Source organism: Anolis sagrei, chromosome 2 (assembly GCF_037176765.1).
Source record: "Anolis sagrei isolate rAnoSag1 chromosome 2, rAnoSag1.mat, whole genome shotgun sequence".
In the NCBI taxonomy this organism is placed as follows: Eukaryota; Metazoa; Chordata; class Lepidosauria; order Squamata; family Dactyloidae; genus Anolis; species Anolis sagrei.
The window spans coordinates 273,373,310-273,517,488 of NC_090022.1; the positions used below are offsets into that span (position 1 = coordinate 273,373,310).

Consider the following 144,179-nt stretch of genomic DNA (forward strand, 5'->3'; position numbering starts at 1 on the left):
CCAGATGAATTAATGAGCTTCAGCCAAACAAGTTCCTATCAGGAAATTAAAAGGAAAAAGCTAGAGTGAGTCCAAATTTAGACTTTCATCACCCCATACAGATAAAAGATGGGATTAATGTAACACTTTGCAATACCACTTATTGGATGGATTTGTTTAAAATTGTCCCATCAATACAACATGATGTAGTAACACTGTCATGGAACTGGAACCATGCCCTAAACCTTTGGCAGATTTTAAAGTTCATTTCAAAATACAAAATGTTTTGAACATAAGAAACAGCCTCTCTGCATCTTGTCCTTCTAACTTTCTACGTCACGTACTGCAACATAGCATAGATGAGATCCTATATGTACATGGAGCTTACATGCAAAGTTTTGCATCTTCTTACTGCCTGGCAGTTGCCAAGCAATGGAGAAGTCCTGCTGATATTGCTTAATCTTAGAGATGGGGGAGAATAAGTAAGTGATGAAGACCATGGAACAACAACTAATTTTAGCTTGGTGATGGGATGAGGGACGTCAATGAATGAACCTACCCTTTTCTTCCCCAAGCAGCTCAGAACAACTGTATCTACATACTTTGAGCTGCCTCTACCCTTCCTTCCTTCTCCAATAGTGGCCTAGTCCCTCCTTAATCTTGAAAGCAATTGGGTAGTGGGAGGCTTTTGGCCAGAGCACAAGGACATGTGAATAGCAATTTGCACTCCACCCAGAAAGGGACTTATCTGCAGGTAAGTCCTTAATAACACACTGGCCTGGATCTCCTGTCTCATGGGAGGGTGCTGTCTTCTTCCCTCCTCCCAAGCAGCCTCACTGTTATTCTGCTGCTAAACAGTGAATAACTAGAACATTATTGATACCTGCTTTGCAGCCTGGGATGAGTTAAATGAATGACTCTCACCTACAGTTAGAAAGTTTGTGATCTTTCAAACATAATAACCATTGTAGCCCCCAGTGGCTCCGTGAGTTAAACCCTTGTGCCAGCAAGACTGAAGACCGACAGGTTGCAGGTTCAAATCGGAAATAGCGTAGATGAGTTCCCTCTGTCAGCTCCAGCTCCCCATGCAGGGACATGAGAGAAGCCTCCCACAAGGATGTAAAACATCAAAACATCCGGGCATTGCCTATGCAGATGGCCAATTCTCTCACACCATAAGCGACTTGGTTTCTCAAGTCGCTCCTGACACAGAAAAACAAATAAACAAACCATTGTATCAATGCTAGAATTGAAGTTTGCATTGTCAACCCTTGGATTAAGAGATTATCTTTCAGAGTTATACTTTGTTGAGGAACAATTTTAATTTTTGTGCTGATGGGAGGCACTGAGTTCTTCTTGCTATTCAGCATGCTGGCTATGTACTAATCTTCCATATTTTAGCACCATTAAGACACTTTTTGAATGCTTCTTCCTCTAGAAAGAACATGTTAGTAAAATTATATTTGTACCTGCCCTGGGAGACGGAAATAGCTTACTCGTGCTTCAGTGTCTCAGTGAAGTTATTTAAAATAATGCACATACCATGGCAGTACACTAGGTGGTGTATGGATGGAAGAATGGCAATCACTGGTACCTGCTCTAAAATACAGAAAACATCAAAATTGGTCACACATTGTGTTTTCTCCCAGAAGGCTGAGACAGAGTAGTGGGATAAACCACTGTCTTGTCAGATGCCAAGATAATCTCTCTGTCATTTTTGCTTGCTCCAATATCTCCTCCCTATTACTTGGGGTACATAGCTAGGATTCTGCCCAGCAAAATGCTGCCTTACTGCAATCCAGGAGGAAAGGAGAGCAAACGGCTTAGTCAGATCTCCAGCAGCTGCCTGTTCTTATGGGGTATGCATCAAGGGCAAGCAATGCCAGGGCTTCTGCTGTGGAATTTAAGCATTACTGAAAGGGTACCTTCAAGTGCCAAAAAATTAAGGTCCTTCGATCTTTGCTCAGACAGAATGCGACTGACCTTCATTTGAAGATGCTTGGAGAAAATACATTTTATGGGACAGGTCAAAACAACAAGAATAAATTGACTTTGCAATCTTAGATTAAGTAACTTCTATACAATAATGGGATTTTTTTTTAGAGAAATATCTATTAACACCCTTTCAATGTGAAAGGGTGGGTATTTATTGAACTATAAAATTACTCAAAAGCCAAGGCTTGGTCTTTAAAGTTGTAGCTCATTTCAGACATTCCTTTTAATGAATTCCACATATAGCAATTTCCTAGAGGTATGAACACCCCAAATCTCCTCTCTAAATATAGGGAAGTTTGTAACAGGTTCAATTGGAGACATCAAAAACATTTTAAATAGACACCACAAGATGCATGAGTAGTTTAAAGGTCAAATTTATTAGGAGATTAAGAGATGTATTATACATGGACTATAAATACAGCACAGCTGACTTTATTCACAGTCAGATGCAGAGACAGCCAATGCCAACCTATTTTGTGGACACCCTTGTCCTTTTGTTCCAAGAAAAGTTTGCGCCATAAGACTTGGATTTAGGTTTTGGAATCCTCCGCTCTTGAACATCATAGCTCCAGCCTAGGAAAAAACATGTAGAGAATTCTAAACAACACACATACAGCCGATAAGACGGAGCAAGTGCAACACAAACAAATGTAACTTCAAGCTTTTAAGAGCTAACAAAAAAGAAATAACCCACATATTTGATATACAATATGTAATTACTAGCTTATTCTTTTGTAAAAGGCAGTGAACAATAATCCTTTAAGACAGATATGCCTTAAATGTGACTTACACCTGTTCTCAGGTTTGTCAGATCTCAGGCACTGCATGTTCCAACTTTCACCGCTCTTGCTGATGGACCAGCACCGACAGTTGACGCATGAAATCCTGTAATTTTATGCATCTACACCTCTCTATCTGATGTCGGGCCAAGTTTTGAAAATATGCATGGTAGCAGAGTACCACAATGCCACAAGGAAAGCAAGAAGGACAAAGAGGTGAGCTTAGGAGAATATATTAAGTGGCCTTCAAATCGGAATCAGCTGCTCTGTAGACCAGGAACATTGCCAACACTTCCATGGCCTCAAATAAAAATCAGATGGAATCAAAAGGCACTAATCTCTTGAATGAGGTTTTCCCCCTTTGCTCTAGCAGAAGCCTTCTTTCAGATTGAGCAGCTGGAGAAGTATGATAATGATGGCACAGAGGAGGAAGTGATGATGATAGAAGATAAAGGGGAATCTCAGACTAACAGATGCAGTTCAGAGAGGATAAAACATCTTGATTGTGGAGTTATTAAACTACTAGCAAAAACACAATAAATACAATTTCTGTGTTTGGGTCCTGAGGGCTATCAGGATGTAGGAGAAAGGGAAAAAGTCTTCTTTCATTCTCTTCTTATACACAAATAGTTCCATACACTCAAGTAGCGCCTCAACATGTTTCTAGAACATCAGCCAGCCCTATCACCATTCTTCACCACACACCTTTTTGACGGTTGGTGAAGGTGGTATTTCACAACCAGTTTGTAATGAGAAATGACATTGGTTTTCTGTTCAAAGAACAAAAGGCACAAATTCTAATGATGGACATCTATGGCAGTTTCTCAAAGTTCAGTATTACTCTTCTGTGAAGGACATACTGGGTCTTGAATACGTGAGGGCTTTAAGTGGGCATAAAGGTGGTGCTGTGACTCTGGCACTACCTCTCTCTATTCAATGTTGTCATGTTCAGCAGGAAGGACTAAAAAGATGCACTGCTGACATTTACTATTAAGAACCCTAGTTGATTGGAATCCTTGATTTGGGAAACATTCTACTTGTGTATAAATGTACAAGAACGAAGTCTGTCCTTCAAATCTGCTTAAGCTAGACTGACCTGTTAACTGGCTAGTATCATGTTCATGATTGTGGCATTATTGTCACAATCAGAAATGCCCAGCACAACCCTACCTTAACAGTCAACAGCTGCACTGAGCCACACAGGTCTGTTCAGCTAGTGATCAGGGTGCAACAGTTTGATGTTTCCGGTCCCCTCCCACCAGTGATTTGCAGGGCAACAGTCAGAAGCAGGGCTACTACTACAATTTCTTGTCCTACTACAGATGCTGCAGGGTGGGGAATGGAAATGTCATTCTGCTGTGCTCCAACTGCCAGCAGAACAGGCCTCCATTACTTGGTACGGTTGCCGACTCTTGAGATAGGTTTGGGGAGTCAGAAAGGACATGAAATGTAATTTAATTTCTTTACTATGGCTGTGATATAGGATGTGGCCTAGTTATTAGACCCACTACTAGAAAAGAATGTATGTGAAGTCTGTGGATCCACTCTTATTTTGTGAAGCAGACCATAGTCTTCATTAATCTGTCAAATGGCTCCCTGGCAGAAAAAGATTAAGAATCTTTGGGCTACAGTATGGACAAGTTTGTAACTTGAGCATGTTATTCTTTCTGGTCTGTCAGTTATCAAAATACAGTATATTAACCCCAAACTACCATGCTGAAGATGGCATGGAAGAGATAACAGGAAATTTTATAAAGAGGGTACCTTGGACAGTAATGGGTAGGAGAGTTGCAGTGGGAAACTCCAGGCCCTTAATGAGTTTATGTTTCTATTATTTCACCCAGCACACTCCTTCAGAACAGATTAATGATTTTATTCATAGAGGAGCATGAATAAGTTATATAAAATGGGGAAACAATCATGAATGAGTCCTGCATCATCAGACATAAATACAAGGACACCTCTTTAATTTGGCACCGAAGCCAGAGGGTTTCCAAGACGCTGTAGTTTGGCGCATTGGGAAATAACATTTGCAGTGTGGTCTGGGTTGCAGTGTGTTGAGGACAGGCAGCTGGAGAGATCCTCAGGGAATCTTCCTGTTGTTGCTTGTCTCAAGGGGCCCTGCAACTGGAAGAGGGCCGCAGAAATAATTTCTCAGCACCTCAGAAACCCTTTGACTGGGGCACTGCTAGGCAGAAAATGTAAGGTTTTAGGAGTCACGTTCAGTAGTTAATGACCTCGAACATCAACCCCCATCTGCTATTATTTCATTTAACTAATCAACAGGATGTCAGCAATTATGTTCTCCCAACACAGGTCCATCCAGATGTTTCAAACTGCAGGTCTCAACAGCCCAGTCTGAAAGACCAACTGAAGAAGTGTGATGATCACAGGGTAAAACACCTGGAGCGGCCCAGGGTACATTTTTGTTGTTTTTAAAGAACTATGTTCTGTAATTAGGGTATTCTATATAACATTTTCTATCGCCCTTGAGAATCCAAACCTTACATGCTTACTATATTAGTAGACGTCTGTGCATTAGGCCAATGGCAGTTGCTTATTATATTCTGAATCAGAATTAAATGGAGTAGTAAACAACACATTCCCATGTTAAAAAAGAGCCCCCAGTGGCGCAGTGGGTTAAACCCCTGTGCCAGCAAGACTGAAGACCGACAGGTCGCAGGTTCGAATCCGGGGAGAGCTGGATGAGCTCCCTCTATCAGCTCCAGCTCCTCATGCGGGGACATGAGAGAAGCCTCCCACAAGGCATCAAATCATCCGGGCGTCCCCTGGGCAATGTCCTTGCAGACGGCCAATTCTCTCACACCAGAAGCAACTTGCAGTTTCTCAAGTCGCTCCTGACATAACAAAAAAAAATGTTAAAAAAATCCTGATCTTTGGAACGTTACATTTGGGATTACATCTTCCAGAATGTAAATTTTTAAGATTATAGGAATTTGGGGAAGGTACTGTCCCTTTACAAAAAAACTCTCTTTACAATCTGAGTAGTGACTGTCACACCACCAGCCTAAATCTGTCTTCTTGTTCCCAAACAGGCAGTAGTCTGCTTCCATTTGCTCTCAGAGGCTAGTAAGAGAAAGCCAAGATTAGCCAAAACTTTCTTTGGATAAACTGTATGAGCAGAAAAGAGTGGTTTAAGTTCTAGTATAAGAAGACAGACACACAAGAAAATCTCCAGCATAATTCATTACTAGGAGTAATTTAAGAAAAGTTTATCCTGCAGCAAATGTATACTAAGCAGGAAGATATTAGACAGGCCTGGGTTCTACACACTAGTCTTCATCCCCCTAGAGACAAGTTCAACTTTTGACTCTAGAGTTCATGAGTGAAAATGAGTTTAATGGCCCCATGTTTTTGAGTGTTATAAACTAGCACATAAACTACCACATAATTTGGCACCACTGGATGTGCCTGGCAATCTCAGTGCTCAGGGGGCCTTGTCATGGGATTAGTGAGGCTTGTAGTAGGCCAAGATAAAGGTGCCCTGGCACAGGCATATGGGAAAACTTGTGTATCACCCACATTATACTGGGCTTTAGGCCAACACTCTTGGTTCCTCACTTCAGTGAGTACTAAGTTTCTTGTCAAATATTTCTAGGAAATGAGATAAAGAAAAGGGCAGATTTTTTTTATGCCAACACTTAAACGGCTGTCAACAATTATAAGAACTCCTCAAAATCTTCATAGTAAAATGCTAAGGAAGAGTGACACATTCAAGCAATATTTTAGCTCAGCTACTAATACTCCAAACTGAAGATGTTTAGTCCTGCAGAAAAGGACTCCAATAATTCTAACAATCCACTGAATACAGCTGGAGTGTAGTATTTGAGCATCTCAGTAAGTGTACTGTATACTATTTATGACAAATGCTTACTGTGCATAAGTGTTATTAGAGGTGAGTCTCTTTCAAAGCAGCTCCTTAGCGCTAAACCTATTTCTCTGAAGTAATCTCCACTGGTTTATTTTGAGTAATTGTGTTTAGTATCAGGGAGCATCAGTAACTGACAAAACAATCCAGATGTCTAAATACAACATATTGTTCTGCTGACTTTGAGCCATAACAAACTGTTGTGCTGAAGTCAATTGACTTGAGTCGGGCAGTTCCGAAAAATGTGCCTTTTAACAGGTTTTTACAAATACAATTTCTTAGAGTTCAGCAAAAATAATTAAATCTTTGGTAAATCAGATATGTTTATTCACTTCTGACAATAGTGTATGTATGTGTAAAATTTGCAAAGCTGCATAGTAGCATGACAGTTATTGGGCAGTTATGTCACTGGGAAAGAGAGTTTGGGAAAAGCAAAAGCCATAAAACAAGGCAGCAGCCTTTTAAATTAGACCATGCACAAAGGAGAAATATGTCTGGGATGCTTGGCATCCAACACAACAGATAACAGTGAATTGGGGGAACAAGCGGGACCCTACCATACTGTCTTGGTAATAAGATGGAGAATGACAGAAGGGGTGTGAGGAAGTTAAGAATGAAGAGAGACAGTGGAGAATGTGAAGGGCAGTTTTCAGGACCAGCTAAATCAAGGGTAAAGCCAGACTCTCCATTCAGATCGTGTGCAGGGAGGACCGATCTGTGAAGCCCCCCATTTTGGCATTATGCAAGAACAGGGTTGCTGAGTTAGTAGCAGTTCTGGGCATGGGTTGACAATGTTATTGGCCACAACAGGCACTGCCACCTACTCAACAGCCACATTCTTGTAATGCTGAAGAAGCAGCCACATGCCACCACTTCACCATGCATCCAGAGAACAGCAATGGATTGCCCTCTCCAGAATGTGGCAGTTTGCCAGTAGATTGCTGTCTGCGTCCAGGTCACTGTCCGACATACCGTTTTTTTCAGCAAAGGCAATAGCTGTTTCTTTTGTAGAGAAGGACAGAAGCATATTGGATAGAGGATCGGCTCTGTAAGAAATGAGTAATCCTGTTATGCATTTTGTATCATTTCAGACCAGGGTATAACATTTAAAGAAAAACCCACATGCACAGACAATAAGAAGGAAACAGGTAAAAACTTTACAACCAACTAAGATTTGCATAATTCAATCAGTAAAATCTATTAAGATGCCAAGGGAGATAAAACAACTTTTTCATTACACCTACATACATGGTAAGATTATTTGTGCCAAGCTAATAAAGCACACACATTCCATCTCTCTTTTGCAGATGATATTTCTAGTTCTTACTGAAACAGAGGGCATGAAGAAGAGTCTCAACAGGTTGTGCAAAAGAATGGGCATGTTGATATGGGCAGTTATTTGGCTTTTGAGCCATTGAGGGACAGTCAACAATTTAATCAGGTAAAGAGGCAACCAAAGATATTCTGTTACCATTGGTGTGATCTGAACTACACCTGTCAACCTTGATGTAGTTGCAGTCTATAATAATTAAAACATCAAAACTAATTTGCAAATGTAACATATTGTGCAAAGTAAGTCAACTGAGAAGTGACCACACAATGCAAAAATATAGTAAAAAAAAAACACCTCTTGCTATAGTGCTATGTATAGAACAAAAACTAGAAAATATTCCGATGCTCTAAATAATGTTATCAGATTTAGCACAGTTGGTTTAAATATTATATTCAAACACTTTCAAACTTTTATGTGGAAATTATTCTACTGGAATATTTGTAACAATGGAAAGAGAACTGAATATGAAATTGCTAAACCTGAAAGAACACTGTTTTTAAGGCCACATCTAAAGAAATGTGTACTTGATATACCCACAGTTTAACTTTCATTTGTTAAGGTGCAACTATAACAACTTCAGTTTTTTTCACTAATTCTACTACTTATGAGGTCCAAGTCAAGTTAAACAAATATTGATTCAATGCAGTGAGTTGAACATTTTATGTCACTAAGGGATGGATGTGAGTCTGTGGAGACAAACAGATCGTCATATTTAGTCTTGACTACACCATGTACATGTGACTGCTTGCAAAGCAAGAGATTTTATGAGATATAAACAGGTTTAACAGTGCATTCGTTTTTAGTCTGTTCTGCAGAGCACTAGGGTTTGTCAATGCATGCCTCCTTAGAAGAATAACTAGAACTTCATATTCCAAATTTAATCCATCTAACAGGACTAATTGCAGTACAGCATTGAAATGCTGCATCTCTTATACAGCAGAGTCTCACTTATTCAAAATAAACGGGCTGGCAGAACTTTGGATAAGCAAAAATGTTGGATAATAAGGAGGGATTAAGGAAAAGCCTATTAAATGTCAAATTATGTTATGATTTTACAAATTAAGCACCAAAACTTCATGTTTTACAACAAATCGACAGAAAAAAACAGTTCAAAGTACAAGGTAATGTTATGTAGTAATTACTGTATATATGAATTTAGCACCAAAACATCGCAATGTATTGAAACAACTGTGGATCTGGGCAGGAGGCAGACTGGTTGGATAATATAGAATGTTGGATGAGTGAAGGTTGGATAAGTATGCCTCTACTGTATATGCAATTTTTCCATAGAAAGATACAACTGTGGAAAATTTCCTATCCTGCATCACTGCTCCTAAGCTAGCGATGGACAAAGTGGACCTTCCGGATACAACTGAACTACATCTTGCAGGGTTCTTTACCATTGGCTATGCTGGTTAGATATGGTTACAGTTGTGATCCAAAAACAGTTGTAATCACCTACCCCTGGTAAAAACAGTTCTTATAATACTATAATACTGTTCAGAACAGATTCAACATCACATCTGTAAAGATGAGACTCATCAGCTCACAGGATCTGCATCTCATCAAGACTAAACTTCAGTTAATTGCTTCCCACTGAGTTCATTATTGAAACCAAGCATTGATTTGGCAGTTCTACTGTCTCGGATGGTTTTGCAGAAACAGAACTAATTGTCATCAATATACGGGTGGCACTAAACTCCCAAATGATGGCATTATGTAGCATTATACAGATGTACGGTGTTCCACTTTAGTCAACCTGGGAACCAGTTTCATAACTTGGGACCCAGCACAGTGCTGAAATTTGGTGGAAAATCACATTGCTGAATTCTGGCAAAAAAAGTGGGAAAAGTCATAAAAACAAGCTGGAAATACTTACTTTAATGGTATTTTCTTGGTTTGCTATTGAGTGTTGGTGACAACTCATTAAAACCTATTTAAAGCATGCTGGTTTTAATGGCCTTTAGTGGTCTGCCACTGGAATTCAATGGTATTTGAGGGTAACTAGAGGTCCCATAAAAACAGCCTGGGGGAGCAGGATATGGCCTACAGACCATATGTTGCTCATTCTAATACAGACATTAGAAAGCATGAGGCTTAGACTTCACAGCATAATTGACCACAAGTAAAGCAAAAGTTTTGCGGACTGGTTAATTCTAAAAATGGCTAACAATAAATCAAACAATTGGATAGACATTCCAACCAAATATGTATATTCTGTTTGAGGTGTGATACACATTTTCTGTACCAAATGCTAGTCTGCAGCTTCCCACACCTGGGACAGGAAATGCATTTGGTGATGTCAGAAAAAGAGAATTCGGCAGCAGAAAAAGATAATTTACATTTTCTGCTTGCTTGCTGACTTTTTTATTTCTAAACTGGAGAAGGGTGAATCACAATAGGTCCAGGAATTCTCAGCCTTCAACTTTTAGTGTGAGTCAAACATCCAGCCCACAGTCCAGCCCAAACGTTAAATATGTGCAGTGCTTACTTTTTCAGAATATCTTTTTCATGAATAACACCACCACAGTCACTAAAATAGAACTTTCAGTGGTACCAAGGGAAGCCAGATGAATTCTCAGAATTTATGAGAATACATACCTATTACTGTGTGTCTGAAATAATTTAAAACCTCATCCCAAGGTCACAAAAGGGAAACTAAAGATACTGGACACAGTTGCCTCTCTGCTAAAACGTTATTTTGATATGCAATAAAAAAAGATCTTTACAAAATCTTCAGTAACTTTCTTAGAAAGATACCGAATTTAAAACTTAACATTTAGAAAGCAAGGATGTATCCATCCATATGTACAGTCTGGTTTTGAGCTGGATAGATTATTTTATTGTGCAGTTAACATAGACTTTAACCAGTGATTATAACATCATGGAGATGCTGCCACAAGAGGCTGTGCAACAAACAAATGCCAACATTCATTTTGGAGGTCACACAATATTACATTAGGAAGAGAAGGAAATCGAAGGTATTTTCCAGCCTCTTGTTGCCTGCCTTGGGCGACAGCAATCTAAATATGTTACTAAACATATTTAGGGCAGCAGAATGAACATTGACTCTATCAGCTCAACATCTCACATATTGTTGTGATCACTGCAAAAACATTTATTATAAAGTGTTACCAACATGTAGCTTTCATTGAATCACTGAAAGTCCTCTTAAATGTACAGGAAATGTCTGCCATCGGAACAGTACTATGTATTTAAATAACACTATGTAAATGTTTTGGGAACTTTACATAAATTAGTAATTATCTCAGCATTATTATTTTCACATTGCAGATAAATGACGGAGGTTCAGAGTTAACACCTATACAGTATGATCCCATAGTCACAGAACTATTATCCATAGTTTCATTTATCCATGTCTGGCAAAATATGTTCTCTTTAGGCATTTTCTAGGTCTTCCAGCATGACTGAATGGCATTCTTCAGCCAGTAATCCTTTATTTCAATAGGGTTCGTTATTAGCTGTGGTTTGTGTGTCCATCCAAAATCAGGGAATGCATCCCCCACAGGTACAGGAATCGTATTGCATACGAAAGGTAGATATGGATTTCTGCCTGCTTTGCTTCAAATGCTGTAAATGAATTCAAACTCTAAACTGTGTCCTATTCAGATAAAAAGAAAGGGCAAGGATAGTCCTGCCTGATAAGATAAACTGAGCATGGTTTTTGAATTACACTGCTAACATACTAAATTTTGTAGGCCTCAGATAACTTGGCTGTAAGCAGTCTAACCCTCTCTGAGATTTTCAAGCATCTATATGTCAGATCAGGTAATCAGATGGCTTGAGCAGAGATACAGAGACACACAGGAAAGATGTGGAGGAGACATCTTGCAAGAGTTCAGTTATCTGAACATGATACTTACGTAGATGCCCAGCCCATCAAAGGGTTTTCCCAGCGCTCCCTTGTATCAAATTCCATCTTCCATTTTTTGGTATTGTTAACACCAGCTTGCATGGCGTTACGTGCTTGAACAAAAATGTGCACTTTCCTGGTTTTAATATGTTCCTCTGGTACACCAGTTAATGGTGTAATGTCCTAAAAGAATAAGAAATGACAAATTACTTAGAATACATGGTATATATGACTAAAAAGCAAGACATTTTCATTGAGGAAATGGAATACATAATCCAGAACCTATATCTAATATTCCTGAGCTACAGAACTATCCCTAATCATATTTACAGGAGATTGGCTAAAATCAGTCAAAATAAAAACAGACAGGACTAAGTTGTGTCTTAGTGATTTCAACAGATTTACGCTAACAATGAGAAAGATGCAGCCCCAAGGTTCAAAACGAATTTTAAGAAAACCATATCCTTGAGTCTCTTTTGCTCTGTCAAATCTTTGAATTCCAACATGACTCAGATGTCATGGTTGCCAAGAGGTGAGTTTTAACTGAAAATTTTAAATATTTTATCTGTGGCTATAATACTGAACAACTTCTTTTGGACTAATTTCAGTAGGTCCTCTACATTTGCTGGGATTAGCTGTGCAAGACCTCTGTGGAAGTGGAAAAAAGAATAGTTGCTTACCTACTTGTTTCTTCGAGCAGTCATCTGTGAAATTTGCACATATGGTGTCTTGAAGATTTCTAGAAGATTCCAAACTGACTGCGCAGGTGAAGGAAATACCATATGTGTGATTTCACAGAGACTACGAAGAGGAACTATGATTAAAAAACCACTATTTTGTTATCTGAGGGAACACCTCTCCAGCAATTTCTGGTGCAATGCTATGGTCAATTACCACCAGAAAGTGATGAAAAATAGCAATGGAAGGCATACATATATCTAGAAAAGCTTTTATCACTAGGAATCTATAAGTTCTCTAGTGTGACTCTATAATCAACTTTCGGCAAAAGTTGGCCTTAGAGTCTTGCTGAAGGACCTAAAAATTCCCAGAGAGAACATTATTCAAATCCACAAAAGTGAAACCCATAATGTGAAGTGTCTGCATATTGACTTCAGAGCTATTTCTCTGTACAAGTATTCAGAGCATGGACTCAGTAGGATAGGCTTTCAATCTATGTCTGTTACTCTGGATCCATTTAAAGCAAGTATATGGTTGCTCAAAACTTTGGATAAAACAGTTTGACAACAACTAGAAGATTTCTGTACTTTTGAAGAGGCAAGCATTGACAATAAAGCTATATATACAAGGAATAACATAGTCTGGTTGAAATCTAAAGATGTCCCTATGTGTGATCAAGTCCTTTCACATATATGTGCACGGTCACTATTCTTTTTCAAATGTAGTTCCCTGTGGAGTAACAGAGATTCCTTTACAGGATTTTCTTTCTGGAGAAGGCATGGAGGAAAAAGTAGAAACGATGACCATTAAACACTTCAATGTACTTTTGAATCTTGGATTACTGAAAGAGGGCAATCAAATTCATATACTGTCTGTCCGGATGCTGGTATGAAGCATGCAAGTTAAAGAAAGTAACAGGATCCTTTTGAAAAGTCATGCACACAATACAACAACCACCTCAAGTCATTCAGATCGGGCAACATACAGAAGTAAACATGGGTATTCTTTACAATCTGAATTGTAACCTGGTCTTTCTGACATTTGGATTATCAAATACTTCCTCAGAAATCATCACGTTAAGCTAACAAAATTGCCGCCTACTTAGATTCTTGCATGTACGATGGCAACGGGTGAGGCTTGGCCTTTCTTCTGTTGCCTCTCTCCAGGAACAAAAGACTGATCTGGTGCAGGTCCAACTACAGCCAGACAGAACTAATCCAAACTAGTGATGACATGACTTAAATTTGAGGAGGCAAACAAGTTTAAATAGCACACTGAGATTTTAAAAATAAGCCTCAAGCTACCAACTTCATAGTCTCTTCTGTCACAGAATTTAAAAACTCTTCGTACTCTCAATCAGACCATCCTCAGAAAAAAGGAGGTGGCATGTCTTCCACTCCCCCCTCCTCTTTTTGTTTCACTTTATAAAACAAGCCCAGAGAGATCAGTCACAACTGGCAAGTGTGAAATGTTTGTCTTGCATTCAGAACTAAGAGAGAAAAAAAGCCACAGGAACTTACAACAACGCATAAAAGCTGAGCTCAGACTACCTAGAGCAAACTGTCAAAATATTTTAACAATTTAATCATAAATGTTTTCTTTGAGTCCAAGTAGTGTTTATGTTGAATTCCAGTCTAGTCAAAATATGAAGACACACCAATTATTAGTCAAAATGTTGCAACACACCGAACTGCATTCTCTCCTGACAGATTGGCATTTGATTGCTAAAAAAGAAATATCTGAAAGGTTGTTTGATTGGGCAACCAACTGTCATGCTTCACACAACAAGTTTCACTTCCAGTAAAAAAAAAGTTGAGCCTTGATCGTTCATCAAAATCAGCTAGCAATATATCTGCTTTCCCACAAACACACCTTTGAGGCTGAGGCATGAAAAGAGGGGATGGAAACTTCTCCGTATCACTAAGAAAAATACTAAGATAAAAAAAAAAATCAGTTCTCACTGTCTTTCACAAAGTAGATCACAAATATATGTCATTATCCTCTACACAGGGTGAAATCAAATCAAAACAAAAGAGGCAAAATGAAAATGAAAAATTCATCTTGGTAGACAAATGGCATTATATCTATTAAAACTGTGGGCAAAATTCAATGTGGGGTTGCACAGCAGAGTTATGTGCTGGCTGTGCTGCACAACCCATGTATTAAATGGCAACGTTGCATAACTGAATGTGCAAACAAAAGAATACTATTCCCACTTTCTGCAGGGACAGGCAGATACACATTGGTCAAGCTTAGGCATGGTACTGCATGTGTAACTCTGCCTCTTTAAGTGAATGAATATGCCTCAATGCTTCTGTAGGGGAATGGACACGTGTACGATACCAACAGGATTCAAGATCATTTCATCCATGGTAAATTGTCACAATTTCTGTATTTCCCCAACTTTTAATCCCACCTTTGAGTTTTCTTCATACTGCATATACATATCTTTTGCTTACCATGATCACATTATTTCTAATATCTTTTCCCATAGTCCTCTTAACCCACTTTACTGGATGTCCACTCTACAACTATCTTAAAGCAACAGGAACCACAAAATAACAATATCAGAATAAGCTCTAAAGACACACAGTGCACCACAGGCTTTCTAAAACTGCTATAGTAGTGCCTGGTCAATTTCCAAAACTCTGGTGGAATTTTCCCCCCTGAATATTTTTAAACAGAGGCTGCATGGATGTCTGTCACGTTTTTTTTTTTTTGAATTCTGTGTTCCTGCATGGCAAAATGGGATTGGACTAGATGGCCCTTGGGGTCTCTTCCAATTCCATGATTTAGCTGTATCACTGTTCCTACAACAACGAGGGCTGTCAATTTTTTGATGAGACACATGGATGAATGCATATTACAACAGGAACATCTAAGGGAGCAAAATCATAAGCTGTCTAGCTCACTGGGACAATGGCGATCCAGGACGAAAAGAAAGGGATGTGCTTATGTGGTTTCCATAAAGAAAAACTATCTGTTTAGAGCAGGGGTCCTCAAACTAATGCCCAGGGGCCGGAAACGGACCTCCAAGGTCATTTACCTGGCCCTTGCTCAGGGTCAACCTAAGTTTGAAATGACTTGAAAGCACACAACAACAATAATCCTATCACATTGCCAAAAGCAGGTCCATGCTTACCATTGAAATACTAATAAGTTTTATTTGTTAACATTGTATTCATTTTAATTATTGTATTGTTTTAAAGTGGTTTTGCACTACAAATAAGATATGTGCAATGTGCATAGGAATTCATTTATTATTATTTTTCAAATTATAATCTCGGCCTCCAACAGTTTGAGGGACTGTGACCTGGCTCTCTGTTTAAAAAGTCTGAAGACTGTTGGTTTAGAGTGTTCTGATGACAATACATTTGGGTGGGAAAGAGATATGGGCTAGGAACATAATCTAGACCTTCCACTTGAGAGAACTATCAGGATGATCTTGCAGAGCACCAAAATGGTCTCATTAGAGCTACAGCACAGTAGGAAGGGTGTGTGTATGCAGTATAGTGTAATTAAGTGCTAATTTCTATACTTTCTGATTCTCTTTCTCCATCTAAATAAGCTCATATTCACAAGGCAGGAAATGTGAATATATCACATTAGCCTGAAGACTTGGGAACTGCCTCTTTTTGTCCTAATTTTCCATTGACCATTGTTCTTCAGTTTCTTGGGGGAGATTAAGATGTTTATAACCTATGCTAGCCCTAGCATATGCTAGGAGCTCACCAGAATTTGGAAGCTTTGGCCACTCTACTGCAATTTAGATATTTACATTGTCCAACGTTATTTCTATTTCTACTTGTGTGCATGTGCAGCTGAGATGACTTGCTGGCCATGTATCTCAGAATAGCCCTGAAGAAGAGAGCTATGAACTAGACAGAACTGATGAGTAGTTTTTTGGGGTCATACTGTCTTAATGTTGAGTCCTCCCCCTTAATTCTCTTTGGTTGTTGCTGTAGGAAGTGAAACTGAGTTTTATAGAATCTGGAAAATGTGATCCATGACCATTCATTTTCAATTTATCTGGACTTTTTAAGATTTGTAGATCTGCACGAAGTACTTGCTGGCTCCAGTTCTCTACACCTTGTGATGTTGACTAATGCTATGGCTGATAGATGTTGGCCATGAAGTCCTAAACAGTCCTGAACTAGAGCATCTCCCCTATATCAATTGTTATGAGTTCACAGATATTCACTATAAAGCGCAGGGAACATACAACCCACCTGTTGCGCCAACTCCACTGGCTACCGATCTGCTACCAGGCTCAATTCAAAGTGCTGGCGTTGGCCTTTAAAGCCCTAAACGGTTCCGGCCCAAGCTACCTATCCGACCGCATCTCTGCCTATGAACCCACCAGAACTTTGAGATCTTCCGGGGAGGCCCTGCTCTCGATCCTGCCTGCTTCTCAAGCACGGCTGGCGGGGACGAGAGATAGGGCTTTCTCGGTGGTGGCTCCTCGGCTGTGGAACGCCCTTCCTACGGACATTAGACTAGCACCATCTCTAATGGTATTCTGCAAAAAAGTGAAGACCTGGCTGTTTGAGCAGGCGTTCGAATAATTAGTGCAATGATTGGTTAATGAACACTGGAATGGAACAATGGATGACGAATCTGGAACATGTTTTTGATGATGAGACGACAGTAAATGGGTACTGCAGTAACTGTTTATTAATTGTGTGATGTGTTAGGTTGTTAACTGTTTTTATACTGTAGCACTAAATTTTTGCTGTTCGTATTTGTTGTGAACCGCTGTGAGTCGCCTTCGGGCTGAGAACAGCGGTATATAAGTAAGGTAAATAAATAATAAAGATAAAATAAGCCTGTGCCCAAGACACATTCTTTTCTGCTGTGATGCTCAAGATCATAAACAACCATCTTAATTAACCTCCAGGCTCCTTTGCTACTTGCATTCAGACAGACAGTGAAAACTGTTTTAAGAAATTCTGTAATGCTGCTACTGTCTTTATATTCTTATTAAGAACTTGCCTGTATTTTTCTTGTTTTTATTATTGGATATGGATATTGTTATAATCTAATGTTAAAACACCAAGTCTATTGGTTAAAAAAAAACCTAAGGATAAAGTCTGAAAAATAAAGTAAAACATTCCTAGTTGAGGATTTGTGCCCATTGGTGGCATGCCATGATTCTCCGCAAAGAGAGTCAAAATCTCATTTCCCACTGTGGCTGGAGTGGCCTGCGTATCTCTACCGAATTAAAAAAATACTACTTGCCCCATTTTTACCAATGATAGAGGCCTGGGATACCCTTACAGAAGAATTATTAAAGTGGAATAGGGCACCTCAGACTGAAGCATGCTTATTTTATAGTGCACAATCTACTTATCCAATTTCTTCCATCTCCATAAACACCAACATTAAGTATTTACAGTTTCTAATAGTCTACTGCTCTATTCCAAATGCAATTGGTGCCCAAGTTCCTGTTCCAGTGTAATTCTTATGTGGGATTTAGAATTTTATTTGGAACATTTTTGAAGAAATACCCAAATTTATCAGATTTCTTTGTATATTTATAAATTTGATGGAAAGAACTTGAAATAATAACAACTAAAGAACAGGGATGAAAGCAAAACTGGCAGATTTACCAATCTAAACAAAGTACCAGGAGTGCTTATTTCTTAAAGGTGTGTAGTAACAAACTAACAATACATCAGTTGAAATTCAGAAGGTGAGTTGATACATGTTTCATTTCTTACACTGGATACATCTATGCTATGGTGATCTGTCTTATAAGTCACTGCTAGGTTGTCTTTCTTCATTAGTTCAAAATAGACATGCAGCCTTGTGTAAGAAAAGTCTACCTTAGCTGGCTTGGCTCCCCAAGTTTAAGAAGCTGTGCTCTGGACCAAACGTCTTATACTGTGAGTCACAACTCCATCTGAAGTCCCCAAACTGAATATGGGGTCATGGAAAATTTGTGTACCTCGCCAACCTAGTGGTTGTTTTAGACATGTACATGAATCTGTTAGAACTGGTATGTAGTAAATGCTTTACATCATAAAAGGAATATCTATTAATGCAGTGGGTTAAACCACTGCTGAACTTGTTGACCGAAAGGTTGCCAGTTCGAATCGGGGGAGTGGGATAAGCTCCCACAGTTAGCCCCAGCTTCTGCCAATCTAGTAGTTCAAAAACAGACAAATGTGAGTAGATAAATAGGTACCGCTCCAGCGGGAAGGTAACGGCGCTCCATGCAGTCATGCTGGCCACATGACCTTGGAGGTGTCTACAGCTCTTTGGCCTAGAAATGGAGATGAGCACCAATCCCCAGAGTCGGACACGACTAGACTTAATGTCATGGGAAAACCTTTACATTTACCTATTTTATATACCCGGGTCACAAAAAATGTATTGGGCAAAAAGGAGTCGAGAGTGGAAAAAAATTAAGAAGCTCCGCTCTACACACAAATTCAGAGACAAAGTGTTATTCACTACTCACTACAGGAATTTCGAAATATTTGCATTTTGTGACACAGTAATTCAGTTTTATTAGCAAATGGAGTCAAATCAACCCCTTATGAGATATACGGAAGCATACATAAATAAATAACAAAATGTATGAGGACACAACATATATCATGAAAACCTTTCATTTACACATTTTAAAATATGTCATTTATTGCTAATTTTACATATTGATTCAGAGGTTTCTCGTTACATTTGCATGACACACCTACACACTGCAACCAACATACAATTGTGTCGCAAAACTGTTTGGAAAATTCTGAACTACAAGAAAGTAAACACCAGGGAAACATAGAGTATGCTTTAAATGGGCAGCTTCAAGTCTCTTTTTTTCATTTCCCATCATTTCAGCTCATTCATTAAAGAACTAATACATACCATCCCTGTTTTAAATAAGTGCATAATTTTACAATAGGACTGAGCTGCTCTTGGAAGATGTGTGATTTTTTTGTAAATGATATCTAAGAAAAAGATACTGTAAAAGAACAGGCCATGGAGAGCATGTATTTGATTGGTTTCAAAGAAACAAGAACTAGAACACATGAAACATATCTCCTGAAAAACTTTTTCCCCATCCACGCATTTTGCTTAGCAAGAAAAATCAGGACTTGCTTTAATAATTTAAAATAGCTGAATGATGCTACTAGCTTGCTGTACTTCTGATTCATTACAGAGAAAAGTTTCCATGTCCTCTGGGGATACAGCAATTGTTTATTGATATCTCTTCCCCTCACTTCTCTCCACTCCCCAACATATACACATCCCCTCCCTTTTGAAGCCGGCAATTGAACAAACAGTTGTTTAGGACAATGAGTTTCTGGATTGCGAAGGCTTGTGAAGCCTCGGCTGTCTTGACAGAGAATTGCTGTTTTTGCTTGCCGAAGACATGTAAGGTACTGTAGCATTGCTGAGTTGTTGCCAAAGATATGGAATAAAGGCTTGGCATCTCTCACATACTTGACACTTAAAGAGCATAGAAGCTCTAAAATTCCTATTCCCTGTAGGCGCACTCTCAGTCTAGACAAACTGATTTCTCACACTTTGAAAATGCATTACAACACTCTATTGTGATCATTTCATCCACACAGCTTCAACGACTGACAGAAGAACCTGTCCTTTTAGCGACATTTCAATGGGCTAAAGCTCCCGTTTCAAGACACCATTAAAAACAATATAATACTTGAAAAGAACTAAGTCCAAATCTCTACTGCGTCTCCAGCTGCTTTGTTCCCTGTTCAAGTTCTCAGTGAAACTACCTGTGAACCAACTTTTTGAAACAAAGATGTCGGGAGAGGGTTGTTTTGCTTTATGCTTTTAATTTTTGAAATGATGCCTTTTGGGATCTTTAGAAATATTTTGCTGAATCTTTTTTGTGTTTGCTCACTCTCAACTGAAAACAAGTCGGTACCTGTGGACTTTCTTTGGTCTTTTTAAAAAATCATATACATTTTCAAGCTATTTACATTTTCAATCTGAACACATCTGGTTAAATTTTATACATAACACACACAATTATTTCCAATTCAAGGTATACTCTCAAACAGAATGATACAAGTGAAGGATTTAAACAACACAAAGAGGATTTAAAAAATACATATAATATAATAGGAAAATTTAGAAAATGCGTAGAATTTAGAAAATGCAAGATCCCAGCCTTTAATTATTATTGCACTCAAAAAAAAAAAAACAGAAGAAAGAGGACACTTAATGAAATCCTGAAACTATGATTAATGGAGATTTTCAAAATAAGTCCCCCACTTTGTTTCAGAATGTAATCGTGTAACTTTAGCCATCTTGTTATAGGAGATGCTGCCAATGTAAGCCTTTAGACAACAAGATGTCCACCAAATATTTGAGGTTTTAAAACCAAGAAAAAAGAAAAGAAAAGGCGTGGGGGGGGGGGGGTTAATCCAGATTTCTTCCTCGACTAATTCACACAAACACTTGACTGTCATCAATTTTGTGTTCCACGAATCAAGAATATACTACATTTTACATCTCCACTATGACATATCACATAATTTACCCACAAGAGATTGTACAGAACCCCTAAAGGCAAATATCTATCTATTGCTTAACATTTTCCTCTTCTCTAAATAAAGGAAGCAGTGAACAAGCAATGGGAAGTTGATGTCAAAATGCAGAAAACCTCCCAGCAAGCTCTCAGCAACCACCCAAGATTCAGAGCCTTGCTGGCTGCCCTCTTTTCAATGCCAGAATTTCACACATTTCAATGACCATTATGACTTCAAAGAATCAAATTTTCATCATTGTCCATCATCTGCCGGTTGATTTGTATAAAAGGATTCTTCTGCATGCACTCCAGACAAAAGGCTCCTAACTTCCATGGCTATATATCAAGTTTAAAAGTTCTGTTTGTGACAGTTGTGTCTGTGGTAAATTAGGGTAACACTGAAGGAGTGCAGCTGCTCTGCAGGAGCCTCTTTTTTGGCACCATTTCACTTCAATAAAAACTGAATAATTAGCTCCTGCCTTTATGAAAACACAAAAATGCCACTGGCCTTGGTAATTACTTCCGGTTGCCCACCCTACTTAACCTCCACAGTTTATACTTTTACATAAGAAGACATCAAACAGAAGATTATAGATACATTTGCTGCTAATGCCCCATATTTTTGATAGAAGAAAGGCAGGGTATAAATATGTTTAAGAAAATATTTTGGATTTACCACTAAGACTCTTTATTGATTTTGTTACAGCCAATCCTGCTAGTATAAATGGAATCGAGACACATTCTTTTCCAAACTATAGTTTCCACATTCAGTCATCATTTCAGAAAATTTCTTATATGATCAAATGAACTCAAACTGTTTTACTCTCTGGTGTTCTGTATATCTTAATACAGCTTCTCTAACCCAGATACCATCCAGACATGTAGGACAACAACTTCTATATACCTGACTAGCATTAAATTGCTATATTTAACCATATGTTATGTTGGCTAGGGTGATGGCTGCATTGTCCTCTACATCTGGAGGACACTACACTGAGAAAAATTGTTAATGTTTTCAAAGAAAGGATTTAATTAGAAGAATTCTAATTTCTGAGGATGTATTTAACTGAAGAGGAAAAGGCAGATGCCCCACAGAAATTCTTACTGCATCCCACACTGTCCTTCTGCAGTACCGGCATGCATGTAATAATTTGATTCCTACATGAAAATCTAGGTACAGTTTCCTCCATTTTATCCCACCTGATCCTCTCTGTATAGGGTATTTTGGCAAAATGTCAACTTGCTGTATGATAGGAAGGCTGAAGTGGGAGGTCAAGTCAAAAATACATGAAAGGCCAATGGTACACTAATGCTGTCAGAAGTCATTTCCACAAATACTATGGCTGAAAAAAAACCCCACTTTGTACATGTTAAATAGCAGTCTATTTCCCTATGCACATCTAGTGAGTCCAGGGTTTACAGCTGAGAAAACAGGCTAGGAAAAAATGCTAGAACAACATAGAGCCAATTTTTTATTTATTTCATGTCAAAAGCATTGCATAAATTAACAAATATAAACTGATAAAATAGAGGGAACACAACTGGCTAAATAATTTTAGACCAAAAATGGGCAACAGCAACCACATTGTAGCTTTAAGCAGTTCTTCCTCTGTGCATGAGGCAGGGCATTGTGGGCAAGCATACAGATGCTGACTTGTTTGTTCTGCTCTGCAGTCGCACATCGTGGAGGATTCTTTTAGGTAGTGCAATTTTGCCAGGTTGTCTTTTGATCTCCCAACACCACTTCTGAGTTTGTTCAGGAACTTTCAAACCATTCTTGGTTTGCCCTGGGAGGACCATCCATTTGGGATTTCCTGGTTTAGCTGCCCAGAGGAACACTCTTGCAGGAGGAACATTTAGAGGAGTGGCGGTTCTCATGAAACTTTTCCTTGATTTGAGTCTATGGGGAGGAGGCTGATAGTCATGCAGTAGATGGCTTTCACAGTGTTCAAGCTTATTTCTCTCACAGTTGTCAGCAACTTTCCGTCGCACATGGGGGGGGGGGGGGAGGAATGCCAGCTACCTTATATCAACAAGTGTAGGTTTGAGACATCCTATGATTATCCTGCATGTTTCATTCAGTGCTGTAGTCCCCTGCTTTGTGTGGACGGACTCAGCAGTTGAATAAGACAAAGCCAGGGCTGATGTTCTTATTAATTTTGGGTCTGTTTCGAATGCACTACTAGTAAGTTTCCACAGGATGTTACTGTGTGCAGCTACTTTGAGCTTGGTGTTCACACAGTAGAGCAGGGAGAGCAGCGGGGGCCGCGGGGACAGCCCAGTGGGCAATCACCCCTGACCAGTCTCCATGGCAATACGGTCTGCGGCTCCTCCTCCCCGTGCCCTCCCTCCGCCCTCCTCCTCCCTCCCTCCCTCCCTCCCTCCTAAGGTAGTTGGATTTAATTTTTTTCTTTTAATTATTATTATTTTGATTTTATACCCGGCATACTAGACGACCTCCAACTTTTTCCAGGCCTAAAAAGTCGTCTCGTACGCCAGAAAATACGGTATTTTTTATTCTAAAATCTTCCAAATTTCTGTAAAAATGAGAGCCATTGGAAATTTAAATTCCTTCACCAGTACCTATTTTTACCACTGGTATGGAAAACAAAGATGAAAATTTGCAAAATAAACATTTATTTGCAAAATAAACATAAATTCTTTATACAACAAGGTATGAGCAAAAAATGTGAAAAGCAAATAAATAAGCAGGTCTATTCTATGCTGGGTAGAATACTTAGTAAAAGCTGTGCACGTCTGGTCAAAGGTTTAGGGCTCTGTTATGTATAGCAAATGCCCTCTGTTTTATTTGCACAGGGTGCTTCCAACATGCTGTAAATTTCAGATTGTTTACCTCCAGATGTGGTCTACGTTGTTGAAATTATGTTGCTCGACACAGGGAGTATGTAATATTCCTGCAAAAAGTGGTCACATTTATTTAGGTCATTATAGTGTCAGGAGGATATAGTTGGTATATTAGCTCCTGATCTTTTACAGCATCCTGGCTAGGAATGAAAATGGGGAAAACATATAGTAGATTTTCCTTTCCAGCTAAATTGGAAACCATTTTCCTCTGATCCTGTTTCCTGCCTCCTCCCATGCTAAAAATAAAGTGATGTGTATTGAGATGTGGAGCGAACATGCTGGATGTGAAGATCACCACTGATGAATAGTCAGGTGCAGTGTTGATTTATGAGTATCTCCACAAGAACTGCAGATGTGGTTGGCAATTTTGTTCTCCCAGAGTGTCGGGTATATGGCAATTAAAAGAATATGATACCAATTGTACCAATTCCATATGCCACACCACAGTATGGCACCTGTATTGATAGCATGAAAGTTTATATGCTCTTAACAGGGCAAGTAATTCCAGAACATTGATAAGTAGGCCCCTTTCTATGTTGAGCCAGGTTTCCAATACTCTGACAATTACCTCCACTTTAGAGTGGATGTCTTGAAACTCTGGCAGATCTCACACTGATATAATCTTTTCACATTTGGTTATGAGGATCCGTCCAAATACCTGACCAATCCCACCCTCTCCTCACTAGGCACAGAATGGGCAAGCAGGGGGCTTCAGTGGCTGTTCACCAAATCCAAGAGGCTAGCATGACTCACCTTAGCATAGGTCTGTACAAATAACTACTATGCCATGCTGAGCCATATAAGATTATGCCCAAAATCTAGTAATATAAAGCACATCAATAAATGCATGTAACTTCACACTTTCTAAGTGATAGAAAGTGTTGTTTCCCATGTGTGATCAATTGAAATAACATGAGATCATTTTTTAAAGCAGATGTCAAAAGAAATTAACTCATCCAAGATTTGTGAAATCTATTTCATGTAATCATGCAGACTAATTTTAGACATATCATTTGCTGTAAACTATCACAGAGCAGAGAAATAAAAACAGACTCTTGGCTTGGTTTCACTTTTAATTTATCCATAAATGCGACATTACATTTTCTTTGAAAGATAATATCAGGCCATTTGGAAGACTCACTCATTTCCTGCCCACAGCGAAAGCTCTCATATAACTGAATATGTAAAAAGGGCAGTGTTCATTTCAGTATCCCTGCCTCAGAAGTGAAACAAAACCAAAGAAAATGTCTAAGCCAGACATCTTCCAAAACATTTGAAGGCAACTTTGTATTCAGACAAACTGCTCCTTTAAAAGTTCAGTACTGTTGTATTTGTCCACAGGTGAATTAAACATTTGGTAACAGGTGTATCAGTCTACATTAATTCCATTCATATGCGTCCAGCAAAAGAAAGCTATCTATTTCCAAAGAGCGAGGAGAGGGGGAGGAGGCAAATAGGTTATTCTGTAGGCAAACACTCATGTTTTTATATTACAAATCTCCTAGTACAGGTTGAAGGGTGTATGTATTTCTTGCTGTCCCTCAACATTTCTCAGATCATATAAAAAGACTAGAAATCAGTCAGAGCAGATAAAAAAGTGAGTTGCAATCAAAACAAAAAAGACAAAAGTTCTGATTTTGTCTTAGTCCTGGAAAGTGAAATATTGCCACAGAAAGCTGACAGAAGCCACAAGCAAAGAAGAAGAAGAAGAAGAAGAAGAAGAAGAATTCCATCACTGTATCACAATGAATATTATTTGTTGATATAAAAAGGGAAAGAATGGCTATACAGATGTAAAAGATTTATTTGACTCCAATGGGTAGCAAACAATTTTCATTGCTCAAACCCCTGATTTTTATTGGCCAGCAATGTTTCCCTATTTTATACAATACTAGCTTGGGGACCTGGCAGTGCAATGTCAGCTGGGTTCAGTGGGTGTGAGTGAACTACAACTCACATATGGAAGTCCCATTGTGCATGGTCCATCCTCCTCCAAACCACACCAGGATGTAGAGTGGGTCATGGCGGCTCTGTGTGCCAAGTTTGGTCTTGATTTGTCATTGGTGTGGGTTGCAGTGATCTCAGGAAGTGAAAGTATTACAAATCTCATCATCCCTGGTCCATCCTCCCCCAAACTGCACCAGGACGTAAAGTGGGTCATGGGGATTTGTGTGCCAAGTTTGGTCCAGGTCCATCATTCATGCAGGTCGTAGTGGCCTGTGGAAGTGGGAGCCAATCAGAAAGCTGTCACATACCCCACATACATACCCACATGCATACATACAAACATTGACTTTTATTTTATACTAGCTTGGGACCCGGTGGTGCCTGGGTTATTTGAGAAAGACATTGTGTGCCAAGGTTGGTCTTTAACAGTTATTTATGTGGCTCACAGTGTTCTCAGGAAATTAGTGAAAGTACTGTGAATCCCATCATTCATGGCCTGCCCTTCTCCAAACTGCAGTAGGATGTAGAGTGGGTCATGGTGGCTCTGTGTGCCAAGTGTGGTCTTTATCTGTCTTTGTCGAGGGGCCGCAGTGGTCTGTGGGAACTGAAGAGTTTGAAAGTACTACAAATCCCATCATCCATTGCCCCCCCCCCCCCAATAAAAAAATCTCACCAGGATGTAAAGGCGGTCATGGGGGTTATGTGTCCCAAGTTTGGTTTTGATCAGTCATTGAATGAGGGTCGCAGCGGTCTCGGGAAGTGAGTGGAGGTACTTCAAGTCCCATCATCCATGGTCTGCCCTCCTCCAAACTGCAGTATGATGTAGAGTGGGTCATGGGGGCTCTGTGTGCCAAGTCTGGTTTTTATTGGTATTTTTTGGAGGCTACAGTGGTATGTGGGAACCAAAGCATTTCAAAGTACTACAAATCCCATAATCCGTGGTCCACCTCCCCCAAACTCCACCAGGACATAAAGGGGGTAATGCAGGTTATGTGTGCCAACCTTGGTCCAGATCCATCATTTGTGGGGGTCACAGTGGCCTGTGAAAGTGGCAGCCAATCAGAAAGCTGCCACATACACACATACAAACATTCTCTCTCTCTCTCTCTCTCTCTCTCTCTATATATATATATATATAGGTAGATACACAGCTCTTGAACGGAAAGCATGAGTTATGAATGTTCAGACATTATCTGGGCTGATAAAATGTATAAAAGATTTTGCATTGCAATGGTGGAACAACTTTACAGCTGTCTAATAAAAATTAACACATGGCTACAAGTCCAGACATTATATATAGACCCTTATTCCCTGTTGCATCAGCACTGTCAAAGATGATAGCTGCTTTCCAGCCTTCTCTTGATGAAACACAAGGGTATTGCTTGATCTGGGGGTTCGTGGGAATTATATTTTTAAACAATCCATATCAGCCTGGATTTGAAACAAAACTCCTTTAGTCATCTTGTGAGATGAGCTTCATAGAATAAAGAATAGGGGAGTATAACTGTTAATTCAGAACAGTCCATGATACCAATAACCGTGCACTCTTTCAGTCAGAGACTGGAGGCACTGCTTTGTAGTGTTTCTGTTCCTACCAGGAGTCTGATTCCAGAAAGTGATATGGGACAAGAAGGGTTCTGTATTATTCCAAATATTATTTAACTTCAAAATGAAACAGCTGGCCATGGTCATCTGAACTGGTGTTAGTATCTGGATCAGGCCAGTTCTCCCCTTCTTCATTCTCCTATCAAATTCAGGACAGCCAGCGAGTGTTCTCAGTGCTTGGACACACAGTAATGGACTGGGACGCTGCCAGTAAACAGACTCAATGCAGATGTGAATGCGGTGCTCCTAGATGCCTCATCTGCTCACCCACCTCTGGGCATATACCTGTATCCATAGATGCGGAATTGTCAGTGAAGGCCCTGGTGGCCTCCGTGGCTTAGAGTGTCTTTCATTAGATTTGGCTGGCAAACCAGCTGTGACCTTACCTAGACAGAGACAGGTTGGCTATTCCTGTTCAAGTAACCTCCCATTTTGACTACAATTATGTGTTACAGAAGCTTAGGAATAGTCCCAAACAGAGTTAGTTTGGAAGTTCTGAATATATACCAGTGCACTCTTGGGTTTTTCTTTTTGTTGCTTTTATTTCAATTCTTGCCCTAATTTAAAATGTGGGTTTAAACCTTTAAAACATGGATGGACCCTTTAGGACAGTGGTTCTCAATGTTTGGTCCTCCAGTTGTTTTGGATTACAACTCCCAGAAATCCCAGTGAGTTTAGCAGCTGTTAAGAATTATGGGAGTGGAAGCACTGCTTTAGGGGATTGCACATACTGTCAAAAACAAAACACCCTAAATGACTAGGCATTAATTTCTGGTTTTGAAGAACACGTTTTCCTTTTTTTCTGTGAATCAGTGCAGTGGAACTCTTTCACCTATTCTATTTCTAGGGAAATTCCAAGGGAAGCAATTTACTCCTTTGGTGGAATTAAGAGGCATACAAGCAGTTTCAGGGCTGCATGCAAGCCCACGGTCACACTAACAACTATACACACCCAAAATTTCATAAAGGATGGGTGGCTCCTTATACCTATCTTGAATTGGAGGCCAGTCAAAAGCCCTTTTCCAAAAGTAACTCTATGGAATATGATCCAACAGGTAGCTTTATTCTCTGATAGAACTCAGTTGTAAATGTTCTCCCCTTCTTTGGGCACATTTTTTGTTCTGCTCAGTGCCAGGTACCGACATTTTTGGAATAATTCACCAGGTTTTCAAAGTTCCCGCTGTATAATGGATGTTGAGGTTTTTAAAGCTTTGAGACCTGTCTACATTTAATGTAGTGCTCAGCATTTGTAGTGGTGTCTTTTATGTGGCAACTGTATCTCTATTGTTAATTTTGTATTTAACCATTTTTATTAATCACTCCACATCTGGAGCCATGGTAATTATTACCATTAAATAAATGTAATACAAAGTACAAACCAACATACTAGTATACAAGCATTAATATGTCAAATGTCCATACAAATAGATAAAATGAAACCCACGTATTGTACATTTGAAAAGATCTGCACTAAGTTACCACTATAATAAGGCCTGAAAAGCTACTGTTCTTTGATGTAAAGTGAAATACTCCTTCATGAATAAAAAAGGCCTCCTGTCAGCCCTTCAAAGAGACATATTCTTTGACCTGGTGCCCCAGACTACAGCCTTGAAATATCTGCGCAACACTCTATGAACAAAATCCAGACAAAACAGACACTTGAAATGATAGGAAAATTGTATAAACCTAATTTCAGACAGTTCTATAACCCTGGAGAGATGGCACTGCCATGCACTAAAATGAAAGCAAATGCCTAAATGAAAGCCTGATCGTCTGTTCCCTCACTTTGAAAACTAAATACAGCCACCAACATAAATATGTGATTGTAAGGTTGGTAATTCCAAATTATCTGTTTGCAGAATTTCTTGAAAATTGACAAATATTATCTCTTTCCATGACAGGAAGTTGGCTCCTCTCACAGCACTACCTTTTCAAATGAATTTTCTCTTTCAGAAGATCGTAAAATCCTTTGCAAACAAGGGTAATATATTGATTTTGTTGCTCAATCTACTACAGATAGAGTCTGTCGACTGGCGGAGCACTTGTTGCCTGCAGACATTTTACAAAAAGCTCTGTATCACTAGTCAGCCAGCTGAGCTTGCTAACACTGCCACATGCCTAATCAAACAGTAATTACTAAGAAAAGCAAGTGGCAGCAAGCACTGGAGGCTTAATTGAGATACGTTATTCTAATTAAAGAGGGAATTAATTGGCAGGCAATGAATTGCAATGAATTAGCAATCTCTTAAAAAGCGAATATACTTACCTAAACATAAATATGTATTCACTGTTTAAGAAGACACCTTTAATATAATGCCACCTTTCAATTTTTAAGTCTTTATTTGTTTAAAATGTTGTTGTGTAGTATTTACTCTAATATGCACATGCTATTGAAACCTACATTTTCTCAGGGTTACATTTTGATGACAAATTGACTTCACTTGTCTCAATAGGAATCTGAAGAGTATTCATCCAGAGTTTTCTAGATAAAACATTGTGGAATGATAAACTGTGCTGCTGCCAAAAAATATTCTGAACAATATATCTAAACAACTTAAGTTAATAAACAATAGCCATAGTAGGCTCTCGAGAAGAGAAGAAAAGAGAAGAGAAGGGAAAAGAAGAGGGCACATTTGTTTTTGCATGCTTGCAGAAATCAATCCATTTAGAAATTGTTTCTATTTTCTGCTTCCTAGTTTCACATGTAGAAATCTACCACCATTAATTGTTGCTTTGATTATCACTTTCAACATGGCAGACGTCAAGGTGATAATCAAGAGCACAATTAGTGATAGATGAACATGGCAGAAACCCAAGGTTAGGCACTCTGGAAACAATGCAGATCTGTGAAAAACATTAATGTGATCTAAACAGAGTGAAGACACTAAATTGCCTGCATATTTCAGTTGTCTTTAATCTAATACCAGTCTCCAGTTAATCTAGAATTTTCCCCAATATAGTTAGCATAGACCACTAACAGAATTCTAAAGACATCAAAGTTCCAGTGGCAATAAATGTGACAGATAGTTGCTATTCTGGATTACCTAAAGCTATAGTCCTGCTATAGGTATATATCAGTGGTTGTCAACCTTTTTTTGACCAGGGACTACTTGACAAAGAACCACTTTGACCAGGGACCACTCTCGAACATTAGTACCAAAAGGGTTATGAAACAGTTTTTGGTCAACTTTAGATTCAGTTTGGGGTGGTGATTCAGAAAACCGCATTGGATAGACCACATCAGCTCTAGTTTCTGATACAGAATATATGCCATGGGCGGCAACAGGGAGGGAGTGGCATGAAACAAGCATAAAGGGAGTGGAAATAAAATAAAATAAAATAAAATAAATAAAGAGAAAGGAGTCTCGCAGACCAGATTTTTGTCATCACGGCCCACTGGTGGTCCATGGCCCACAGGTTAAGAACAACTGGTATATACGAACCAACATGAAATGATTTTTTCTGATTAATATTGTGAGTAGTTCTACCAAAGACCAAGTCTGATTCCCATTTTACTGTACTAAAAACCAAAGGTGTTATCAGATTTTATAACTCTTTTCCAAGGACACTAGATTCCACCCTTCTCTCCCCCTGGTTGTCTTTCTTGCTGTTGTGCATCTTCAGGTCATTTCTGACTTATGGAGATTTTCATGGCAGGATTTATTCAGAGAGGTCTGCCTTCCTTTGTGGATGAGAGTTTGTGATTTGCCCAACACAGACCACTGGGTTTCACAACTGAGCAAAGATTCAGACCCTGGTCTGCAGAGCTATAGTCCAATGCTACACAATATTGGCTCTCTACTTGCAGGGAAAGATTTTCCAGTGCAGGCAGATTTTTGGCAAGTTACTGGATGATGAGGGAAAGGAACTTTCAATGAGGCATCTCTCATCTGCTTCTGGGTGCATTTAAAGTGTTTTAAACTCTGTTGTCTCTTAAACATGATAATACATCTACTTATGCTTTAATAGTATGACATAATGGTGCTTGCTAATTTTTAATCATGCTGTGTGACACTATGAGAGCCAGTTTTAGCACTGAATATAGCAAGGAAGACTGTTGTTTTCTGATTAGCTCCATCTTTCATATACATCTCCATCAAGTTTCTAGAAACTTTGAAAGCAAAGTGCATGAATACCCCTGAGACTGAAAACTATATGATTTATTAAGCATCATTTTAAAGATTTTATAAGCATTAATTCCTTACATTCACTCCAAGGAGTAGTGACCTTTGTGTTCTAAGAAGTATGATACTGGAGCTACATGCCAAGTTTTTTAGGTATGTCTTGGATTTGCTTCTGAGGCCCCTTAATTACTCTTGGAAAAATTCAGGGCAGGATAAATCAGAAGTCCAAAATAGAAAAAAAATGTTGCAGTAAACAAAAAGTTTGGATTCTTCAGGCTAAAGAACAATCAGCAAGTATATTAAAAAAAGCCACAATGTTTCATTTCTGTACATCTTCATATGCTTTTATAAGGGTGAGTAGTAGTGTGTGAAGATTTTAGGATGAGTAGGGATCACAACACAAAAAGTTAAAAGCTGTGGCATCAGTTGAAAAGGTCTGTGCATCTGGTGAGCTAATAGTTCAATGGCTTGACAAAGAGAAAATAGGGCACCTACAATGTTATTATGTTGGCAATGTGTCATATGAACTTATAAGTAAAGCTACTCCTGTAAAAAAAAAAGTGGACTGACTGGCAGATGTCAAAAACAAAAACAATTTTTACTGGAGAATTAAAATAAATGAAAGAAGCCACAGATTTCTGTCAACTGTTCCACACTAAATGGACGCTTTCCCATTAGTATGAAGAACTTAAGACACTTGTCAACCATCTTTAAAAACACATTTTACACTGTATCATTAGAGATATGTATGGTTAAACAAAAAATTAAAATTAAATCCAACTAATAGCAGAAAATCATGCACACACAGATACACACATAAACAAAGGTAATGAACTCAAGCAAATCTCGTAATCATCTTAAACAATGGTGTGGTTTTTCCATGTTTGCTTTAAACAAATATGAATGAGATTCGTACTAGGACATTTCTTCTGCCAAGGAAAAGAAGTTTCCCCCTGTTAATGACATAACCTTCAGTTTAAAGACAAAGCACCCGTCATGTGGCTGTTATAATCCTTCCATTGCCTGTATCCAAGGTACAGCTGTCCTCCAACTATGCTTTGAACTGGAACTAGCTGTAAGAATATATTTGGATGTAGGTAGTGGAGTAAAAAAGTCTTCAGTAGTTAGGGTGAATCAGAAGTCTTCTTGGAGTATAGTTCAGTTAAGATATAGAACCTGTGTCTTCTTTGGAGCAGCAAGCATTTGAATTGAAGATATATAATGCACAGGGATGAGGACTGATTAAACCAAGGGACTAGTTAAGCCCAATCCACTGCTTGTACTATTTTCTGCTGCCCCAAATATTGGCACAGATTGTGTTTCAGACACAATTGGACATTTTATTTGAGAAGATGATTTAGTATTTGTGACAAAAGACTTGGCCTGAACTATACCAAATAAAGTAAACACATAGGAACTTATTCAATAAATATAGGTATTTACTTAATATGGAGGCCTCCACGTTTCAGAAAATGCAACATAAAAATATGTATCTCCAATAACAGGAAAAAAAAAACACAATCTTGTACTTCTTAGGTAATCTTCCAGTAATCTTGGGTTTTTCCTCCAATAAGTGTCATACACATTCATCTAATCACATTTATCATGCAAAACTGATTAGTTATCCCTGACATATTTTTGGAATGTAAACCTTCACTTATTTTGCTATTGCACACAAAAATGAATATTTGTCAAAATGGTTTGTGCATTTTGCGTAGTTGGTAATTTCTTTCTGTGTGATGTCTTGACTTATTGAGATATTCTTTCCCATTGAGGACATACAATTTGTTAATAATCTTCACCTCCCTAGTAGGACACAACATTTCAAAGACAACAAGCAATACTTATAGTCTGTTTTTTTTTTTAAATGCTTCACATATATTATTTGTACCAGCAATTAGCTACTAGGCTATTTGCTCAATAGGAATGCCTATCTTGCCAATTCCAAGTAAACGAAATGAATTTTCTTAATTATGGTCCATTAAATGCAGTCATTACTTCTATAAACAATCTTAAATTCCTGAATGTCAACTGTTTTGTTAATGTTCAGAGGACAGGCTTGGTTGATTACCTCTACCTGTACCACCATCTATTTGTTAACTATTTTGGGCAAGGCACAGGTAGGTGAGCTCCATGAATCTTTGTAGTGCTAGAAGTTTGGTGTGTGTGCGTGCATGTATACACACACACACTCTCTCTCTCTCTCTCACACACACACATACATTATGGTACTTCATTCCTATTACAACAGAGGCAGAAATCATGTGGCCCTGCATATGTAGCCCCTTGCATTTCTTACCACTGGCTAACAACATCACTGGCTAACATTCTCATCCCTGGCCTACAATTCTAACAAATTGATAATGGCCTTTCTTTAGGATGAAGGATTTTTTTCAGGGCAAAAGTGAAGGAGATTTTTAATGTCTATGCGCTACAGTGGTCTCTCATCACATCATTTATATTTTTTATTTCACTAAAATTGGCTTTTATGTTTTCCCCAGGATCTGGGGATACTGGGAAACATAGTATGGATGATTGCTAATTTTTGAACCATTTCTCCCCCAGAAATGATGAGAAATATCCTGGATGATTTGTGGAGTGTCTAGAGAACTTTGGAGACGACAATTAGGTTGCATATGGTTTATGGGATGTACTTTCACTTCATATTCTTGGATGTATTATCTAAATCAGTATGGGACATATTTTGTTTACGAATATAATGTCATTAAAATAAGTGACCATTCCCATAGATAAGTCTGTGGGTAATTTTGTATTCATTGCTAACTTGGGAACTGATGGTATTGATTGTTGCTAGTGTTTCCATGTTCGCATCTATAATAGAAATTGTAATTTGAACAATAGAGAAAATAATAATTACTCCTTTTAACTTAATTTAATTTTTTGGATTTCTGTCAGTTTACCTTATACTGAGCTAAATCAAATTCCTCCATAACGTGTTAGTGCAGTCCTCTGCATCAGGAAAACACTTGGCTCCAGGGGCTTATATGTGCAGGGGGTGGGGGGCAGAAGCTTCAAGACATTGCCCCCTCCCAGTTCCACTCATGGACCTTCTTCAATCAGCTGTTATGTCAGACATAATTAGAATGGAAAGTTCTGGAGTATTAAGTACTTGAAATGGACTGAGGATCTGTCTCATCCTTTGATTCACCTTAATGAGGTCTAAGGAATTGATATTGCTCCATTCTTGCTGTCTTTAGGGAGAAGCTCTCCCTTTCAAGTGTACCAGCAGATATTCTAAAACCTTCTTTTAACTGCCACCTGCATTTCATAATAGAACCCTAGCTCAACTTTTCCATGGGTTGATATGAACTGCTGGACTGTTACAAAACCTTCTTGGCAGCAGTATAAACAGAACACAGAAATAGCCACTCAGCAGCTTATTAGATTTAGGCCCTACTAGAAGTGTCTTTACAAATATAAGACTACATCAGAACCCAATAGGAGGCCTTGAATTTAGGAATCTTATAAAACAATATATGTACATTTTGGGGGAATTTTCACCCATCGGTATGCTAAGACAAGAGAGATTACTCAGACTTTTTTTTTTTTACTTTTTTCATGTCAGGAGTGACTTGAAAAACTGCAAGTCGCTTCTGGTGTGAGAGAATTGGTCATTTGCAAGAACATTGCCCAGGGGATGCCTGGATCCTTGTGGGAGGCTTCTCTCATGTCACCGCATAGAGAGCTGGAGCTGACAGAGGGAACTCATCTGCGCTTTTGCCTGGATTCGAACCTCTGACCTGTCAGTCTTCCATCCTGCTGGCACAAGGGTTTAACCCACTGCACTACAGGGGGCTCTATTTTTTATTTTTTTTTACTAATGATTGATCAGTTTTGAAACTACACTCTTGGGCCATTGCTTCTTCCTATGTAGACCATGATGTTCTTCAAATTCAGTACAGAAATCAAGAAAATAATGCCTGGCTGCCCACTGGAGGGAAGGATATTAGAGGAAAAGATGAAGTACTTTGGCCACATAATGAGAAGACAGGAAAGCTTGGAGAAGAATAATGACGCTGGGGCAAATGGAAGGAAAAAGAAAGAGGGGCAGACCAAGGGCAAGATGGATGGATGTTATCCTTGAAATGACTAGCTTGACTTTGAAGGAGCTGGGGATGGTGACGGCCAACTGGGAGCTCAAGCGTGGGCTTGTCCATGAGGTCACAAAGAGTTGGAAGCGCCCGTACGAATAAACAACAACACAGCATGGTGTAGTTGTTCAAGCACTAGACTATGACTCTGGATATGGCATACAGGCATGACGTTTTTACATGTCAATTTTTAGACAAGTATCTTATTTATCTACAAGGCTAAAATTCTTTATTCAGAACACTAATTTTCTTTGAATAAGAAGAAGCCTGGAGTAGCAAACATTTTTTAAAAGTGCATACTTAAACCTAGCCCTGTGTTTTACACAACATAATCTGCAATAGCCCCACTATGACAAGTTATACTGGATAGTTAAAATGTTGATGTTTTCCTGAACCAAGATAAAGGGATATAGATTAAACTCAGCCACTGTATTACTTTTTCTTATTAGAGAAGGATTTGTTCTTGTCCTTCTAGTACCTATCTCCAGAATATATATATATATATATATATATATATATATAGACACACACACACACACACACGCATACACACACACACACAGTGATTAAACTGGAAGGGGACAGAGTAATGATCTGAGTTATATATCTAGGACAAATATTTAAAGGTGAGAAAAGAGATACTGGGGTACAAACTGTTTAAGTATCTACTAAAGCATACGTACAAAGGATTATGAAAAGACTCACTGCCTGCGAGAAGCCTTAGAGATCTAGCATGTCCTTGACCCAAAAGGTACTTAATATAGGTCTGGTATGCTGGAGTGTAATACTCTAATGTCTAATACTATAGCTGTTCTGATATAGCCTTCAAAGGGGTTCATCAGTTTGCTGCTAGTCAAGTTATTTATACTTGAAAAATACTAGCCTGACTCCTCTAAGGATAGTGTGGCTCTCACACAATTTCTATTCGTGTGAGCTTTTGAACATTCCTCTTGCTATACAGATAAGCATTCCAGATCTACTTGTGTGTGTTATTACCACCAGTTTTCAGTTGTCATGAAGAGGCTGAGGTGAATCCGTAATAAATATTCCATCTCTCATCAAACAACAACATTTTAGCACTGATTTGGTGTGTGTGTGTGTGTGACTGTACCTTGTGCTGCACCAAAAAGATAGCATACTATTGGTCTATTACCATTTCACAGCCATGATAGTCTCAGAGGTGAGGTTGGAAAACTCAGAATTATGGTGAAAGGCATCAACTGAGATTAGCCTGAAACAGACAAACTGGTTTTTTGCTGTTAGATGAAAAATGGCTGATCTGAAGTCAACAATTCAAACTTGGTAGTCAGAACACTTCCACAGAAGTTTGATTTGGTGGTAGTTGCCTCTCCTTGTATGAGTGGCAGATTGATTAAGTTGGCCCACCCAGAGAGTTGGAGATTTCTTGGAGAGAACACATTATCTGGACTCATTTCAGTCTGAATCCAGGATAGGATACTGCTCTACATGGGCTTTAATCACTCTGACCCATTACATAGTTTGGGTGAAAAAAAGAGGCAATGCTAATTTCTGAATCTTCTTGGATCATGCAGTGTCTTTTGATATAACCAATCATGGTATTTTACAAGAATGACAATACAGGACAAAAAATATTGTCTGTGTGGAGTGATCAGATCCAGGAATGGATAAGCAATTGTCCAGAATGGAGACAACTTCTTCAAATTTCTTTTTTGTGTCAGGAACAACTTGACAAACTCCAAGTCGCTTCTGGTGTGAGAGAACTGACTATCTGCAAGGACATTTCCCAGAGGACACCCGGATGTTTTTTTTGATGTTTTACCATCCTTGTGGGAGGCTTCTCTCGTGTCTCCGCATGGGAAGCTGGAGCTGATAGAGGGAGCTCAACCACAATCTCCCTGGATTTGAACCTCTGACCTGTCGGTCTTCAGTCCTGTCAGCACAGGGGCTTTAACCCATTGTGCTACTGGGGCCTTCCTCAGATCCCAGGTTCATAGTGTGGGTGTATTCCAAGATCCACCTTTGTCAAATTGTCTGGTTCTGAGAGTCTGGGACTTGCTACGGCTGGTCTGCCAATGGCAGCCTTTTCTGGATAGAGATATTCTGATCACAGCAATTCATCTAAATATTACTTTTCACTTCAAACAAACGCAATCTATGCTGAATTACTCTTGAAAATGAAATGGAAGCTACACTTAAGATTGCTGGCAATATCATTTATAGTAACCCCATGGCATCAGGTTCAAATTGAACTGGTTGCCAATATGTGTATATATGTATGCATGCATGTGTGTGTGTGTACAAACACACACATGTACACATACACGAAGGCACACATATGTTGTTGCAGTTGTGTGCTTTTCAACTTATGCTGGCCCTCTCATAGGGTTTTCTTGACAAGATTTGTTAACTTTTTAAGTATGCATTTGAAACTTTTCCATTCCGGCACCACATTTTAAATTGCTTTTATATTATTGAAACCACTCTCATATTATAGAATCATGGAATCATAGAGTTGGAAGAGACCTCGTGGGCCACCCAGTCCAATATAATATGTTTTAAATAATAAATCAAAACTATTTATTTATTTATTTATTTATTTATGACATTTATATGCCGCCCTTCTCACCCCGAAGGGGACTCAAAGTGGCTTACAAATAATATACAGTATAATAAATAAAATAAATACACTATCTTCCTGGACCCCTCTCTTTACTCTGGTCCCAGAGCAGCAGTTGGTGTTGGGAGGAGGGGCTCCCAACTGAGGACACTGAAGACAAGATGGCAATGTGAACCTCTTAATTATTTGGGCTTCCAAGCATAACCAACACAAAACAAACAGCTGAGTTGACAGTTTTCAGCCATTTCCAGTCTGAGGTCACATAGTTCAAAGGAGGATACAAGGATCAGAGAGATGCCTCTATGTCCCTTGCAAAAACCGAGAAGCTGTGAAAATAAGGGATTACATTTCTGAAGTTTACCACTATTACTTTAAGAAATTGATGTGCATATAGCCACTGATTAGGATAACATTAAAATACACTAGGATTGAGTATTGTCAAGACATCACAGTTTACTTCTCTGTGGAGCACCTAGACTCAGTTTGAAAAGTGCAATCTGAACTACTGTAAGAAGTATTCCATTATGGAGACAATCTTGCTGAAATGCTATTTTGCACCCTACACACATTACAATAGTTAGTTCTTGGGATTTAACTCAGTCAATTCCACTACTGAATACTATCTTGATTAAAAGCCCAGTTTCAGAACATATTTCTTCTATCCCTTCCAATATGGAAAGTATTATAGGAACCAAAACAGGTGGTTTCTTATTGATCCAGGAAGCTTGAGGCAGTCTGTCTTGTTTTCACCAAAGAGTCACAGAAAGAATCATTTGGCACAGAACTCCTCACATAAAAATTTCACACTCCAGACACTGGACCATCTCTCCAACAATAATCATTCAATTTTATCACATATCACAGACTCGTTTAACATTGCTTATAATAGCATCTACCCAAATTGAGACAGCTAATTCTATATGTTCCTGCATTTGAGATGGAAAATGATCTTCAAAAATAATGTCCACAAATCGGCAGTTCCAGGATTTAAGGGAGTTGGACAAAAAGGCATATAACCATGATGGCTCATGCAGACCAACTATAGAAATTACTGAAGGAGAACCATATGTGATGCATACCACTTTATAAATGGAAAACCATGACTTCTATAATAGTACTGGAACAAATTTTGCTTCATATATTAGGAGTTAAATCATTTTAAGCTTCACTGAGGGAAACCACTGCTGACTTCTCACGTCAGCAACAGGGCAATTTCCCAGCATAAGACAAAGCCTAGAGGGGCCACCTCTCACCCTGCAATTTATCACATCAGCCAAGATCAGATCACAAGCCCTAGCTATCAGCTCCTCAGGATAAACTCCAGACCTCAGGAATTCAATCCACCGAGGGCTCAGCTAAAACTGCTATTATTCCACAGAAACTCTAGTTACTATCCAAGGAACCACGCTTTAGCTCCGATTCTTCTCGTTTGCTTTGCCAGTGCAGAAAAAGCAAACAAGACTCCTAGATTAAGGAAACAGGGTATTTTGGAAAGATGTATATAAACGTTTTCTTCAAGCACTCTTTTCAGGCATACAGAAAACAGAAAAAAACCCATGTTTTGGATAGCAAAGTGAGTTTCTGCTATATTACCATTTAAGCTATGTAGAAACAATAAGTACTGTTCAGCAGTGGATTATGCTGCCTTGGAGTGTAGCGGGGTCTCCTTCTTTGGAGGTTATAAAGCAAAGGCTGGAAATCCATCTGTTGAGAGTGCTTTGATTACATTGTCCTGCATGACTGGGAGTTGGACTGGATGGCCCTTGTGGTCTCCTCCAACTCTATGATTTTATGAAGCTATGAAAAACAACCCTCCAATAATTTGCAAAATTTCACACTCTACTTCCTAACTGAGGAAAAAGCACATTCGTTTATTTTATTAAGCCTACAAGTTATTATTGTAACAAGTAGACTTAAAAGATGGATCTAGCAGAAAGCTGCACATGTTGGTTGATTCCATGTGATTCCATGTGAACTGCAGTTGTAGAAATACTATACTTTTAGGACAAAAAGCAAAAAGCAGTTGTAGAAATACTATACTTTTAGGACAAAAAGCAGCTTAAATACAATTACTTTGTTGAAAATATTCATGTCCACTGAGATGTGAAATAATGTTAAGAAGCAAAAATAACAGCTGTATAGAATGTATCAGAGGCAACATGAATATACTCAACTTTAGCAGCCAAATCTAAGTTGTCTTTTTTGCAAAGACAATACTATTTTACAGCACCACGATACAGGTGTCTAAAAGCAGACCAGCTTACCGTTCGTTACCATTTAGGCATTGTGTGCATCTTTGTTTTAAAAGGTATCTTCAATAAAGGCAGAAAGATGGGTAGGTGAGAGAGATTTCAAATTTCAGTAATTATGGGAAAGTTTGGAACATCACATGATTTGTCTCAAAGGATGAGTACCCAGCAAATCATGGTTATGGTGATCCTACATATTTTATAGAGTTTTCTTAAACAAGGAATACTCAGAAGTAGTTTTGCCATTTCCTTCCTCTGAAGCAGTGATCCTGTAACAGTAGGATTACTGCTGTTACAAGATTTTAAATAAGTGTATTACACTTCTTGTTTTCAAATTTCATACTGTCACAGAAGAAACATTAAGTTATTGTAATGACAGTGTAATTTAGAATCCACACTAGAAAATTAGCACAGCTATATTCCCTCTGATAAATAAAATTAAACTATAAACAGAAGTTTCATTTTGTCTTGGAGAGGGAGACAGAGGTGATGTATTTCATTCTTCGGAAGCACTGGAGAGAAAAATAGGTAGGACATCTACTGCAGAGACTGATTGATAGTAAAGATTTGAGTTTGTTTAGAACTTTGAGGCTCACCATCTGCTCTTTTGCTCCTTCTCCATTATTATTCAGATCACTGAGGGTGGGATTAAGGAGTTGGGACTTTGGTTATAGTGAATTCCTCTTTGAGGGCAGGAATCATTTCTGTTTCTCCCAAGCAACAGCAAAATCTTTACTACTGAAATCAACATTAGATACGCTGAATCTATACAATTACCTGTCAGTTGCAAACCTTCCCTCTATGGACAAGATTAAGAGTAGGTTATAGTGTCAACACTGGTTAGTTTGGGGAGAAAACAAACTGCTACTTAGACCCATTTCAGTTTAGGTTCCTAACTAGATTCTAGTTACTCTAGCAAATAACTGAGAACTGGATGGTGGGAATACAAGCTCTTAGTGGCATTTGATGCCAGCTATTGTGGTATCCTTTTTCCACAACTGTCTTATATTAAGGAGGCTCTGGACCTCTCTCTGTAGTCAGGTCTCAAAGATAGTGCAGTACTGAGCAATTTCTGTTTATCCTCCGTGCTTTTAACCCATTTATACAAATCTACTGTGAGAAGCTATGCAGAAATCTGAGTTTTCATGACATTCATATGTTGGTGGCACACAGTTCTACCTTCCCCCCATTGCCACCCAAGAGATGTAATGGAAATTACAGAGGCAGAAAACTGATGGGTTGGAAAATTAGTGTAACGTTTACCACTCCTTCCTTTGAGATTTGGACTGCAGCACAAAACTGGTCCTTCATGAAAGGAAGTCCCCTTAAGAGCTGTTCGTTTTGCTATGGTGGATTTCAGGCACCAGCTCTGGCCATGAGAAATTTAGCCTGCATGCTAGTTGCAAATGCAGTTGGAATGATAAGTTCTGGCCTTGTTTACACATTCACTGGTTGCCTCTAAATGGACTATTCCAATTTTGTTTACACGAGGCGGCCACTGAAAATGTCTGAAAATCACATCTGCCACAAAATGTGGCCATACTGATGATGGTAAGAGGCTGGGAAGTCCATAAATAACATGATCTCTCCAAAACCCAGGGTTTTTTTGCCCCCTCCAACCGAATTGGTGGCCTGTAAGATTCTTAAGCCAATGCCTGTTCTTAACCTTTAGGACCCCACATGGCTTGAGACCAGACTTCTAAAAGATAGCATTCATATAGATAATCCTCATGCTAAGACTTCCTTCAGGCTTTCGCTGTTACAAGCTGTCAGGCTGACACTAACAAGAAGATAGCACCGGCCACACAATTGTGGAACTCCTTCACTATTTATTTGTATCTTCTCTATATAGTGGCATTTAGAAAACAACTAAAGTCAACCTCCACATTTGCTGGTTTGAATTTTACAGATTTGATTATTCATGGATTTGATTAAAATATTCTCTCTAGGATTCTTCTGGTCCTCCAGTAAAATTCTATGGTTAACATCCAGAAGACGCTGACCACAATCTCTAACTGGGATTATAGTTAAATTGAACATTTTGACACAGCAGTTTACTGAATCAATCTATTTGCTTGTTAATACAGTTATTATAGCTCATCTTTCCTTGTTTTTGTTTGTGCACATTTTGTAAGGGTGTCGCCCTAAAACGCCCTACTAAAAGTATGTAAAATAAATAGATCTGTCCACTCAACAAAAAAATCTGGAATGATGTCTATAACATCTGTATTTAGGATTAAGAGTTAATACTCATAACATGAATTTCACTTCTGCAGACTGCCTGATATTTGCCTATATTACAAAACAACAGAAAAGTCAAACTATTGTTCCCTCACAAGGTCCAAAGACTTCAAAAGAGTTTTCACAGCACCACAATTACATCTGCAACTGTTTGGCAGTTGATAACATTCTTGAAGAAATCAGTTTAAAAGATTCACTTCCTCGATACTTTAATTTTATCAATGAAAAGAGTGCAATCAATGGTTCTCATAAATATTTCTCAGTATGTATTAGCTGGGCCTCAAGTAAGGGAAGCTTCTCTGGCATGCAGTTTTGCACATACTATGAGATGGTGAAAAACTTAAATAATAGTTGTATTTTGTTGTGTCATCTCGAAAATTATTGTTCAGTATATGCTTTTGATTTTAAGTTATGTTATAAATCTTGAAGCCAAGTGAAGTATGAATTGTGTAGCCTAGGGGTTCAATTATCATTTTTCATTTCCAAAACCAAATGCGATAAAACTATCACTGAATATTATTACTTTAGTTATGATATCTCCATCAGGAGTTTTGGCTTTACAATAAAACTCACTCAGACGATTGTATAATCTAAGCATAAATATCAAGTTGCATCAAAGTACCAGTAAGGACCACACTCTGCAATATACTGGAATGTAAATGCTGCCAAAATGAAGATCTGGTAATGATTAGCAGAAGAATGCTATACAGTTGTTTCTAATTTTAATCCTTCATGCATATTTAAAATCTGTTGTATGAACACAGTTTACTGTTAATTTACATGGCTTCTTTATATTGTATTTGTTTAAAATGGAATACCCCAATAATTAAGTTTAGGAAGTGTTGGCCTGACATATATATAACTTCACTGAAGAGAAGAGTGTCTGGATTTCAAAATGGCACACTTACTACATATTACAATTGCTTCCTATTGCTTTTTAACCACAAGGTAGTGAAGATACACAACTTCATATTTCAAACTCTTGCATGTCTAAAGGCATTTAAAAACGATTTCCTGAAATATACATTTTACTTAACGAAAGGGCTTTTACTGGGTAGATATGCTTATACTGTATCCCCAGTATTCTGAGGAATACGGAATACCTGTTGCGCAGAGCTAACCCTCAAGGCAGCATACACAGCAGAAAACTCTTACCAATTTTTCATCAACTGTGATGAGTTGCGTGTCTTGGGCTTGGTCCTGTGCCAGTTGCCATGTGGAAGTGTTCAGTGACCTGCAGTGCAAGACTTGAAGTTAAAAAATGATTCATGCAATGAGAAAATAGAGGCAGACAAATCTTATATAAACAAGTTACTTTAACAATATCCATCTTGTTAAAAAGTGTGTGTGGGGGGGGGGGGAGAGATGAGGGCACAAAAATCCTTTCCCCCTCCCCAATTAGTTCTGTCTGCTGAGCTTTTGGCAGACTCCCACTTAGCAGTTCACAACAGGCTGCACTTTATGTCAGCCTACAGGCTCTCTGTCACACAGAGACTGCCAGTGGCAAGGACTGTACTACTCTATGAAAGTACAGTAGTTGGTTTGTCACGAACAGACAAGGAAAAAAAATACAAAGCTATTCAATTCCTCTAGAACTCTGAACGTCAATGATGGCATCATTAAAAAAAAACCCTTTACTTCCTTTTCTAACAATTCAAATTGTAGTGTTAAAGTTTGGCAGCAAGATTATAAATACAATAGTCCGCTGAGACACAGATTCTGATCCTCTTCAAAATTCTTCTAGTCTACACGTTTCTCTACAAATAACCAAGGTAATCATTTCCTACTTTTTTTTCTTCCTTGCAACATTGGTCTAATAGTATATTAATTCAAAGAGGAGCTTGGATCCCAAAACCTATACTTCCACTGTTTTACACTTTGGGTATGCATCAAACTATATTTAAAACCAAAGATGAATGCAATAGCTTAAAATCTCTTGATGTGATCAATTTATTCTATCATGTGAACACAATACCAGTGGGGGTTTTTTTCTATACTAGTGCATACAACCCACTAGTTTAAACTAAAGTGATACATTTTCATTTCATTAAGTATAGTACAACTCTCAAATTCTTGGGAGATACATTCTGATACCGTAGATATAGAGAATGATATATTTGACCAAACCTGGCTTGGAAGTATACCATAGAATTGTACTGGAAGATTTAGAGAAGCTGGCAAACACTTCAGGGATCAGGGGGAGGAGAGATGCTTTTTAGAATATGAGTAAGTGAAAATGTAGATAGAGTCCGTGGATAAGGGGGTTGTACAATGAATATACAATTAAAATTACTCTGAGGTGTTGATATGCTTTAACTAAGTTCTTACTATGTTCAGTTTCTACATCAAAAACAAAGTAAGAAAAATGTGTTTATTTTTTAGCTATCCCATTCATCCCCCGGAAAGCTCAGATCAGCAAATTTAGTATACAAAGAATTTTAAAACTAGACTCTTGCTTTGTAAATTGTCCTTCAAACACTTATATAATTCACAAAACTAGACAAGACTTCCAAACACAAATGAACTTTCAAGTTTATGAAGTGTCACAGCTGCACTGTTGGCATAGATTCCAATACTACATGAACATCACAGTTTCTGAAAGCCGGATATATGTTATGAATGTAATTAATGCAACAGATTGAAAGACTACATGTCTTCATTCTCAAAAACAAAAGGAAGGAAACTGCCACCATTCAACAGCAAGCCAAACCTAGAAATGTATTTCAGTTTTATTAGTAGCCTATATTTTAATATGTTATGATTTAAAATGTGAGTTTTTCGGGCTGTATGGCCATGTTCCAGAAGCATTCTCTCCTGACATTTCACCCACATCTATGGCAGGCATACCTCACAACCTCTAAGGATGTCTGCCACAGATGTGGGTGAAATGTCAGGCTTCTGGAACATGGCCATACAGCCTGGAAAACTCACAGCAACCCAGTGATTCTGACCATGAAAGCCTTTGACAACAAATGTAAGAAGCTTCCCAAACAAAGATGATTCTGAATGTGTTTGAGAGACAGGCTGAAAAATATTTTAAAGCAACTAATAAAAGTTTTATTTAATAGAATGAAATGGTTAGAGTTTCACATAATTTGCCACTGGAGCCTCAGCAAACTAACAAAGTATGTTTGAATGGCTCCCAAAGTAACAGAAACAAAATAAAACCAAATCATCAGCCAGGTCTGGTAGCGTTTTCTCTTTTTACAAGTTTGGGTGGGTGGGGGATGAATAATGGGCTTGTATCTCTAGAAGATGAAGGCACAATCTAGTAAAAAAACAATAATAAAAGGCATTACTATACTTGACATCAATGATGTTAATTAACATAACAGGTGTAAGTAAACCCATAATCCACAGTTACTTGTGTTACAGAGTTTGACACAGAAGAGGCTATAGATTGGGATTGGCAGAACGTTTGGCTGGAATGAACTGTGTGCTGTACTTGATGGAACAGGGAAGAGCAAATGTCTCATTGTTCAGTGTAATACAGTCAAGCTCTGACCCTATAAGAAGAAAAGAAGAGCTATCACACTCAACAATTAGTTGGGATTTAAAATTAATAACAGAAAACAGCTGCTTTGACAAAGTATATGGCTAAAGTGGAACAAAAAACTTTATAAAGATAAACTGGCTTTTCATGTTGTTCAAAAGGTTGAATATTTTGGAATAGGTATCCCTACTATAAATTATAACTTATTCAATCGTAAAATATGGAAAAGGATTTTAAAAGACTGGCACAGGTGGAAGGCTTTTCATTTATGGGCAAAAACTTATCCATAAAGGCTGGTTTATGTTTTTAAACAAAGCCATCAGCAGGTGTCAAAACATGGAAAGAGATGTAATCAACAACTCCGAACAATAAGGGAGTTCTGTAGGTGTGGCTCCACCACCCAAATCTCCAATGTCTTATCTACCATGTTTGAAACAGGGGTACTAAGACCTGTTTCAAAAGCTGGACACGTTCACACAGGAGCAGTTTCACTGCTAGCTAAGACGTATGCTGTTTAGTGCTTTAAAAGCCAAAGCCACCACTTTAAATCAAACCAGGAATTAAAATGAATTAGATCTATTTCTGCACCATGTTGCACCCATTGAAATGACAGCACTATGTAAGAACATAGATTGTACCATTGTAGTATAATCCTGCTTTTTGGCAGGGGGTTGGACTGGATGGCCCATGAGGTCTCTTCCAACTCTCTGCTTCTATTATTCTAGGATTCTATGACAATTGTGTACAACAAAAATGGGCTCCTGAGGCATTGCTAGACTACAACTCCCAGAATCCCTGATGAATAACCCTGATGGTTGTTTCTTCTGGGCTTTTTAAGTTAAAAAAATGTTGCACTTAGCAACATTGTTGTATCCTGGATATACATCTAAGGCAAATAACAAGATTAGGAGCACATTGATGTTCCATGGAAACATCAATGTGCTCCTAATCTTGTTATTTGCCTTTATGAGAAGTGCAACTCCTTGCAAAAAAATTTCTTTCCCCATAGACGTAGGTCTATTCATTTTTAAAGTTAACACTCTCAAAAATCAAAAGTAAAAAGACTGGGAGCCACTATTTGGCACACCTCTGAAGTTTTTTTTTTTACTCCATCCCCACTGCATATGTGTGGTACCATCAGCTATGAATTCAATTAAAGAAAAACAATTTCCATTCAAACTAGGACCAGGAACCTAAAACTAATGGATAAACAGTCGGAGTCTAAATGCAGACAAAACAGAAATGACAACTGTTGGTTGTCCCCAGACCACACTGGTAAATGTTTCATATGCAATTTACCCACCTGGACAGGAGCAGAGCTTGACAGAATGAGGCCAAAGTCTAGGAAATCAATTCTTTCTTGTGTGGTTTTCCAGAAATAAATACCGTTACCTACCTTACATTAAACATCCCAAAATGGTAATTACATTTCTTAATTCAAATAGCAATTTATATCCAAATAGATACAACTACTCTGTCTCCTCATAAATGTTCACAAAATAAATCGGTTATAGGACAAGAAAATGGCATGAATGCACACACATATACAAATGTATTGCTATTGCATAGTTTTTAAAATCGTCCTCCTAAAGTTAAATCTACAGCAAGTAATCAGATCACTCTGTTTTCAATAATTAAATATTTGTAAAGTCAGAGGAAAACTAGCTAGTGATAAAGTTATTTGTAGGAAATGAAACCTTATGTTAAAATTTTTGTTCTTATATGCTGGTATCTTATTGCTTTTATTCTACACTCAAAAACAATGAGGCACAAATAATTACATGTATGTATTACACCTTGATGTTTGTCTAAGGGCACTTCCACACAGCCCTATATCCCAGAATATCAAGCCAGAAAATCCCACATTATCTGAATGTGGACTCGGATAATGCAGTTCAAAGCAGATACTGTGGGATTTTCTGCCTTGATATTCTGGGATATAGGGCTGTGTGGAAGGGCCCTTAGACAAACATCGAGGTGTGATCCTATGTCTTTTCAATTTACAGAAATTCCCACTCTAGAGGCAATTTTTAGTCACCAAAGGCAACCAGGTAAACAACCTGTACTATCTTACATTTGGAAATGCCTAACAATAATTATCCCCCTGCCTCCAAATTAAAGCAATCCTGTATCCTTTTAACAGGAATGAAAACATAGGCCCCAAATGGATGAATGCATGTTTAAAATGACAGATCGTACACAATGGAACACTTAAACTGGGGAGAAAAAGCACCCAACATTTGTTTCTCCAAACAACATGGACAGGTGAATTCACTATATTTATCTTTCAAGACAACAATGGCCTGGAAACACACAGATGCTGCTTATCTTGTGCCTAAATAAATACCAAAATACAACTGATTTTAACATTACTAGTCAAAGGTCAGGTGCCACTTGGTATCAAATATCAAAGCTAATTACTATACAAAGTTCACCTGTTTTTAGAAATTGACTCATGACCCTATAGATACTAAATATTATGAAAGCACACAATTACTAAGCCTTTCCTCTGAGCATTACCAATCTATATAAATAAAATGTAATGTTTGTTTGTTTGTGGAATTAACATAACTCAAAAACCACTGGACAAATTGCCACCAAATTTGGCCACAAGACACCTATTAACCCAAGGAATGATCATCACCTTAAAAAAATGAGTTTGTCATTTGGGAGTAATAGTTACTGGGATTTATAGTTAACCTACTATCAAAGAGCATTCTGAACTCCACCAATGATGGAATTGAAACAAACTTGGCACACAACTTCCATGACCAACAGAAAACACTAGAAGGGTTTGGTGGGCATTGACCTTTAGTTTGGGAGTTGTAGTTCACCTACATCCAGAGAGCACTGTGGAGTGAAGCAATGATGGATCTGGACCAAACTTGGCACGAATATTTTAAATGCCCAAATATGAACACAAATTGAGTTTGGGGGAAGTAGACCTTGACATTTGGAAGTTGTAGTTCCTGGGATGTATAGTTCACCTACAATCAAAGATCATTCTGAACCCCACCAACTATAGAATTGGGGCAAACTTCCCACACAGAACCCCCATTACCAAGAGAAAATACTTAAGGCCATCCAGTCCAACTCCTTTCACCAGGGCAAGAAAACAATGAAATCTCTCCTGACAAAAGAGCCATCCAGCCATAGTTATAGATGGATATATATGATTCACACACAGAGATATAGTATCATGGATTTGAAAGGGACCCCCTAAATAAGGACAATTATATGTTGCATATTCCAGAGTAGGCAAACCAAACAATCTCCACATCAATACTGACAAAGAAACAGCAAGAAATACTGTTTACCCACAAGCATAAAGAAATTACATAGATTAGAAACCAACACTTTCTCCTTACTTTATTTTCCAGATCACCAGGCAGGGCCACAGCAACGCGTGGCAGGGGACGGCTAGTGAATAAATAAAATCAATGTCTTTAACCTTAATCACAAGGAAAATTATAAATGCTGTCAGTGTGATTCCTCATGTTTTCTTCACATGAGATATATAAATAGCTCTATTTTATAAGAATAGAGGGTGTACTTATCTAGTTTGCAGATGGCACCCAATTGAGGGTGTGGCTAATGCCTCAAACAACATTGTAGAATACAAGATAAATCTAACAGATTGAAAAACTGTATCAAAACGTACAGAAGGAATTTTCACAGAAATATGTACAGTTCTACATTTATGTAGGAAAAATGACATACACAAATATAGAATCATAGAATCATAGAATCAAAGAGTTGGAAGAGACCTCATGGGCCATCCAGTCCAACCCCATTCTGCCAAGAAGCAGGAATATTGCATTCAAATCACCCCTGACAGATGGCCATCCAGCCTCTGCTTAAAAGATTCCAAAGAAGGAGCCTCCACCACACTCCGGGGCAGAGAGTTCCACTGCTGAACGGCTCTCACAGTCAGGAAGTTCTTCCTAATGTTCAGATGGAATCTCCTCTCTTGTAGTTTGAAGCCATTGTTCCGCGTCCTAGTCTCCAAGGAAGCAGAAAACAAGCTTGCTCCCTCCTCCCTGTGGCTTCCTTTCACATATTTATACATGGCTATCATATAGGAGGGGCAACACTTGGATCTTGTGGTCCTAAAAGACCACAAATTAAATGCAGTCTAACGTGACAGCAAAAAAGACAGTGCAAGACTAGACGGCAGCAAAAGTGTTATATTGTCCAGATCAAGGGATATAATAGATACTCTGTTTAATTAGACCTCACCACTATAGTTATGGTCAGTTCTGAGCATAGCAACTTTGGGCCCTTCCACACATCCATATCACACAGAATATCAAGACAGATAATTCAAAATATCAGCTTTCAACTGGAGTATCTGAGTCCAAACTGCCATAAAATCCAGTTCAATACGGAAGGGGCCTTAAAAGGATATTTCAGAGATGGAACACGTACAGAACAGAACAACCCAAATGCTAAAGGCTCTCAAAACCAAGTCCTGTGAAGAATAGGCGAAGGAGCTGGGTATGTTTGACTTGGAGGAGATTAAGGGCTGTTATAAAATATTTAAATATCAGAAGGATTGTAATGTGCAGGGTAAACTCAGCCTGGTTTCTGATGTTCTAGATGACAGAATTCAAAACAATGGATTCAAATTATAAGGAAGGAGATCCTGACTAAAATTTAGTAGGGACTTCTTAACAGTAAGAGTTGTTCAATGATGGAATAAATTACTTCAGAGATTACCGATTCATCTGGATTTGAGGTATTCAAACATAATTTAGATGGCTTTCTGCCAGGAATGCTGTACTAATGGATAACTGCACTAATAATGAGTAGGATTACACCATTTTTATTTCTATTACTCTTTTATCAAAAGGAGTAATACAGTAATCACCAAGGAAACAAAAACTATCTGAACCAGACTACATAGGTAACAACATTAGTTTCAATGCTGGGTGCCATCTACAGAATATTTTCCTGAAAGCAAAAAAATCTTATAGAACAATGATTATGCCCATGAAGCATCGTCTTAATTCCTGACTAGTGCTGGAATTTTGTATCTGTGGGTTGACTGGTGGGAGCAGGGAGAAAAATGAGGGTGGAAGGATTAACAATCTGCAAAAAACCACAGGTGACCTAAGTTTTGCCCTGCCTGTGTTTTCTGAAATGCCAAATATCCTCCCCACACACAAATATATTCAGATCATACCAACAAGTATGCTTTTATTATCACAAAAGTCAAAGGGTTTAATTCCAGAACTGAAAAGAATGAAAAACTTTCCACATCCCACCTCTGTGTTTGAAAAAAGGCTATGTATGATCTTTTACTGTTCCAAAATGTTTCTGGGTTCTATAAAGTTTTGCTATTATTTCTAGAAAGAGTAATCATCAAAATTTTCTTGTGAAGTATGGGATGTGTCTGTTTCATAAAGAAGTTGTTGATCACAAAATTCTTGCAAAAAGAAACTGAATTTAATAACACAAGAAACTATTTCAAAGGCAAATAGACTGCTGTCTTATACTGAGTCAGATCTTTGGTTATTGAGAACAATATTGTCTACATTTATAGTGACCAGTTTTCAGGGAAAAAAAATGTCAAAGTTTCAGCCAGAATCTTTTGGATGCAAAGCCTGTAATCTCCCAATTTCCAAAACTCCCCACTGGAGCAATGTGCCCAAATGAGTTAGTCTATGACTAACTGATTCTCCAGATCAGTGCAAGCCACTTTCAAAAACAGACAGAAACTGCCTTGTTTAATTTATGTTGAGAGACGTATAGGGAGAGCTCTTTTGGACCTGTCAATGGCTTTTGCCACCAGATTTTGACACATGATAATTCTACTATAGTGGTCAGTTTTATTATAGCAGCTTTTAGTAGTCTACCAGATTTCTAGACAACTCCCATAGGTACAGCTAAGACAGCTAGCATGAAGCTGTCAGATTACATTGTCTGACAATGAGAATGACACCTTACTTACTAGTACTTCGTTTAACATAGTAGAGAAGAGACAATAAATGTTCTGAACCACTTCTTGAGTACAGGAATGTAATAACATAAAACATAATCCAGGAAAGATTGCAATACTATCTAAGGGTGGTTTGTTTGCCTGCTTATGTTGTCTTCATCACGTTCTGTCTCCCTCTAAAGCAGGTGTAACCAGCTTGTCCAATGGTCAGAAATTATGGGAGCTGAAGTTTAAAATGCCTGAAGGGCCACAGGTTGTGCAGGTCTGCTCTAAACGATTAGGTATGTTGTTTGGGGATGCTCTTGTATTCATACCATTGGCGATAAAGTTTGCCTGAGAAATTTATCACCCAAAACCTATGAATTTTGGGTGATAAATTATGGCTTTAATCCACATATGCAGTTTTCTCAGTTAGTTGTGCTCTGATAACTTAATGTTTTATATGGACCTGCCTGTCTTTAGAAATGATCCAGAAATTCCAGTTAGTCCAAAACAGGGCAGCTAGACAATGCCATATTATGTTAGAACCTTCTTCTCTGCAGTTTACGATCTACAGTTTGGCTTTTAGATATACATTTGCAACTTTCTATCAACTGTGCAGTTGAAACCATTGCATTTTGAATACTTAAGTATCACACAATGATGCCTACATAGAGCTAAGTCTCATGAAGTTTAATCATACTTAATCAAGATTAAGTATGCATTAGATTGCTATCCAGTTAAAATCTGTACATTAGCTATAAACTAATTAAAGCTAAATGCAGAGCCCATAAAGATACAACCTAACATATGCAAGCAGCACAAAATTACAAAAATTTGCAGTGCTAACAATTATATTGACTAAGGAACAGAGTTCACATACTGCTTGAAATGCCCAGTTCTCTTTGGATACAGAGAATGACCTTACCAAGAGAATTGAGGTTTCTCACACTGACAATCAAATATGTGCTTTGTAATGAATAACATTCTTGAGATTCCTAAAAAACATAATGGCTGGTTAAGAAATAGATCTTTCAAAGAGGACTGTTATACTACTGGAGAATACAGTTATCAGAAGCAAGAAACAGAATAGAGAATCATGACTTAGTGAAATTGTGGATAAGAGTTGATTATGTCATGTAATTGATCTTAAAACATTAAAAACGACCCTTGCACTCTGATTTGATACAAACTAGGCAGAATTGTGCAGGAAACTGAATTGTGCACTGCTCTTACTATAAAATTATAAAATCCATAGCTAGAACCTCACTAAGGTCTATTTAAGACCTGTTAACCTGTGACTAACTCAAAAACTGCAATTACTATAGAAAATTTCCCTGTAAACCTAAAAAAAAAAACCTAAAAGAAGAATTAAAAGAAGAAAAATAATGAAAATAAAAGACTAGGATTGAAAGATGACAAGTATAGAAAGAATAAAAGACCAGTTATTAGGAAGTAAAATTGCATGGTATAAGGGCTTACAACTGGGAAAATGGTTAACTGATAAACGAAAGAAATATAAGGGTGGTAGAGAATACACAAAATTTGAGAGGATGAATATCTAAAGAGAAGCTAAGTTAGAGAATGAAACAGTAAAAGGTACAAAAAGTGATATTTATAAATTATTATTGGAAGATGAGCAGGAACACGAGAATCTCAAAGAAATATGGGAATTTGATTTCGGAAAAACTTTGAATATTCAAAAATGGAAAAATCCAGAATATGTATATTTTAAAAATATGTATGTAAGAATTTAAGAAAAAATATTATAAAATAATATGGAAGTGGTGTTTAACATAAATCAGATTAAATCAGATAGATGGAGAAATACTCAAATCAATGCTGGTAAGGATGTCAAGAAATAAGCTCATATACTCATATGTGGTGGTCTTGTAAATTTAAACAAAAGTTTTGGGAATTAGTATTTAAGGAAATAAGAGGGATAATGGAAATAGAGATAAAGAGCATACCAGAAACAGTATTATTATCATTACTGTGTAAAAATATTAAATCCTCACAGGAAATGAAGGAAATTATTTCCAATCTTTAAATGTTAGGGCAGGGGTCCTCAAACTAAGGCCCGGGGGCGGGATACGGCCCTCCAAGGTCATTTACCCGGCCCTCGCTCAGGGTCAACCTAAGTCTGAAATGACTTGGAAGCACACAACACCAACAATAATCCTATCTCATCAGCCAAAAGCAGGCCCACACTTCCCCTTGAAATACTAATAAGTTTATATTTGTTAAAATCGTTCTTCATTTTAATTATTGTACTGTTTAAAAGTGTTTTTTTGCACTATAAATAAGATATGTGCAGCATGCATAGGCATTCATACATGCTTTTTTCAAATTATAATACGGCCCTCCAACAGTTTGAGGGACTGTGACCTAGCTCTCTGTTTAAAAAGTTTGTGGACCCCTGTGTTAGGGAGACTGATAGTAGCTAAAAAAAAATGGAAAGATAAAAGTGTAAGAATGGTATAGAGAAGTTTGGAATATAGTGATGAATTACAAACTGACTTGTGACATCTAAGTTAAAAGGGGGATATGGAAACAAACAGACTTTTGGAAAATATGGGGGAAGTTTATAGAAATTGTGTTTACTGAAGTACAGGGGAACAAACCTGCAACAGAAACAATGAAATTTTGGAGATAAAGAATTAGGTAAGTTGGTCCAGGGAAGGTGGCACAACGAAGGGAGAAAGGGGTAGGGGGAGGAGAAAAAAGTTAAATATATTTAAATAATTAGAAGAATTGTAAAAGATCATGAAGCACATTATTCCAAAGTGAAAAGGGTCTTTTAAAATTATTCCCAAAGCGACTTTATTTTTAGTGCAATCCAGTATAAGTGCTGAGAACTTTAAAAACTCACACACTTCTGCAACATTTGATTCATTTATCAACAATATCATTCACTTTATTTTGGGACACAACTACTTTCCTTCATATACTTTGTGCTTTCTCTGCCAAAGAGTGCTTGGGTGCCTCACCAAACTACAAATCCCAGGATTCCACAACAATGACCCATGAGTGTGAACGTGGTGTCAAATTGCATTAATTCTGCACACTTCCTCTTCTATTTTTGTAACAATTCTCTACACTTAGAATCTTCAAATGCTGTTAATGGTGTGTGCGTGCGTGTGTGCATGCGTAAACAGTATACTCTCAGTTAACTGGCACCCATGGGGATTGACTGATGCTGAATTAATTCAGTTTCTGGTTGCTTGAGAGTTATGATGAAAACCGGCCTGATACTATACCCAACCTATACTATAGCATAAACTTGATATTGATATTGAAATGCAATAACTAAAAGAAAATATTGACAAATAAAGATAAACTTAATGTAACAAAGTTTTTCTGTATTATAACAATAACTTTGTGAATGCAGTATTTTTTCTTTGATTTTGGGAGTTCTGGTTGCTTCAATTCTGGTTGCTTGAATTCCAGATGGGCCCTATATCCCAGATGGGCCCTATATCCCAGGATGTGATCCCAGGTTTTGTGTTTATCCCAGATTACCTGGCAGTGGACTCATATAATCCAGTTTAAAGCAGAAAACTTGGGATCAGATCCTAGGATAGATATAGGGCCTGTCTGGAAGGGCCTGAGTCCCCTTCCACACAGATGTATAAAATCCCACATTATCTGCTTTGAACTGGAATATATGGCAGTGTAAACTCAGATAACCCAGTTCAAAGCCGATATTGTGGGGTTTTCTGCTTTGATATTCTTGGTTATATGGCTACGTGAAAGGGCCCTGAGGCCCCTCCTACACAGCTGTATAAAATCCCACATTATCTGCTTTGAACTGGGGGGGGGGGGGGGGGTTCTACACAGAATATAAAGGCAAATAATTCGTATCTGCTTTGACCTGGGTTATCTGAGAGCCCTTCCACACAGAATATCAAGGCAGGAAATCCCACATTATCTGAGTGTGGACTCAGATAACCCAGTTCAAAGTTGATATTGTGGCATTTTCTGCCATGATATTCTGGGATATAGGGCTGAGTGGAAGCGCCCTGTGTTCTCGGAGTCCACACTGCCATATAACCCAGGCTACTTCCATATAGCTGAATAAAATTCCACATTATCTGCTTTGGACTGAAATATATGGTAGTGTGAACTCAGATAACCCAGTTCAAAGCAGATATTGTGAGATTTTCTGCTTTGATATTCTGAGTTATGTGGCTGTGTGGAAGCGACCCTAGATAATTTAGGCCCACATTATCTGCTTTGAACTAGGCTATATGGAAGTGTGGACTCGGGGCCCTTCCACACAGCCCTATATCCTAGAATATCTAGGCAGAAAATCCCACAATAGCTGCTTTGAACTAGGTTATATTAGTCCACACTCATATAACCCGCAAAATATACTGCAGGGGTCCCCAAACTAAGGCCCAGGGGGTGGATACGGCCCTCCAAGGTCATTTACCCGGCCCTCACTCAGGCTCAAGCTAAGTCTGAAACGACTTGAAAGCACACAACAATCCTATCTCATCACCCAAAAGCAGGCCCACCCTTCCCATTGAAATACTAATAAGTTTATTTTTGTTAAAATTGTTCTTCATTTTAATTATTGTATTGTTTAAAAGTGTTTTTTGCACTACAAATATGTGTACAGTGTGTATAGGAATTCCTTCATGTTTTTTTCAAATTATAATCCGGTCCTCCAACAGTTTGAGGGATTGTAACTTGGTCCTCTGTTTAAAACAGGGGTCCTCAAACTTTTTAAACAGAGGGCCAGGTGACAGTCCCTCAAACTGTTGGAGGACTGGATTATAATTTGAAAAAAACATGAAGAATTCCTATACACACTGCACATATCTTATTTGTTGTGCAAAAAAACTCTTAAAAACAATACAATAATTAAAATGAAGAACAATTTTAACAAATATAAAGTTATTAGTATTTCAATAGGAAGTGTGGGCCTGCTTTTGGCTGATGAGATAGGATTGTTGTTGTGTGCTTTCAAGTCGTTTCAGACTTAGGTTGACCCTGAGCGGGGGCTGGGTAAATGACCTTGGAGGGCCGTATCCGGCCCCCGGGCCTTAGTTTGAGGACCTCTGGTTTAAACATTATCTGCGTGTAGACTCAAATAACCTAGAGCCCTTCCACACAGCCCTATATCCCAGAACATCAAGGCAGAAATATCACAATATCTACAATATCTACTTTGAACTAGGTTATCGGAGTTATCTGGGATAAAGGGCTGTGTGGAAGGACCCACAGAATCTACTGAATACAGAAAAAAAGTCTGCTAGATTCTGCACACGAGTAAAAACAGGCCTAACTAATGTATTGTCAAAGGCTTTCATGGCTGGAATCACTAAGTTCTTGTGGGTTTTTTCGGGCTATATGGCCATGTTCTAGAGGCATTTCTCCTGATGTTTCGCCTGCATCTATGTCAAGCATCCTCAGAGGTGACCTCATCTCTGAGGATGCTTTCATAGATGTAGGCGAAACGTCAGGAGAAATGCCTCTAGAACAGTGTTTCTCAACCATTCTAGTGCCGCGACCCCTTAATACAGATCCTCATGTTGTGGTGACCCCAACCATAATATTATTTTTGTTGTTGCTTCATAACTGTACATTTGCTACTAATATTGGATTGTAATGTAAATATCCAATATGCAGGATGTATTTCATTCACTGGACCAAATTTGGCACAAATACACAATACACCCAAATTTGAATACTAGTGGGGTTGGATGAGGGGTTGATTTTGTTAATTGGGAGTTGTAGTTGCTGGGATTTATAGTTCACCTAAAATCAAAGAGCATTCTGAACTCCACCAACAATGGAATTTAACCAAACTTGGCACACAGAAGTCCCACGACTAACAGAAAATACTGGAAGGGTTTGGTGAGCACTGACCTTGAGTTTGGGAGTTGTAGTTCACCTAGATCCAGAGAGCACTGTGGACTCAAACAATGATGGATCTGGACCTAACTTGGCACAAATATTCAATATGCCCAAATGTGGTGTTTGGGGAAAATAGATCTTGACATTTGGGAGTTGTAGTTGCTGGGATTTATAGCTCACCTACCATCAAAGAGCATTCTGGACCCCACCAATGATAGAATTGGCACAAACTTCCCACTCAGAACCCCCATGACCAATACAACATACTGTGTTTTCTGATGGTGTTTGGCGACCCCTCTAACACCCCCTCGCGACCCTCTCAGGGCTCCCGACCCCCAGGTTGAGAACCACTGCTCTAGAACATGGCCATATAGCCCGAAAAAACCCACAAGAACTCAGGCCTAACTAATATTATACCATATACTGTACTATGCCATATTGACTTGTTACTAAGATTGAAAGCAAATTAAGACACAATGTAACACAATTTTACTGTTTTACAAAACCTGATTTTATTGGATCCTAAAAACAGTTTTCTTTTAGTTGTTATTTATAGTATTATGTCTTCGATTTTTTTTTTTAGAGTGCTTGGGAGTTCTGGTTAACTGAGAGCCTTCTCTCTATGGGAAGAAATTATAATGAATGCCACTATTAGGTTCTTGTGGGTTTTTTCGGGCTATAGAGCCATGTTCTAGAGGCATTTCTCCTGACGTTTCGCCTGCATCTATGCATCCAGTCTGACATGGTGGTTGTTGGTGTGGTCCATTATTTCTGTGTTCTCAAATAATATGCTGTGTCCAGGCTGGTTCATCAGGTGCTCTGCTATGGCTGACTTCTCTGGTTGAAGTAGTCTGCAGTGCCTTTCATGTTCCTTGATGCGTGTCAGCCATAGCAGAGCACCTGATGAACCAGCCTGGACACAGCATATTATTTGAGAACACAGAAATGCTGGACCACTCCAACAACCACCATGACAGACTACACAGAGAAGCCATTGAAATCCACAAGCATGTGGACAATTTCAACAGAAAGGAAGAGACCATGAAAATGAACAAAATCTGGCTACCAGTATTAAAAAAAACTCTAAAATTACAACAGCGAGGAAACAACCAGGCGCAGATTAACACCTCCCAGCAAGAGATTTTCCCAGGCTCAGGCAGGCCTTCAATGCTAATGAAGGTGATCAGCTGAAACATTCACACCTAACTGCAGCAGGGAAGAGCTCCTTGCACCACCCCAGCCATTCCACAGATATATAAACCCATTGTCCTAATTCCAACAGACCTCACTACCTCTGAGGATGCTTGCCATAGATGCAGGCGAAACGTCAGGAGAAATGCCTCTAGAACATGGCTCTATAGCCCGAAAAAACCCACAAGAACCTAGTGATTCCAGCCATGAAAGCCTTCGACAATACAATGCCACTATTGCAAAGTGTATACGTCTGGGAGGAGGGAGGACCCCATTGTCGTCCCCTCCTAAGGTAGTCTCTTCAACACCTGGCTGGGCTGGGCAGAGCATTGAGGCCTTCACCTACAGGCGAGGCCTAGCCGCCAGGACCCTCGCCTCGTCCCCATCCCGCTTCCTTCTCGGGCCCCCAGGCGTTGGCCTGCCCTCCCGCTCCTTCCGGAGGTACCTGGCCCCACAGCGAGCGGCGCCGACCACTCTCGCCGCCTCTGCTCTTCCTCTCCCTGCGAGGCGCCGGGCCAAAGCGGTTGTCATTGAGAGTTCCTGCAGCAACAACACCGCCGCCATGTTGGCTGGAACAGCTGCTCCTACCCAGAGACGGAGCGCCGCGAGGGACAAAATACCGCCGTCCTCCTCGGAAGCGCGAAGCAGTAGGCGCTGCAGGTTGGAAGCAGCCAAAGACAAAGGAGGAACCAGGAGTGTTTTTGCTTGCCATGGATCTTTTTATATATATAGATAGAAATTGACTCATGACCCTATAGATACTGAATATTATGAAAGCACACAACTACTAAGCCTTTCCTCTGAGCATTGCCAATCTATATAAATAAAAATGTAATGTTTGTTTGTTTGTGGGATTGACATAACTCAAAAACCACTGGACAAATTGCCACCAAATTTGGCCACAAGACACCTACTAACCCGAGGAGTGACCATCACCTAAAAAGATTGAGTTTGTCATTTGGGAGTAATAGTTACTGGGATTTATAGTTAACCTACACTGGCTTTAAGTTCTGGAGTTGTAGTTCACCTACATCCGGAGAGCACAATGGACTCAAACAATGAAGGATCTAGACCAAACTTGGCATGGATACTCCATATGCCCAAATATAAACACAGATGGAGTTGGGGGAAATAGACCTTGTCATTTGGGAGTTGTAGTTACTGGGATTTATAGTTAACCTACAATCAAAGAGCATTCTGAACTCCACCAATGATGGAATTGAAACAAACTTGGCACACATAACTCCCATGGCCAACAGAAAACACAAGAAGGGTTTGGTGGGCATTGACCTTGAGTTTGGGAGTTGTAGTTCACCTACATCCAGAGAGCACTGTGGACCGAAGCAATGATGGATCTGGACCAAACTTGGCACGAATATTTTAAATGCCCAAATATGAACACAAATTGAGTTTGGGGGAAGTCGACCTTGACATTTGGGAGTTGTAGCTCCTGGGATGTATAGTTCACCTACAATCTCCGTCTTTAGAATTAATGCAGTTTGACACCACTTGAACTGCCATGCCTCAGTGCTGGGGAATCCTGGGAGTTATATTTTAGAAAGTCTTCAGCCTTCTCTACCAAGGAGTGCTTCAGTTCTCAGGATTCCAGAGAGCATTGAGGGCCCTTCCACACAGCCCTATATCCCAGAATATCAAGGCAGAAAACCCCACAATATCTGCTTTGAAATGGGTTATCTGCGTCCACACTCAAATAATGTGGGATTTTCTGCCTTTATCTTCTGGTTTTATGGTTGTGTGGAAGGGCACAAAGTGGTATCAAATTGCATTATTTCAACAGTACAGGTGGATTCCTCAAGCATCCATCTACCCTGCCATATATATAAAATCCAATTTCTGAATCCAGATTATCTACTCTGAACTAATTTATATGGCATTATACAGTGTAGACTCATGGGCATTTAAGGGCCTTTCCACACAGCCATATAACCCAGAATGTCAAGGCAGATAATGCAAAATATCTGCTTTGAACTGGGTTATCTGAGTCCACACTGCCATATAACCCAGTTCAGTGTGGATTTCATACAGCTGTGTGGAGGGGGTCTGAGTCCACACTGCCATATAACCCAGTTCAATGTGGATTTCATACAGCTGTATGGAGGGGGCCTGAGTCCATACTGCCATATAACCCAGTTCAGAATGGATTTCGTACAGCTTTATGGAGGGGGTCTAAGTCCACACTGCCATATAACTCATTGCAATGTGGATTTCATACTGCTGTATGGAGGGGGCCTGAGTCCACACTGCCCTATAATTCAGTTCAGTGTGGATTTCATACAGCTGTGTGGAGTGGGCTTTAAGAGACAGCTCTGTAAACGATTGTGTGGCATAGTAGTTTGAGTCTCTTAGGCCCCTTCTACACTGCCATACACAATCCAGATAATTTGCTTTGAACTGGATTATATGGCAGTGTAGACTCATATAATACAGTTCAAAGCAGACGATGTAGATTATCTAATTTTATGATCTGTTAACTCCTGTATTTTATCTGTTTAACAGATGTAGATCCACGGACCATAATAAAATTTGTTGTATAAACTGGATTATATTGCAGCGTAGAAGGGGACTTGAGTCCCAGAAATCTGTAGGAATTTCAGCCTTTCAAAAACAAAACTTTCAAAAGAAGCAAAGCCTTCAAATATATGGGGGCAGATTGGAAGAAAGACTTCTGAGTGTTGGGGTAATATCTGTAAGAAGATAGGCTTGGATGAATTTTCCCAGCAGTTAAGAAGTGAATGTGATTCTGGGTAACAGAGGCCCCTTCAACACTGCCATGTAATCCAGATTACCAAAGCAGAGAATCCATATACACTGCCATAGAATACAATTCAAAGAAGATAATTTGGATTTTATATGGCAGTGTAGATGGGGCCAGAGAAGGAAGACCCACAAGCTAACCAAGCCCATGCTTTAGGGGACTGCTGTATCTTAACAGCGTTCAGCGATTAGAATTAATGGGTCTCTTCGATAGGACCTCCATCCCTGAAGCCAACAGAAACCCCAAGGTATAAGACATTTCTTTAAATACTTACAATCTATGCTAGGAGCCATGCAGACTAGAAATACCTTTTTTAAAAAAAATTAATTGAGGGTTGCCAACAGGTCGGGAAAGAACAATATTTGTTCCTGTCGCAGCAATTTGTAACATGAACATCAAGGGATGAAGGTTTTTTAATGACTTATTAGCTACGTAGTGCTGAAGATCAAACTGTTATTCATATAATTAGCAGCCAAGTCAAAGTCCACCCTTCTCACACTAGTGTTGTCACAGGTGTTTGTAAATGTTGGTCACTGTCCCTCATAGGGCTCATTGTTCAGTACACCATTCCCCAAGATTGTATACTATTATTCCAATTGGTTAGATAATGTGTCAGTGTAAACTACACATGATACACTGGATGCACTTTGATACCACTTTAAATGCTATTTGCATTTCATTCTACTCACAGTTATGATTCCACTTTAACTGCCACAGTTACATCCTATGGAATCCTGGGGCTGCAGTTTAGGGAGAAGTAATACTCAGAGAGCTTTAGTTCCTTCCAAAATACATACCTCAGCTCAATATAATCATAGCACTATAGCTGTTATGAAAGGGCCTCATGTTTCCTCCAATGAAATCCTTTGATTTTTTTTTGTAAGGTACTTAAATTTCTCATGTGGGGATTTTTAGTGTCTCATTTATCAGAGCTATAATTGTGCAGGGTGGGTGGGGGGACTTTTGATGACACTTATTCAGGCAGTTACAAACATCTGACTTCCCCAAGTTACAAACATCTGACTTGCAAATAACTCATAGTTAAGAACGGGGGATGAGACAACAGGAAGTGAGGGAAATCTACTCCTAGGGAGGGAAACCCACTTCTGGAAGAGTTATCATGGGAAAAAAGGTGTCTCAACTGAAGCTTTCTCACAAATCCTTGTTTCCGCAACAAGCCAAATATTTCAAAACCCAATTATCACAGAGGCACAGACATCAAAACAAACACCACAGGGCTGTTAACCCTTTGCTATCCAAAGCATTCATACACACACACACATACACATACACATATACATATACATTTGGCTGGAGTTGCACTTAAAAAAATACCTCTCCTGACTTACATACAAATCCAACTTAAGAACAAACCTACAGAACCCATCTTTTTCATAATCTGGGGACTTCCTATACACAAAAAGTAAGGTTTTCGTTCAAGTAAACATATGGTTGTACAATTGCAACCATGCAATGCAATTCTAAATAGATTGAACAGGAGTTATGCCTCAATATAGTCAATCAGATTTACTCCCTCAGTAAAAGAATTTAGGATTGCATCTGTAGTTCCCATTAAATACATCTGCTTCCATAATCATATATGGTCAAATTGGGTTAATCATATAATTTCAAAAATAAAACCATCTTAGTTATGAAGTAGTCTGTTTCTCTTTTCTCAGACTATGCCTTTCCCCACAAATGGTGCAATTCAGTTGCTTTATGTTTATAAAACATCACTGCTTCTGGAGTGTCAGCTATTTATCCCTCTCTTTGTGATGTCCAAATTAAGATCAGAAAAAGGAATAATGGCAGCGTTCCACCCTCTGCATCTTTTGAATCCCAGTAAACTCACTGCATGATGCTATTAGATAATGGCATGTTATTTTTATTTCAGCACAAATTTCCATCCTTTAAAATTGATGTGGATATGCCCATGACACTTTTCATTTGTGAGTTTATGCAATCCCCAAGCAATTACCCAATAATGGATGAAGTGCACTGGGGGAAGCGGGTATTTGTTAAGGCCGGCTGGACTACATATGAAAATTTACAATGAAGTCAGAGCTGTCTGGTTTTAATTCCCCTTCCCCCTTCTGTATGAGTCTTCAATAAAACATCACAGCCCATGGAGGAAAGGAAAAATTGAAAACAGGCAACTTCTGCTACATTGTCCACTTCACATGCAACCCAACAGACGGCACAAATATACAAGGAAATCTTTTCCCCATAAGTCGGCAGAAAGGGATTTTTAATGGGCATGAATTCCAAATCACTCTTGATATGTGAAATCAATCATTTAAATATTATACAAGAAGAAATTAATATCACCATACAAACCCCTGCTACTAGAACAAGCTAAGACCTGTTAATTGTACTGAAACTTGTTTGTATGCTATATAAATAAAAGCATTTTTTTTTAAAAAAAAAAGTAGGTGACAACACTGCAATTATCACAAGGATTTCCTCAGGGACATAGGATCAGGAATATAATGAATGCTCTAATGAATTTATAACTGCACCTATTATGATCATACATAATTCCTGTGAAGTTTAGTTAGATGGTTATTCTTGGAAAGAAGTAACTGTGATCAAATGTCTCAGAATTGGTGGTCAAATGTCTCAGAAATAGGGTCTCTGTTTATTGAGCCTCTGCCGAAATAGAATCCAGCAATGTCATTTAAGAACATTTTTTGAAAATTGGAAGTTTGAATGGAGGAGATTTTTGGTCATTCCTGGAAATTTTTCAGAATGTCTTGGTGGGATTCCTGTTATGAACCTGCAGTGGGATCTTACTTCAAAGTTCAGTAGGGTTGCCAAGTCTCAGGGCCTGGTCTTGAGTCTATAGTTTTCATGGTCCATTTCTAGGTGGAAGAGAAGGATGCCAATTTTCCAGTTTGGGGATCTACCTCCAGGCAAGAGGAAATCTCTGACTCAACTAGGAAATTGCTATAATTTCTAGGCTCAGGGTCCATCCAGACAGTACCTTTATTGCGATATCTACTGCAATAAAGGAGGGACTGTCCAGTCAACATTCTGGACTGTCCAGAATTAATTTGCTACACACCATCAAAACCCTGTTTGTGGCGAATTAATTAGATTGTGGATTTATTCCGCACCTTCTTGGAAAGTGTGGGATATGCCCACTACTTCTGGTGTCTGGACTACAGTCCAGAGACCATTCCCACAGTTTACTGGGCTAAATAAGCCCGGGAAACTGTGCAAATACAGACCCCTTTGAAAAGTAATGAAAACTTACCCGCCCTCCATTACAGGCTTCGGGCAGCTCTCCGGGCACATAGAAATGATGTGCCAGGAGAGCGGGGGGGGGGGGGGGGGGAGGGAGGAGGGAGGAAAATTACCTCCCCCCCCCATTGGTGCGTCATTTCTACGTGGGTCTGGGGGTTTTGGGGGAGGGAGGTAGGGCCTACAGAAGTTCTCCCGGGCTAGTCTAGACACCCACCCCAGAAAGCACGCGCTTTCTGAGGTGGGTGTGGATAGTCCCCCAGGAAAATACGTGTTTTTTAAACTTGGATTCTCCTGGGATAAAAGCCTGTCTGGATCTACCCTTAGTTGATTTGTTGCTGTAATTTGCAAAGACCTTTTGGGAAGATGTGTGTTTGTCTATGTATTTATTGTTGTTATCTTCCTTTTTTCCTCCCCAATAATTGTGGCAACAAGTCTCAACCTCCACTCCACTCCGCAACCACGTTCTGGCTGCCAACAAATAAACTACATAAAATTTTCCTATCTTGTCTTTCTAAAAGAGAGAAAGTAAACCCCCTATTACTCCTTGATTTGTATATCACAATTAACTAAGCTTTCCGTCTTAATTTCTAAACATGAAAATATAATTTCAAGTCTAATGTGTGTCCAGCACTGAGGGTAGGGCCAGTTACTAATTGGGACAGCCCCATGGTTGCCATGGAAGACATGAAGTCCTGAGCCGCTCCTAAAAGAAAGGTTTACAAGGCACAGAGAAGTAGTTCTGCAAGTGTTTCCCCCTATTAATTGTGGCCAATTAGAATACAACTTGAACAAGTGCACAGAAGTTTACAATGAATGCCTTCAAAATACCGACACACTGATGGAAGAGAGTGATCTGTGGTGTAGAATTCTTTTAAAAAAAATTACACCTGCAGAAAAACCATAAAATGCACTGAAAGCATATCTTGCCAGTTTTTTTTCCTAAATGGGAAGAAACCTCTTCAAATTTCTGCAACATTGCAAGTGTCAACAGCTACAAATGAAAGTTTGTTTTCAACACTTATACATAAGATGCCCAATGGGGCAAGAAAGACTGACATGACTTGCTCTCCTGAGTGTCCACTGAACTTTATCAGTGGAGCCTGATTTCTTTTGAAGTTTACTGACACAGTTTTCAAGTGTTTCAAACAGTCATTGTGGTATTCTTTTGTAACCACTAAATTACCAATTAAGAGCCATTTTCAGGGTTTTTTTAAATGTGAAACTCTGTGGCTAAAATAGAAATTAGATTTAATTAAATCTGTATAAAAAATATATATTGCATCATAGAATGTAAATTGTTTTGTATTATTAACCTACTCTTCATGATTTGTTTCAGCGCCTCCCCCCCCCCCCATTTTTCTGGCTACGGACCTAGTTGTGAGCAATAATTAATGCATAACACTGTATGATGTCAACAGATCTATCCCTTGGTTTCAGGTTTTGGCTCAAAAATTTCAGGGCATGAGACAATCCTGAACTGGCAACCCTAAATGCCAATGTGTGTTGGCATCATGTACTGTATTTATTGGGACTGAGGTAGAAAGAAAGCACTCAATCTGCCAAAGCTGTCTGAGAGAAAATGATATGGAGCACAGGGAACTGCCTTATAATGAATTCATACATTGATTGACAGCAGATTTTCAGGATTTCAGACAGGAGTCACTGGAGATGCCAAATGACGAGAAACTTTGCACACAAAGTATGCACTCCTGCATAGGAATACAACCCTTCTGCTTCATGTAAAGTAAGGGCCTATAAGAAGGACCAGGTATATCATTCTGGATTTCAGAAAACTAAGCAGTGGTTCCATGAAATTCTGAGCCCCCCCCCCCCAAAAAAAACCCCCACAGCCCTCTTTTATTGCATTCTTTTACAAAAGTTAACAAACATGTAGCCCTTCCGCTATTTTTTTCCAGAGCCTGTCTATTTTTCTTAAGACACAAACAGATCATTTCATCTTGAAAGCCACAATTGCATCATATAATTAATGCATAACACTGACATATATTTACTATGTCTTTAACATGTATGTTTATAAATCAGGATGGCAGAAACAACAGGAAAGGACAAAAGAGAAGAAAGGCAGAAAAAAGGACAGCAGACACTCATCCATATAGGACTAACACCACCTAATATGCTTCTTGCAGGACACTTCCCAAGCTACTCTGTTTTGGAAAAATTAGGACTCCTCTCCACCTGACCCTGGAGGTGGCCACACATTTGTCCAACCTTCCTTACTTGACACCATTGTTGCTCGCTGATTACTACAGAGCATAGTGAGAGCTCCTTGCTGTTGCAAGTGCCCCATGCTGACATCACCAGCCTTATTCCTGGCCATAAAGATGCTTCTACTTATATAAACATGGGTGCCCACAACATCAAGGACCTCTCTATGGGCATCTGGCAGCAGCAATGGTAGCAACATCAAGGACCTAATCCAACCCCTTTACACTCTTTAGGGCAGGGAAAAGGGGTTGTCAATGGTGGAATCCCATGTAAACAATGGATTGGCCCACATTCAACTCAGTCCTGCTATCTTCTTTGTTTCCACACTGTAGAGTTGCTCCTGAGTTTTGGTCAAACTTTCCTTAACCAGGGCTAAACTGGATTAACCCAGCTTACTCCATGGTAAAGACCAGAAGTTCCTGAACTGTTATGAAGACAATCAGGAGCAATTACATGGTGAGTTTGGGCTACTAAGCCTATGTAAACAAGCCCTTAGAAGAAACTGTTGAAAGTCCAGTTTGTGGTCTTGTAAAAGAAGAAGGAACTGGTGAACCTAACAAAGACATACCAGTAAAAAAAAATGCACAGACTCAGTTCAAGGACATGCCCCATCAACTGATGTAAAGGCATATCTTCTAATCATATTGTTTCTACAAACAAGAAAACAACTTTAAAATTTCATATTATACTGTTATCTTTATTTAAAAGACTTAACTGAAGATTTAGCACATATTTGAATTCTGAATCCAAACTTTTGAGAGGAGTCCTTCTTCCTCAGGGCCTCAGATCAGTCTTTTCCCACTTTGCAGAATTTCTCTCAGAGGTCCTGTGTACAGTCCATGTTCAGTAGACAATAGAGATGAAAGAATCATAGGAATGTTGTAGTTGCTGATCTAGGGTAAAATAAAGTGTTCAAAGTAATTTGACAGCGTTATTTTATTTATTTTTGATAGACTAAATATAAATGTACAAACATTCAACATTTCCCATGTGTTACTGAAACATCACCCTTTGAGATTTAGACCGTTCTTCTGCAAACGGAATTATAGCACCAGGCTGCTTCTGCAAACACCAATGTGGTGCTAAGTTCTCTCTGCCCCACTTAGACCTCTTCCACACAGCTGTATAAAATCCACATTGAACTGGGTTGTATGAGATAACCCTGTTTAAAGCGGATATTCTGGGTTATATGGCTCTGTGGAATGGCCCTTAGTTTAAACAAAGCCTTCTGAACAGCCTTTCCAGCTGTGTTGGACTACATTATCCTCAGACAGCATCGTCCATATCCCTGCTGGATGCATTGTTTCCAGGCCAGGACTACCCCAGCCCTTGAGATTTCCAAGGTGAGATCTGGAGATCACCCTTTGTAATGTCACAAGAGATAGGCCCTTGTGATATTGCAAGAGTATTTATTTATCGTGTCAGAAGTGAACTGAGGGTGCAGTTATAATGTTGTTGTTTTTTTAAAAAAACAACAAAAAACAACACAAAATTAAAAACTTGGCATTATACTATATTTCCTTTGACCAGAAGCTTGCCACTTGGAGTGTTTCTGGTGTTGTGAAAAGGTCCTCCATTGTGCATGTGGCAGGGCTCAGACCGCATTGTAGTAGGTGGTCTGTTGTAAGAGTGATATCACAGGAAGCAGCCTCTGGTGATGTCATTAATCAACAACCACTGTAAGGCAGTCCCCAAGTTCTGAACGAAATAGATTCTGCAGGTTTGTTCTTACGTGGTCACTTTCTGTTCCTGTGTTAACTGGATTTTGAAAAAAAAAATGACTTGCTGGATTGTCAATAAAGGATTGGAAAAAAGGATTGGCAATAAACTTCTGTGGAGACACCTTTACCTCATGATAATACTTTCAGGAGTGAATTTCTGTTCTGAGGGACAAACTTCCCTCACTCCCTGTTGTCTCACCTCCTGTACTGAGAATATTCTATTCAATTCCATTCAATTTCTTTTAAAAACACACCCAATTAACAGTAATGAGGACGATATACATAAATTAACTTTTCAAAGCTGTATTCATCTTGAGATTCGACCACCGCACCCTAAGTAGAGAAGAGAGGCTAATCCCCAGGATCAGGATCACCCTAGGTGAAATCCAACATATCTGGAAAATCGATGTAATCCATATCCTGAAGACATTATGTTCAGCATGTATGTCCATGCCTCCAGCAGGGATTCTCCTGTGGAAAAATAATTCCAGCGTCATGAAATCTGTTCAAAAAGTAAGTTGACCTTCATATTAAGGATAGATGAGAGAATTTCATATGGGGCTGCTGTGTTGATAATGCATGTTGCTCCATATCATTCCTCATTATTTATTTATCTAAGTGCCTCTTAGAATCCCTGGGGTTTCTAAGAGTGAAGATTGTAGGCGGGACCATCCGTCTTCCAAAGACAGTATGGGAAGAAGATCTCCTAATTGTTTAAGTTGGTGGTTGTAATCTGAATTTTCTATGTCTCCTTTGGTTTTTGTGACTTTAACAAACAGCTTCTGATTTAAGTGGAAACTAGAAAAGAAAACAAAGAAGCTGTATGATAACAGTGTGCTGGTCCTCCATCCTATTCTGCATGGTCATCAAGAGATTAGCTAATGCAGAGAGTAATGGCTCCTTTTTGGTGAACAATCTCCACAGCGATATTCACCTTGCATCACCTCTCTCTGCCTCCCAAAGGCGAAGCACTTTCAATTTCAGGGCCATTTTAAAATTACCTTGCTGCAAATTCTCCCCACACACCATTGTAGTCTGTCTTTATTGTTTTATAAACTAATTTTATTGACCTTCTCTCCCAATTTATGTTATTGCTCCTCCTCCCAGTTTATTACAGCTCCTAGAGCAAATATAGAAGCTTTACTCAGATTCCTGTAGGAATTTGGGTCAGTGATCCCCCTGCAACCCCCCCCCCCCCTTCACACACATTCTGCAAATCAGCACTTTGAGTGAATGGCAGGCTGCTGGGGTTTAAAAATCAAACATGTTTCAGCCTTGTTTGGTGGTGTATGCTGTTAAGAGACTGCTCTTATTGTTTGACGTAAACAGGATTTTCTTTTCTTGCATTGTCTATGCAAAAGTTCTCCCTCCCCCTTCCCCCTTCCCATTATAACTTCTTCTGTGGGGGTAGGTCTGGGTATGTTTTCCATGAGGAGAAGGAGGTAAAACAGATTTTTGTCTTTGAATTTTTATAGCCATATGCTCCACATTCTTTTTTTCAGAATTTTTTTTTAATATCTTGGGTGTGCCTGACTCAGCCTTGAGCCCTGTGAACAATAAAAGGGGAACTGCTTATAATGGCTCTAGTTGCCTGCAGCAGCGTAAATCAGACACATCTTGGTAGATAATAATGTTAAATGCTAATCGTTCTTTGCCGAGAAGAAAATCTCTCTTTGTTGTTCTTTTTGAAGTCTGGTAGTGGGGAGAAACAGGGACTTTTGAGACTGGTTTAGCAAAGCCCCGACATATTGTAAATTTGACGGGTGCCTTGTCTACTAGATCTCCCTGCTCAATGTTAAATAGGCCCTCTTTAGTTGATCCATCTTTAGAATGTGTCTGATATTTTTCAACAGACTGTCACGCTCCCCCGCCTGCCCGCCGGCCGCTTTCTCTCAAGTGCTGTCAACAGGTCTTGAACACAGCTGTTGAGCAAAAGATCTTTCTCAGATCCGCTACCTGAGAGGCTGAAGGTCTGGGTGAGCAGTTGCACTTCCTATTTTTGCTAAAGATGAAGGCCGGTGTGTCAAATGTTTAGACCAGGAGGACTGTCTGGGAGCCTTGCTCAATCCAAACATAGATTTTTCTTTCCAAGGTAACAAAACTTAGACCTGCAACTTTGCAGTAAAAGCTCCCTGTGGGTAGGCTGACTTGTAACCTGCTGACACCAAGAATCCGATTCCAATCCATATTTTTCTTTTTTTAGAAAATGAAAGCTTGTTTGTTTTTAAAAAGAAAGAACAAAAATATTAATTAATGAATACAGATAATGGATAGCAAATTATAGTTCTTAAATGTCCTAAAATTATTTGTCATTAAACATTGAAATACTTCACTGATTTCTAATCAATACATAATGGGATATAGCGTAAGAATGTTAGAAATCCATTTGGGTCAGTCTGAAGATGGATCTAGTGCAGAACTTTCCATTAGTGTGTCAGATACAGTGTGTAGGTGTGTTGCATGAACATAACAAGAAACCTCTGAGTCTTTGTGGAATAAGCAATCTATATAAATAAAAATGTAACGTTCATTTTTATGGGATTAACGTAACTCAAAAACTACTGGGCAAATTCACACCAAATTTGGACACAATATACCTACCAGGCCAACAAGTGACCATCACTCATTAAAAACTGAAAAACACAGCAGAAGAGACTTAAAAAGCCAAAAAAATTACATTACAACGCATGCGCTAAACCACACATGTACACATATACACAAATATATATATACAAACATATACACATATATACACACACAAAACACATATACACAGACTGGGCCACAGCAACGCATGGTAGGGGATGGCTAGTAATTCATATATTTTAATATATATACATGAAAGGTTTTCATGAGATATGTTGTATCCCCATACATTTCGTTATTACAATTTATGTATCTGTCAGTATCTCTTATAATGTGTTCGTTTAACTTATGGTTTGCTGATAACATTGAATTCCTATGCCATGAAATGATGCATATCTAAATGTGTGTCACCAACATCAAATGATCTAGTGGTTAAATATTCTATTCACATTGCGGGCCAGTCATGGCCTAGGGTAAACCCCTCAGAGGACATCAAAACTGAACATGACCAATTCCCTTAGTTAGAAAACTAACAGCTTAGTTGAAGCACGGAAAAAGGAATAATGCTGATGGCTGGACCATGTACATATGACTATTTTCCAGTAAACATAATGGGATGATTAGATTGCCTCCTCTGGCATCTCCCACTAAGTGTTGGATTAGACTCCTGTTTGAATCCCTGAACATAATGGAGACATAATTGGAGGCCATGCTGTGACTAAGGGACCCACTGTATAAAGTTTTATCTCTAATATTTTATCAATATGGAAGTGGAATGTCTGTATAAGCCTTGGAATTGAACAAGGGTTTAACAACAAACACACCATGTCAAAAGAAATTATGGCAGCTGGATTTTCTTGTTCGGTTCCAAGGCTCACACAGACACCCCAGTTCTATATTAATAAAAATTTAGAAATAAAATTGTATACAATGTGTCTCTTAGTCACAGCATGATCTCCAGTTATGCCCCCATTATGTTAATTGGAAAACAGTCATACGTACTAACTAACAGTGGTCTGGCCATCAGCATTATTCCTTTTTCTGTGCTCCATCTAGGCTACTAGTCAGGCTGGTTATTTGTATTAGTATGCCTTGGCAAATCAATTGATGGGCAGCATGGGCATGCAGCTGCTTTAGGCAGCATGGGATTCAGTGGACTATGGAGCCCCTTCCAACTATGTCAGTGGTTTTCAATCTTGCTAATGCCAAGACCCCTTTATACAATTCCTCATGTTGTGGTAACCCACAACCATAAAATTATTTTCATTGCTACTTCATAACTGTAATTTGCTACTGTTATGAATTGCAATGTAAACATCTGATATGCAGGATGTATTTTCATTCACTGGACCAAATTTGGTGCAAATACCCAATACACACAAATCTGAATATTGGTGAAGTTGGGGAACGATGACTGATTTTGTCATTTGGGAGTTGTCGTTGCTGGGATTTATAGTTTACCTACAATCAAAGAGCATTCTGAACTCCACCAATGATGGAATGGAACCAAACTTGGCACACAGAACTACCATGATCAACAGAAAATACTGGAAGGGCTTGGTGGACACTGACCTTGAGTTTTGGAGTTGTAGTTCAGTTACATCCAGAGAGTACTGTGGACTCAAACAATGATGGATCTGGACCACACTTGGCACAAAAGTTCAACATATCCAAATGTGAACACTGGTGGAGTTTGAGGAACACAGACTTGACATTTGGGTTTTATAGTTATTGGCATTTATAGTTCACTTACAATCGAAGAGAATTCTGTACCTACCAACGATAGAATTGGGCCAAACTTCCCACACAGAACCCCCATGACCAACAGAAAATACTGTGTTTTCTGATGATCTTTTGTGACCTCTCTGACACCCCCTCGTGACCCCCCCCCCCAGGGTCCCAACCCCAGATTGAGAAACGCTGAACTATGTGGCTGCACAAGTCTACATTTAAGTTATGCGATCAGTTACCCCTCTATCAGTTATATGCCCTTTGGTCTGTGTTGACAGTCTATCATGAAAGAGCGGTGGCATTTTTAAATTATTATCTGAGTTGGTCTGTCTGTTGAATAGCTTAGCTTAATCATCTGCTTACACTTCTTGTTAATTGGTCCATTTAGTGAACTTGCTCTAAGCAGTGGAAATTGTTTTTCATCTAGTTATTATTGTTACTGTTAGATGGAAACAACCACAGCAAAGAAGCATTATGACTACTTTGAGATGGAAGCAGATGCCAGGGTTTCTGTTTGTCTTCCCTGTGAGCAGTAAATAAGCAGAAATGCTGTTGTTAGTGCCAAACAGTCTTGTATAGTGCAGAAACAGAAGAAAAGTTTAAGCAGCCAGGCATCAGGGAAAAGGTGGCTAGCAGGGACAGACTATGACAGTAGCAACACCTCTCATCAGCAGGCAACTCTGGAAGAAATGTGATGAAGGTGTATGGAACAATGAGAGAAAAATGTGAAATATCAGTCAATTAAATGCCTTAAGAAGAACCAGGGAACTTTTTGGGCAAACTTGTAAGTTGTACTGCTGAAAATAAATAGAATATGACATCACTATTCAATCATTGAATTGCATTCTGCACCATTGCATCTCATGAGTTGCTTTGCTGATACAATAAAACAGCAATTACCAAACTGGGGCTGCCATAAATGCCACAAAGTCACAAAGCGGAGGATTACTTCTGCTCCTACTTTCCTTTTTTCACCTCACGTACCTCTGGTGCACTGATGCGCTTTTTTTTTTTTTGAAAAATGGGGGAAAGCAGTTCGAGTCCAGGTTACCTATTGAGTGTAATCATATTCCTGGTCTCAAACTGTTTCTAGCCCTGTAATCTAATAACTCTTCAGTGAAACTGGTTCCTTTTGAACCAGTTCCAAGCTGGATTATATTGTATATGTTCCCAGAGATGTGCTGATGTGCACATCTATGTCATTCAGGATCCTTGCTGGACCTTGAGAGGGCACAGGAAATGAGAAGAAAAGGGTAGAAAGTGAGAGTTCCCATGGGAGTGATGTAGCATTTCTGGGGTGGTAGTAGTGGTGGTGGTGTTGATCTTCCAGCCAGCCGTATTTCAGTGTTTTTTGGTTTTTTTTAGTGCTTCAGTGTTGGTGTGGTCCTGATAAATACATTTTTCGTCCCTGTTTTGAGCCTTGCCTGGGATATACTATGCTCAGCTGCAGTGCATTATCTGGCTTATTCTGGATTTTCTGGATAGTTTTTTTATGTGCTGCTTCTGTTTGGATTTGTGCTGCAGTGTGCATTGGTAGTGTGCATTTTGTGACTTTGAGCCGGCTTCAAACTGCATTATATGGTCAGTGTAGATACACCTCTGCACTCCCAAATTTCAATTTGTATTTGAGTCTGGGTTGAATTATGTTGTTTCTGGCTATATATTCTAAATCTGACCCAGATTAAAATCACTGAATCACTCTGAATTGAAGCAGTGGCTCATGCACAGCTCTAAGAGATCTTATTTGCCAACTGCTCTTGAAATCAACCCAATTCACACTGTGCTCTTTGTCAGTATAGTTTCCACTTGTTCAAACACTTGTCTTTCAGTCCATTCACACAAATGAGCTATAATCCAATACAATGGATTACTAACCGAATTTCTTTAATATATAAGTAGCACATCACAAAGCCGTTAATACAAGAAAATGTGTGTATTTGTTTACCATAGCGGACGTCTAAAATATCATGTGTAATTAATTACTAATGAATGGAAGCACTCTTCTTCATGGATCAATTTGAATGTCCATGTGAATATATTCAAATAATATGATTGAGTAAATCTCTGGATTTTTTAAAAGTCAGTTTATTATGTTATTTAGTACATTCAGCTATTATCAATTAGTAAAACCCAGTCTATAATAATAAAATGAAAATTAATTTTACATTGGGTTGTTGTCGGTTTTTTCGGGCTAATTTTACCTTCTTCCAAGATTAAAACTTCAAGACAAATTACCAAGTCCTGTTGCAAAACAGGACAGAATCGAATGGGGGTATCCCATGCTATTTAAAAGGCTTAGCATATTAATAGCTCAGCTGCAGGATTCTGTCACAGGGAAGAAAAGGCTTCTTACCCCAACAGGAAGCACTGGCAAAGCAAAAGTGACATTAATTCCCTGTCCAATGAAGCCTCGCTTGTTTCTGAGAGGTCCCATACATGAAAACACTTGCCTGGGCATGCACAATATTTTTGTTGTATTCGTCATAACTTCAGGAACTCTTAAATTTGGAATCAGCTTTTTGGTTTTTTAGTGTTTCCCAATCTTGTCTATGATTAAAATAATACAAAACATCACAGTCAACATTACAGTAATGTTCTGATCATGTGTTCATATTGAGCAAAAATCCAAATGCACATCTTTCCCAGTCTGCTCAGTTATAATCAGTTTTGAGTGTGACACAACATTAAAGCACCCAACGCAAAATGTGGCGGGATCCATTTGCTATTGTGGTTGCTGTTAATAAGGATTTAAATTTCATGTGAAGAAGATTCAGTGTTTGCTTTCCTTTTTCTCTCGGAGAGCTGTCATTCTAAATCTAGTGGGTGGAGGAGTCTTTAGGACAGGGATTCTGGATCCTTTGCTAATTTTGTTTGTGAACATATTATTTGCAGGCTTTCTCCAAGGCTGTCTTGTGCACTTTATGCTGCTAATTATCTCTCCCCCCCCCCCCCCCCAGTTAACGTTTCAAAAGAAAGGAAATAACCATTTAAGGGAGATAATCTCTTCTGTAACAAAAGGAGGAGAATCAGGTTTAAATGAGGCAGAGTTCATCAAAGAGGGTTGTAATCCCTATTGTGTCTAAGAATTCCTCCCATCAATTCACAAAATGTACTTTTATAAACCTTCTTTCAAACAATCATTTTTCATTCTTATTTTTGATATATTCATCATGTCAATGTAACATAGATTCTAGTTAAGCATTTAAATTAGATCTGATATTTGCCTTATTAATACATTAATCCTAAAATATCATCTTTCCCCCCCTTACATTCTTTCCTGAGACAAATGATTTTACTGTACTACATGTAGTATTTCCCATAGTGTTAAGGTTGATTTTCTTTTACCATATATATACAAATACACAACTTCACAAGACAAAAATATGTCACCAAACAAGAAGAAACAGCAAATCAACCAAAAAAAAACTCTGCAAGATTTTAGTATTTTAGTTATGTATTATTTCCCTTATGTCTTTGGATAAAAACAGTCAGTGTGATATTTGTAGTTAAACTTCCATCAGGCTAAATAGATTAATTATAAAATATCCATTATCATAGATGAATTTTCTCTTAATATATCATAGTAATTTTAGTACAGCTCATTAATATGTACTAACTTTTCTTACTCTTTATAATATTTATGTTAGGAAAGAAGCAAAATTATATAATATAGAACTATCCAGCTGTAATATATAAGGGTACAACTTCCAAATTCTCAAATGTGCTCTGAAACAGTGCCTCTTAATATTTCTAATGTGGGCAACCAGCACAATTTGATTCCTCAGTGTGTCAAGGACTTGTGTTTTATGGCTTTTATTGTTTTATTGCTTTTATATGATTTATATTATATGTAATGTTTTTAACTGTATGTTTTAAACTGCCTCGAGTCGCCTTCGGGCTGAGAGAGACAGTATATAAATATGGTAAATAAGTAAATAAATAAGTAAGTAAGTAAGTAAATAAATATGTCCATTGGCTAGAACTGTTTCTTTCCTGGAATTTCTCTGTGGACTTGTAGCCACACCTTGGAGACTAGCACTGCCCACAGATCCCCACTTCAAGTATTACTGCTCAGAGGATTATTCTACTTTCTACGGTAAATGGAGCCATGGAAGTAAAGCTTTAGTGAATTCCCTCTCAATTGTTATATGAAGGCCCGATGTGGTGAAGCAACCAGGTTGGGGGGAGGGGTGTTGAATGCTCTCATTAAGGAGGCCAGACTTGGTGGAGGTGGTTGACAAACACTGAGCTTCAGGCTATTGAAGGCTGCTCTGCCCCCTGCTGTGCTCTTTGGTTCAATGTGAGCTAGGAGGCAGGTTTCAACCTCCCCCCCCCCCGAAATTTTCAACCCTCCCCGAAATTTTTTTCTGGCTACGGCCCTGCTCATCACACTTACCAAAATAAGCATCCTAGCCTTCTTCAGGGACAAAGCCCCATGCCAGCCATCACACAATGTCGTGTAACTCCAGTGAAGGCCCCACCCCCAACTGGGGTGGAAGCATGTTTGGACATGACCGCCCCCCCCCCCCCCAAACATGGGAGCCTATTCTCACTATCCCACCCCAGTCCTTATTACTATTTTGCAACGAGAAAAATTTAGTCCATCCATCCGTGCTCCGGCCCCTCCTGCTGGCCTTGAGATGTCATGGAGAAGATTTATAGTGAACTTCTGAGATAGCGGAAATCAGCTCCTGACACTGCATACATGTTTTTATTTTAATTTTTGGTCTTTCTGTAAGTTGCCTTTAGTCCCAGTCTGGGAGAAAAGTGGCCCATAGATAAAGAGATTAATGGCAGAAAGGATGGAAGGCCCTTCCTCATGTTCTCTCACAACATATTACCCTGACTGGTGGGATGTCCTCCAGCATGACTCCAGTAGATGTCAAACCTGTTTAGAAAAATATTCTCTGTAGCTCCATTGTGATTTTATGGTCCCCTTCAGCCAGATCTTCTGCTAGTAGTTCTGGAAATAGACCATGTCTAGAACTTCAGATATGATATACTTTAGCAACCCAAGACATAGTTCATTTGAGGTAAGAAAATAGGGATTATGCACCAAAATCGTATGACACAAAGAGTCCTGGAATGGCTCCCTTGGCTTATGTGATATACAGGCCTACTGTATTACCAAAGTTCAGGTACTATGCTGATGAGTTGGCATGTCCAGATGGGCACTTCTTTGTCTATGTGATATTCCTCATTCCAGAAAGGTGACTATAACTATTTATAAACTCAGTATCATGTATCTCTTGCCAAGTTACAGTCATAATATAGTCATGCTTTAGTGTCTGCGGGCTGAGAGGGGTGATAAATAAATATAGTTAGTAAATAAATAAATAAAGCATAATATAAGGTGTGTCGTAATTATGCCCCCCCCCCCCCAATAAAGAGAGAATCACTTGAAAGTAGTTGTTTCATGGCCAGTTACTTACAAACTCCTTGCTTGTCCAAGTTTGAAGAGTCTTTGGCAAAGCTTTGGTGGGGCTATATGAAAGTCCACCCTCTTGTCTTAAGGCCCAGTGGCCATTGATGGATGCAGTGATAGTAACCAGTGGCTGAGCCTTTTTGCTCATTTTTATTTCCCACCACATCCTCAAGTGAAGCTACATTGGCAACACTATGGTGATTTTAAAAAAAAAAATGAAATAGTTGGGGAGAAATTGTATTTGTTTTATCTGTTTTTATTGCTTGATGTGTGATATTTGTATTGAAATATGCCATTGAATTTTGCCAAATTGTAAGCTGCTCTGAATCCCCCTCTAAGTGAGATAGAGCGGAGTAGAAATATAGTAAATAAATAAACAAAATAAGCATCATTAATTAACTATATCGGAGTACTGGGTTCAATGTAGATCTGCAGGAATGACACGTTTTTATGCCAGGTCTTCCTTGTTCTTTCAGTTCCAGTTCTTTTGTTTTAGTTCCCTCTGTGTATGTATTTTATATGGAAGCACATCTTGTAAAAAGATACTATGCTGAAAAAAAATGAAGTAGCTGCAGAATACAAGGGATAGTTCCCAGATTACACTTTTAAAATATTTTGTTCTTACTTGGTAGAAAAATGGATGTATTAGTGGTCCAACCTTTCAGCTTTATCTAATGATTAATTCGGAACTCAATCAACAAACCTTATATTTCTTATTCATAGCCAGACAATTTACAAGAAGGGAATGCAATGCCTCTGAAAACAAATACCCACGCTTCTTAAAGACTTGCTCCTAAACATTTAGAAAAAACAGTGTTAAAATTAAGTTTCCTTCTCTATGAAACTTCATGTTCTGCCCAGTGTGTTTTATGTCTGCATTAATCTACTCTTTTAAGGTCTCTAAACAGAGACAGAAGAAGAGAGAAACACTGATTTGGATCCTAACCGCATTGTGATTTGCCTGTCAGTTCACTGGATTCAGAATCTTCCATCACAATTAGCACTTCAGTATCCAAATTTCCTTCTCCTTGAATGCCCACAAGGTTTTGCAGAGATGCCTTTTCAATGTGAAGACCTGGAACAAGAGGATGAATTCAATAGCAACCCAAATTGGTGAATGAATGGTATTCCCAGGCTATTGTGCTGGTTAGTCGCATGTGGGGAGGTAATAACAGGGTATTATAGTCTTTCTTAATGTCTCATCTACATATCAGTCTCATGGGACCTGAAGCCTTTTCAACCAAAGCTTTCCAAAATAAGTGCTAAGAGGTATAGATTTCCCAGGACTGCCAGTGTGAACATTGGTCTTCTGAAACATGTAAAATCACATTTACATCCACTCTCTTTCTCTTCCAAGGCACTGAAATCACTGCGATATTTTGGGACAACATCAAATACTACCAATAACTTTAAATATTATTACACAATTAAAAACATGAAATGTACCGCTTCCTTTTAGCATAAATCTTTTAATCTAATAACATAGATTTTAGATATAGACAAACTCTCCTTTCTGCTTCAGGTTATCTCAGCAATCATGTTAATTTCTATGGGAAAATTAGGAAGTATTTGGGTAGTACTATCGTTTTAGCTATGAATAGGTTTTTAATTGGTTTAAATGGTTTAAACTGTTTTTTAAAAATACTATTCATGTTTAATTCCATTTTAATGTTTGTATATTTTTAGGTTTTAATTGTATTGTACTTGGTTTTGTTGTGAGCCACTTTTTAAAGAGAAAAAGCAGTATAATAACAACAACAACTATTACTACTACTACTATTCAGAGCCAGTCTGAACATTTGGAAAAAAATGACATATCTTTCTCCGCCATTGTCTTCTGTGTTCCCAGGAGAGTCTGCTTCTATTTGTCCTATAGAGGTTGGCATTCCTCTCTCTCAAACACAGAGAATGTACTACATCAAAGTGGAGTGTGGATTCCATGGGGCATTGTGTTCAAAACAACAAAGGAAGCCCCAAAAGAGCCCTAGAGAAAAGCAGTAAAGCTTTTTTGTTTCTGTAAACATATGGCATAAAATCCTATTGTTAGTCCTGACTAAAGTAGACCTGTGAAATCAATAAAAATTACTTATGTGCTGACTCATTATTCAGCAATTGATTCAATGGACCTAATTGGAATAACCAACAGGATTTTGCTCTTTGTTTCTGTAAACATAAGCTATGGGCATCCTTTTTTTCCATCCTTTTTGCTATAGACAACTCCAGTGTTCTTCTTATGATTGAAAGGCCAGGAATGTATGTATTCATGTGTGTGTGTGTGTGCAGGGGCGGCTCAACCCATTACGCAAAGTAAGCATTCGCAGTATAGTTGATTTTGTCCAGGGACGCTCTTGAGGCACTCTTGGGACCTTGACATATGCGAGTTGTAGTTACTAGGATGTATAGTTCACCTACAATCAAAGAGCATTCTGAACTCCACCAATGTTGGAATTGAACCAAATATTGCACACAGAACTCCCACGATGAACAGAAAATATATATCAGTGATTGGTTTGAGGGGGGTGCCAAAATACTGTTTGCTTACCGTTGAAAATTACCTAGGACCGCCTCTGTGTGTGTGTGTGTGGGGGGGGGGGGGGAGAGAGAGAGAGAGAGGGAGAGAGAGGGAGAGAGAGAGAATCTATATCTATATATAAAGGTAAAGGTATAGGTTTCCCCTTGACATTAATTCTATTCGAGTCCAAATCTGGGGATAGGGTATTCATCTTCATCTCTAAGGTGAAGAGCTGGCGTTGTCCGTAGACATCTCCTAGATAACGTGGCCATGCATGGAGCACTGTTACCTTCCCACTGGAGCAGTACCTATTGATCTACTCACATTTGCATGTTTTCGAACTGCTAGGTTGGCAAAAGCTGGGGCTTACAGTGGGAGCTCATCCTGTCATGCGGATTTGAACCACCAACCTTCTGGTCAACAAGTTCTGCAGCTTAGTGGTTTAACCCACTGTGCCACCACGGACCAATATCTATATCTATATCTATATCCAACATATAATCTATATCAATATATATACATACATGATTGAATGCTTTAACTAAAATCTTGTTCAACTAGCCATGATACTTTGCTGTCAGTGATGAAATAGAGACAGTGTGTGGCACCAATGGCTTAACTGAAATGTTAATAATGGCAAACATTGTGTCTGCTGCAATATGTCTTTTTAAGGGGGGTAAGGGGATTTTATTATTATTATTTATTTACAGTATACTTAGCAAGATTTGTTCAAAGGAGGTTTGCCTTTGCCATTCCTCTAAGACTGAGGAAGGACACCTTACCTAAGGTTACCTAGTGGGCTTCAATGGTTGAGTGGAGATTTGAACCTTGGTCTCCAGAATTGTTGTCCAGAGTTCAAACCACTACAGTACATTGCATTAAAGACAGATTATGGAGTGTTTTGTTTAATTGCATAAGTAGAACTTTTATGGTTTCATGTTATGCGACTGCTTGTGTAACATCTTCTGTAACGGAGCATACTGTTGGCTCTGGAACCAATAGTTCACCTCAAAATTGTGTTAGATTGCTTACTTTGTACATAGTTTGGAAGTAGTACCCACCAGAGGAATGTGATTAAGAGCAGAATGACATTGCTGAATACATACCAATATAAGTGTGTAGAAATTCAGATACCATTTATATGTTCATAATAGCAGAATGAGCAGGAGGAAACAGAATAATGCTGCCACTTCAACTAGGTGGATACCCTGCAGGAATCCATACATAGCCAACAAATTCTCTGTTAGTGTTCATTCTTTCTTTATCTGCTCCAATAACTGTTCCCATGGGAGTAGCACGGCACATGATTTCCGTTAACATTTCTGAAATTTCCTTAGGGGCGTCTGTAGAGAAAAAAGACCATCTTGTTACCAGCATACTATACGTGCTTGATTGAGTATTAACACACTATTTCACGTGATCTAGTGATTGGTTATATTATTATATTCATGACATGTGTGGGGTTTTCTCCAGATGCATGCCAGCTAGAAGCACATGTAGAACTGGTCAAGAGCAGTTCCTTTCTGCATTCAGTTCTTCACCTAAATGCATAGCAGAGCCTCATCAGATGGGCCAAATTCAGCATTATATGGTGGCTCCCCTTCCTTTTTTACACAGAGTCCACTGGCTCCCACACCATGGTTTACGTCTACTTCTGGTGGGGCTCCATGGCAAAACTGAAGAGGAAGAAGTGGCATACGCAGTAGTGGTGGCATTAGGATCAATGGTGGGAAGCTTGGTGGTGGACACTTCCCTGTGGGATGGGGTAAAGTGGAAACTGGGTGATGCAGTTCATGGGACAACAGGTCCTCCCCCCCTCCTGCTGGGCACGACTGGATTTGCCACAATCCATGGTGATTCTGGCAGCTTATATAATGAGGTCCCTAGTGGCTTGGATCCCAGCTGTGCACATGCTTATGTCATAGTGAAAGGGAAAAATTAGCAGTGGAGATGCTGTGATATCTGTGAGAGGTGAACACATAGAGGCTGGCCTAAGATATTACAACAAATGGCATACACACACAGCCAGGCACACAATGTATTTATTAAAGTCGATGTCAATAATTAAATTAGTAAGCTGTTCTGAGCATTGAACAACAGAACCACCAAGGACCTTAAGATCATCTGTGGAGACCATGCTCTCGGTCCCACCCTCATCGCAGTCGCATTTGGTAGGGATGAGAGACAGGGTCTTCTCCGTGGTGGCCCCTTGGCTGTGGATCTCCTTCCCTAATGAGATCCGCCCCCTCACTCCTGACCTTCTAGAAGAAAATCCAATCCTGGATGTGGGATCAAGCGTTTGCAGAATAGACTAACTTGCTGGGAAAGACAATGCTTTTAATGGACTACAGTGGAGGAGTTGAACTGGCAAATTGTTTTAATGTATATTTATAACTGTTTTACTTGTGCTAATTGTATTTTATGCTATGTTTTATTCTGTGTTGGCACTGAATAGTGCCGGTTGGTAGCTGTCCTGAGTCCGTCTTTGGAGGCCGAGAAGGACGAGTTACAAATGCCCCAAACAAACAAACAAACAAATAAATAAAATTCCACCTCTGGAGTATAACTCTTTTTGCAACTATCAAAACAGAGAAGATCAACATTGTTGACCCTCTACTAAATTCCATGTTGCAGGAAAAGATCATGTGTATCTAAACTTACAGTGCTAATACTAAAATGTTAATGCTAAATATAGCAGTAATACCAAATTAATACATTGTAACACATCTGACCAAAATGGAGTAAGCACTGAAACTGCAATGCTTACTGTAACTAACTACTGGGGAAGAATGTTCTTGAAAAGAACTATTCCAGCTCTACCCTTAAATGACTAGGGGGAAAAAACTATGCCAATCCATTATGCTTTTACCAACAGACGCTATTCTTTGATTTTAGAAAGCTCTCTTTTTTATTGCAGTGTGTATATTTTTATCATCATTGTTTGGAACTGTTGTATGTTACTGTTTTTAGGTTGTTATTGTAAATTGCCTCAAGCACTCACTGAGTGGAGAGGTGATATTCAATAAATAAAATATGTCAAAGTTGTGTCTAAGAGCAGAGTAGTCCTCCATGCAACTGCTTCCTTTGATTTTTCCTCCAGCAAAATTCATGCAACAACCGTATGAATATGAATACAGCACGGAACAGTTGGCAGGTTAATACATTTATGCAAGTTAGCATGGACACCTCATATTCAATTCATCTGTAGCTTTGTTACTTGCCTTAATCTGTCTTGTTTATGCATTCAGTTAGTATCCCATAGGAATAAGTGTCTCGCACATTCCTTCCATTTCTGAAGCAGAGTGGTATCTCTCTAAACATGTGGCAGACTTGCTTTCATAATGGGACCCCACCAATCTAAATCCTACAGCATCACCTACTAGTTACCATATAATTTAATTATCGTTCAGGTTATGGCAAACTTTGCTTTTTGATTGCAGTAATATGAAATGTAATTGCAAGTTGCTGCACAGGGAAGGAAAGTGGAAGATGTAGAAATGGATCCTATTTTGGTTTTCTTATGTCCTCAAAGGTAAATGATTTTGTATACAAATTAATTTGCATCACGTAGATTTTCAGAGTTTACACGGGGCTCAAGATAATTATGCATTCAAATTGTTGCTTTGTGTGTCATTTTATTTTTTACAGTTTATTTTGTATTAAATGGTGGGTTTCTGCAAATACTAGCTGCTTAATTGATCACAGTGATGGGTGAGTACTCGTTGCTTGAACTGAATGGTTTAGAATCATGGGGCCCTTCCACACACCCCTATATCCCAGAATATCAAGGCAGAAAATCTCACATTATCTGAGTGTGGACTCAGATAACCCGTTTCAAAGCAGATATTGTGGGATTTTCTACCTTGATATTCTGGGATATAGGGCTGTGTGGAATCATAGAATCATCGAGTTGGAAGAGACCTTGTGGGCCATCCAGTCCAACCTCCTGCCAAGAAGCAGGAAAATCACTTTCAAAGTTTGGTTGTAACAAAGGTACAAATTAACGTGCACATTTAGAATATTATCCTCATATTCAGTATAGAATCTCAGATCCCAGGTGCTTCCAAATAATTCTGAAGTTCTTTTGGGATTGATCTATCCTTTAGTTAAAAACAACAATGAATATAGAACAGTAAAGGAACAAAATGTCATGGGAGAAGAGTGAAGAGGAAGAAAATTGCAAGAGAGTAATAGCTTCGTTTAAGGATGATAAGCAGCACAGTAGAAGACCATTTGCAGTGTTTATAGGTCCAGTTCAGGAAAAACCTCGATTTATTCAAATTCAGCCAACCCCATCTCTATGAATTCCCAAACTCATTCTTACCCCCTGCCCAGGGAGCACACAGGGTAAGAATACGGGACCTTTCAGTTTACTTACTTAGGCGATCCCTCGTAGCTTGAGGATGATTGTCTTCTAGATGTGGTGTCTTAGCAGTGGATCTGTAGGTGGCTGTGGAGTGCTATTCTTGATCCACATCTTCTCCCGCACTGAGGACATCGGTTTCCAGGTGGAAGACGGTCCTGGTCAGGGGTGGCTTGATGCACCTTCCTCTTGGCATGTTTCTCTCTTTCGCCCTCTGTTTGCGCCTCTTCACTGCATTGCTGGTCACAGCTGACCTCCAGCTGGAGCGCTCAAGGGCCAGGGCTTCCCAGTTCTTGGTGTCTAGGCCACTGTTTTTAAGGTTGGCTTTAAGCCCATCTTTTGATCTCTTTTCCTGTCCACCAACATTCTATTTCCCGTTTTTGAGTTTGGAGTAGAGTAGCTGCTTTGGGAGATGGTGATTGGGCATTCGGACAATGTGGCCAGTCCAGCTGAGTTGATGGTGGAGGAGCATGATTTCAGTGCTGATGGTCTGCTTCTTTCAGTTATATCACTTGGACATGGGGGACACGGAAAGAGCCTCCTCAAAAACTGAGCAAATACAGTTGGGCGTCCCCTGGGCAACGTTTCTTGTAAATGGCTAATCTTTCCAACCCAAAAGCATTCCTTTACAACATTTCTATTTATGCAATGCCTTTGACATGAAATAAAAATAAACTTGGAAATCACCCTGTCTGGTGTAGCAGGATTATGGAAACCTGTGATCTATGGTTTCATGTGACAATACCAGAGAGTTCCAAAATGAAAAAGAAAATTCTAGGTCCATCACTAAACCATAAATCCTGACATTTAAGTTTGCTGTATCAAAAATGATATCCCTTTAATGGCATAAAAGGATGCAACTTGAACTTTCTGTTGTTGTGATGGTGAATGGTTCTTCTTCACTTATTGTTAAATTAAAAAGCAATCAAAATGTTGCCATTGTATTTGTGTGTATCTGAATGTGTTCTCCTTTAACTGTTTGGATTCTATGAGTTCTTTTTTCTCCATGAACAGCTTCACACATATGGTCAGGTGTGGTGAAGTGTGAATTTTAATCTACAGTTATGTATAATAATAGATAGGTGTTTTAAAGGGTAAGTATTTAAACTAGTATAATTGGGGGGATGGTAGCCAGCTCAACTCACTTTGAGCTGAGTTGCCATGGAAAAAGGGGTGCAGCCAACTGCCACTTGGCAGGGCAGCCATTCTAAAACAATTAGTCTGTAGTCAGCGAACTGCAGGGAAGGCTGGTTCTGTGGTGTGTTGAGAACCAGTAAGGTAGTCTGTAGTCTAAGAACTACAGGGAAACGCTGATTCTCCTGTGTTGAGAATCAGGAAAGTTTTGGCTTTTAGCCTGTGTAGTTTAGAAAGGTCGAGTTGACTCATTTATATTATTAGTCAGTGTAAGAGCAAAAAGGGGAGAGAACCCTAATAAGAATCTTTACTGCAACAGAAATAACACAAGGAAAGATAAGCTTGTACCTGAAGTAATCTGTTAAAGAAAGAACCACATTTTGAAGTAAAATAAGTTTGAAACCTGTTTAGTGGAAGAAATAGTCCTCTTAAGAGTTGGTTTATGAAATGTTATAAATGTAACCTCCAAAGATATGTGCCTCTAACAGTTAAGAAACATTGAAACCATCAAGCTTCTTCTAGACTTCAATAAATTTGTTACAGTTTCTTCTAAAGCTAAGTCTCTGTTACAAATACTTTCAAGTTAAGCCACGCTACACATTGAGGAAAGACCAAATCAACATTACAAGTGATTAGTTGTGTTATCAATTTAATAAGTCCTTAAAAAGTGGTGGCTCCTTTACAAACCGTTACAAATTGGTGGCATCGTTACAAGTCCTGGAACCAAAATCTGATGGATATGGAGGGCCCACTGTATTTCTGTCATCATTATGTTTCTTCTTCAGTCTCAGAATAGGCATGACAGCTGACATCTTACCTCTGGCTCCAGTGACATCTTCATAGCAAGGAACAGGAATTCTGGAAATATCCTCTCTTTGGTGACCCTCATAATTTCATGGACCTTGGCCCCTTTGTTTTCCTGTTCTTGTCACTATTTGGTTAGAACTAAATAGTAGCATGCCTTGCTAGCCTGGCCCAGGACATCTTGCTGTTTAAAGTGACTGCTCCTCATCTTGTGTGCAGAATCTGTCTGGTTGGTCAGTGGAGTCTTACTTCAGCACCTACAATGGCCTCACCCCTACCTCTGAGGCAGCAGGTTTGTTTAGGAGACTAGGTGGTATACATACCTCTGTCCTCCAAGAGATGGAAGCAGTCAGTGTCCAGGAGCTCCGTCTTAGCACCTGCTGTTTGATATTTGCCTCACTGTGCCCAATAGTAGGTCCAACAATCTCAAGAATATGAAACTGCTGCTGTGGCTGCTCTTTCTGGAAAACTCATTCTTCTCTCCCCCCACCCCAACCCCCAAACAAATCCATAACAGTGGTGAGGAAGATGGCCACCACTGATCACTATAGCTTTCTCAGTTGTCTGCCTGGATTCTGCTCTGGGTTAGATCAAAAGAATTGAACAGGTGAGTAAGGAAGCAACTGTATTTGCTTCTCTTCCTCTCCATGTTGTTTTCTTCATCATTTTCTTTCTCAGGGATTGAGGAGAGTGTGGCAAGAATCAGTGAGGTTGAGAAGTAGAAACGCAGATGCCACAGGGCTCTGGTACCCTTCAATGGGTCTCTGCTGGAAATATGGTGGAAGCATACCATAACTTTTGGGAGCTGAGAGGCACAAAATGCAACCTGAGTTTGGCCACTACAGGGAGTCCCCAAGTTACGAATAATGTTCTGTAGGTTTGTTCTTAAGTTGGATTTGTATGTAAGTCAGAACAAGTAAATTTGAACAACTCTGTTGTATCTGTTTTGCTGTCTGTGCCCCTGTTCAGAAGATATCACCTCACTTTCTGTCCCTGTTATAAATGAATTTTTTTTGGGGGGGGGGGGGGAAATCAGGTTGTTGTGGGAACGGAGATTGGTGAGAAATCTTCAGTGGAGCCCCTTTCCCCATGATAGCTCTTTTGGGAGTGAATCTCCCTTCCTAGGGGTAGATTTCTTTCACTTCTTGATGTCTCATCCCCATTCTTACCTAGGATATAAGTTGGATGTTTGTAACTCAGGAACTGCCCGTACTGCTATCTTGTCTGCCAGCCCTAATGGCTGGAAGCCCAAGCACAATGCACAATGCCCCTTCCAGCAATGCTGGGGATGTAGCCTTAGCAAGTGTCCAGCAATGCTGATGCTTGCAGCCATTTCCAACAAGGAATTCCAACAGTAGCAACTTTCATTGCAAAGTCCAGTTGCTTAATTTTTCCTGATCTATCAGAATAATAACTTCAGAATTGAAAATTTTGAAACTTTTCTCCCCACTGGGGAAGATTTATATTTCTGTGCATTCAACACATTTATAACTTTATGGTGTCTCTTGAAAGTTTCTTGGCAAGATTACTCAGTGAGTTTTCAGAATTCAGCAGGAATTCAGACCCTGGTCTCCCTATGTTCTAGCATATTTCGTGATAATTTGTTGTATTCTAAGATTTGGTGGGGGGGGGGGTAAAAAATCCATCAATTTTTAAAATAAAAATATAGTGGCATTTCCCTGCAAAAACCAATGAAAAGAAACACATACTCAAAAGGCGTTGGTCTTGTAAAAGTGTGAAAAAATTGCATGACCATTGAAATTTTTTAATGGGGTGTCTTACCGAGCTAGAGCACCTTTTTCATGTAAAGAATGAGAAAAAATTGTACATATTCTTCACACTCCTACTTTCATGTGCCAGAAAAGAATGTTTATACTCATTTTAAGTTCTTTACACAAATAATAATGCTGCCCCTGCCTCGAATATGCAGAAACTACATCTAATTGCTTGATGTAAAGACTGAACAAATACGGCTTCTCAGCAAGAAGACCTGGTAGTACACAATTAAAACTCCATGATTCCAGTGTCCATCAAAGAAAAGCTTTATTGTATGTAGGCAAAATACATGGTTATATCAACACTGTGTGGATTTACAAGATAGGGGTGGATTCCCAAGACTTCAAAGAAAGCAAGTCACTGCACTGAGGTTTGAAAAGTCTAAAGGGGAAAGGAGGATCAAGAGGTGGCAATGTTGCAATATATTTATCAGATTTACACCTCCTGGCAAGAATCTCAAAGTGGTTCACATAGCTCTTAACCCTCCCATACATTATATCCTCACAACAACCCTGTGAGGTAGGTTGGGCTGAGAGATTGTGACTGGCCCAAGATCACCCAGTGAGTTTCATGGATGAGTGGGGATTCGAACCTGGGTTTCCTTGGTCCTACGTCCTACACTCTAACCACTTGACTGCATTCGTTCTCATATGTCTCAATATGAGACATTGGAAAGAAGAAGTGGGACTAGAGTTTTCTAGACTTGTAAAAATGACTTTACATCCAAAAGAAACATTTACAATGCTGCAGTGCAGAATTTTGCTTTAAATGGTTGAGGTTGAATCTGTGATGGGAGGTAAAAATGACTGAACCTGTGCCTGTTTAACACCCCACCAGACACCAAGATCTCTTCTAGACTGCTTCATTATTTTCAAATTGCCTCAGATTCTAATGTTTGATTTTTTTTTAAAAAAAAGATTCATATCTTTGTTGTGTTTCATGTTCTGTATCTTGATAGTTTATTTCTTCCAGGGTTAATTTTGCATTTTGCCAGAGAAATACTGAACCCCCTGGCAGGTCCCCACCAATATAATCTGTTGGAACTGATTATATGAATATGTGCCATAGCATACTATAGTTTTCTCCTTTCTTTGCCAATGATGTGATCTCAGATCATTTAGAAAAACTGGCAAAGTAGTAAAGATGAGGGAAATGTACCAAAGGGATGTCAATCTGTTTCACCAACAGAACATTTATGGTAGCCCTACAAATAAGTCTACTAGCCCACTCCTATTGCTGGGAGAAAAACAAACCTACCTCCATCACCATCACTTATATTATAAAACTTCCCTTAGAAAAGGGAATTGTGGACTGATGTTCCCAGAGTCCCTCAGCCAACTTGGGACCCAAAAAGGCCAGTTTTGAAGCCCAGCTTCCTGGTCACCTCATGGCTGTTACTACTCACCTTAAATGACCATATTCAAAACTATTCTAAACCAGTTTGTTATTGGAGCCTATCTAACATTGGCTTTATATGTTTTGGAATCCAAGGAAAGTATCTTTTTAACGTATTGGTGTATTAAATCTTACATTCCACCATTCTTCCATGACCATAAAACTCCAAAGGTGATCCCTGCTGGTTTTCGGTTTAGACATAGGCTATACATAATCCCGCGTAATTTCAACAAAGTGTCTACATCATATCAGGGACATGAGAAAACATCCTGCAGGTTCTGAACCAATAATTGGAACAATAACCCTGTCCGCATTTTTTGAAAAAAACAATCTTGTAAAGCACATTAAACAACCAATAACCAAAGCCTATATATATATTTTCCCTTATATGTAGTGGGGAAAATCAATTTTTTTTATTTTTTTCACTCATAATTTATTTACAAATACACATTATAACTTTTATATACATTGCACATTTACATGGTAGAAAAGTACAAAACTATATATTTAAATGAATTTATATTTAACTCGCCATGTTTGAAAATATAAAATTGCTTCAGAAAACAAAGTATTATGAAAAGCAAGAAACTTGAACTGATAAAGCTTTGATATAATAATCTGTGAACACTTTGAAAGAGAAACATAAGAACTTTTTTTTAGAAAAATGGAACCGCAGGACCATCTCCAAAGACAGACCCAATATAAACATTGACATCTGTGACAATGTGTTTTAAAAATGCTCTTGTTTACATTTAGCCACATTGCTATTAATAATAGCCTTCATATTCCGATCTTTGGGTTTGGATTCTCATAGTACAGTCTAAATGTCCAGTACTTTGAGATCACCTCAGTACATGATACAATCAGAAGAAGAACATAATCAAGGGGAAGAGGTTCCTTAAAGATTGCCTCATGGCACCCCGAATATATAGTTAAGTCAGTTTACAGCGCCTTTTGGTCAGTCAAGATTCCTTGTAAACAAATACCCGAGGGATCATGGATGTATGTACAGAACCGGCAAGAAGGAAATGCAATAAATAAAAATGTAATAGAAACGGACATGCAAAGTGTTGTTAAAGTGGGACAGAGTTAACACTGGCAGAAACAAGGAGATCAGAGTTGTGAAGGGGTGGGGCGTTAAGCTTGAAGGAATGGATTTATAGTTTACAAGAAAAAAAAAGCTTTACTTTACAAGCAAGTGACCTCACAATAAATAACACTGCTTATCCCATAACGATTAAATTTCTTCAAAAAAGGTCAATCAGACATTTTTTTATGTATAAATTATAAAACATGACACAGTATAAATAAATGTCTACAAGATTCAACTATATGTATACTTTTTTCTTCCCCAAATAAATAAGCATACATTTATGTACAGTATGGACATTTGTATTTCTTGCCCAAATTGGCTGTTCCAAAAGCGATGGAAGTTTTACCACTCTAGAATGGAAGATATAGGAAAGCTGTAGTCCGGGTCATCCTCTTCTTCATCTTCCTCAGGATCTTCATTAATGGCTAGATAGGAGAATACAGGGGAGCTGTTGTTTAAATACGGACAACAACAGCGAAGTAGCAGCTCAGTGTGCATGTTTTCAAAGCCCCCTGCATAGCCATAAGAGATAGTTGCAATTTTTGTTTTATAAAAAGAGCGTGGCTTGTAGTGTGATGTGCTTTGGCACCAGCTGTTTATGCCACAAAGTTTTTTATTTTTATTTTTGCATGTGTGTTTGTATGTGCACACATGGGTGTACGTGTTACATAATCTATGAAGTCATAACTGCAGCAAGGTCTGAAGACTCAATGGCTCAGGTTTTATTGGCAGATTCCTGAAATTAGATAAAAAGTGCTCTTGTGTTCTAGGCTTTTTAAAACTGCGTTTGAGTCCTTCATTCAGAGGCAACTGCAAGGAGACAGCAGCCACTTGGTTAAGTGTTAAGCTAGTTTCGGGCATGGGATGGGGTCAGGAGGAGGAGAAGGAGGAGAAGGAGGGATTTGAAAGGAGAGTGCAATTAGGTTGTAGCTGGGTGTGTTAATAAAGCAAACAGCAAAGCACACTAAAGCAAACAATATTAAGGGAGGGCACGGAAACAGCTTAAAAAGATGCATTTAAGGAAACCCTCTGATGTTAAATATACCCTTTCCTACAAAAAGAAACCCCGAAACATTCATAATTGACTTAACTGTTGCATCTTAGGAAGCATGAGACATCTGTATGATATCTCTATAAGCTCTCCCTTAGATGCAGTTCCCTTTCACGTTTAATAAAAGTGTCAGTCTTCACTATTCTAGGGATTTATTATGGTTATTATTGTTATTGTTATTATTATTATTATGCCTCCAGAAGATTAAAGTTCCTGGCAAGGTTAAATATCTCACTTACAGTTGCAAGATCCTGGGTGCTTTACTTCCAAAAGCACACCCAGGGAACAGGCTGCCTCCTTCATGGCACACTCGCTTGGGTAAGTGGTGTTATCGCTGGCACAGACAGCTTCGTCCGATTTGCTTTCGGGGCATAGCTCATCACAAAGGGCACACCGTCCTCTGCCCACTTTAAAATCCCACAAACATTTCTTTCCCGTGCTGCATTGGATGTCTTCACAAGATTTGGCCTCTAGGAAAAAGATTTTCATATATATATCTATGTTTTTAAAAATGCAAAAATGATTTTTTTGTTTAAAAAAAGCAAAAGTAAGAAGCAAAATAATTCACTGAATTATCAATATGCTGCCAGTCCCTTGGAGGTAACAGGCAGGCTTGTTAGGCAGAGTGAGGCAAGCACCTCAAGTGACAGATATTTAAGTGGCAAAGAGAACTGGCCTTTTGGTTGTTGCCCCTCAGCCCCTGAGCCATTCTGCTTTCTTGGAGGACAGAGCTGTGTGTGCCACAAGGCTTGACCTGCATTGAAACTATCCTCCTGCCCTTTGGATGCTGCGTGGTAGAGTATCCTATCCCATATTTTGAAGTAAGATTTAATTGCAGTTCCTGTTGGCATCTGTGTGTAGCATGGAGACACAATGCCATCATGTCCCTCATCTTAAGCAGCAAAAAATATTAGAGGTCAATTTTGGCAAAAGAGCCCAAGGAAAGTTGAGCTGCCCCTTAGTTTTGTTTAGAGCTTGGAAAAGTAACTTTTTTGAACTACAAATCACACCATGATCAGTGGCTGGTTGTATTGTGGAAAGTCAGGCTTTGTACAATGTTTATGAGACTGTTCATGAAGATAGCTGTGTTTCAAGTAAAAAAGAGGCTCCTCTCATCACAAAAAAGAAAAGAAAAGAAAGCCCTAGAGTCTGTATCTGGAATCCTCTTGGTCCCAGCTATAGTCAATCTCAGAATAGTTAACGTTCAATAGACAAACCCAACACATTCAATGGCTCTCCTCTGTAAGAACTAACAATATAATTTAGGCCCATGACTGCATGCTCTGGACATGGAGGATAAAGCAATCACTCTACTCTGAAGACAGTTATGTGCGACATTTTGGTGGGTGGATATTAGCTTTATATGATAAGGATTTGGGAGTGGTGGGATTTCAGGCTTCCTTATAGATCTACAGGATGCCTGAAACCCTACCACTGCCAAATCATTATCATATAAACCTAATTAAATAAAGCCTTCACAGGCTGTGTTCTGAATGAAAAAAAAATCCGCTATTATACATCCACTTAGAAATTCAATGTTGCCCCTTAAAATGTCTTATAAATTATCATTCCATGGTCTTCATAGTATCTTCACTCTGGACATTGACATTTCATTCTGCCAAATTTAATGGATGGAAATAGGGAGGAAGTCCCCATGAACCCAATGAGAATTACGCTGTGATTGGGTTCTAGGGCCCTTCTCCATTGATACCAAATTCCATGGAATCTTAAGTTCCATTCTTTACAATGGCCTCATAGACAGCATCCCTTATATATAATGCTGAATATCTCAAATGAGTGTCAATGACAGCCAGAGAATCTGTGAAATGGTGGGAGTACAGTAGGATATGGCGACACATCAGTATAGTGGTTAGCACATGGCAAAATCAAGGCTAGTTTTTGGATATTTGTTCATAATACAATCAGCAGAACTTTTAGAGGTACAACCTGAATCCGATTTATTAGAGTAGGTCCACTGAATTAATGGTTGAGTAGTTGGACAACACTCATGTAAATTCCATTTGTTTGATGGGTTTACTCTAGCTACGATTATCAAAGGATTCATCCCTTAGACAGCTCAATTTCTAACACTGAAGCAATGTCATAAATTGATATCTCTAGTTTGAAGAACCCTCTTATTAATCTTTGAAAGAAGAGGGCCAAATAATAGAAGAAGGCTTCTTGAGGGAAAGTCATAAAAGTTATATTAGACTGGTGCTTGAAGGGATACTGTGGATTGACCAGAAATTCTCCTTATGTGCATCAGGGTAGTTTAGCAAAGGAAAGAAGAGGAGGTTCTTTAATCAACAATTCCTCCTGTTAAGTGATCATTTGCCATGAGGATGGCATTTGGGAGGGAGATGTTCTGGGGTTGGATGGGCTTAACTCCCTGGTCTTTTTCTGGAGGACATCACAATGTGTGCCATTCAACCTCTCCCTTAGCAGAAATAATAACAATTCATGTATTTGATTAAGCAGGACCTGGCACATGGGCACTAATGACAAAATATATCTGATAGTCTTTAGGGCAGTGGTTCTCAACCTGGGGTCCCCAGATGTTTTTGGCCTACAACTCCCAGAAATCCCAGCCAGTTTACCAGTTGTTAGGATTTCTGGGAGTTGTAGGCCAAAAACATCTGGGGACCCCAGGTTGAGAACCACTGCTTTAGGGTGTCATACAAATGATATTTCAACATGGAGCGTAGAAAAGAGGAAGTCTGGCTGAAGGATTCTAGAAGTTGTATTTTTAAAAAGGTAACATCTCCAAGTTCTGATGAGGAACCATTGTTTTTAAAAAAAGTAAAAGTCTAGGATCATGCAGTTAAGGTAGCTTACTAAAATATAACTATTTTACTTGTTTTTATTCATGAATTCAGTCCAAGGTTCATGATTTATAATACATTAACAAATTAGTAAGTTGTTAAAAATCAAAACAGTCTAGAGAGGCATTCTTCTAGCTTCATTGTACAATTGTACAACAATTTGCAAGAATAGAAAAATCGCAGGCCATTAGCCAACTAGACTACTACTATCTTATAATATTGAAAGAAAACAACAGTTAAGATAGGATCCAGTCAGTTGATTTCTGTTAGATAGTCATCAGTTGCATGTTGTTTGCAATGAGAAAGCTAAGATAATTTTTTTAAAATCCTTGAATCCAATGGGAAGCAAAAATATAATTACAAAGGAATCAAGTCCCCAATCCAGAAATGCGGATTAGATCATTTTTATTATTTTATTTGGATAATGTCTGATAAATAATTTTACAATGACAAACTTTTTGGCGTGCTTAATTTTTTATTATAATTATTGTGTTTTCAGAAGGCTTCCTTTGAAACAACATGTCCCGAAATTTATGAAGTTTCTTAATGGGGAATAAGTTGTTTTTGATCTATGTGAAAAAAATGTTTTCTAGGAATTCGTGCTTAGGCAGCTGTTTCTATTGAAAACTAATTGAACTAAACACCAAAGGCATGAGGTCTGAAAATATTTTGGTATTCATAAGTATCAAGTTCCAATCCAATGGGGCCAAAGATTCACCCTCAATAGTTGTTCACAGGAATTTGCTGGAAACTTTTCTTCACCTAAATCTTGACTTCTGGATCACAAGAGTACATTCCTATTTATTTTTTTTAAAAAAATGGAAGTTTCAGTAATTTCTTCCTCTGTGGTTTTGGTGTGGCACATGAAGAATAGAATGTGTTGTGTAAGGACTGTGTCCATTTCTCTCCATTCCAGTTTTTTGAGTCAAGAATAGCCATTTTGGTGAAGAGGGAATTTGTATTGAATTCCTAAGAACAAAATTCTTAATTGCTACTCCTTTTTATAGTCTTTCTCCCTGTATTTCTACCTCTTTTTGGACTATTTCTTCCTCCTTACTAAATTAATCACATGAATGATCCCATTATTATATAATGAACAGAATGACATTGCAACTCTATACAGTCAATCAGATTCAATGAATAATGGTATGATTGAGGACAAATGAGGGCAACTAGCAGTTAGGATAAATCTTTTTATAAAAAGATCTAAAAACTCAAAGCATTTTATTTTGCACCAGCAAGAGTATTGTCAAGAAATGGAAGTAATATTACATATAAAAACGAATCCTTTCAGCTTCTTGTTAAGGAATGTAAACAGCTTCCCTGAACAAACGATTTCCAGGTTGATTCCCATAGAAATTGTTGAAATGTATTGGAGTGTATCTCCAGAACTGTTTTTCAGATTTCATATTCCAGAACTGGGAAAAACCTTATTGAGCTGTCTCATGGATTAAATTGGGATATACATGTATGTGTTAAGAACCTTATTCTACCATTTGTTGGCTTTCTTTTTAGAGCTAGTTAGATCTAGAACAGCAGATGAGGTGATAAACCCGTGTCACTTCTGATTTGTGTCACTTCAGACCAAAGGTATGAGTTTGCATGATTGAATGCTTGACTGTAGGGGGGGGGGGGGACGTATGTCTGCAGCTGTCAGAATGAAAACATCTAGCCCCAGCTTGGTTTGTGATATACACAGTTTTCTAGGGACAAGTTTGTTTTCTATTAACTTCAACACATGACAGAACATCCAACCATGTGGCCTATATCTACATTAGAAAGTGGTACTGTCCTGCCTAAGATTTACCATCCCATTAGACAGCTGTGTGTAGTACTTTTATAGTTGAACAGACTCTAGAAGCAGGGTTCAAATCCTTGCTCAGCTCTGGAAATCCACTGGGTGATCCTGGGCAAACTACACTTTATCCAAGGAAGGCACTGGTAAGCCTCCTATGAACAAATCTTGCCAATAAAATCCAACTGTAGGTGGTCTACATTAGGGTCAACATAGATTAGACATTACTGGAAGTCATATGAGAACCAACAAACAATTGGAACCACAACACTCCTGTCAATTTATAATGGGAGTGTTTTTTTTCCAAGACTGAGCAATGAGCTTTATAGTTGACCAGAGGTTTAAATTTGTGTTTTACACATCTAAAGGCAGCATTGTGCCCCCTACATTGCACTAGTTTATTGGTACTAACTTGATCTATTCCAATTCATCACTAGGATCATTTACACAGGAGGTGATAAAATGTCTTTGAGTCTGGAATGTATCACTTATGAATATTGGTGAAGAAGGAAGGTAAAGCAAGAATAACATTCGAAATGTACACATATGCACATTTTACTAGTAATAAACATTGGACTGATTTGAACATTACTTGTGAAAACAGCTGGTGTTGTAATGTTTGCCATAGTCAGTATTAGTGACTAGCATCTGTATTTAGTTCTGGAAGATTTCTTTAAAAACACTGTAATCCTCCCACACATATCCAGTCCTCTTTCTTTCTACTTTACCATTCAACAGAACTTTTCTGGGTTCCATTTAATTTATTCAAAATTTGCAGACTTGTAGTTTGAAATACAACTTGGAATGCCCTAGGTGCCATCCCCAGCAACAACTGCTCTGGGTAAAGTTGCAATGGTGTCTTTCTGAGTTGCTACAAGTTTTCTGGGCTGTATGGTCATGTTCCAGAAGCATTCTCTACTGACATTTTGCCCACATCTATGGCAGGCATCCTCAGAGGTTGTGAAGTCTATGGCAGGTATCCTCAGATGCCTGCCATAGATGTGGGTGAAACGTTATGAGAGAATGCTTCTGGAACATGGCCATACGGCCTGGAAAACTCACAGCAACCCAGTGATTCTGGCCATGAAAGCCTTTGACAACACATTGTGTCTTTTCTCCTTAGGGAGGATTGGGGTGTACTGCCACCTAGTGACTGGAGATGGTATTACAGTCTTCAGGCATATTTTAGTTAAGAACACTCAACCAATTTTTATAAAAATGAAATAAACCTGAGGTACACACCCATAGACCCCCACCCCCTAATATCCATGACAGGTTTCAAAGTCCTAAGGCTCTGGCAGGAAACAACAAAGATGAGATGAAAAGTAAGGCTGAAAGTTTTATTTGACTCAGAAATAAGCATTATAGATTAGCCAAACCTGGAAATACAAATTTCAATGTCAATAACGAATGGTTTACTGCTTGCATGTCTTCTTACTACTTGCCATTTTCTTCTCTTTTACTGTATTTTTTAAATTATTACTGCTACCCGGATAAAGGTAAGTCTGTGGGATTTAGATGATTGCTAAATCAAAGACTAATATTTTACAAGACTGCAGATTTAAGGAATAGCATAGCAGTACATGTCACCACAGAAGAAGTTCAACTGAAATTAATGGGAATTGATCCTTAAGTTTTTTGTGGGGAAGAGGGAATAAAGTATAATAAGCATTATGATGCTTATTTATAAAGACTCTTCAGGGAATCTGAACTTAAAGTTAATTTGTAATATTATTTGCAAGAGGCATTTCCAATTTCTTCAGACATAGAAGAGAATGCCTCTTTCAAGATAGTGCTATTTGTGGTTTGTAAAAGGAGTTATTTTAGAAATTGATTTCAAAATAATTTAATTTTCATATTTATTAATATGAATAATTAATCTTAATAAATACATTTTGAATCTATTTATCAGATCAACTAGGCCAACTAGACATTATAGTCCTAATTATAATACAGTGTGCCCTTGTTATCTGTTGACTCCAAATGCTCCTGTGGATGCTCAAGTCCCATTAAAAACAATAATATAATAAAATTGCATCCCTTATTTTAAATGGTAAAGAATTCAATCAAGTATCAGCGAGAGCCTGAGGATCTGTAAAAAGGAAGCCATAGAAGGATATGTCTACACATCAGAGTAGTGATTAACGTGAGACAAATTTAGGTTTTCCCTATATATATATATATATATATATATATATATATATATATGCGCCATGTTTTGTTGAATCTGTAGATACAGAATGCATTGATATGGAAAACCTATGTTGTAATCTATTATGTTAGAGACCAAAAAACAAACAAACAAAAAAAAACAACCCCAATTTGGAACAGAAAGAAGTGAGTTAATTTCAAACTTCTGTCAAGCTTTTCTTTTCCCTTACTTTTAATTCCTTGTCTTTGACATGGAAATAATGTCCCAATGGTTTGTTGTGAGGCTCATCTATAGGAAAGTACAAAAGGAATTTACTAAAACCAGAGATGTGGTATGCATGTTGAATAGTAGTTGTATCCTAGACCAACAAGCTGGCCTAATATAGTGGCTGTGATATGGATCAGGCAGGTCTTGGTTTGAATGTTATTTCTACCATGAATTCACGATGTGCCCTTAGAAGTTGCTGTGTCTCAATGAAGAGATAACAATGCAGTCCTGGCTTACAATTAGATAATGCATGTGAAACCCTTTGAACACTTGAAAGGCTTATATTAATTAGTAGTGGTGGTGGTGGTGATGATGATGATGGTTTGTGTTATTTCCCACAGCTCAAGCACCTCTCTCACCTCCCTACACTGCTCTTCTCAAGGATGATATTCCTTGAGCATATCATCATACAAGGAAATGGCTGATCAGTTCTCTCCCTTGAGAACCCATGAGTATTTGACTTATAAAAGCCAGACACCTCCTTTCTTCTGGAAATTCCACTAGCCTCCTCCAGGTATTCTATCCAACAAGAATGTAAGTGGTCAATTTTGGAGTGTCATAAAAAGCATTTCACTCATCTAAATTAATGTATTAGCATTGTAATCATAGAAGAGAATAAGGGGAGATTAGCTGCTAAAATAACATGACTGACCTTGCACATCATGCACCTTGATTTGGGGGGAAATGCCCTTCCTGCTTTGTCTCGGGATGCAACACTTATGGGAGTGGCTTTAGTAACTCTCCTTGACTCTTCCTGCTGCTGAGGCATATACCCTTTTGGTCAGGAAGGTCAATCTCATATACTGTATGGACTGCCTCTATTGTTCTCAATACATTGGCCTGTAAGTCAACTGCCACTCTGTCCATTAGTAGTAAGTTCATTAGATAAAGTGAGGAAGCAGATGCTGTGGGTGATAAATGCTGGCAAAGTGATTTAGGACAGAGTTGCGTGCGCTTACCATGTTCCCCAGAAGACTGGTTTGAGGGTGGAACACAAGATTCATGGGCTGACAGCCCATCTGGGACATAGGTGTCACAAGCCCTCTCACTTTGTCCTTGCCATGGAAGGAAAAAGAAAGGAGAATGAGCAATATGGTCGTGGTCGCGCCAGTGAGCCTTGCATGCCAACAAAAACTGGTACTCTTTTCCCTGCTTCATGGTGGGACAGTTCAAAGTTTTGAATGTGCCTGTTTGTGGAGCAGAGAGAGGTGGAACCATCACCGAAGTGTGGCCATAACAGCTGCTCTCTTTTAAAGAGTGCCCTTCCAAGGTAGTAATGGGAGCAAGGTGGAAGCCTTGGGGACCATTTTCCTTTCTTATGGGCCCCTAAGGTGTATGCCTGTTGTGTATTCTTAAATTATCCACAGGTGTGACAAAGGTAATTGTGTGCCCTGTATTCTGAATTAAAATTTAATTACTCATCCAGCTAAGTTTTGTATGTGGGATGTTTTCCTTGATATCAGACAGCAAGATGTCTTGAGTTAGCCTTAACTCAACTAATGACTTCTGTCCTGGCACTACATAGACACTCTGTAGGGAGGGCCATTTTTTCCTCCTAATGTCTAGTTCCAATCTGTGAAGCTGAGATTCCAAGTCACAGCTTCTTCCCCAAGGCAGTTGCATTCCTCCTCTCATGTAAAACATGGACACTTCATCCACCAAATTCCCTTAGGACACCCTCCTGAAACCGTGGTACTTACTAATGCATTTTCCCTCGTATGCTAGGCCAATGGATCTTCCGAGCAGGCAGGTAGCTTTCCTCAGATGACATGCACTTGCGTATGTAATCCCATCATTCCCACAAAGATATTGATCTGGGGAAGTAGGCTCTGGGCAAATCCGATTACATGTCACACAATTGGCATTATTATTTTGATCAACCACACAGGTGGAGCTGCCTGGGCATAAAACCTCCCTGCAAGTCTCTGAAAGAAAAAAATATCCAGAAAGACAATCTGTGAACAACAGAAGACAGAAGCATACAGAAATGTGTGCCATAAATCATAACAATGGAGAAGCATTTACTAGGGATTGTCAAATTATATTATTTTCAGAGCTTGGGAGCTTTTTCTTTCTGACAAGTCAGGGGTTCTGCAACCCAAAAAGTAACTTTCTGAAAAGGAACTACAGAAACTAGTTGGCCACTGTGAACAACCAAGGAATAGTTCAAGTGTTCCTCTCCAACAATGCAGTGAAAACAAAGGAAAGCCTTCAATTGATGGAATCCCTCTTGCTCAAGTCATCCATAACTACCCTGTTTAGAACCAGCTTTGGACAAATGTCTTAAGTTTGTAGTTAGAAAAGTTCAGAAGAGTCAATAGATCTCTACTCTTTGCACAGCAATCTCCACAGTTTATCTCTGTATGACAGTTACAGAGAAGTATGCGTGTTTGCCCTTCTTGTGGACATTTCGTAAGCAACTAGATTTCCACTCTGTAAACCTAATGTAAACCAGTCCTTTGGTCAAGTTCAATAAGCCTATTCCTACAGTCTTGTGATTCATTATATAACATTAAAGGGGAAAAGGAATTTCTGAGCACAATTAGTATAGGAATAGGAAACCTTTAGACCAAAACTGGGCAATTCCCTTTCCTGAAAATGTCTGGAAATGTCAATTCAGTTTTGAAATAGATTCAATTCTCTCACTCATTGCATTAACATTGTAAAAAAGCTAGTTTTTGAAAACTTGAACTGGACTCTTTTTTTCTTTTTGGCAAAAAGTGTGATCTCTGGAAGGGTCCTCAGACCAGCCATAGTTGCCCACTACAAGGATTTTTGATTTATCAAAATTTTTGCCTAGTTTACTCCTGCCACAAAATAAGGTAGGGAAGAGATGGTTGTAGTTTAAGTCAGCAGAACCTGATGATTTAGACTGGAGGTATCTCTGCATTTTATATCTGCCCCTCTGTGTAAATACCCCAATACAAAAAAGAACCTCCCTGCAATTAAGGGACATTTGGACTATTCCTCATCTCCATGATGTCACCAGGTGTCATTTGTAGGGACACTTCTATCTAAGTGAGGAAATAATGTTGAAACCACATTCTCCACTTGCAAAGCAGTATTGTCTGGAAGGCATTCCAACACTGTAATGTCTCTGCTTCTTTGTTCTGCTGCCTTTATGAAGACTAGCTTGGCATTCCATTGACATTTATGGACTTGCTCACATATCTGTTTCAATATTTAGACTACCTTGTATTATTATTTAGGTTATTTTTGCTATAATCTACCACTTATTTTAACACTAGGGAGTAGAGGTCCATTAGGCTCTATAGTACTGTAGCAAAACAATTATCTTATATCTTCAAGCATACAGAATGTGTTTGTGTATTCTTCCCAGAATTTGAATCTCTCTCTCTCTCTCTCTCTCTTTGGACTGTAGCTCCCAGGATTTCCATCTGCTATATTGGGTGGGTTATTCTGGCCACCCAAACTATTCCCAATATCACACCTTTCCCAAGATCTGCTCCTCCCCCCCCCCCCCACAACCTTGTAAACCAGAGAGCACCTTTGTTGTCAACCTACTTTTGCATCTGCCCTGATATTGGACTTCCAGTTCAGGTTGTTCTTTACATCTGGCTTTCAGGAGGGCACACTCGTTCTTGTAAGTTTTGCCATCCAAGCCACACACCTGGCCTTTCCATGTGATATTAGAGCAATCTGGAGCACAGACACACCGGGGTTTGTTCTTCTTGTTCATTTTGCACTTCTTCCCAGGACCACAATCCACATTTTCACAGGTTTCTAAAGAGGAAATGAAAGAGAGCAAAGGGTGGGGGTGGAACAGAAAGCCAGAAATATTGTTTTAATAACATTCAGACCTTCCACTTCAGCATGATATGCTATAGCCAACATGTGAGAGGTTATTAGTTTATTTTTGAACCAGAAAATAAGAAATAATATCCCTCATATTTCCCTAGCAACAAGTTGTAAAATTCAATTAAATACTAAAAATAAATATTTTCCCATTTTGCTAAGTTTGCTGTTTTGATGTCACTATGCAGACTTCCCATTGTCACTTATTTGGTGCTCAGACAATCACATCCTGTGACCAGTAATTAATTGACAGTAATGACCACTCTGTGGTTTCATACACACAGTACAAACAGCAATGTGCCACAAATATGCATGGAAAGGGATGAAAGAGGGCCCCTCTACAAAGTTTTGGAAAGTTGCTGTTTGGCCTGCTACCCCCTCTGAAAGTTAACATTCCTAATCACTTCTGTTTTTCACCTTCCTTTTTCACCAGAGTTTAGTTAATTACCAATGAGTGATTATCTGCGCAAGTGAATAAGATACATTTCAAAGTTGTGTTATTTTTTCCAAAGTTGCTTCAGGCCTTCCTTTCTGGGAATCTTCTTTGCTCAGTCAGAGTCCCTGACACATTGAGTTTGTCCTCCAACATCTTTCATGTTGAAGGTCACTGGAACAGAGTTATCCCAAGGTTGCATGTGTCTATATGAAAAGTTTGGCAGGAAGTCATTGCTTTTATTCTTGAAAATAATCATTTGCAATATTACTTGGGCCTCTCCAGGGTAAATGAGTTGGATACTGCATCCTTCTGTGCTTTGTGCCAACTTCCTATACTGGTTAGCACCCTGTTGGCACAAAAAAGCAGTGGCATTGAGCTTTCTCTCATGCACACAGCATATTTTCCCATATAAACATACCTTAATTTAAGTCAAGATGGCAGTCAGCTGTGCCAAATCCCTTCCCCAAAGAATAAGGAAAACTTGTCCCTTCCACATGCCCCATAGGGCCTACCTGTCCCTAAATTGCTATATGATTCAGAAAACACTTCCTGTTACCTGGACAATTCTACCTGCCAAATTAGTGCATCTTGTGCAGTTATTAAAGGCTGTGGGTTCATGCCAGAGAAAATAGTTGGCAGTCATCCCTGAGAAATATGATATCCGAAGAGTGCTTCTAATGTCTGGGGAATATTTTTGTGGACAAATATTAACTCCCTGAATATATCTGGAGTTAGGGAGCCGAACTTGTGGAGGACATGCAAAAATAAGCTTCAAGTCAAGCTTGAACCTCAAGACTTTTTGTTGGGTTTCATCCCTGGACTGCACAAATCTCTTGTGTCATCAAGTCTCCAGATCTCAATGAGTAGCTAGATTAGAGATAGGATTAGGCTGAGGGATTCCTCCCCACAACATTCCTATGCATGTTTCCTGAAAGAGCTTTGTCTTTATTCTTCCTCCTTGCCACTGTCTCCGCCCCTTTGATAATGTAGCATTGGAAGTTCTGTGAGGGAACTTCCTTTTTAAAGGTATTTTTATTGCCCTGGGCTGGCTATGTGGCCATCTGCCATTTTTACATTCTCTTCTGATTTTCTTTCTACCTATGAGGATGCACATTTTGCCTCTCTCTAGGCAAAATGTAGCTGCATGGATTTTTTTGAAGATGAGATTTAGTAAGCTAGTAAGTTCCAAGACTTTTTCTATCAAGAATGTATTTCTTTTGCTTCAATAAATACTTTTGAATCTAAAGTTCTGACTCTGGGATCCCATGCCATCCTAAAATATAGAAGCTTATCCCAGCTCATCACATGTAAGTTTCTGCTGGTTATGAAGTTTACTTCTAGTACTCAGCTATATTTATGGTGGAATCACCCCAAGTGAAGGTTATTTTTGAGCCTAACAGCTCAAATTTCCCAACACTTTTCTTCAAAGAAGATGGTCTTGCGGATAATAAGGGGAGCAGACGTTGAGAGTAAAAGTAGTTAAGTTGCATTTCCAGATAATGCTGGGAATGGTCCCTGTTCAAAACCCTGCAGAATTACTGCTGTTCAAGATATGGAGAAGACTATACTTGATAGACCAACAGTCCATTTCAATGGGAGCAGAAGAACTTGTGAAAAACACATGGGTGGACAACAGCAACCATAATCCTCTAGCCCAGTGGTTCACTACCTGTAGGTCCCCATGTGTTTTGGCCTACAACTCCCAGAAATCCCAACCAGTTTACCAGTTGTTAGAATTTCTGGGAGTGGAAGGCCAAAACCACTGCTCGAGCCAGTATCAACAACTGCTATAGAGTCCCATTGGGCTCTCTCTGCACTTGCTCATAGGCACTGCTATTCTCATTTCTGATTATTACAAAAAGTTTGATTTTGTTGGCTTGTGTTATAGAGCTGAACTCTAGCACAAACAAGCAAGCCCTGGGCTGGGGGTGGGAGAAGTCTCCTTTATTCTTTGGAGAAAGACTAAAACTTCACAAGCCAGACCTAACCCTTGGCACTTCTAGTGACAAAAAGAATGTCCGCTTGTGGGGCTAGGGGAAAATCTGCTCTGTGACTGACTGTGTAACCTTGAAAAGAAGCCACCAGTTGTAGTTAGCTGTGTTTGGGTGGGTACAATAATAACATATAATAAATGCTTGGGAACATTACTGTTTGGAACTGCAATTTCTAGACTTGTGCCATAGTCAGTGGACGCTCTGGTGGTGAAGCGGGTTAAACCACTAAGCTGCTGAACTTGCTGACCTAAAGGTTGGCAGTTCGAATCCGGGAAGCGGGGTGAGCTTCTGCTGTTAGGCCCAGCTTCTGCCAACCTAGTAGTCTGAAAACATGCAAATGTGAGTAGATCAATATGTACTGCCTTGGCAGGAAGACAATGGAGCTCAATGTACTCATGCCGGCCACATGACCTTGGAGGTGTCTACGGACAACACCAGATCTTTAGCTTAGAAATGGGTATGAGCTCCACCTCCCAGAGTTGGTCTTGACTAGACTTAATGACAGGGGAAACCTTTACCTTTCACCATTGTCAGTGGGAGATTCTAGGAGCTGCAGTCCCCACACCAAGTTTCCCAAGCCCTGTCAACAATATAGGCATTGTCCACATCAGTACTGACCAACATGGGGAGCACTATTTTTTCCTAAATCCTGTTGACTGGCAGTTAAAGACAGCCTAGTTAACCCTTGCAACCCTCAAGCCCTTGGTGGGCTGTGGCTCTCCTCCTCCTCCCTTCCCCCCTCCCAACTACCCTCTTAACCACTTCATCACACTAGAGGAAAAAATCCACCTAAAATCCGGTTTCAGCCTGCTGCAGAATTCTGGAGTTTGTAGTTTAGGGAGGAGCCTTTAACAGCCTCCCTAAACTACAAACCCCAGAATTCTGCAGGATCTGTGTTCATTTTTTCTCTGTCACATGTAGTTTTTATAATGAGTCTAATCGAATAATTAATGCATTTACAAACTGATATCAATTAGATTCTATTGATATCCGTGAGTAAATGCATTAATTATTTGATTAGCCTCATTGCAAAAAATAACACATGATAGAGAAAAAATAAACACAGATCTGAATTCAGCATGAAAAACTATAAGAATCACCTAAAATGATGTCTGATGAAAAATACCTGTTGGCTTGTGTAATTTATCTTATATTCCAGGGGCTCCATCATGAAATGGGAAAGGGCAAATGAGAGTGCCTATGAGCAAGTGCAGAGAGAGCCCAATGGGACTCCATAGGAGTTGTTGATACTGGCTTGAGCAGTGGTTCTCAACCTGTGGGTCCCCAAATGTTTTGGCTTTCCACTCCCAGAAATCCTAACAACTGGTAAACTGGTTGGGATTTCTGGGAGTTGTAGGCCAAAACACATGAGGACCTACAGGTTGACAACCCCTGGGCTAGAGGATTCTGGTTGCTGTTGTCCACCCATGTGTTTTTCCCAAGTTCTGCTGCTCCCATTGAAATGGACTGTTGGTCTAGCAAGTATAGTCCTTTCCATATCTTGGACAGCAGTCAGTCATTCTGCAGGGTTTTGAACAGGGACCATTCCCAGCATTATCTGGAAATGCAACTTAAGTACTTTTGCTCTCATCCTCTGCTCCCATTATCAGCAAGACCATCTTCTTTGAAGAAAAGTGTTGGGGAATCTGAGCTGTTAGGCTCAAAAACAACCCTCGGTTGGGGTGATTCCACCATAAATATAGCAGAGTACTAGAAGCAAACTTCATAACCAGCAGAAACTTCCTAGATAATCGCCTATATCAGTGGTTCTCAACCTAGGGTCCCCAGATGTTTTTGACCTACAACGCCCAGAAATTCCAGCCAGTTTACCAGCTGTTAGGATTTCTGGGAGTTGAAGGCCAAAAACATCTCGGGACCCTAGCATGAGAACCACTGGTCTATATCTTAGAATGGTACGATTTCTGGGAGTTGTAGGCCAAAACACCTGGGAACCTACAAGTTGAGGACCACTGGGCTACCTGTCATCACTGGGAGTTGTAGGCCAAAATACCTGGGAACCTACAAGTTGAGGACCACCTGTCATCACACTAGAGAGAGAAAAATCCACTTCATGTCCAGTTTCTGCCTTCTGCAGAATTCTGGGGTTTGGAGTTTAGGGAGGCTGTTAAATGGTCTGCAAATGATGGGAGCTGCAAGCCCACAACCCTTGCCTGCCCATCCTTGTCTGAAAGCAACAGAGGCCCCTCTCCCAAGCGGTGTGTGTGTGTGTGTTTGAAGAAGGCCCACCTTTGCAAGGGATGCAGTTGGGCGCCCCTCCGCTGAAAATCATCCACTTGAAAAGCACGTGGTCGCTGACGTCCTCCTCGGTCCACGACGTGGTCAGGCGGCCCGTTTTGCAGCATTCCTCTTTGCTGAGCCCGTTCTTGTAGAGGACCTGGCAGCGCCCGTTCCTGGCTTGCCGGAGCCAGCAGTTCCCAGCTGCGTTCAGGAGGGGGAAAGGGAGAGAGGAGAGAGATGAGGAGGGAAAGAGATGCTGAGAGAGAAGAGGGGCATCTACACCAGGCATGGGCCAAGTTGGCCCATGCCTGTTCAACCCTGTGGAGCTAATGCAGGCCAGGGAGAGCCAGCCACCTCACTGTCGGCTTCCCAGACGCAGCACGTGCCGCCTTCATTGACTTTTACTAGACTGTTTACTTTTTCCCTCGTCCCGTTTCATAATAATAACCCGAAGCGACTCCTCCGGACCCGGCTGGAAGCGCTCTTCAAACAACCTGATCAAACCAGTCGGGAGGCTGGCTTTCGGATTCCGCCCGTGGGGGTTGAGAGGAGATGAGATGGAAGGGGGGGGGGGGATTTATCGCACGTGACAAGGTTTGGAGAAAGATCTGGTGTGCTTGAACGACAGAGACAAATCGGAAGAAAGACGACGCTTGGTCCCTTCCTCTCTCTCTCTCTCTCTCCCGCCGAGCAGCCCAGCAAGTCCTGCTTTTGGGGATCCAAGAAGTTTGCAGCCCAGGCAACTCCTCTCCCCGCTCCGTCTTCAGAGAGAGAGTCAAGTCCGCCAGAGGATAGCGGCTCAGTCTTGTCTTTTGATATTTCACAAATCTTGTGAAGTCGAGATCGAGAGAGAGAGAGAGAGAGAGAGAGGCATCTCTATTGCAACGAGAGAGAGAGATAGATTGGAGAGGCATCTCTTGCAACGAGAGAGAGAGAGAGAGAGAGAGAGAGAGAGAGAGAGAGAGTTTGGAGATATCTCCCAAATCTTGTGAAATAGAGAGAGAGAGAGAGAGAGAGAGAGGCAGATTGGAGAGGAATCTCTATTGCAACGAGAGAGAGGGAGAGAGAGAAAGAGAGAGAGATTGGGGAGGCATCTATTGCAACGAGAGAAAGAAAGAGAGAGAGATTGGAGAAGCATCTCTATTGCAACGAGAGAGAGAGAGATTGAGATTGGGAAGGCATCTCTATCGGAAGGAGAGAGAGAGATTGGAGAGGCATCTCTTGCAAAGAGAGAGAGAGAGTTTGGAAATATCTCCCAAATCTTGTGAAGTGGGGCGGGGGTCGAGGAGATTGGAGAGGCATCTCTATTGCAACGAGAGAGAGAGAGAGAGAGAGAGAGAGAAATTGAAGAGGTATCTCTAGTGTAAAGAGAGAGATATTGGAAAGGTATCTCTTGCAACGAGAGAAAAAGAGAAATTGGAGATATCTCCCAAATCTTGTGAAGTCGAGAAAGAGAGAGGCATCTTTATTGCAACGAGAGAGAGAGATTGGAGAGGGATCTCTATTGCAACGAGAGAGAGAGAGAGAGAGGTCACACTCCTGTCCTGGAGACACCAGTGGACTGGAGAAGTGCTGAGCAAGTTTGTCTGTGTTTGAGAGGGAAAAGTAATGGGTTGTGTCATTGTGTGTGTGTGTTTAACACCTCCACCCAGCCCTTGAGCAGGTCTGTCATTTAGGGATCCCAGACACAAGCCCTGGTCTGACCCGTCTCCTTCTTGGGGTGCATCCACACTGTAGGATGAATGCAGTTTGACACCGCTTTAACTTAAACTCTGGGATCATGAGAGTGGTGTCTTGTCTTTAGCCTGCTCTGCCAGAGAGTGCTGGTGAGTGCCTCGCCAAACTCCAAACCCTTGGATCCCACCGCCTTGAGCCATGACAGTTCAAGTGGTGTCAAACTGCATTCATTCTCCAGTGAAGATGCACCTTGGGAGACAGGCAATTCGGAGAGATTTCGTTGGGAGGAAACGGTGAAGCCACCCTGCGCTGGATTGCGCTTTCCAAAAATACCCTTACTCAGTGGACTAATTAACGCTTCCACCAAACAATTCCTAGTTATTATAGTGATGGCAGTAATAACAGTAATGCTAAATAGGAGGAGGAGGAAAAGACCAACCAGGAACTCACGCAGGAGCTTCTTGAAAAGTTGCTGCCAGTGCCCGCCTAAGGCGACATCCCAACACAAACAAAACAGCAACAGATTGGAGAGGCAGGTCTCTTGCCACGAATATTGGGGCTCAAGGGGGAGGGCGAGGTTTGGGATCCTGTGAAGATCTAGTCTTCAGGGGGTCCCAAAGAAGGCACCCACGTGCTGCAATCCAATTTGAGGGAAAGCAAGACCCCCCTGAATTGAGTGGGGCTTCCTTGTCGGGGAGGTGTGCCTGGGTTACCCTGAGAAGGAGGAAGAAAAGAAAGAAGGGAGGAAGGGAGGAAGGAAGGAAGGAAGGAGAAAAGGAAGGAGAGAAGAGAGGGAGGATGTAAGGAAGGAGGGAAGGAGGGAGAGAAGGAAGGAAGGAAGGAAGGGAGGGAGCGAAGGAAAGAGAAAAGGAAGGAGAGAAGGGAGGGAGGATGGATGGAAGGAAGGAGGTAGGGAGAGAAGGAAGAAATGAACGAGGGAGAGAAAGAAGGAAGGAGAGAAGGAAGGAGGGGGTGAGGGAAGAAGAAAAGGAAGGAGAGAAGGAAGGAAGGAAGGGAGGAAAGAAGGAAGGAAGGAAGGAGCAAAGGAAGGAAGGAGCAAAGGAAGGAGAGAAGGAAGCAAGGCACTCTCCTTTTCAGCCAACACACACTTGAGCCAAAGTCTTGACCTTATTGATTTCGAAGAATTACTTATTATAAACTAAGTGGTGAGCAAAGACGGGGAAAGCGGTGATTTTGTTTAAAAATGGAGAGAAAAGAAGTTGAACCCACTCACAGATGGAAAACCACATTTCAGCCCTGACTGAAAAGTTCTGAGTTGCTGCTGCAACTACTCCGGGCATTAAGTGTGGAGCGAGGAAAGTTTTGTGTTGTGGGAGGCTTTCATGGCTGAAATCACTAGGTTGTTGTGAGTTTCCCGAGCTGTATAGCCATGCTCCAGAAGCATTCTCTCCTGACGTTTCGTCAGGAAACCTCACAACCTCTAAGGATGCCTGCCATAGATACAGGCGAAACGTCAGGAAAGAATGCTTCTGGAAGATGGCCATACAGTCCAGAAACCTCACAACAACCCGAAAGTTTTGGTTTGTTTTAGTCTTAAAGTAGCCGTTGAGAAACTAATAAGGTGGCGAAGAGTAATGAAAAGGATAATAATAATAATAATAATAATAATAATTAATAATAAGGAAGAGGATGCCTAAAAGCATCCAAGCCAATCATATCTTGATTCAAAGCAGCCTGGGCGCCTTTGCTCCAAAGTCCTAACTTCCCACTCAGTTTAGTGGACTTAGTATTGATCTTAGTCGCAGGTTAACTCATCCGATGGAGAAGACTGATGCCAGATAGATAGATAGAGAGATAGATAGAGGGCACATCTGCCCACAAAGAAGTAAAACTCTGCCTTACCCTGCGCTGTTTGATCTTCCATGAAGTGGCAGAAAAACATCAGGAGTAAAACCACGCCGGGGTTGGGTTGGATTCTCTGGTTTAACATCCTGGGTGACGTGTCCCCCTCCTCAAGGCCAGAGAAGACCAGGCAGCAGCAGCCTCCCTTCAAGAGCCAGGCAAGAAAGAGGAGGAGAAGGAGGAGAAGAAGGAGGCAAGAGGGCAAGGCAAGGCAAGGCAAGGCAGGAGGAGCGCACCCGTCCAGACAGCCCGCTGCTTATGATCGCTCTATTGAATGAACGTCAGGCTCGCCACGCAGTCTCGCTTTAAATCGATGGGGTCTTAGCGCGGCGGTGGGCGGTCTCCTAACGTGTGTGAGTGTGTGTGTGTGTGAGTGAGTGAGAGGAGTGAGAGTCAGCCTCTCTCTCTCTCTCTCTCTCAAAAGTTCACTGTGAATCAGTGTGAAGCCCTTTCCCATTCTCTCTTGAGTGTTTTTTTTTCCTGGAGAAGGTGCGCGCCCACGCGTGCGCGCCCACAGACAGACCCAGACACGGAGTCTCTCTCCCTCTGTCTGCCTCTCCAAGGGAATCGCCTCGGCGGGGAAAAGGAAGGAAGGAAGCAGTGCTTTTGCTTGCCGTGGGGGAACACGCGTGTGCTTGTGTCTCTATACGAAAGCCGACCAGCCAGACACCTCGCTGGATTGGGCTTCTTGAGAAGGGAGAGGAGGAAAAGAAGCCCACTCCCAGCTCCACTCGAGGACCGCGAGGGTGGGTGAGTGGGTGGGTGGGCTAGGAAGAAGAAAAGCCTTTATTCTCCTCCTTCTTCTCCTATTTCTCCTCCATCCTTTTGCCTTCCCAAGTCCAGAATGGGCAGCCAGGGGGGAAAGCAGCCGGTGACCACTCGCCATTGTTGTCTCGCGTGGGAGAGGGAGGGCTGTCTGCCTCTGTGCCTGTCTGTCTGTCTGCCTGGTGGAGGCTGGGCTCTCGCTGGGGAAGCCTCTCCCCAGGGGGTGCCTGGGCTGCTTCTCCTCGCGGGTTTCTGTTTTGCGTGTGCGAGAAAGAGCGCGGCCTCTCCCCGCAGGCGTCCCCAGCCCCGCCGCCCTCTCCTCATAAATTCCCGAAAGCCCCCCTCCTCACTCACACCTCCAAACAGGAGGGAAGTTGCAGGCGAGCCCAGACAGACAGATAGGCAGACCCGCAGACAGGCACAACTCCCCCTTTCCCTCTCTCTCTCTCTCTGTGTGTCTCGGGAATAAACCAAAGTTTTACCCCCCCCCCCCAACTTTAATCCCCCAGGTGCTCATCATTTCATTTGGGGGTCCACTGGATCTTTTTTTTGAGGAGAGAGGAACCCTGAAAGGAGGCTCTAAAGAGATTGGAGGGGCTGAAGCGACGTAGGCGGTCCCTTCTCCCCCCCCCCCCCCGAAAGAAGGAAGGAGGGAAGGAGAAAAGGACGGAAGGAAGGAAGGAAGGAAGGAAGGAAGGAAGGAAGGAAGGAAGGAAAGGAAAGGATGGAGGGAAGGATAAAAGGAAGGAGGAGGAAGAAAAGAAAGGAAGGAAGGAGGTCGGGAGAGAGACAGGGAAAGCAAGAAGGAAGGAGGAGGGAGGGAAGGAGGAAAAGAAGGAAGGGGGAGGGAGAAAAGAAAGGAACGAAGGAGGGAAGGAAGGAGGAGGGAGAAAAGTAAGAAAGGAAGGAGGGAAGGAAGTAGGAGGGAGAAAAGTAAGAAAGGAAGTAAGGAGGGAAGGAAAGAGGAAGGGAGGGAAGAAAGGAAGGAAGGAGGGAGGGAGGGAAAGGAAGGAAGGAGGAAAGGAAGGAGGAGGGAGAAAGGTAAGGAGGGAGGGAGGGAAGGAGGGAAGGAAGGAGGAGGGAGGGAAGGAAAGGATGGAGGGAAGGAGGGAGGGAAGGAGGAAAGAAAGGAAGGAGGTCGAGAGAGAGAGGGAAAGCAGGGAGGAAGGAGGAGGGAGGGAAGGAGGGAAGGAAGGAGGGAGGGAAGGAAGGGGGAGGGAAGGAAGGAAGGTTAGAGAGAAGGAAGGCAGGTGGGAAGGAAGGAGGGAAGGAAGGAGAGAGGGAGGGAAGAAAGGAGGGAAGGAGGGAGAGAGGGAAGGAAGAAAGAAAGGGGTGCGCTGTGGCAACAGCCTCTCGTGGACTTTTTTCCTCCTTCTCATAATTTTTTTTTTTCATTTTTGTAAATGCGCAAGTCCTGCCTGCCCTTCTTGGCCCAAACTTGGCAGGGACTCCTGGCTAATAACATTTCGTTGGCACGGCTGAATGAAACCGAGGAGGCGACATTTCCTTTTGTGATACCCAAGGATTAGTTAAATGAAGGGAGTCCAAAACAAGACGCCTCCTTCCAAACCATAACAATCAATAATAATGATATTCGGGGAATGCCGCCCTTTCTTCCTCCCTCCTTCCCTCCCTCCTTCCTTCCTTGTCCACCACCGGGCAACAGACAGGCAGCTATGCAGACAGGCAGGCAGGCATTCTTGCCCACTGCCAGGTCGCGGGGCTTTTCTGCCGCCCTCTCTCCCTCCCTCTCTCATTCCCCCTCTTTTACCTCCCCATCCTTCCCCAGCTCCTCTCTCTTCTCTCTCTCTCTCTCTCTCTCTCCCCTCCCACTCCAAATAACTCCGCGATAACAGATTTTTTTCCACCAACTGCAAGGAGATAGTGCTAATCTTTTAATAAAAGATCCCATTACAATGGGATCTGTCTGGACGGACTATAATAGATCCAGAAATACAGCCGTGCTAATATTAGAAGACAGTTGTTTGGGTGCCTCAGACGGGGCTTTGAAAGCGGGCAGGAATCACAATGCCGCAATGCTTCCCCCTCCATTCACAAAGTGGAGAGAAAAGGACTGACCTCCTCCTTAACATATTCAACCCCCCCCCTCCCTCCCTTTTCCTTATTTTATTTTGTCCTCACACGTTCCCCTTTCCTTCCCACCGGGGCGTTTTAATCACTTCAGAAGAAGCTTCCTGCCCCTTGGGATCCCTCCCTTCCTCTCCCCCTTCCCCCCTTTCTTCCTTGTCCCCACCGCATCCCCCCAAAGGAGTCCTCCTGGCCTCCCTTCTTTCCCCTGCATTTCACCAGCTTTAATTCAGACTTGATGGGGCGCCCTCTTATGGCAGATGTCATGATCCATTGACAGGAGGAAAGAACACCCGCCTTGCCTCAAGAAGGAAGACAAGGGCCCCATCTATGCTGTCAGATAAGGCATTATATGGTCAGTGGAGACCAGGCATGGGCAAACTTCGACCCTCCAAGTGTTCTTGGAGAATGAGACAAGTCCCAGCAGATTGGAGGAGGGCAAATGTGGTCCCAATCTTCAAGAAGGAAAAAAAAGGACGACCCAAACAATTACCATCTGATTAGCCAGTGGGTTAAACTCTTGTACTGGCAGGACTGAAGACCGACAGGTCAGAAGTTGAATCTGGGGAGAGCGTGGATGAGCTCCCTCTGTCAGCTCCAGCTCTCCGTGCAGGGAAGCCTCCCACAAGGGTTTTAAAACTTCAAAACATTCGGGCGTCCCCTCCTTGCAGATGGCCAATTCTCTCATACCAGAAGCGACTTGCAGTTCCTCAAGTTGTTCTGCAAACACTTAGAAATGAATGTGGTCATTATTAATAGTCAACATGGATTTATATATTAAAAAGTCATGCCAGACTAATCTGATCTCTTTTTTTCTATAGAGTTACAAGCTGGGTAGATGTGGGGAATGCTGTGGATGTAGCATACCTGGATTTCAGGAAGGCCTTTGAGAAAGTCCCCCATGACCTTCTGGCAAACAAACTAGTCCAACGGGGGCTAGGTAAAAATACGGTTAGGTGGATCTGTAATTGGTTCAGTGAAGAAACCCAGAGGGTGCTCACCAATGCTTCCTCTTCATCCTGGAAAGAAGTGATGAGTAGAGTGCCATAAGCAGGGTTCCGTCCTGGTCCTGTTCAACATCTTTATTAATGACTTAGATGAAGGGCTAGAAGGCAGAATCACCAGGTTTGCTGATGACACCAAATTGGGAGGGATTGCCAATACCCCAGAAGACAGGAGCAGAATTCAAAATGATCAGAACAGATTAGAGAGATGGGCCAAAACTAACAAAATGAAGTTCAACAGTGACAAATGCAATATACTCCAAAATGCAAGATGCCTGGCTCGAGAGCAGTACGTGTGAAAAAGATATTGGGGAACAAGTTAAACATAAGCCAACAATGTCATGGAGCAGCTAACAAAACCAATGGGATTTTGGCCTGCATCAATAGGAATAAAGTGTCTAGATCTGGGGGAGTCATGCTACCCCTCTATTCTGCCTTGGTTAGACCACACCTGGAATCACACTGCATCCAATTCTGGGCACTGCAATTGAAGAGAGATGTTGACAAGCTGGAATATGTCCAGAGGAGAGCAACTAAAATGATCAAGGGTCAGGAGAACAAGCCCTATGAGGAACGATTTAAAGAACTGGGCATGTTTAGTCTACAGAAAAGAAGGCGGAGAGGAGACATGATGGCCATGTTTAAATATGTGACTGGAAGTCATAGGGAGGAGGGGGCAAGCTTGTTTTCCTCTGCCCTGGAGACTAGGACGCAGAGCAATGGCTTCAGACTACAGGAAAGGAGATTCCACCTGAACATTAGGAAGAACTTCCTGACTGTGAGAGCTATTCAATACTGGAATTCTCTGCCCTGGTGTGTGGTGAAGGCTCCTTCTTTGGAGGCTTTTAAAGAAAGGCTGGATGGCCATCTGTCGAGGGTGCTTTGAAGGCAATTTTCCTGCTTCTTGGCAGTGGGTTAAGCAGCTGAGGTGGAAAAGGAAGGGACTTGAGTCCAGGAACAGTGGGAGTTGAAGTCCAAAACACGTGGAGAGCCAAAATTTTCTCATGCCTGGTGTGGACACATATCATGCAGTTCAATGTATTATAGATTGGGCCAAGGGCCGGATCAACACTGCTAGAGAATGCAGTTTCAAACCCATAGGTATACAGTGCCACTCAATGTAGTTTTCAATTACTTTTTTTAGCAGATAAAAGCATGAATGAAGGAAAACAACAACACCTAAGCATACATAAGTATAGGCATACTCAAACCACAATTACATAACAAGCTACAAAACATCTCTGTCTAATTACATGTAATTATAAACTACAAACATATCTACATAAATTAGTTTTAAAAATGAATTTCTTGCTTCCTTTTGGTCAGTTTGTCTATAATTTAATATGTTTTCTTCCTCACATTTTGCATTATTTAAATTTTTTTTATATCCCAACGTTGTATGTCTCCCAATTGGTACTGAAACAGTGGTTCTGCTGAGCAGGTGATTTTATAAGGAATCCTGGAAACAGTTTGAGGCCTGGATGGCGATAACACAAACTACACAGAACTAAAGCCCTTTTGGGTGCACTTGTTGGAGTTTTTTGTCTGGACACCGCAGCTGGAAGCTAACACTGAACTGCATAAAATGGTCAGTGTAGACAACCATTATGAACACATCTACCAATATTCCCCTATTTGGAGGGTCTAAAGATGGTAGTGCACTGGTAACCTCAAGGTTGGACTTCTGCAATGCGCAGTACATTGGGCTACCCTTGTACTGACGTTCGGTTCCTTCAGTTCCATGTTTGGAAACTCCAGCTGGTTCAAAATATGGCAGCCACACTGGCTACGGGAACATCTAGGAGTGAGCATATTTTACATATCCTAAGTGACTCCATGGGCTGCCAATTACTTTCCAGGCAAAGTACAAGATGTTGGTTTTGACTTTTAAAGCCCTACATGATTTGGGTCCAGGTTACCTAAAGGATCGGCTTCTCCCATACAATCCATCCCACAAACTCTGGGGGCAATTACTCCAACTAGCCAAAGCCCAACTGGTGACTGTCACCCAGAGGACCTTTTCATCAGCTGCTCCATGACTGGAATGACCTGCTGGTAGAGTTCCAACAGGTGTTGGAATTTAAGATTTTTGTTTTGTGTATTTTAAAAATGTATTTTATGGAGGTATCTTTTTAATACGTGTTTTTTACTGGAGTGTTTTAAAATGATTATATGTTCGTTTATGTTTTAGTAATGCTGTAACCAGCCTTGAGCTGTGAGGAGAGGTGGGCAAGAAATAAAACGATGATGATGATGATGATTTGGTCCACACTCAGAGCTTCTGGGGGCTGAAGTCCAGAGGTGCATAGTTTGGGAATCACTGATATCTACACTGCAGATTTAATGCATTGACAACCACTTTAACTGCAATGGCTTATTGCTATGAAATCCTGGACATTACAGTTTTACAAGGTCTCTAGCCTTCTCTGCCAATGAGTACAATGCCTCACTGTACTACAACTCTCAGGATTCCTAGGATTGATTCATGGCAGTTAAAGTGGTGTCAGACTTCTTTAATTGTACAATCTAGATCAGGGGTCCTCAAACTTTTTAAACAGAGGGCCAGGTCACAGTCCCTCAAACTGTTGGAGGGCCAGATTATAATTTGAAAAAAAACCCATGAATGAATTCCTATACACACTGCACATATCTTATTTGTTGTGCAAAAAACACTTAAAAACAATACAATAATTAAAATGAACAATTTAAACAAATATAAAGTTATTAGTATTTCAATAGGAAGTGTGGGCCTGCTTTTGGCTGATGAGATAGGATTGTTGTTGTTGTGTGCTTTCAAGTCATTTCAGACTTAGGTTGACCCTGAGCAAGGGCCGGGTAAATAACCTTGGAGGGCCGCATCCAGCCCCCGGGCCTTAGTTTGAGGACCCCTGGTCTAGATTCACCCCCAGTCTGCCAATGCAGCATTTTGGTCAGAAAAGGGTAGTGGTGTGGCGGGTTCTGGAAACCCCAGTGTCCCAGTATAGTGCTTTAAAAGCACTATACACTTCCTCAACAAATCCAGATTACTGCAATTTTCTTGCCCCCCCCCCCAATGAACAAAAAAGGGGGTGCTTTAATTCCCAGACACTGCTTCTTTTGAAACCTGGCTTGTTCCCTTATGAATCACTCTTGCATATTTTCCTGCTACAACTAATTGTGTCCCTGATTTAAGCTGATGCCTCTATATTTTGAGGAAACAAGAAGCATAGAATTACACGTGGAAAGTTACACATTTTGTAATGGTCCTAAGTTCCTTCACCACACCTCCACCCTCCATTGAGGAATAGACAAATAGTATTTCTAGATATCTGTATGCTTCTGACAAGAGTTCTGAAAAATCCCCCTTTTTGGATTACATTTCCCAGAATTTCCCACTGTGGGCATAATGGTTAGGAAATCTGGGGAGTTGTAATCCTCCTCCCAAAAGGTAACCTTATCACATTCTGATTTCTTCATTTGTGTTTGTGCGTATAACAGAGTAGCAGTGTGAAGATGGGAGTGGCAACTAGAAACAATCCTACAAGTAAGCCTTCTGTAATCCAGTCATACTTTCTTATGGGAAATAAGAATGTAAGAAGACATGTGCTATACCAAACCAGAAGCCTATTAAATTCAGGACTGTTTGTTCAGCGGCCAGCCAGATGCCTACGGAAAACTCACAAGCAGGACATGAGTGCAAATACACCCTCCTGCTTGTACTTCCCAGCAACTGGTATTTAGAGGCATACTGCCCGTAATACTGGAAGTAATATACTGTATATCTAAAGTGGCCAGCTATTGATAGCCCTATGAATTCTCTTTTAAAGCTGTCCAAATTGGCAGCGATTGCTGCATCTTCTGACTGCGAATGTTACCATTTCACTATGCACTGTGTGAAGAAATACTTGCTTTTAGCTGCTCTGAAACTTCCAGTTTCACCAGATAACCTCAAGTTCCATTTACACCATGCCTAATTTTATACACCTCTGTATACACTTTCTTATTCACTTTTTTCTGAGTCAAGCCCTCAGCAACTTCCTTATAGGGAAGTTGCTCCAGATCTTTGATCATTTTGATTGGCTTCTTTTACACTTACTCTAGCTCAGTTTTCGAGGTCTGGTGACCAGAACTGTACACAATGTTTTCAAGTGTGATTCCACCACAGATTTGTACAAAGGCATTGTTTCAATCTGTTTTCAGGCCTGGTTATGGAACAAAGGCACTCTCTGTTGCCTCAGTGGATGATCTATGCCAGAAGCTGGACAGGAGTATTGGACCTCCCAGTAGCTTCTGGTGCCACCAATCTTGGTATCTCATTGGGATGGGACTTGGAGACACTATTCTACAGTGACTCTGTTCCTTCCCAGAGGGACAAACTCAGTGATGCTGGCAGGACTTGAGTTCCTAGCCCTTGGTCTTTGGAGTCCTTCAGGGTAATCTTTTGTCCCCAAGTTACTTTATATATAGAACCAGTGGGAAATAATTTCTAGAATTTTGTGGGTATGGTGCCATCAATATGCAGATGACATCTAGTTCTATTAGGAATCCCACTGGAGCATTGCAGTACACCAAAATACCTGGGAGTCTCTCTGGACTGTGCTCTGACTTACAAGAAGCACTGCTTGACTATCAAGCAAAAAGTGGGTGCTAGAAACAATATTATACAAAAGGTGACTGGCACAACCTGGGGATCACAACCAGATACAGATACAAAAGACAGGACTTTTAAAAACACTGATCATGGCACAGGAGTCCAAACTGCACCTGAAGGCAGCAGACCTGCGATGTAGTGCAAATTTTGAAGCCCAGATTCTTGCTAAGACAACCTCTATAGCAGTGGTTCTCAACCTTCTTAATGTCACGACCCCGTAATACAGTATCTCCTGTTGCAATGACTCCCAACCATAAATTCTTTTCGTTGCTACTTCATAACTATAATTTTGCTACTGTTATGAATTGTAATGTAAATATCGGATATGCAGATGGTATTTTCATTCGCTGGACCAAATTTTACACAAATATCCAATATGCCCAAATTTGAATACTGGTGGCATTGTGTGTGTGTGTGTGTGGGGGGGGGGGGGGTGGGGGGTGAGGGGGGGGGGGGTTGGGGGTGATTTTGTCATTTGGGAGTTGTTGCTGGGATTTATAGTTCACCTACAATCAAAGAGCATTCTGAACTCCACTGTCGATGGAATTGAACCAAGCTTGGCCTACAGAACTCCCATGACCAACAGAAAATACTGGAAGGGTTTGGTGGGCATTGACCTTGAGTTTTGGAGTTGTAGTTCACCTACATCCAGAGAGCACTGTACTTTTACTTTTTTACTGTGGACTCAGACAATGATGGATCTGGGCCAAACTTGGCACAAATACTTAATTTGCCCAAATGTGAACACTGGTGGACTTTAAGGAAAATAGACCTTGACATTTGGGAGTTGTACTTGCTGGGATTTATAGTTCACCTATAATCAAAGAGCATTCTGAACTCCACCAACAATAGAATTGGGCCAAACTTCCCACACAGAACCCCTATGACCAACAGAAAATACTGTGTTTTCTGATGGTCTTTGGTGACCTCTCTGACACCCCCTCATAATCCCCCCCCAGGGATCTTGACCCCCCAAGTTGAGAAACACTGCTCTACAGCATTTTTCTGAGATTCCAAATGTGCAGTCAGCTATGTTGCTCTAATTTTTTTTTAGCAGTTTTCATTTCTACCAGGAAAATTTCTTTTGCAAAGCTAATAGATTTGGCCAACTGAAAATATAGCCACCCACAAATATTTTGAATAACAAAAAAATTGCCCCTACATATACATTGGTGCTGAGAAAATATGTGTCCCCACCCATTAATGTGAGGATAGCAAGTAAGATCTGAGGAACAGTGCTTAGGGAGATGTCAGATAAGTTACAGTTCCTATTAACGAAAACACCCAAGGGCTCAGACCCTGAAAGCATCAGATCTAGTATTCTTGTAGCACACTAATTTATGGGGTACAAAATAGGCTGCATGTGAGGCACACACGATAGTTCTCCAGGGGCTTCTTAAGGCATAACTGGGGCTGCCATCTGAGGTAGGTACCTAGTACTACCTTAAAAGGAAAGCCAGCATTGGATCATGCTTTATTCCAGTATTAGGTCCTTGATTAAGTTTATCTTGATGCTGTTTTGATCTATTGGACAAAATATTCATCCTGATTCTAGAAAGTGCTTGACATTACTTAGAGGTGGTATTAACTGTCCATATTCCTGGAGGTGGACTCACAATAGTTCCTTATGGTCCCATATGCACCTTAGATGTGCATCATCGGAAGATCAATACGACTGCCCTGGTATGGAGGCTTGAATCACACCTGTTTTCTGACATCACACAAAGACAGCTGCACTTTCTTTTATTGTTTTGGCTTCTTACAATCCTAGACATTTGTTTTTGTCTGTGTACCTAAATGTCAGGGAAATGTTGCTGCCTTTCTTTCAGATTTAAGCAAGATTGCATTTCTGACTGCCTTGACTCTTCCTCCCTCCCTCCCTCTTTTGCTTTGTCAACAACAAAATGTAACTTACAGTAAAGGCAACAATAAAGCCCACTCTCTGAAGGAATTGTCCAATGGGACACAGGAATGCTGCTGTTCTCAGACTTTGAGGTTTCCTGTTAAAAAGCAAGTTTGTTTCAGAAATTTATTCATTTTAATATGTCTGGCTGGATCGTGAGGAAAATAACAAAAAACAACACTGTCTCGTTGAAAAAAACCCCCAATTCTTTCAAACAGTCAATGCAGAACCCTATTCAATATATCCTTGTAACAAACATTATTTAAGATTGTTAGTGTTGATTAATATTCATTTGAATGAATGGTAGGGATTCTCAACAGTGTCTGTCCAAATCAGAACCATTGGCTGCGTTTACTGAAAGATTATAGGAAATGTCAAAAAACGCAAAATTCTTCCCCAAGTGAAAGTGACCTAATGATCACTTTCAGATACTTCTCTTTTCTTTGTGCTATTTTTATACATATCTACTGCTGAGCCGCTGAACTTGCTGACTGAAAGGTCGGCGGTTCGAATCTGGGGAGCGGGGTGAGCTGCTGCTACTAGCCTCAGTTTCTGTCAACCTAACAGTTCAAAAACATGCAAATGTAAGTCGATCATTAGGAAGGTAACAGCCTTCCATGCAGTCATGCTGGCCACATGACTTTGGAGGTATCTATGGACAACGTCGGCTCTTCAGCTTAGAAATGGAGATGAGTACCACCCCCTAGAGTCAAACATGATTAGACTTAATGTCAGGGGAAACCTTTATTTTACCTTGACCTCATTTTACCTTAGAATGATTGCATTAGGCAAACAGAAGGTCTTTCCTTTCCTGTAAAATATTCCTGTAAGCAACCCTTGGGGAGAAGCATGAAAAATTTTGTGTGTTCACATAGTAATACTTCATCACCATTTGCGGCAATATTATTCCTATTTTATAGATGTCTACAGAGTCTGAGATAAAATTACTTGCTTAAAGCCAGTCACATACCCTCCAAAATTTCTCAGCTGAAAGACAGGACTTTGTAGCTGAGCAACATCACAGTCAAGATGCCAAAAGCTGTTTACTTTTGTCTGAATCTGCAGGGAAAGGTAAGAGTCCTTTCCACTGAATTATTTGATTGCAAATTGCATTTTGAACTCAGCTTGTAGTTATCAAAGTAAATTGAGGACGTAGGGATGAGGAAAGAAAAACTGGGCTGAAAACGTGGTATATTTGGATCAATTGGAAAAGTTGGAGGGTATGCATTAGGTCATGGCTTAGTAAAACTCAGGTCTATATCTAAGGCACCAGCAAAAGGCAAACTCTCTAACACAAATAGACATCTCTTGATTTGAGAGCATATGTGATAACCTACCTCTTCTCTATTGGCAGCAGCAGGTGGATATCAACCTCAATTTAAAATTTCCCACAATGCCGAGGAACAACACTATGACAAACATCATATGAGAAACTGAATATGGTTCAAAGATTCAAGCAAATGCTACAGGTGATGGCCCCTGATAAACCGAGTGTGCAGAACAATGAAACTGGCTCAGCTAAGATAATTGTAGTATAGTATGGCTCATGTATTCATGAGACTGATGTTCATAATTTATCCACATCTTACAAAATATAGTCTCTCATTTACTAAGTCCTCCAGTAAGCTTCCAGTGGAATTTGACCATTGAGTCATGTTAGAGGACCTAGAATTGTGTTCTCTCTAGGCATTTCCTTTGTTCTTCAGTATGACCTTATTGTATGCTTCCACTGAAAGTACTCCCTTCACTAAGGTTTGCTATCATATTGGTTCTTGGCCTTTTGGCTATGATCAAGTGTAGTATCTGTTTTGATCAGTTTAATCAAGTTTGCTATTTTCTGCAAATTTTATGAACTTCAGTAAATCCGAAATATCCCATGGGTATTGTATCTTTTACTGATGTATCTCTTAGCCAAAGGATGTGGGAACTCATTTTTGGAATAGGAGTAAAATAGCAATAGTATCTTTTACCACTCAGTTGAAAGCTTAAGTCTTCTAACTAGGAATGTGCTTGAAATGGTTCGATGAATCAAGATGTTCCCTTGGAGTTCATAATGTCAGAATTCCAACACTTTGGAAGCCCTTTCCCCGAGAGGCTAGACTGGAACCTTCTTCAACTATATATGATTGTATGACAAAGACCTTGCTGTTCAGGCTTTTAAATGCATTTCAATTTCCTGTGTGTGTTTTAAATATATTTTGTAATTGTATTGTATTTTACTGCTTTTAATTGCTACCAGTTGTCCTAACTGGTGTAGTGAAAAGTGCAATGTAAGTTTTGTAGAAAAACAATAATGTAGTACGTAACTTATACCTAATATAAGCTCCACAAGAAAATACTGAAGTCTGGGAATATTGTCAGCACATTTCAATCCCACTAAGAGTTCCATGGGCAGAACTATTTGCCACCAACCTGGAATGTGTATCACTGCTGTGGAGGCTTTCCAGAACACTTGGGCAAGGTTCGAGTATCATGGTGGCCATTTGGTGGATCTAACATCTAGGCAAGCAAGTAGGCAGCATAGTGATAGAACATTTTCCCTGTAAGTTTATACACAAGATACTAGTTCTCAATATTTCATATTAAAGCAGAGGAGATGAGTATGGATGGCTCTCCAGAAGTAGTCATATTGCCATTGCCATCAGCCCTACTTTGCATAGAATGTATGCATTTTTGGATTTTTATTTTTTAAAATTAATTAAAACACAGCTATCTCAAGCCCTTGGAATCTCAGGGCTATCCCTTCTCTTTGGAGGGCCACATGTTCCACATTCTGGCTGTGCCTGTTTCTACCCACAGAGGCATAATGTTCTCCCTTGTGTATCAATGGGATTTCAAAGTGCTTAACTTTGGCTAGATCTTGCTTTACTGCACACATTTAACAGTGATCTTCAATGAAGTCATTAGGTTTTGCTAAAAACAATTGATCTGTTGATTCTAGGTTGTAATTGCTTAATTAATAAAATGTTCATTAGAATGTATACAGGCTGAGCATCCCTTATCTGGAATTCTGACATCCAAAATCCTCTCAGATCTGAAATTGTTCACATGGATGTACTTTTGTAACAGGAAAATATTGTAGTAACAGTTTTCTACCGTAATTTCCCAAGGCTCTCTTAGATCCATTTGAAACATCAAATCAAGTACAAAATTCTAATTAAAAAGGTAAAGTTTTCTGCTTGACATTAAGTCTAGTTGTGTTCAACTCTGGGGGGTGGTGCTCATCTCCTTTTCCAAGCCGAAGAGCCGCGTTGTCTGTAGACACCTTCAAGGCCATGTGGCTGGCTTGACTGCATGGAGTGCTGTTACCTTCCTGCAGAAGCAGTATATCTATCGATCTATTCACATTTGCATGCTTTTGAATTGCTAGGTTGGCAGAAGCTGGGACTAAAAGCAGGAGTTCACCCCACTCCCTGGATTCGAACAGCCAACCTTTCAGTCAACAAGTTCAGCAGCTCAGCAATTTAACCCGCTCATTGGAGCATTGTAATTTAGAACTTCATGTAATGAAACTATGTGAAAAGTTTATCTTATGATTCCAAACAGCAGGAACTGGCAACATTATCATTTGACTATTGCTGGATTGCAACTTCTGTTACCCTCAGTTAGTAAAGCCAATACTGAAGGGCCTTAGGAGTTGCATTCCAAGAACACCCAGAAGATCTCAATGTCTCTTCTCTGATATAGAAAAGGAAAGCAATAATAGTCTCTGTTCTTCCTTCCCTCCATTTTATCTTCCCTGTCAGATATTCAGTGAGCAACATATCTCAAGCAACTTCACTGTGCATCGATTCAAAAAACACACAAAAACCTCAAGTGCTTTGTAGTGGCTTTATTAGACCAGTTGTCTCTTGTGCATATTCGGTTCATCCTGAGCCAAGGGGAAGCACTGGGAGGGGGCGATGTGTCTGTGAAAGCTGTCTGTGACCTTAAATACAAGAAGCCTCTTGTGAAGCCTTATGAAGCTTTGCGGACTATCGTGACTGTGTGTGGTTAGACAAATGCTTTGTGTGGATATAGTTAAAAGGGCATGTGAGCAGGTGGCATTCCCAAACGCCTCCAAATAAATCTGCACATGCTGTATAAGGTCAAACTTACCCATGCTTGGGGTTTATTGGTAGCTCAAATAGTAATAACAGACCCTTGTGTCCCTACTTGAGGTCATAGATTTTGACACACATTGTTAACAGTCAGACAGTAGAGAAAACAGAAGGGTCGCTTGGGCATTTGGGGGAGTGTATCACAAACTTTTGTTACAGGATGTCCCAGAAGCTGCAACTTAAGAGAAACAGACTAAAGGAAGCAGGCAAAAGCATTCTAACGTTTATTCTTTAACATTGTCCTTTCACTGTTGGAAAAGCTTTCCTTTTGCAGAATGAGGAGGAGTCATGTAATTCTTCACCTGCCTGCAGCCTATTGTATCATCCTCCACATATTTGGAAACCTTTTGGAATAATTTGGGGAAGGAATGGAGTGAACTCAAAAGGGAGAAGAGAACTTCTATTTGTGATACTGTGACGTCTACCTATGCAATGAGCGATTATAACATATAGTTAAAAACAATATGTGTCACAGCTTCTTCACACAATGGATGACAACTGAAGTCAACATTTCTTTCAAGAATTTTGTACCATTTTGAATGCAAGTATGCCCTCTACCATGTGCTATTCTTTTCAGCTGTACACTTCGTAGACAAACCAGGATTTGTTGCTGTGCAATGTGTGGAATGGGCATGTTTTCTATTTTTGAGAGAGCTATGGGTTAAAGCCCACTATGTGTGGATACCCAAGGCTCTTTTTGTCGCCCTTTACTCCAGGACAACTTTGATATCCTTCTCTCCAGAATATAATGTCGACAAATGTGTCATCTTCCATTCCTGAGAATCTTTCCGAGTTGTGGTTTTGCAGTAAAGGAGACCAGAAAAGTTTTGAAAAGTCTATAGCCTATAGGAAGAAGAACATCATATAAGCTACTTTGGATTCCTTGGAGAAAGGAAACAAAGGGTCAACTGAATAACCTGTGGGACATCCAGCCTAACTGAAAAATCCCAAACTTCATTCTTGCTTTTTCTAGTTTAGTATTGACTTAAAATACGGTAAGTCAACCTGAGTTGCTGGTATAAAAGTCTCTGTACCAGAAGCTGATAGAAAATATGGATTTTCAAAATAAAATAAAAAAGATCATAAACAGAATCTTGGGCTTTCTTGTCTTTTCTAATCAATCTGGATGCACCCTCAGCTGGGATAAGTTGATACATTGGTTGTATCAAACAAAGGACACTATCACCAGTACAGTTTGTTTGTAGTTTGGTGGGGCTCCAGCGCTCTTTGGCAGAGAAGGCTAAAGACCTTGTAAAATCCCTCTTGATTCCACAGCATTGGGCAAGGTTATTAAAGTGGCGTCAAACTGCATTAATTTTACAGTAGAGATGTACCCAGAGTTTGTATAGTCTGATGTAAATGAATGTCCTCTTCAGAATAATGTTCAAGTCTGAACATAGTTGGAGATACATGGTTATAGAGCAGTGGTTCCAAAACGTTTTTTGATCAGGGACCACTAGACCAGGGACCAGTTTGACTAGGGACCAGTTTGACCAGGGACCCATTTGACCAGGGACCTCTTTGACCAGGGGCCTCTTTGACCAGGGACCACTTTGACCAGGGACCACTCTCCAACATTATTTATTTATTTATTTACCACACTTTTATCCCGCCCTTTTTAGCCTGAAGGTACCAAAAGGATTACAAATCAGTTTTTGGTCAACTTTATTTTTAGTTTAGGATACTGATTCAGAGAATTGCATTGAATAGACCACATTAGCTCTAGCTTCCGAAACAGAACATATGCCATGATCAGTGATAGGGAAGGGAAGGTGAGGAAGGAGTGGAAATAAAATAAAATAAAATAAATAAAGAGGAAGGAGGATTGCAGACCAGATTTTTGTCTTCATGCCTCACTGGTAGTCCGTGGCCCACAGATTAAGAACCACTGGTATAGAGGAACTTTGGCAATAGTGACATTTGGCTGTTTTCTGTAAACTTCAATTATACAAAATTTGTTTCTCAGAGTTTTAAAAAAATGGTCACATAGAAATAGCAGATATACAAAACAATCACTTTGGAGGAAATAAAGCATTTAAAGAAAGCAGCAAGTTACAAATGTCAGCCCAGTGGTAGAACACATAGACTGATAAAATCATAGAGTTGGAGGAGACCTTGTGGACCACCCAGTCCAGCCCCCTGCCAAGAAACAGGAAAATTGCATTCAAAGCACCTGCATTCTGCAGGCACAAGGACCAGATCCCCAAGATCCTTGAAATTGGCTGAAGAAAGCTTTTGTTTGAATTCCCGGAGAACCTGCAGCTTGTCAGTGCAGACAAGACAGAACTACATGGGCCAGTGACTCTGTGTAAGGCAACTTCCTATGAGCTTCCTATTGAGTTTCAGGCAAACATTTCTACCAGCCAACTCACAAGAGATGCCAGTGATCTTTGGCATTCAAAGCTTATGTCTCACCATTAAACTGTGGCCACTCCCACCCATGCTTTGCAGGGTTTTCAATGTCCCCAAGTTTATGGTTTCATTCTGCACTTTGAAAAGCCGTTAAAGCATAACACAACTTGTTGTCAGCTGTTCCAGTGGCTGAGTGGCAACCCGTGCTAACATGTATTTGCAGTCTATTTCCGCAATAGGCATACAAAAGCATGTGCCAGCTCATGTAGACAACAAATGGAACTGAACATTTGAAATATATATAATCTAGTGGGTGAAACTAAAAAGGAAGCAATAAACAATACAGCTGGGGAAGGACCTGTATTGATATTTGGGTATAACCCCCCCTTCTATTAACATATCTCAGTGGTAATATTAACTTCTAGCTGCAGAAGAACTATTATGGCAGGTGACAGCAATGTAATAAGAAAGAAACATAAATAAATAAGTGGGACTTACATCTAAGAAAACTTACATAAGTCTATGTAGGGCATAGTAAGATAAATATATGGATAATACAGTGATAGCTCAATGGGTTAAATTGCTAGCTGCAGAAAAACTCACTGACCGGAAGGTTAGCAGTTTGAAGCCATGGGTTGGGGTGAGCGCCCACTGTCAGCCCTAGCTTCTGCCTACCTAGCAGTTCGAAAACATGTAATGTGAGTAGATCATTAAGTACCACCTCGGCAGGAAGGTAAAAGGTGTCCTGCACAACCAGGAGGGTCTATGGATCACAGGCTCCTCAGCATGGAAAATAGAACAAGAGCAACTCCCCATGGCCACAGTTGAACATCGCCTTCAGATGTCAGAGATGGAAAGGGAAACCTTTGCCTTTGTTTGTGTATTGTATATTATTCTTCACTGTATAAAAGGCATTGGATGTTTGCCTATATATGTGTATACTGTAATCTGCTCTGAGTACCCTCAGTGAGATAGAGAGGAATATAAAAAAAGTGTATTATTATTATTATTATTATTATTATTATTATTATTATTATTATTATTATTATTGACACTATGGTAACTTAATAGCTGTGTATGGGTTCAGAAGAATTTTTCTCAATAATATTTGGATAACTTCTTCCTTTGAAGCATCACAGTAAGTTCACACTTCATACCCGGGGTGAGCAAATAGCAGTTTTCAACCTTCTTGGCTCCTCAAATTAACCTTTATTTGCCAAAATCCGCAATGAATTGCCTCTCCAGAAACTTCTTCTCATAGGAGACTAGGTTGTTCCTCTTCTCACTCCTTTTGCTGACAATATGTAAATAATCCTCACAAAAATGAAATCTGGAGAATGTTTATGTTGAGATGGACTCGGAAGCAAAAGCAGTTAAAAAGAACTGACAGTCTCTAGTGGTTGATGTCAGTGGGCTGGTGGATCTATTCTGGGGTTTAGGAGGAATGTTAAATGAATGTTCCACAGTGCTGAACTCAATCCTCCAAAATGTGAGTACAATGGAGAGCTCCTTTAAAGTTTGGATTAAAACACAGAATGGATTTCCTAAGCTACTGACATAGGAACCAGCATCCACTCATTGCCGTGCATAAGTGGTTGCATTCTTTGTTAAGTTACATTATACCTTTGATACTGAAAAAGGGAAATCATGAGCAACTCACTTTTCATAACAAGTTACACTCATGTTTTTCCATTAAAAAGGAGTTATACAAAAATGCACTAGGCGTAATAATAAGTCAAGTATAGGCAGTCTCCGAGTTACAAACATCTGACTTGCAAATGACTTACAGTTAAGAACAGGGTGAGACAACAGGAAGTGAGAGAAATCTACTCCTTGGAATGGAAATTCACTCCTGAAAGAGTTATCATAGGAAAAAAGTGTCTCAAGTGAAGCTTTATTCCAAATCCTTGTTTCCACAGCAAACTATTTTTTTTCCAAAATCTAATTATCACAAGGACAGAAAGTGAGACAAAATCCTCTGAGCAGGGGCACAGACAACAAAACAAACACCACAGATTCCTTAGTCTTCCTACCTTCCACAACTTTTTATTCTAAATATTGTTTTCTTGATGGGTTTTAATGCTATTTTTTTTGAGGGTTGTGTTTCTACAGCCACCAGGAGTTTGCTTAGTGATTTTATAAAAATAGTATAATTGTATTTAAATAAATAAGAATAATTATCCAAGTTAGCCGGGAATACCCGCTAAGATTCATCACTAACATTTGCAGGGAGCTGGTCTTAGGGCATGGGACTAAACAGCACCCACCCCTTGGCAACCATTACCAACCTTGCTATAGATGTCATTTTCTTGATATTTTGTTTTTTAAAATAACAAAGAGATTCAAAAATACAGTGTTTTGAAATAATAGACTTTCACTGTCCAAATTTGAAAGATACTGTGTGTGGCTGTTTCATTTTTTTAAATTTAATAAATATCTTGGTAACAAAGAAAAGATGGAAGAAACAATAGAAAAAAACTAGTAGAATCAGTGTTTCCCTTCTACACTGCCATATAAAATCCAGATTATCTGTTTTGGACTGGATTATATGGCAGTGTAGACTCAAATAACCCAGTTCAAAGCAGATAATGTGGATTATATACTTTGATAATCTGGATTTTATGACAGTGTAGAAGGAACCAATGAATGAGGACTGGAGGAAAACAAACCTTGGGTTGCAGAGGTGTATCTGACATAAACAATGCAATGAATGAAGCTTTTCCTGGGAAAGAACAATATTCTCTTTAATACAATATCAATATTATCCTGATATTTATGGTAGCACCACCAATGTGGTAGAAGAGAGAGTACACAGGGAAGAATGTCCCATAGCTTTACTTCCCCCAAAGTCGGTGCAATCCTACTGCATGGAGTAACGGTGCTCCATGCAGTCATGCCGGCCACATGACCTTGGAGATGTCAATGGACAGTGCTGGCTCTTTAGTTTAAAAATTGAGATGAACACCACCCCCCAGAGTTGGACATGACTAGACCTAATGTCAAGGGGAAACCTTTGCCTTTTTTTAGGAGCAATCATGTTATCAGTTATAGTGTGAATGCCCCTCTTTCTCTGTCAAGTGAAATTGGTGATACATCTTTTAAGTTTTTCTATAGTTTGTGACCTGTTAAGCTTAGAAGAAATTAGAGTTGGCTCTTATCTCATTTTAGCAGTTTAAATAGTAATGTTTCTTTGCAATCTGATCTGAATTTCTAATGAAAACCTGCAGATTACACTTCATTTGACTGGACATCTTGTTAATGATCCAAGTATTTTAGAAGTTGAACCTGTGCAGTCAAAAGCAATTGGAGCCAGTGTATTCAATTTAATCTTACTCCTGTTCTCTTTGCATAGTTTCGCACTGCCACATCCACAGAAACTCCAGCATGATTTAGTAATGGAGCTTGTTTGTTTTGGATGTTTGCTTTTTATGACGAGTTTATAAACAAAACATCAATTGTTTTATATATAAATATATAAATAACAGCGCATGGAAAGTTTATTTAAAAATTAGTTACAGTTATAGTCCTAACACTTCCACAAAATTTGGTTACAGTAACAGTTTATTCTTTACTTTTACATTTGTCAGAATTATTGATTTTTGTTACGTTTTAGAAGCAGCATGAGGTGCCATAATGGCAAGCTGGAATGTGTCCAGAGGAGGGCGACCAAGCTGGGAAAAGGAAACCAAGACTTAGGAGGAACTGCTAAGGATCTGGGGCTCTTGAGGATGGGGAAGGAAAGAGTGAGCTATGAACCAGTACTTGAAAGATGTAATGTTCCACCTCCATCACTTATGGAAGTTTCATTTCATAACAACAACCGTAATTCAAAGTCACAATCATCTTGTGTAGGGACTCTAGTTATCCCTCACTAGCTGTAGTCATAATTGTAGGTAATTAGAACTTTATTACTGCTAAAAAAAGTCAACTGCAATTCATTGTTAGTTATTGGTAACTATTTACTTTAAAGCCTTAGAAATACAAGCATTATATTGCTATATATTTGGAAGTTCATGTTCCCTTTTCTTCTTGCATTTCTTCTTGTTTTTTCCGATTTGCAGCCCCTTCACTGTAAGCCCCCCCCCCCCCAGCAGCATAACCAACTCTGGGTGATATCTCTATATGTCTATACTTCCATCATAGAATCATAGAATCATAGAATCAAAGAGTTGGAAGAGACCTCATGGGCCATCCAGTCCAACCCCCTGCCAAGAAGCAGGAATGTTGCATTCAAATCACCACTGACAGATGGCCATCCAGCCTCTGTTTAAAAGCTTCCAAAGAAGGAGCCTCCACCACACTCCGGGGCAGAGAGTTCCACTGCTGAACGGCTCTCACAGTCAGGAAGTTCTTCCTCATGTTCAGATGGAATCGCCTCTCTTGTAGTTTGAAGCCATTGTTCCGCGTCCTAGTCTCCAAGGAAGTAGAAAACAAGCTTGCTCCCTCCTCCCTGTGGCTTTCTCTCACATCCTTAATGTGTTAAATAATTATATACACACACCTCCATGAATTGTGAGATTAATACAGTACCATACAGACAAAATTCTATTCCATTAGGAATCAGTATGAAGGAGAACTGAGTTTCAAAGTGTTGCAGACAGAATTCAGTTGTCCTGTGTGTGTGTGTATGTTTAAAAATTCCACCCTTTATCTGATGAGATGAGCACTTAAACTGGGAAGCTGAATTCTGACTTTCTCTTCCCCCTTTTTGGGACCTCTGCTTCAAGGATCGGCAGTCATGCTTTTTGCGGTGACGGTTAAGGATGACTTTTTTATGACCCTGTCTAAGCTGATGCTCTTGGGTAGTTTGAATGTAAATAATCTAATAGACTTTAGCCAACCTTTCCCAAAGGAGATGCAGCTGTAGTGCTATTAGTTGTGGAATAACAACCAAACCAGATCTATTCATGCTTGAGGCTTCATCATACGATACACACAGAGAAACACAATATGTAGCAAAACATCAGCTGAACAGATACTTGTGGCGTAGGTTATGCCCACAGAAATGTAGGACAGATATTTCTTCAAATACCATCACACGTATAAGATTTGCTCTCATAACATTTAAAATGTGGGATGATTTCTGTCACAGATAATTTATTTTCTCTTACTTGACTTAGCTGCGATGTGTAATGCAACGTGCACTGCTTGGGCTGCAGACTCCAACTAAATAAACTCCTTAAATGTCATAGACGTCTTGTGTTCTGGCGGTCTGGCCGGATACAAGATTGTACCTTTCAGAAGCTAATAAGCAATCAAGCAAAGCAAGGGAATTATATACTTCCAAATGCACCTGAGCATTTTTCCCTCCCCTTTTCTCCTCCTGCTTTTAACTATGAAAATGAGCGATTGTACAGAATGCCATACTGCGAAGCTCTGATTTGGCTTCCAGGCATTGCAGACTTGTAAGAAATGAGAAAGTTGAAGGGCTTTCTGAACTTTTATAGAGGATCAGGAGAAAGCTGTTTGGCACAGGTGTTTCTGTAATTATGATACACTGGAAAAAATTCATGGTGATCCACAGCACTCATGCTGCGGGCACAGCTGTTCTAACACATACTTTTATGCCTATGATGCTGCGCTCCGGAGTTAGCATGCTTGCCTGTGTGATATGCAACAAACGGGATATTCCTTCCTTGACTAGGTTTTGGTGTGTTAGTGGCAGAGCTTGTAGACCCAAAACGTAACTTTTACATGCTTTGGTTAATGGAAGTGCAGGTTGTCTTTTCTTGTTGTTTACATTGGGATTATGCAAGAGGGCAGTATTGGGAGGAGACACAGGAGTAAGACTTATTTGTTGTTAGCCTCTACTAACAGGTTTAAATAGTAAATTTAAACCAATTCCGTGAAATAAATTATGTAATAGGAAAAGGGGCATTTCTGCTGAACTTTGGTACAGCACTTCTTCTTACATGAAGAAAATAAATTAATGTACGAGGGTTATCCGGAAAGTAAGATTACAAGATTTTTTGAAAATACAATGAATTAATATATTTTAATAAAACTTACATGGATTGTAGAATAGGTATTACATTATTTTTCCACACAATCACAATTCAGTTCAATGCATTAAACTCATCCACGGCATGAGCTTTTGATGCCTGTGTCATAGAAGTTTCCCTCCACCTTTTCCAGCCAGTTCGTCACTTCGATTTTCACCTCGTTGTCATCAGAAAAGTGTTTTCCACCAAAGCGTTCCTTCAATTTAGTGAACATATGATAGTCACTGGGTGTGATGAGTGGCTTAAAACATCCCAACCAAATTAAGTCAACAACTCTTGTGTTGCATGAGCAGTGTGTGGACGTGCATTGTTACAAAGGAGACAGACTCCTGCCATCAGCATCCCACGACATTTTTTTTATGTCTGTGCAAAGTTTCTTCATGGTCTCGCAATGTATTCCATACCCATTTTGTCACATGCTGTCTTGACATTATGTCCTCTCCAAAAACTGAAATGATTTTTGTGATGAATCACAGTAGTGTTCATGCCTTTAGCATTTAGGTAGCGTATTACAGCACAAACTTCACACTTGGAGGGAAATGGAATGAGGATGCTCATATCTAATCTTCACCACAATGCCAGTCGATGAGCTGCTGACAACTGGCACTGCTAGTTTGCTTCTGTTGGCTTCCTGATACACAGCAGTGATACCAACTTCCCCTACAAAAATTTCCCATGAGAGGTACATGCCTTGTAACCTTACTTTTTGGATAACCCTTGTAAATCATCAGCTCATCTATGCTTCTCTGTTACTATCTCTGCTGAAGTAGAGTAGGCCCTCAGCATTTGACGACTTGATGTTTGCAGATTTGAATATTCACAGATTTGATGAAAAATTTCTCTCTAGGACACTTAGGTCCTCCAGCGCAGTTCAATGATCAGCATCTGGAAAAATGATGCTTGGGATTCCTAGAGATAATAAACAGAGTTTTTTAAATTCATGTTTTTTCCCACTTTCATGGGGGTCCCCTGCCCTTAACCCCACCAAGTGTGGAGGGTTGACTATAAAATCATACCCACAACTTTGTGGTGTAGTGGTTTAATTGTTAACCCTGGACTCCAGGAGACTAAGGACACTTTTCGACAGTAATTTATTGTGGGCAAAAACAGGTTGAAGTAACCTGTTTTGCCTGCGTTGCTGTCCTCATACCCACCCAAAAACAATGGGCATTCCCCATTGGTGTCCTATCCACCCCCACCCCCCCCCCCCCCCCAACAAACCCTCCTGGTAACTAATTGATTGCAATGCATCCATATAATTACAGTGTAGTATGTATGGATGAAATAAATGTAGGATTACTTTTGTTTCACATATTATCTGAATGATGTGGTGAACCTCATAAGCATGGCTTGGTCATGTTCATGTAGAGATAACACTATTATGAATTGGGACTAGGGGTGAATCTATACTGTAGAATTAACACAGTTTGGCACTGCTTGATTCAATGTTACATGGGAGTTGTAGTTTAACAAGATATTTAGCCTTCTCTGCTAAAATGCCTCACCAAACCATCATTCCAAAATATTGAGCCCTGGCAGTTAAAGTAGTGCCAGACAGCTTTAATTAGGTAGAACCCTTATGTGCTTCCTGAGAACATCTGATCCATGAAATAAACTTATTGATCAGTTTCCCATAAGGAACAGTAACCATGGTGGTTGGCGGATTGTGAGAAATCCAGTCTAGAATAATATTCCCAGACTGCTTCTGGCAATGGTTCCTCATGATGTCTGGTAACCTTCCCCCCAAAGCATTTGGCTGGAGAGATGACATGGATTGTGCCTTCTGAATGCCTTTACTTCCCCACAGAGATAAAGCTATGGTCATGTCTCAACCCAGCTGCCTTTGACAACATGTTGAACCCTGACATGATAGAAATCTATATCCAATCTTGCAAATGCTGAACAACAGAACTGGCTGGGTTTGGCACAGTGTCTGCGTGAAGGATCCAGAGCCATGGCTCTGCCCTTAATTCCATCCCACATTGAGAAGATGGGCTTAGTCTGCATTATATTAATCCTAGGATGCATTGTGCATCTGCCAGGCATCACTTCTGCAGCATTTTGGGATAAATCCAAACAGTGGGAGGTAGGTAGGCTTTATTTCTATCTGACTTTTTTCAAACACAAAAGGAGGAAAAGTTACCGATAGTACAAGTGGAGCTAACAAAGGGCCAGCTAATCCACAGGGGAGAGGTGTCTCAAAGGCTATTAGCCAAGATTATCAGGGGCAGCTACAATCTTATTCTTAATCTATAATTGGCCTGTTTCTGTTATGCTTCCTCTTAAACATTCAGTGTCAGTCACTATTGATGACAAGAGTTTTCACCAGGATTTTTGGGGGGATGGTGGTGGTGAAAATATCAAAACATTTCCCTTTGTTTTGATATCTATACATATATATTATCTTAACTCTTAAAACGAAACACTAACCAATGGATTCTGTTGGATTTAGGGATTTGAAAAAAAATCCATTCAAAGTGTTCTAAGTCGTATTGTTTCTGTTGGAGACTAGCATTTGCAGTGTTTACCTTTGATGAAAGATGGATCGGATTATATAGTATATATTTCCTATTTAAAATAGGACTTTAACGTAGAAGTACTGAATTCAAAAAGCTGTTTAGAGACAAACACATGCGTAAACATTTCAGGGGCTGTCTCACTGAAATCATTTTGTAGTTGTCAAGTTTCTTTGAGGCTATCAATTTTTGAATTGCAATCGTTCAGCATCAGTCTAAAGTAGGCCTGGGCAAACTTCGGCCCTCCAGGTGTTTTGGACTTCAACTCCCACAATTCCTAACAGTCGGTAGGCTGTTAGGAATTGTGGGAGTTGAAGTCCAAAACATGTGGAGGACAGAAGTTTGCTCATGCCTGGTCTAACAAAATCAGATTGAAATTAGAAAATACCATCAGCATGATACTAGTTTTGTTAGGTTGGAACAATAATGCAATACACAAAGCATTTATTTCTTAAATGCTATTTCTCAAGTCAATAATGTTAAATTGAAAGATTGTAAACAAACACCACACTGAGTCAAATCAAATAATAAATCCCAACCCAAACCCAGAACGAAACATTCAAAGAAGCACAGTACAGTGATTTGCTTTACGGTATGGATGTTCTAACAATGTGTTATTTTGAGAATGTGTTATTTTATACTTTTGTATCTTTAATAGGCAGCTGTGTGTGTGTGTTTTTTAAAAACACCTGAATGGCACATCTGTTCAATTAACAACAGTTTCATTGCAGCTGGATTTGGGGGTCTGCCGATGAAATCAAATGGAAATGAACATTCAAATGTTGCTCTTTTCTTTTCTCTTTCTTCTATTTTCTTTTCACATCCTATGACAGTCTCATAAATCCAATGACTTCTGAATTCAGATTCAAGAACATCTTCTCATAGATCTCTCCTTCATTAAAATTTTGTTGGTTTTCAAATGACATAAAAGCTTTTTGCATTTGTGATGCAGCTGTAACCCACATTGTTATTTAAGTAATTATTAAGAGCTGGTATAATTTGAAATATTATTACATGATTACTGCCAGCAAAGGGTGCATCAATTGCCCCTCTCCCCTCTTTTTCTTCTGTTACAGTAAACAAAGCATTCACAGTAGATAGTCTTTTTCACTCACTAGACTAGAACTGATTTCTTTTAAAATATGACAGCCATTCAAGAGTACCAAAGAAGGCACCAACACTGTGGGAAGAACTGTGGGATCTTTCTCAAGGGTGTATTGTATTCTTTGAATTTTGTCTTTATGTTAACATATAAAATATTGTATTGTTTGATGAAGCCTGCAGATTGTTGAAGAAGTTGTAATTTAGTTTATAATTTAAGTGAAACATTCAAAGAAAATAATAAATTGCTGGGAATTACTTGGTGTTGTTTGTATTTATATGTACCACAGTCATGGATGGGAAATTTACTGTCTTATTTGAATGAATCCTGCTTAAATATTATGAAATATTCCTTCCCACAATTTAGATTTAGAATCTTTTCTAGTCTATAGTAACCTTAAGGAGAATCTATCACCACATTTTCTTGGAAAGATTTGTTTAGAATAGATTTGCCATTAGACCTCACAATCTCTGAGGATGCCTGCCACAGATGCAGGCAAAAAGTAAGGAGAGATACTTCTAGAACATGGCCATATAGCCTGAAAACCCTACAACAACCCAGATTTGCCATTGCTTTCATCTGAAGCTGAGAGAGCATTACTTACCTAAAGTCACCTAGTAGATTTCATGGTTGAGTGAGGATTCAAAACCTAGTCTGCACTAGAACAGTGGTTCTCAACCTGTGGGTTCCCAGTTGGTTGACCAGAAATCCTAACAGCTGGTAAATTGGCTGGGATTTCTGAGAGTTGAAGGCCAAAACACCTGGGGACCCACAGGTTGAGAACCACTGATCTAGAGTTATTGTCCAAAGCTTGATCCACTACGCCACAATGACTTCAAGGATTTAGAATAGGATCTAGCAATTGCTTTCCACTTCTGGACCCTATTCTAGGCCTGGGACAATAGTCATTTTTTTGTAGTAGAGCTAAGACTTTCCAAACATTCATATGGTGCAGCCTCATGTGGCTCAGGTTGTGTGCAGCCATCTATGGAGAGAGATTATGATTCCATAGCATTGATACATGGCAGTTAAAGTGATGCTAAGCCATATTAATTGTACAGTGTGGATGCACCCGAAGAGTGAACTCACATGAAAGTCACCAAGAACTAGGTATCCAATTAACTGGCCTACATGTTCGCTTCAATTTAAACTCCCCCCACGGATCATCATTTCAATAAGATGTCACTTGCTGAGTGATATAAACACACATTTTAAATCAGTCTGCAGTGATAATCTCCAATGAATGTTTACTAGAAAGTTAAGTCCCACTGAAGTCAGTTTACTTCTGAGTGAACATGTTTTGGACGGGACTGCAAATTTGCATATTTCAAACTTAGGGCAGCCATACAGAAGCTACAATGATAGGATGGGCTGAAATCCAAATAAAATGAAATAAACAGATGGAAAAGTGGTTAAGAGGACATAACAGCTTGGCCCATCAGTGATTTCACAACAGAGCCAAACTGGGGCCTCACAACAGTCACTCTTCTCTAGTACAATAGATTTGCAAGTGAAATAGGCTGTTCTTGCTAAGATTTAAAGGGACACAAAATTGGATAGCGAACAGTCCCACCTTTAAGGTTTGATGTTCCCTGGGAGAAAACATTATAAACGGGCCTATTTCCTCTTCACTGCTGCCCCAGGCTCACCTTTTTCTTATGCCCAAACCAAGAAAACAACTGTATTGTTTATACTCTCCTTACTAAGTGACAAAGAGTCAGTTGATTCTGCTTCTCTTCTTCTTTGCTACCTTTGCTACTCACTTGCTAACCACGTTCTCTGAACACTGCTGGAAATTTGGTGCAGCCAGATCTTACAGAAAGAGAACAGCTGAGCCATTGGGGACAGGCTACCAGCCACACATTTGCTCTTCGGGGCTAATACGAAAAGGGAAGGCAAGCATGCAGTAATGGTAAGAAAGAGATACAGGATGGTTCCACATAGTGGTAAAGTCAGCTTTGATCCGGGTTTAAAAAAAGTAGGTCGGGACAGACTGTAGTCGACACACCAGCTGAAAAAGCCCGCACTTTTGTGGTTGGGTATCCAGATGTGCTCCCAGAATCTTCCAGGAGAACATCCAGACACCCTAACACCTCTCCAACCCCCCCTTCCCTGCATTTTTCTGGGCTAAATTAGCCTGGAAAACAGTGAGGACACTAACCCCCTCTCCAACCCCCCCCAACCCACTTTTAAAAATAAAAGAACTTACCTGGTCTACATTAGACTGGTGCTGAAGCACTCCTGGTGCATAGGATGATGTGACAGGAGAAGGGGGGGTACCAGGAGTGATTTTCCTCCTCCCCCTCTTTCTCCTGGTGCATAATTCCAACACGCCAGGAGAACTCTGACACCATGCTAATGGGGGCCAGGTAAGTTCTTTTATTTTTAAAAGGGATTTTGGTGGGGTTTGGAGAAAGGGTCAGAGTCTTCACTGTTTTCCAGGCTAATTTAGCCCAGAAAAAAAGTGGGACTATTGTCTGGACTGCCCCCTCAAAAGTCCAGGACTTTTGAGGGAGCAGTCTAGACAGTGGAAATAGTGTACCTTCCAGTGGAAATTCTGTACCTTCCAAGAAGGTACAGAATAAAGCCACTAACAAATTAATTTGTGACAAACTAGGGTTTTCCTGGTTTGTGGTAAATGAATTTGTTTTTCTGTGGGACATCATCTGGATGCCCCAATTTAAAATGCAGGAACTCCCGCTTTAAAAGGGCTGTCTGGATGTGCCCACAGGAACCTGGACGTTTTTGCATTTCTCATGAGGTTTGGTGAAATGTGGGAAGACAGAGAGCTTAATGAGATCACTGGGAGATCCTGTAAGGTTGCACTTCTCCCTTCCCACCAAAAATCAACTTTTGCCCCCAAATGACCGCTAGAGGTTGTGTCTAGAACTTTTGCCATGCCTCCCTGGCATCCTTGGGTCATTTTAGGTACAGGAAAGATTTTGGGCTACCCTCAGGGCCATACAATGGACTTAGTGGTTACATGTAGACTATGGACTGCAATTTGCCAACCCTGGTTATTGGAGTAAGGCAGCCACCTTATGTAGACGATACTGATGTGTGTGTCTCTGTGTGCAATGAGTGCTAGTGAAAACCACTATTAAGCCTCCCATCTCCTTCCATTGGCCCTTATTTGGGATGAAGGATGCCGTGCATCAACCTGTAAAGTGTTGGCATATGATCTTTTTGTACAGGGATCAGTGATATTAGGGAACAATCTTGTCTTTCTCTTTGGCCAGAAAAATGTTTTCAGCAGGGGCTTGACTTATGTAGCACCAGCAGGTGCCCAATTTCTCTCCGTTTTTGTCACTTTTTGCCTTCCTCTTCAACTTACTTTAATTGCTGTGAAGTAAATTCAAAATGCTAAAGTATATTTGCTTTCAATTGACTCAGCAGCTGAGAGAAGGTGAAATGTTGTCCTTCCCTGTAGACTCAGGCATAAACAAACTGTTTCAGCCTCTCATACCTTGTGTGTTATTTCTCATTAATGCCTTTAGTCACTACACTCTGATGTTGTGTGGCCACATGTGTTCTGGTTTTCATCTGTGAAATATTGGAGGGTATGTTTTTGGTGGTTTTCAAGCAGAAAATTACCAGAATACTGTGCTGTCTTTTTAAAGTGAAAGCTTTGGAGACTTTGGACTTCTGCTAGAGACTTTGGTGACTTCAGATGTGGGATTTAGATCTGCATATGGTTGTGGGCAATACTTTCCCCACCTCAAAATTAAATCAAAGCACATTGTAAGGTAGTATTTTGGCCTTATTTTACTAGCAACTTTATTCTGAGATGCTTTATTCACTATACGTATTTGTTTTTAGAGCCAATCCTTTTGCAATGTATCACTTAATAGATTTATTTAGTTATATTCCAAATTAGAAACAGTGCAGTAGGGGAGAGAATGTGAAGAAAATAATGAGAAATGATCAGGGAAGTGTACTATAACAACAGTAGAAACAAGACAGGCCACAGTACAGACATTACCAGGCATGTACTGCATTATTCTCCAGCAAAATAAATTTATAAAAATGTTACACAAAACGTCCGCTTTCACATTTCTAATTAGATTTTGTGGAAATGGAAAAATAATTTGCCTTAATGGAATTACTATCAGTCTGTGGCCCAAAACTTCTTTCAGTATTTAACTGCATTAATATAAACCAGCCATTCTGAGCTAAGTAAAATAATGTGTTCAAAATGGAAAGCAATCCAGAAAATCTACCAAGCTCTTTTTCTCCAAAGCCTTTTTTTACAAGTCTCAAACAGTTTCCACTTTACTAATGGTCTTATTCTACTTGCAAACTATACAGTACAGAGGAAAGGCTTGCTGTATTGCCATCTCATTTAGTATGATTTTTTCTCAATACATAATGTGTGTGGGGTAGCAGATAAATTTCAGTGTCCACATTTTGAAGTCTCCAGTATCCTTGGGATTGGTATCTGTAGTTTAACTACTCATGTCCAACAAAATATGTTGCATCTAAGTATTTCCTAGATCATCTAGAATGCCTCTATGGTATTCTTGGGCCAGATATCCTTCATTTCAATAGGGTTTGTGTTGTAGTAGAGCCTGTTAGTAACTGCAAGTGGTAGTATGGGTGTCAGAAGGGGGAAAAGGAATGTTCATGAGCAAGAGCTAGATGAGGAACAGCAGAGGAAAAGGATCCGGGATATACTTATGTCACCTACCGACGAAGACTCCTTCGAAGGGTTTTCTGAGAGTGAAGGGTCAATGAGTGAGGAGGAGGAAGGAGATACAGTGGATGTGAATAGGGGAACTGAGAGGGTTACTTGGGAGCAGGAATCGAATGAGGAGTGACAGAGAAAGAAGATACGGGATATACTTACTGCTCCCACAGACGAAGAGTCTTTCATGGGTTTCTCTGGGAGTGATGGGTCTGGAAGTGATGTGGATGGGGATGACACACTGGATTGGACCAAGGTTCAAGAGGTTTGAGATGTATGTACTCAGCCAACGTCTAGTGACACGTTTGTGGGGTTTTCTGGTGGTGGGGATTGGCAATCGGGAGATACTGTGGAGTCTTGGGGAGATCTAAGTCTTGACAAGAGGTGGAAGAGTTGGAGGGATGGGCGTTGGCATTCAGGTGCAGAAGCAAGGACAGCTGTAAGGGATAATGATGGGGTGGAGATCACCTCATCATTGGATGATGAAGTGTAAGATAAAAGTAGGCACTGAAATGGAAGATCTTTGCAGAAGGCAAAGTGTTGGTTTTGTGCCTTGGGTTTTTGTTGCGGCCGCTTTCATGTTGGGCTTGGGTCCTGGATCTGCAGGTTGCTGCTTCCATTCGTATTACAACTCGGCTTGGATTCTTGTGAGTGCGGATTTCCCCTTCTTTGACTTCGGACTGCTTTTGACGCCGATGCTGCCTACGTGGACTTTGGAACCTCGCAACTTCGGACTTGGCTTTCTTTAACCTTGGACTTCGTTTGACTACGTCTCTTTCTTCATGGCTCTTTGTTTGTTTGTCCTTTACTTGCTGTGTTATTTTGCGTGACTTTGGAAACACTTCAGTTTAATCTGGATCTTTTCTCTGGATAATCGGATTATTGCTTTAGTT

At 39.8% G+C, this 144,179-nt stretch overlaps 2 protein-coding genes and 1 pseudogene across 4 annotated transcripts; 1 reads left to right on the forward strand and 2 right to left on the reverse strand.

Moving 5' to 3' along the window:
- Positions 1-2,332: 2,332 nt before the first annotated feature.
- Positions 2,333-59,854, reverse strand: NDUFS4 (NADH:ubiquinone oxidoreductase subunit S4). The gene is made up of 5 exons (XM_060761481.2): positions 59,687-59,854; positions 43,928-44,006; positions 11,860-12,032; positions 7,615-7,688; positions 2,333-2,547 (listed from the first exon to the last, which is right to left on the reverse strand). Exons 1-5 carry the CDS (start codon positions 59,803-59,805, stop codon positions 2,444-2,446), a joined length of 549 nt encoding a protein of 182 aa, XP_060617464.2. The 5' UTR covers positions 59,806-59,854; the 3' UTR covers positions 2,333-2,443.
- A 29,937-nt stretch (positions 59,855-89,791) lies between these two features.
- FST (follistatin) lies at positions 89,792-112,857 on the reverse strand. 3 transcript variants are annotated; one of them, XM_060761478.2, is made up of 7 exons: positions 112,141-112,849; positions 108,610-108,801; positions 103,642-103,860; positions 101,817-102,041; positions 101,076-101,171; positions 93,320-93,550; positions 89,792-92,454 (listed from the first exon to the last, which is right to left on the reverse strand). In XM_060761478.2, exons 1-7 carry the CDS (start codon positions 112,226-112,228, stop codon positions 92,372-92,374), a joined length of 1,134 nt encoding a protein of 377 aa, XP_060617461.1. In that variant the 5' UTR covers positions 112,229-112,849; the 3' UTR covers positions 89,792-92,371. The 3 variants fall into 3 exon arrangements, with proteins under 3 accessions (XP_060617461.1, XP_060617463.1, XP_060617462.1); XM_060761479.2 differs by having other exon boundaries at positions 92,364-92,765; positions 112,141-112,857; XM_060761480.2 differs by lacking the exon at positions 101,076-101,171 and having other exon boundaries at positions 112,141-112,668.
- Positions 112,858-124,294: 11,437 nt separating this feature from the next.
- LOC132769512 (U2 spliceosomal RNA) lies at positions 124,295-124,463 on the forward strand (annotated as a pseudogene).
- The last annotated feature ends 19,716 nt before the right edge of the window (positions 124,464-144,179 follow it).

Coding starts and splice junctions, on each gene's coding strand:
- FST (XM_060761478.2), bottom strand. CDS start 112,228: ATGTTAAACCAGAGAATCCAACCCAACCCCGGCGTGGTTTTACTCCTG. Junction 93,551..101,075: donor CCAGTCTTCTGGGGAACATG/GTAAGCGCACGC, acceptor TCTTTTTCCTAG/AGGCCAAATCTTGTGAAGAC. Junction 92,455..93,319: donor GCACCCAGGATCTTGCAACT/GTAAGTGAGATA, acceptor TCTCCTATCTAG/CCATTAATGAAGATCCTGAG.
- NDUFS4 (XM_060761481.2), bottom strand. CDS start 59,805: ATGGCGGCGGTGTTGTTGCTGCAGGAACTCTCAATGACAACCGCTTTG. Junction 12,033..43,927: donor TCACAGTTGATGAAAAATTG/GTAAGAGTTTTC, acceptor TTATTCTTTTAG/GACATTACACCATTAACTGG. Junction 7,689..11,859: donor TTGATGGGCTGGGCATCTAC/GTAAGTATCATG, acceptor CATTTCTTACAG/AGCCGATCCTCTATCCAATA.